Source organism: Gopherus flavomarginatus, chromosome 15, assembly GCF_025201925.1.
Source record: "Gopherus flavomarginatus isolate rGopFla2 chromosome 15, rGopFla2.mat.asm, whole genome shotgun sequence".
NCBI lineage: Eukaryota > Metazoa > Chordata > Testudines > Testudinidae > Gopherus > Gopherus flavomarginatus.
In genome coordinates, this window is record NC_066631.1 from 6,265,675 (window position 1) to 6,381,015 (window position 115,341).

The following is a 115,341-nucleotide window of genomic DNA, read 5'->3' on the forward strand; positions in this document are numbered from 1 at the left end:
CCTTAAGGACTCGGACTTTGTTTTCCCATCACTGACCTAACTGCCTCATAGTGGATGCTGCAAATGAGGGGGCTAGGCAGCATTTTACAAGGGCTACCACATGGCAAGGATCAGACTTTTGTCCAGAGGTCCAGTCTTTTCTTACACATCCCCAATCTTGCAGTTCTGCATCACACACTATCAGGTGGCCATGGCCAAAAGAACGTAACTACCAGTCATTACAAGACGTTTACAGCCTTTATTAAACACCTGCCATGTGACTGTAGGGAACTATTCCAGTCTAGTGTTGCAGAGGGTCAACTGCTGACCAGAACAGCTCTCCAAGCATCCTTAGCTGTTACGGATACGGCTGCCAGGTCTATCTCCACAGTGGTAGTTATGCTCAGGGAAGTATGACACCAACTTTTGGGGTTTCCAATAGAGGTTCAAGACACAATAGGTGACCTCCCCTTTGATGGTCATAAACTCTTCTCAGAGACCACAAATGACTCCCTGCACATACTTAAGGACACCAGAGCTAGCTTACATTCATTAGGTGTTTATATGCCTACAAGCAGGAAGCATTTCAGTAGGTCCCAGACTGCCCAGAGATCATGCCCTGCTCAGTTCTCAGGGCACCAAAGACCCAGGGAACTCCCCAGAAAGAGACAGATTTCAGAGGAAGAGGGCCATCCAGCCAATCTTCACAACCACCCAGGTGTCATCTAAACAGCAGCTTTGGTGGGTTGGATGAAGGTTCAATTCCTTCCATTCCTCTGATTTTATAGCTGCACCCTCATTCCCTCTGGGGACCGCCGTGTCCATTTTCACCAGGCCTGGGAGTGGATCACCATAGACCAATCGATTGTGATGGCCGTAACATCAGGCTATGCCATCCAGTTTTTGCCACTCCCTTTCACACCCATTCCTGGCCCCTCTCATGGTCTTCTACTAAGGCAAGAGCTGGACACTCCTCCAGCTAGGAGCAATAGAGCCAGTCCCTTCCCCTCACAGCGGCAGGGGGTTCTATTCAGAATATTTCCTAGTATTGAAAAAGGATGGAGGTTGGAGGCCACTCTTGGATCTAAGACAGTTGAACAAATTTGTGAAGCCTGAAAAACAGGATGGTGACTCTTAACAATCATAATTCATGCTCTAGAGGAAGGAGATTGTTTTTCTTCCCTTTACCTACAAAAAACCTCTTTCCATATAGCCAAACACCCATCACACAGGAAATATCTACAATTCACTGTAGGCAAAGATCATTTCCAATAAAAAGTGATTTTCTGTTGATCTGTTTTCAGCCCCAAGAGTGTTCTTGAAGGTTCGAGTGGTAGTGGTGGCTTACTTGTACTTCAGCGACTGGCTTCTCAAAGGCTGCTCTTTCCAGGTAGAGTTGTCATCCAGTAAGAAGGCTCTGTTCTAAGAGTTGGGCCTATAGCTGAATGTAAAGAAACCCACATTAGTACCAGTGCAAGGAATACCATTTATAGGGGCATATATGGACTCAGGGACAGCCGGCGCATACCTTCTTTCAAACAGATTTGTGACTGTCAGGACTGGTAGGGATGATTCAGGGAAGCCCTCAGACATCACTAAGGAGCTGTCTTCAACTCCTTGGCAATATGGTAGCATGTACCTTTGGGATCAGTCATGCAAGGTTGGTTGAAAACTGCCTGTTCTCTGACTAGGGACAGCTTGGACAGACAGGTTGTGGTCCCCTTGCACGTGAAGAGCTCCCTGAACTGGTGGTGGGAGCAACACCATGTCTGGCCTGTGTTGTTCATAGATTTAAGATCAGCAGGGATCTTTGTCATCATCTAGTCTGACCTTCTGCCTCATGCAGGCCAGAGCCCTGCCCCTACAATAATTCCTGGAGCAGATCTTTAAAAAAAAAAAAAAAAAATCCAATCTTGATTTTTAAAATGGCCTGTGATGGAGAATCCACCACAACCCTTGGTAAACTGTGTTCCAATTGTTAATTATATTCAACCCTTAACAAGTCACACTTCATTTCCTGCCTGAATTTGTCTACCTTCAACTTCCAGCCATTGGATCATGTTATATCTTCTGCTAGACTGAAGAGCCCATTATTAAATATTTGTTCTCTATGTAGGTACTTCTAGATTATAATAATGTCTTCCCTTATAGAATCATAGAAATGTAGGGGTGGAAGGGACCTCAAGAGGTCATCAGGTCCAGCCCCCAACACTGAGGCAGGACCAAGTAAACATAAGGAGGGTCTAACAGGTGTTTGTCCAATCTGTTTTTAAAAACCTCCAATGATTGGGATTCCACAGCCTCTTTTGGAAGCCTACACTAGAGTTTAACTACCCCTTGGGTTAAAGTTTTCTCTGCTATCTAACCTAAAATCTCCCTTGCTGCAGATTAAGCCCATTACTTCTTGTCCTATCTTCAGTGAACATGGAGAACAATTGATCACAGTCATCTTTATAACAGACCTTAACATACTTGAAGACTTTTATCAGGTCGTCCCCGCACCCAGTCTTTTCTTTTGACTAAACATATCCAGTTGTTACTGGGGCTTTTTTAAACCTTCCCTCATAGGTGAGGTTTCAAAACCTTTTATCATTTTTGTTGCTCTCTGGACGCTCTCCATTTTGCCCACATCTTCCCTAAAGTGTGGTGTCCAGAAATAGACACAGTACTCCAGCTGAGCCCAAGTAGAGTGGGACAATTACTCCCCCATCTTCCATACAATGCTCCTGTTAATACACCCCACAATATTAGCCTGCTGTGCAGCTGCGTCACACTATTGACTTGTATTCAATTCATGATCCACTATAACCCGCAGATTATTTCCAGCAGTACTATACCATGCCAGTTATTCCCACTTTGTAGCTGTGCATTTGATTTTTCCATCTTAAGGCAAGATCTTTGTACTTGTCTTTATTGAATTTCACCTTGCTGATTTCAGACCAATTCTCCAACTGGTCATGGTCATTTTGAATTCTAATTGTGTCCTCCAAGGTGTCTCCAACCCCTCCCAGCTTTGTGTCATCTGCACATTTTATAAACATACTCTCCTCTCCCTTATCCAAATCATTAATGAAAGTAGTGAATAGTACTAGACCCAGGATTGACCCCGGCGGGACCCCACTAGGTACACCCTCCCAGTTTAACAATGAACCATTGATAGAGGACCCAGGTCCTCAGACTCACTGCCATGGGGCTTCTTTGTAGGGTAGACACTCTTTATGCTACTACTCACATGCAGCTCAGAAACAGAAACACACGACTGCTCCACCTAGAACAAGGAGTCACCTTTATTAACCCTCGAGTGGGAAAAAAACCACTTCGACCCACCTTCCTCCCCTGAGTGACTGATGTCCACAAGGTTTGCAGAAGGAAACAGACCAATCCAGGATTTCACTGTTTAAACCCTGGATCACCCAGTAACCTGGGCACAAACAAATGTGGTTTAATGCAGCCCAATGCAAAGTCATACATCTAGGAACCAAGAATGTAGGTGACAATGACAGGATACAGAGCTGTCTCCTGGAAAGCAGGGACATTGAGAAGGAGTTAAATGTTCTGGTGGAAACCAACTAAGCGTGCTCCCAGTGCACTGCAGTGTATAGGAGACCTCCTGTGATCCTTGGATGTTAAGCAGAGGAACATCAAGCAGGAGTAAGGAGATGGGATTACTTCTGTATATGGCATGAGTGAGACAGTTCTAGGAGAATACATCCAGTTCTGATGCCCACATTTCAAAAAAGGAGGTTGAAAAATTGGAAAGTGTTCAGATAAGAGCCACACAAATGACTTGCAGTCTGGAAAACCTACCTTCCCCCAGGAAACTAAAGTTCAAACTATTTAGTTTGTTCAAGAGAAGGGTGAGATAAGACTTGATGACGGGCTTAAGTACCTCTGTGAGAAGATCTCTGATAACAGAGATATTTAAGTTAGCAAACCAAGGCAGGCCAAGGTTCAAGGGCTGGAATTTAAAGATAAAACATTCAAACGGGAAATAGGTACTGGTAGATTTGGAAGGATTTGAGATCGGTAAATGTCAATTTTACTGTACACACAAATGAGTGAAAAGATATTTCCATCAATAATAAGAATTTACAGATAGGCAAAGTGAGGTGGGGAAGGGTAATGCTGCTTGAGAACTCATCAGAGTCAAAACCCAGTAATTTAGACTTCTGGGTCAGGCTTGTTGCAAATGGGCTAGTGAATGAATATTGAAAACAGTTATGATTTGACTTAAGGGTATTTACTTTGTATACTGTGACATGATGCTGACAATGGGTGTTTCAATGGTTTACAAAGCTTTACTTTTCTGAAATACAAAAGGGCTTCTGTCATGAAACAATTGTCTGACCCCTTCAATAATTCACCACAACTGTGAACAATTGGACATAAAAATTCTTTAAAATAAATATCAACATTGTCCAATGACATGTTTAAACCATCAAATTCTGCCAAGCCTAGAACTAAGTCACAAATTTTTAACAATAATTAGCCATTGCAGCAACTTACCAAGTGATGTAGTGGATTCTTCATCACCTGGAGTCTTTTTACATCAAGACTGGCTGTCTCTTTCTAAAGGATACTCTGTATCTCAACCACCAGTCATTAGGCTTAATTAATGCTCTAATAATACCATGTAAAAATTGTTAAAAGCCCATTAAGGCTGAACAATGAAGTGCTGAAGAGGCAGGAAATGTCAGTTATGTCCATGCAGCCTTTGTTCCGCCCTCTGGTGCGGATTCGTTGTGATACAGTCCTTAATTCTGTGCTCACAGACATTGTTCCTGCCAAACTCCGGCCTGTTCAGTGCACAGGATGGACTGGAAACAGTGGATGAGGCAGCTGAGTCATGTTTCTTTTATCCTCAGGCAGGAGCTCTGCCTTGAGCACTGCCCACCCGATGTGCTGCGTGATGTATCCCTGGGCGAGATGGAGCTTATCCAATATAGTAAATTCTAGAAGTGCAGGAAGAGGCCTCTTGTTCCTTTGTGACATGAAACAAGGATGAGTTCAGGATCCCCTGTTTTCTTCCCACACTGGCATAGCCCTGTGCCATCCCCACGCATGGCAGTGCAGGCATACTCCAGACTACATTCCTCTGGGGCACCCGTGCGCTTGCCTTAAAGCAAAGACTGGAATATTGTCCGTAATAGATATAACATGGCATGTAGGAAATACAGCACTGCCCCTTGGAGGAGCCCAAGAACTGCCAGAGACCCATGGTCCATCTTGCCCAGGGCCTCTTTCCAGCCGTGGCAAGAACCCTGCAGTGGATAATGGTGGACTAACCTGCCCCAGGGAAGTTTCTCACTGCACCCATCAGTGACACTCCTAGGGGTACCCAGGGTTGTGAGGCCCCTGCCCTTCCTGTGAGGACGTCTTGTCTGGCCCTGCTGTGGATTAGCTCCCTGAAACCACCAGCCTCTAGTAGCACAAGAACTGGGTCCCAGGCCTCGCTCTCTCTGTACAGCGAGTGCTAGAAAGGCCCCAAGTCCTCCAAATGTTCCCTTTAGTATCCAGCCCCTGCTCCCCTGAACACTGAATTACCAGGACCGCTGTTCCCAACACATCAGCTTCTTAACTGGGCCTCAGAACCCAGCTCTGCTAAACACACAAGAGTGAAAACAAGAATATTAGCAAAGAACAGTCTAGAGTGAGTCAGAACATTGGAAACAGATGGTTACATATAAAACACAGTAACACTCTTTCTGGAGCCTAAACTTAACTACCAGGTTTTTGACCCTCCTGTCTAATGAAGCTTTTCTCACCCAAAGTTCTCTCCAGTGGTTTCAGCCAGGCCTGGCCAACAGCCCTCTTTCATGCTGTCCATTTACCTCCTAGGTGAAGGATGCCAGGGTGTGAGATTCTGCAGAGACCACAACCCAGATGAGCAGGGTGCGGGATGGCCAGTGCCTCCATGCTGTTACCCAGCAGTGTTAGCACATAGACCCTATGGACGTACCTACCACAGAAAGTACCACCTCAGATGGCCAAACTGACAGCTTCTCTCATGGCTCCTTGTTGGTCCAGGCTCCCTATTTCAGCCCAGAAGGGGTTCCCGGAGGCGTCTGTGCAATAAGATAGACTCCTCCACCAGCTATAGCTACAGATCTGCCTGCCAGTTTGCCCTTGGACAACTGACCTCAGCTCTGAGCCTTGGCTCTGACCCTTGGTTCCTGACTCAGGCTCTGCCCTTTGTCGCTGTTCTTGGCCGTCACTGGTCCAGTCACTATGCCTGACCACCCACGCCCCAGTTCTGAAAGTTTGTACCCCTAACTCCCTCTGTGGAAATGGCCTCAGTGAGGAACTGGAAGCAGCAGGCTTACCGCCCCCCAGCACACCCCAAGGGACACCAGGACCGCAGGAGCAGGCTGACCATCTCCAGGCAGAAAATCATGCATGGTGAGCTCAGGTGATGCAGTTTCTGGCTGAGAATCAGCCCCTTCGGGAACAAGTGGCCCACTTGCTCAAAGAAACCTCACCCAGGCATGGGTTGTGGCCCTGCTTCCCAAACAAGGTCCCAGGTACCCCCGGCTTGAGCATTTTGATAGAAGCAGCCAAAAATTCCGAGGGTTCCTCAGTCAATGCCACCTATTTCTCCTGCTTCACCCCAGACCTATTCCATAGAGCAGACAAAAGCGGAAGTGTTGGACTGGCCTTCCCTTCTTGGAACAAAATACCCCAGTGGTGTAGGGTTGGAACACTTCCCTGCAAGCCTTCTCAACTCTGCAGTGCTATTCAGCTGAAGCCACCCTGCGGAGGATCTGACCGGGCCGGGCTACCTCGTACACCTCACCTCTCCAATGGCTCACTGCTGACACAGAATGGAATGGGACAGCTCGGCTTTATCCGTTTCGAGGCAGGCTCCAGGAAGAGACCAAGGATGAGCAGGTCTGAGCAGAAACACCTACAAGTCTGGATGCCTTCATCAGCTTGTATTGACAGCCAGTTGTGTGAGTGAAGGAAAGAGAAAAAAGGGTATCGCAGCTGCCCTGTCAATACCCCAGCCTCATCATCCGCAGACCAGACCCCTGAGCCCAGGCAGGTCAATCTGGCTCAGTGGCATCTGACCACCAAGGAGGAGGCGCAATGATGGTGTAATAACCTATGTTTTTGTGGCAGTGAGCCCAGCCCCAACTGGCTGCCTGCCCTTTGCAAACACTAGCCTGGAGAGACGTGACTGGAACGTGCCCTGGGCCACATAGGTCCTCAGCATACTTTCAAATACAGATACAGTTACGCATTCAGGGTGAGTCCCGACAGATAGGTCCACACTGGGCCCTTGTTGATTCTGATGCTGATGATAACTTTATAGACACCAGTACAGCTCAAGCTGTGGAAATCCCCGAATGGCTGAAATCTACCCTGGACCTCCTAGAGATGATAGTCTGGTCACTCCTGTCCCCAGGTCTTATGGAGGAAGAGACTGCATCCCTGGAAGTCACCATCCAAGGACACCGAGCGACACTAGGATTCAGTGCAATCCATTACCTGCATTTCCCACTGATACTCAGTGTCTTGTTTCTGGCTCTCTAAAACCCCCAGGTCGTCTGGTGGTAACAAAACATCAGCTTCCCCTACAAATTTTGCCAGCAAGTCTGTCTGCTCACAGCCGGCTGTGGGTCTTTGGACCTGGATAGACCATTCTAGCATGAGGCAGTGCTCATCTCAAGGAAATCTCAGGCACTGGTGAGGGGTCAGGTGGGTCCATGCTCAGGATTGACCCTTGATCTACCTGTCAATAGCAAAACTAGGGATGTTTTTGTGAAAAATAATGCAGCTACCCTACTCTCGCACCGGGACTACAACTGCCCCATAAATTTGCGGTCTGAGGCCCAGGCCTTTTAGGGTCAAATCTACACAATGTCTAAACCAGAGCCAGCCACCCTACATATGTAACCCTTATCTCTGATCCCTGAACTGCTAGACCATGTAAGGTCTTCTTGGCTATCTATGAAAATGGACCTTTGGGGGGATGGTTGTAGCTTGGTGCACATCTGAGCAGGGGATGAATGGAAGACCACCTTCCAAATCCATTACGATCACTTCGAGAACTTAGTGATGGCATCTGATCTTACGAACACCCTGGCAACCTTCTAGCACTTTAACGACGTGTTCTGGGACCTCTTGGACCAATATGTAGCCACCTATCGCGACAATACACTGTCAAACTGCCTGCAGTGACTCAAGAGTGTGAGTAGCAACCTCAGGGCAGACTGTTCGGAACCAGGGCACAAACATCAAATTGGTTGTGAATTCTGTACATGGATTTCACCCACCAGTTATCAGGTGTAAACTCCTCAGGCCCTATAACAGCTAAACATGGAGTCACAGACAGTCCTCCTTGGGTACTCCAGTCTATCTGGCTACCCAGGTGAGCTTACCTTTGTGATAGATGGTCCCTTACACCAAGAATCAGAGAAATATTCAGGTTATTCCCAGTCCTAAAGGATCAGTCGCTTAACACAGGTCAATCACTCCTTAGATCTGACACCAAAGACAATGCTCGTTGCTAATCCTATAATCCATGTGATTATTAGGGAAAGGAAATGAGAGTTATGTACAAGATTAAAGCAGGCAAACATACACACACCTGAGTTACAGTCTTAAGTTTCAAAAGGTAAGAGAAGTTTCTATAATAAGCAAGCTCTATATGTCTGTTTGCCAGAAGCTGGGAATGGGACATGGGATGGATCACTTGATTGCCTGCCCTGTTCATTCCCTCTGGGGCACCTGGCATTGGCCACTGTCGGCAGACAGGATACTGGGCTAAATGGATCTTTGACCTGACCCAGTCTGACCATTCTTAGGTTGGCTCACTGAAAACCTGTTTTTCACTTCAGCTGAAACAGGCCTTATGACCATAATTTTCAGTGTCTATAGATCACTCCTCACAAATCAGGCTTGCATGCCTTTCACTGTGATAGTGTGACCCACACCCCAGCGCTTACGTGAGACCTCCCATCACCTGCCAGCCCCAGGATACTCCTGCAACCCCTCAGAGCCCCTCGGTGCCCCTTGTCAGGTGGCACTAAGAGGTGTCTGGGCCCACCTCCAGCTAATCTCTGGCTCGTGCCCTGAAGCAGGAGGGCTTAAAGCCCTGATCCACTTGTACGTCGGGTCTAGTACGTGAATGTGGATTATCTACAGCCACCCCTGAGCCTTTGCGTGACTCTTCCAGACAAGAGGCTTGTGTGCAGGCTGACACAGGACCATCAGCTTTGCCTCATCTTGCAGCTCAGCAGCATGGCCACAAGGGGGAGGCAGTGCTACGTGCCTGGTACAGACCTGGAGCATCCTTCATGCCTGCTAGCAGCGAGCTGGGGCTATGCTGTGGGGAGCTGCACCAGCCCCAGAGCTGCCTGCTGGGCCCAGGCCTTCTGTACTGGGAACCTGCCCTCAGCCTTGCCTTCCTCCATCAACACAGGCCTGCTGGCAGCACTGGCACATCACCCCTGCCCATCCTCTGCCAGTTCTCCCGCCCAAGCTCCTGGACTCTGGCCTGGTCGGGGGGTGGTTAAGTGTCTGTGTTTCTGTCCTGGGATTGGAGACCTGCAGCAGGGTTTGGCATGTCGCCTGAGGAGAACAGAGTGGGTATGAAGGTGGGTCTCAGCTGGGTGAACCCATCCAGACTCACTCAGGCATGAATCCAAGTCATCACCCCAGGGACCATAAATCCCCCTCCTCCTCCTCAACACAGCATCCCCATGGCTTCTCCAAACCCTCAGCAATTAGCCAGCGTCAACTGCCAGGGACTAGCTAGTGGTCTAGCCAGTGGGCCGTACTGAGGACTAGCCAGGGGGCAGTGCTCTCTCTGGCTAAGGTCCGTTCATACAGCTGTGGGAACCTCTGCTCTGCAGGAATTAGATAATGTACCGACTCCACGCAGCCCTAATGTGCCTGGGGGGAGAGATGCACCAGGTCAAGCCTGCCCCGAGCCCTCAGTAACCAACGTAGATATTAACCTGCCTCTTCGTGTAAATATCTACTGAGCAATGAACACAAGGTTGCTGTATTAATGGCCCTGTGCTGGGGTGATTGGTGACTAGGGTGTGGTGAGGAACCAAGCAAATCACAGCTTCTTTTCAAACTCTTCAAGACAGAAATACTCTCAGGAGGTGCTGGTGCTGCCTCTTGGTGCTGTGTGCGGTAAGCATGCCCTGTGGGTGCAGTGAAAGCCAGTGGCAGGTTATAACTGGATGTAAATCTTGCCAGGGTCCCGTTCTCCTGATGGGGAAGTGGAGGCCTGGTGCTAAATTGGAAAAGACTGAAAACTAGGGAGATCCAGTTTTTTGGGGATGGGTCCTGCTTTGAGCAGGGGGTTGGACTAGATACCTCGTAAGGTCCCTGCCAACCCTGATATTCTATGATTCTATGAAAATGAAGGGGTCGGGGGAGAATAGGGTGACCAGATGTCCTGATTTTATAGGGACAGTTCCGATATTTGGGGCTTTTTCTTATATAGGCTTCTATTACCCCCCACCCACACACCCCCGTCCTGATTTTTCACACTTGCTGTTTGGTCATCCTGGGGGAGAATCACAAAGAGAAAAGAAGAGCAAACCCAGTGGCTGCTTGCCACAGAGCCCAGGTCCAGAGGACAGCGAGACAGGTCATTTCTAGGTTAAAGTTCCTGGAGTTGAGACTCCCTGGATCCCATATTCATAGGGGGCTAAGGACCCAGTAAATGCTGGGTCACACATACAGCCAGCCACGGCCCAAGGGAGTTTGCCTTCCAGTGCAGAAAATAAAATGATGCAAAAAATAAAACTTCCCAGCCAGAGAAGAAACGGCTGAGCAGCTGCCTTTTGCTGACAGCAAGACACTGCCTGAGAATCACAGCACTGATGATCCCAGCCACTGGCACTGGAAGGGATGGGGATGCAGGCTGGTGAATGAGAGGCACGTGATTCTGCTGCCCTAAGAGTCAGTGAAAAGCCCCATTGATTTTCATGGCAGCCGGAGCTTCCAGCCCTGCATGCCGGGTGTCATAGAAGGAAGGCAGGGAATGCAAGAAGTCCCCTGAAAAGGACTCCAGAAGTAAGCCCTTTGCATGACAAGAATGCAATGGAGAGAAAGCAGCCAGGAGGACTTCAAAAGGGGCTGCTCAAAGAACAGGCAATAAGGAAAACTCTGTACTGGAAACAGGACAGCAGAAAGGCAACCAGATACAGGGCCACACTGTCAGAGACATAAGTTCATTCCCTCTTGCTGAGCAGAAGCAAGGGTCAGGGCAGGGCAGCTTCCCATTGGAGCAGAAATCAGGGACTCAGCATCTGGGTATATTCTTAGGACAACTTGTTTATTTAATGCTATAGACACCAGTCCTGGAACAGAGATGGTCACAAATGACTCACATCTACTCCCTTCTTTCATGAATCTCAGCCCAACATCAGTGCCTGGTTCACAGGGAGCTAATCTACCTCCAGAATGACTCTAGCTGGAAGGATTAAGGCAGAGAGCACACTCCCTTGCTGCCTGCCACAGCTCTCCAGACACACAACTAACATTAACCCATCATTTCTTCAACAATTGACCAGCACTCTCACACTGGGGAAAAGAATGCACAATATTATGTGTAACAGCACCCCCTGGTGACTACTGCATTACAGCCCCCAAAGGAACAGGGAATAAGAAGGGATTGCATGGTCTTCAGGGAGGACGCAACATGGGTGTTATAAAAGCAGCTACAAAACTAAACTGCTTTCTAAAATCTAGCTTTGGAATACAGAAAAGGTTGGACCATCAAGAAGCCAGTCAAGAATTGGCCAGCAGAGTGGCATGATCAGGCCTAAATGTACTTACCCACAGTCCATTGCTCATGTAAAATCCTGGAGCATTTGGGTTGTAGCACATGCCTGGAATGAAGCAAACACAGCACTGACTTCTGCTCAGGGATAGCATTGACCCTGAGAGCTCTGTCTGGACACCTTAATGCCTGCTGTGATATAAGGTATAAAAATTAAGGGGGAAATCTCTGCAAATATGTTGAAGCTAATGGAGTAAGCAGCAGTGGGTTTGTGACTGGTACAGAGAAAGTAGATTAGGTGTTTCTATTCATTCTGTCATCTACCTAAGAACAAGGGGGCACTACATTAAATTGAAAGTCAGCACATTTTAAATGGTCCTGTTTGTGCAGTGCACAATTAGCCTGTGGAACTCATTGCCACAAGATATCATTGAGTGCAAAAGTTCAGCAGGATTCAAAAAAGTTCTGGGCATTGCTACTGATAAACATTTTCTATAAACAAGAGTTTGAGAAGGGATAGATGCCATCACTGCAGGCTCTTGCACCTTTCTCTGAAGCAGATGGTGCTGAACAGGAGACTGGCTAGATGGACGTTGGGTCTGATCCAATCTGGGAATCATTTCTCTTGAATGCTGTGGGGCCTTGTTTAGTGGTCACACATGACAGTCATGTCTTAGAGAGTGATTCTGCTCAGAATGACGGAATCCTGCCTGAGGTTTATCAGGGGGTTTGTTGAAATTGGCAACAAGGGCTTGGGATGTCTTGGTCCCAAAGATGAACAGCACACAAACAAAGCTATTCAGAGATTCAAAGACCAGAAGAGACCATTGTGATCATCTAGTCTGACCTGCATAACAGGCCAGAGAACCACCCGGAAATAACTCCTCCTCGAACTACAATGTACCCATTAGAAAACCATCCAATCTTGATTTTAAAATGGCCAGTCACCCACCACAACCCTGGGTAAATTGTTCCAATGGTTAATCACCCTCGCTGTTAAAAATGTGTGCCATATTTTCAACCTGAATTTGTCTACCTTCAACTTCCAGCCATTGGATCTTGTTCTACCTTTGTCTGATTGAAGAGCCCATTATCAAATATTTGTTCCCTATATAGGTACTTACAGAGTGTGACCAAACATGCACATCAGTGTAGTCCCATTTCAAACAATCCTACATTAATCTACACTGGGGAACTTTTCATGCACACCAGCAGAGTTCGTACAGACCAGTAAGTGTGCAACACACTAGTGCAAATTAAAATTTACACACCTCTGATATGGACTAAAGCCATGGTTCTCAACCACTCAGGGGTCTGGGGCAGCCACGAGCAGGTTTCAGGAGGCCTGCCAAGCAAGGCCAGCATTAGACTTGCTGGGGGCTCAGGGCCATAGGCACCGACTTCCTCTCTACCTGAGGGGTGCTCGACACCCCCGCCACCCCAGCATCACCCCCACTCCGCCCCAGCCCCACCCCTTCCCCTAGGCCCCAGCCCACCTCTTCCCACCCCCGCTCCACCTCTGCCTCACCTCTTCCCTGCCTCTTTCCGTACCCTCCCCCAGCACACCCTGTCCTCGCTCCTCCCCCTATCTCCCAGCACCTCCTGCATGCCATGGAACAGCTGATTGCAGCAGACAGGAGGTGCTGGGAGGGAGGGGGAATAGTTGATCAGTGGGGCTGCTGGCAGGGGAGAGGCGCTGGGGGGAAGCGAGGAGCTGGCTGCCAGGTGAGGGCTAAGAACCAGCTAATTTTTTTCGGTGCCTATCCCCAGGGCAGAAACCTGAAGCCCCACTGCATGGGGCTGAAGCCTGGGGCCCTGAGCCCTGTGGGCCATGGAGTTTTTATAGCATGTTAGGGCGACTCAGAAAAAAAAAAGTTGAGAACCCCATGACTTAAGCACTGTCTAGGTATGCCCAAGTCATGCCTTAAGTTTCTCTTTATTAAGCTAAATCGTTTGAGCCCTTTGAATCTATCAATATAAAGCAGGTTTTCTAACCCTTTGATCATTCTCATGGCTCTTCTCTGAACCCTCTCCAATTTATCAACCTCCATCTTCAATTGTGGGCACCAGAACTGGACACAGTTTTCTAGTAGCAGTCACACCAGTGCCAAATACAGAGGTAAAATAACCTCTCTGCTTCTACTTGAAATTCCCGTTTATCCAACTGAGGATCATATTACCATGTTTGGGCACAGCATTGCAGTGGGACCAAATGTTCAGCTAATTATCCACCATAACCCTCAAGTCTTTTCAAACTCACTGCTTCCCAGGATGGAGTCCCCCATTCAGTAAGTATGGCCTACATTCTTTGTTCTGTCATCTGCAAACATGATCAATTATGATTTTATGTTTTCTTCCTGGTGGTTGATAAAAATGTCAAGCAGTGTGGGGCCAAGAACTGAACCCTGCAGGACCTCACTAGAAATACACCCACTTGATGATAATTCTCCAATTGCAATTACACCCTGAGGCCTGTCCATTCGTTTTTAATACGTGTGTCCATGCTATTTTTGTGTTATTCTAGTTTTTTAATCAAAATGTTGTACAATACCTAGTCAAATGCCTTACAGAAATCTAAGTATATTACAAACATTATTACTTTTATCAACCAAATTTATCATTTGCTCCATTGTTTTGCCCAGGATAGGTATCAGGCTGACAGGCCTAGAGTTACCCAGGTCAACCCATTTGCGCTTTTGAAATATTGGCACAACATTACTTTTCTTCCAGTCTTCTGGAACATCCCCAGTGCTCCAGGAGTTATTGAAAATCAACATTAACAGTCCAGTGAACATCTCAGCCAGCTCTTTTAAAACTCTTAGATGCAAGTTATTTTGACCTGCTGATTTAAGAGCATCTAACTTTAGTAGTTTTTCTTTAACATCTTCCTGAGTTAAAATCAGCCAATTGAGTACATTAGTCAAGAAATAGCAGATACCCATATGAAACAAATCAGCAATTCAAAGTTTCTGAGTGTTACTGTGGATGAAACAAAAGGCAGTGGGGAGAAAAGAAATGCATAATCATTTTGATTTAGATACTTGCACCACAATATACTCAGAGAGAACTTGTTCCAGTTAACAGAAAGCAATGATATGCCTTGCAGAGACACAGCAGAGAAGATATTGCCTGAGCTGCACACTTTAGGAGCTGATGATCTCAATGGATTTTTGGATTTGGGCTTTGATGGAGCTAAAGCAAAGAGCAGATGATTTTCCTGGAGCTCAGGCACTCAGTTTTCTGTAAGGCCCCAGTTTTGGTGTATGCCCAAGTCAGTGGCTAAAATTAGTTACTAGTAAATCTAGTGAGGCTCCTGCAATTCACAACTGTTGGAGCACAATTGCAAAAAGAACAATGTTCAGCCAAAACATGATCTGTCTAGAACATCATGTCAAAGGCCCACACATTCACGGGCAGCTGGGTTTATCAGCATGCCAGCACCGTTATCCTCATAGTTGGGATACTGCGGAGGAGGCCAAAGGTCAAAACACTCCAGGAGATGCAAATATTCTCCTTCATGTTTTACAACATAGAATTTACCATCTCGCTCAGCATTCTGGAGGCACCTTTGCATGAGGTAGTGTCAGCACTGCAGTACAGTGCACCAAGGCGAATATCCATGCCAGCCATGGCCAACGATCAGACCGAAAAGGTGAAGTGATGCCTCCAAGACTGGCAGCCAAAGGGTGATGCATTCAACAAACTCTGCAAAAGCCAAACAAGTAGGAAGGGATGCTGGCCTGGAGCTTTCCATGTCCATGTGTCAAGTGACACCACCACCAGCAGGGTTTGCACCTCTGAAGTCTGGGCTGCCACATTACAAACGATCCCTGTTTCTTCCATTTGTGCTCTACCCACACAGCTAAATAACACATTTGGAGCTTGTAGTAAAACTCTGTTTTTCTGCCTATTTATTTCAACAAATACAACTACATTGTACTACTTGGAAAATGACTTAGCTGCTATATACTGTATTTACCTGATGACAAACATCGGGAGTAAAATCTGGCCCCACTGAAGTCAATATGAGTTCAGTTCATCCAGGATTTCCACCTAAGTCTTCACTGACTACCAAGCTCAACACGACCCAATATTCTTTTCAAGCACCCACATGTCATTAAGAATACTGACTACTCTGCCTGTGACTGCAGCTACCGGGGGATGTTCTTTTTCCTCCCTTGCTTGCCCAAAAAACTACTGCTGCATCAAAGTGACTAAGGTCTGGTTAGCCATGTCAGACCTAGGGGAAAAGGTGTGTTTTAACATATGTTAGCTAACACGTGTTAAAATTCTAATTCAGACAAGGCAAACTATTCTGTTAGCACTTCAGCTGTCAAGGGAACCCCCCTTTAAACCTAAAATTTGAACAGGTGCTTGAAAACTCACCTTTTTTCCCCCTAGGGAAGACAACATTAATTGCTCTGAAGGCCAGAAGGAATCATTATGATTGTCTCATCTGACTTGTATAGCTATAGCACAGGCCAGAAAATTCACCCAGTAATGTTTGCATCAAGCCAATCACCTCTGTCAGAACTATGACAGATCTTTTAGAAAGACTTCCAGTCTTGAGTTAAAGAGTTCAGGTAATGGAACAACTTCCTTCCGGATTGCCAATTGTTAATGACCCTCACTCTGAAAAACATGCCTCTTATTTCTAATCTCAATTTCTCTAGCTTCAGCTTCCAACCATGGGATCTCACTGTGCCTTTTTCTGCTCGATTAAATAGCAGTCTGGTATCAGAACTGTATTCCCCACGTTGGTATGGGTAGACCGTGCCCAAGTCACCTTCTCTTGGCTAAACTAAGCAGATCCAGCAGGAGCAGAGAGGTTACTTTCCCTCTGTATTTGGCACTGGTGTGACTACTGCTGGAATCCTGTGCCCAGTTCTGGTGCCCACATTTTAAGAAGGCTATTAATACATCGGAGGGGTTCAGAGAAGAGCCACAAGAATGATTAAATGATTAGAAAACATGACGTATAGTGAGAGGCTCAGAAAGCTCCATCTATTTATCTTAACGAAGAGAACATTCGGTGATGACTGGATCACAGTCTGTAAGTAGGACTTCATGTGTCATTATATAAGACCTGCATCTGTAATTTTGACTCCATGCATCTGAAGAAGTGGGTTTTTTTACCCACGAAAGCTTATACCCAAATAAATCTGTTAGTCTTTAGGGTGCTGCCAGACTCTGTTAAGTGATGACGGGATCACAGTCTGTAAGTACGGAGCTGGGGAACAAATGTTTAATGGTGGGCTCTTCAATGGACCTGGGAAAGTTATAACCTGACCCAATCATTGGAAGTTGAAGCTAGACAGGCCGGAAACAAGGCATGCATTTTGAAAGATGAGAATAATTAACCATTGGAACAATGTATCAGGGTTTGGTGACTTCTCCCTTGCTGACTATTTTAAATCAAGACAGGCTGTTTTTTCTAAAAGCTCTGCTCTGGGAATTATTGTGAGGAAGTTCTGTGGCCTGCGTTTTAGAGGAGGTCAGACTAGATGATCATCAGAATGGTCCCTTCCCTGAACTTCTTTCATCTCTCACTATCAGGCAGGTTTGCCAGCCTGGGAGGCTCTTTTCGAACTCTTTTAGTTGGGAATTTGTCCTGCTTTGAGCAGGGGGTTGGACTAGATACCTCCCGAGGTCCCCTCCAACCCTGATATTCTGTGATTCCATGATCCCTTTCCAATTTTTCAACATCCTTTTCTGAAGTGTGGACCCTGCTTAGACATCCAAGGAGTGTGTTTGCCCTTTGTCACGTTCAGAGTCTGCTCTCCAGGATACAGTCCCCCTGTGTGTGGCTTGGCTTCGATGTCTGGAAAGCGCTGGCTGGCTCTCGTGCCATTCACCGTCTCTCATAGAGATGCAGTTAATGAGGACAGCTCATTTGCATGTCACCTTGCCCCCCTCCCTCGATCTGCGGCTGGCAGTGACCTCCCAAGTCTGTTCTCCAGCCTAATTGCCTGGACAAAGCGCTTCATCCCCCCCTCTGAACTGAACCTCTCCATGGGCTCTCCGTTACTATAGGGTCCCGGCTGCCCCTGCTTTCCCACCCCTGCGGGATGGGCTACCGCTAACCTGACAGACCATCTCCGCTCCCCTCCTTGTCTCTTTCCAACGCCGCTGCTGCGAGAGCCTTCCCCTCCGCAGCCACGGACCGGCAGCCTCCCCGTCTCGCTCCCCAACAAGCTTCGGACACGGGCTGCGGGGAGGCTGGGGACGGCGCCGGGCAAACCCCGCAGACCAGCGAGCTCGGACCGTGCCCTCCTGACCCGCTAGGAATCGCGGCACCAAGGGACGGCCCCGCTCCTCCCAAACGACCCTACAATAACAAACGCCCGCGGGACCTGGGATGGGGGCGGCCGCGCCCCTCGCTCTGCCCCCGAGCCCTAGGGGGAGAAGGGCTCGGACGGGGACGGGGCCGTGGCGGGACGAGGAGCCGCAGCCCTGCCGGGCACAGGGCGGGGAGGCCCCGGGGCGGGCAGGAGGCGGCGGCTCCGCGTCCCCCAGAGCCTGGCCCGGGATCAGGGGAACCAATGTGGAATTTCCTGGCTGGCCGGGCGCCCTCCTGCTGCTGCCGAGAGGGGCGCGGAGGAGGCGGCGGCGGGGCAGCTCCGCGCTCGCACTGCAGCTTCCGGCCGGGACCCCGCAGGCAGCCGCCGCTGGGGAGCCAGGGTGGCCGCGCTCGGGCCGGAGAGCGGAGCGCGCTGCCCCGCACGGGACCCGAGCGGAGGAGACGCCGATGGAGGCGCCCAGGGGCCCGGCCGCCCGGCTCCGGGGGCTGCCTCGGCCCGGGCGGGCTGGAGCGCTGCTGCTGCTGCTGAGCTGGGGAGCTGCCCAGGAGCTGCGTCCCGGCGGGAGGAACGTGTGCGGAGCCACCGGGTAGGAGCAGCCGCTGTCCCGCCGCGGGAACCCGGAGAGAGCCGCCTCTGCCTGCTGGAGCGGGGCCCTGCCCTGCCTCCCCCCCGAGGGGGGCAGCTGGGGGCGAGGGTCCCGCTAGCCCTGAGATCCCCCTCCCCCGAGGGGGGCAGCTGGGAGCGAGGGTCCCGCTAGCCCTGAGATCCCCCTCCCCCGAGAGGGGCTGCTGGGAGCGAGGGTCCCGCTAGCCCTGAGATCCCCCTCCCCCGAGAGGGGCTGCTGGGGGCGAGGGTCCCGCTAGCCCTGAGATCCCCCTCCCCCGGGAGGGGCTGCTGGGGGCCAGGGTCCCGCTGGTCCTGAGATTCCCCTCCCCCGAGAGGGGCTGCTGGGGGCGAGGGTCCCGCTAGCCCTGAGATTCCCCCCCCTCCCCCGAGAGGGGCTGCTGGGGGCGAGGGTCCCGCTGACCCTGAGATTCTCCCCCACCCCAGAGGCGCTGCTGGGGGCGAGGGTCCCGCTGGTCCTGAGATTCCCCGCCCCCCCAGAGGCGCTGCTGGGGGCGAGGGTCCCGCTGGCCCTGGCCTGGCCCCCCGCGGATTGGGGCTGCTGGGGAGTCCGGGAGGAGGTGGGGTGCCCGTTCCAGGGGGTGGGTTACTGGCCGCTGGGGATCAGTGGCCCCTCCGGAGGAGGCTTTGGGTGGCTGGGTCCCGCCTGTGGCTGCGGAGACTGGGCAGGCTCTAGCTAACGATCCCCGGCCGGCCGGCCTGGCTCCGACCCGCAGGCACCTGGCTTGGCAGGCTCGGGGTGCTCCTACATCTGTGCACAGCTGCCCTCGGCACCACCTGGGTCCGCGGGGGGGGTCACCTGAGTCGCCCCCGCTGCCACACTCGGGCTGGCCGAGCCTGTAACTTTAGTCGCACGTTTCTCGGCATCCCTGCGTGGAGTTTGCCAGCTCAGAGCTCCGCATGCCTTTGGCTCCCCCCCCCCCTTCCAGCGAGCGCCGCTTTCGGGAGGATTAACCCCATCCTGGGCTACGGTTCTCGGGATGCTGCAGCGCCCGCTTCCCCCGGCCAAGCCCGAACCCCGCCAGCAACCGTGTGCGGCTCGGCCCAGCCCGCGGAGCGCCCGGGGCTGGCAGTTCTGGGGAGAGTCCATACAACCCCGCGGTTCCGAGGGAGAAACGCAGCCCAGGCGTAACCTAAAACCCAGTGGAAAGGAGGCTCCATCTGCTTTAGATTTATACTCTTGCAAACAAACCCTCCTAGACAAGAGACTTTCCAATTCTGTGGAATTTCTGCACCCCCCCCCCCCTTCCAATGGAAGCATCTGGTTTGTTGGGTTTTTTTGCAGGACAAAGTCCCTTTTGTGTGGTACTGCAGGGCGGTGGGGTCTGACACCACGGGTCTGGGGTGGGGGGCTAGTCAGGGGCTGGGGTGTCTCATGAGGCGCTAGGGCCCATGTCTGGGGGAAGGAGAGCAATTGTGTGGGGGTAAAAAAGGGCACCAGAGCTGGTGAGGAGCCCGCCCTGCCCTCTGCTGACCGTGAGCACACAGTACGTGGCGATTGGCGACTCCTGGCGCGGAGAAGACAGTCTCCTCTCTGGGGTCACTGGCCCACTCTTGGGCAGGGGCTGGAGGAGGGGCGTTCGGGGTTAGATCGCCCATGGGCTGGAGCAGTAGAGAATTCAGGAGACTTTAATTTTGGTTTGAAATGGCCTGACTCTCCTAGTCACTAGATGAGCTGTGGTGGAGCCCACGGAGGGCTGGTATGCCGAGGGTTGGCGCTGTTTCCCCTTCTTGTCTTGCCAGAGTGTCTGACTCCTCTTGCAAGGCCCAGGAACTCAAGGGAGTTGCTAGAGTCCCTGCCTCGCTCTCCAAACAGCTGCTTAGAGGCCACCACTTCCTCCCATTTGATTGTATCCCTGACGCTGCAGATTGTTTTCACAAGCCCAACTGCTCCACAGCGCTGGGTTTGAAGCAGGAGCTCATTTTCAGCGTGCGGCTGGAGTGGGAGGAGGGAAGGGGGTCAGAAGAGCTGCCAACAAAACTGACATTCAAGCAGCAGGTTGGTTTGTGGCGCAGGAGCCGAGACCTGCTCTTTGCGGGAAGGAAAAGCCCCTCTCTTTTCTAGCCCCTAGCCTGTGCTGGGAGTGGGCTGCTGCCTGGGGACAGAGCATAGATTCACCTTTTGTGTCACGGCCTGTGAGGTCAAGTGAGTCCACAAGCTACTCCAGGAACAACATGCACCTTTCATGGGCTCTCGAGGGGCTTGGATAATGGGCTCATTGAGCAAATCTTCCCAGCTCTAGTGCCCTCGCCTCAAATTACAGGCTGTGTTTTCTAGTGAGACAGTTTATGAACCAGAACAGGCTTCAGACCCCAGCCACGTGCTCTCTTCGGAGTTGGCCTTCTTGCTGCAGGGGGACTAGAGGGTTTCACATTTGCTATTTAGGGAGGGGAACCCTCCAATTTTCTGAAAAAAATACCGAGTATCCCCCCCACACCTTCCTTCAGCCGCCTTCATTCCAAAAATGGAACAAAAGCCAGCGGAGAGACCACGTCCAGGCTGGCTCCCCACCACCCCTGGTGTTTTCCAGATGCACTTAAAAGGAGGGACTTGCCTGGATCCTGCTTCCAGGTGCAGCAATAGCCATATTGTTGCAAAGAACCAGTGCTTGGGAAGTGGAAACAAAATCCCTGCTCCAGGGCAGGCCAGAACTGAGGGAGCCCTGCCTGTCACCTCCCCACTCTCTGTAGGGAGGCCACATCTCACCTGGTGCCCTTGCTACCAAAGTAAACTACATTCCACATGATGCCTTGAACTTGACCCTTCCCCACCTTAGTGCCTTATTCTGGTTCTGCCTGGCAGGCAAGGTGGATGGGTAGCTGTCTCATTTCCTGGTCTCTGCAGTGGGGATAACTCGTGGAAGCTCTTCTGAGCAAGACCTGTTTATTGCAGAGCCTGTGAAGTGCCTGGTGCCAGGGGCCACAATCTCAGCTGGAGTTTCCAGAACCTAATAGAAATAATCAATACAGGAGGCAGGTTGGGTGGGAGCATGGGGAAGGGGGCAGCACCCTGAGAAAGGGACACTAGTAAATAGTCATTCTCCCCTACCCACCTCTGTAATGAATCCCAGTATCCGATCTGAAAGATAGGAGAGTTGATGGGGACAGGGTAGAGGGAAAAAGGTGGCTCCTCTTCTTCCAGTCCAACTTTCCAGCCTACCCCCGCCCCCCAATGTTCTGTCTTGATCGCCCACTAACCCTCTGCCCTGCATACCCAGTACCAGTGCCCTGCTCCCATACCCAGCCATCCCCCCACTCTGCTGCTGTCCCCTCACCTAGTCTGCCTGAGAGGGACCTGATCTGTATATTTTTTAAATCTACTCATCCTAATGTCAGTGGCACTTAGGAACCCCAGAGAAGGAGGCATACATTTCATGGGAGCTTCCCACCCCTATGCACTGTGGTGGTTACCAGTGGAGTTCCTCCAGGATTGGTCTGGGTACCCATTTTATTCAGTGTTTTAGTAATGATATTGGCACCAAAAAAAAGGATTGTGACAGTGAAATTTGCTAACGATACAAAGTTAGGCATTGTCAATACAGAGGAGGATGGGCAGGTTCTCCAGGAACATCTGGATGACCTTGAAGTCTGGAGTGACAGAAATGGAATGAAATTCAATAATACAAAGTGCAAGGTCATCCACTTAGGGTCTAATACAAATATCTGCTACCAGCTGGGGGCTCATCATTTGGAAGTGACAGAGGAGGAGAGAGACCTGGGTGTGTGGATCAATTACAGGATGACTCTGAGCTACCAATGTGATGCAGCAATGAAAAAAGCAAATGCGACGTAGGTTGTATCAGACAAGGCATTTCAAGCAGAGATATTGAAGTATTAATGCCATTGTCCGAGGCGCTGCCAAGACCTCACCTGGAACACTTTGTACACTTCCGGTCGTCGGTGTTCCATTCCACATTAGGTGTGTGCACCACGAGCACAGTCCCGGAAATTTTTCCCTTGGTGGTACCCGTCAGGCTGACTCTAGCACCCCCTAGTGCCGCACGCTCATGCGCCGGTATAAGGGGTCTGGCTGACTCCACATCCTCTCAGTTCCTTCTTATAACCCATGACTGTCGCTGGAACTGTTCTTGTTTTGACTGTACTTGGTGGTCTCTGTTTTACTTCATTTTCTCTGTTTTCGTTCTATCCCAGTCGTTTATTTCTCGCTTGGACTATTGTTAGTTTGTTATACATAGTTAGTTGGTGCTTCTTGCTGTTAGCGAAGTTTCATCTGTCCCCAGTACCTCATGAGGCATGCCTCAGCCTTTGGGCTTCAAGCCTTGAGCCTTCTGCGTCAAGGCCAGGCCTGTGGGTGACCCACTCTCCAGTTGCCTATAGTGCTTGGGTGAGACTCATATCGGGGATCACTGTTAGATCTGCTGTTCGTTCAAGCAGTGTATAAAGAAGTGTGTAATGGAGGCCAGGTTGAAGTTCCTCCTGATGGAGGTGATGCTCTGACCCTCTTTGGAGCCGAGTCGGTTGGACTCAACACTGAGTCCCTCCGCGTCAGTGTGGAGTGCTCTTCCCACTGTGAGAGACTCTCAGCACTGTTCCCCTTCACTGGTGCCGGAAAAAAACAGAAGAAGCAGCTGGCCAAGAGGTGGTGTTCCCAAACTCGAAGGAAGGCCAGGCACAGGGAGTGCAGTGGAGTCTGGCCACTCCTCCGCGGGCAGTACCATTGATTCCGTTCTGTATGTAGGCTTCGTTGAGCCTGATCCCCATCATCAGCACCGGAGGGACAGTGCAGCACCAGTGTAATCACGGTACTGTGCCCCCTGGAGGCCTTTAGTGCAGCCAGAGAGGTGCTGGTGCTTCCGGTACCGCTGTTGCTAGCAGCACAAGAGCCATTGCTGGCAATGCCGGTGGGCAGAAGGGAAAATGTGTCCCGTGGTCTCAAACCTCGAGCTGGAAGTGGAGGTAGTCAGAGTCCTCCCACAGCTTGGTCAATGTATTGACCATGGAGGCCCCCTCTAAGGTGGCTCTACCTCTCAATGAGGCCATCATGGGAGCTGTTAAAGCTTTGTGGCAAACCCCATCCTCCCTGCCTCCCACTCAAAGAGGGCCAAAAAGAAGTACTTTGTTCCCGCCCAGGGGTATGAGTACTTGTATTCCCCTCCAGACCAGGGCTGTAAAGAGCAACCCCCTTCCCAAGGTGAAGGACTCAAAGAAACTAGGCCTCTTTGGTAGACAGTTTTATTCTACACGGTCCTACCGTGCTGTATCTCCAACCAGCTGGCGTTGCCAGGAAGGTACGATTTCACGGTCTGGGGCTTTGTCAGAATTCAAGGACTCGCTTCCCCAAGAGTCCAGGCAGGACTTCTCCGCTCCAGTGGAGGAGAGGAAGTCTGTAGCCAGGGCTTTCTTGCAAGCCACCCTGGATGCAGCAGACTTGGTGGCTAGACTCAGGGCCTCTGCAGTGGTCATGCGCAGGTGCTCTTGGTTTCAGTGCTCAGGCTTGCTGTTGGAGGTCCAGCCATCCCTTCATGATCTCCTGTTTGAAGGTGTTTCGCTCTTCTCAGAGCAAACAAATGCAAAGCTCAATGGCCTGAAGGACTCCAGAGCCAGCCTCAAGTCCCTGGGTCTCTATGCTCTGGCGCCTTTGAGGAAGCACTTCAAGCCCCAGCACTCCACCCATTTCTTGGCTCTACCACCCCATCAGGACCTGCAAAAGAAACAGAGCAGGGATTTTAGACGCAAGCAACTGGCCCCTTCTGCCTCAGCGTCCCTACCCAGCCCGCCCAGATACTGAGGGGCAGCTAAGCAGAACTTTTGACAGGACGCCCAAGGGCATTATACCAATTGCTGTGTCACCGGATTCTGTCTCTCTGCTGTTTTCGGACCGCCTGTCCCACTTCAGCTCGGCATGGTCTCATATCACCACAGACCACTGGGTGCTGAGCACTGTGGAAAGGGGTTATACACTCCAGTGTATTTCCACTGCTCCCCTCCATCCTCTCTCCCCATCCTTCTTCAGGGACTCATCTCATGAACAACTGCTAGCCCAGGAAGTGCCAGCCCTCCTCTGAGTGGAAGCCATGGAGAAGGTTCCCCAGGACTTAAGAGGGAAGGGGTTTTACTACTGCTATTTCCTAATTCCAAAGGCCAAGGGTGCTCTCCAACCCATTTTAGACCTACAATGCCTCAACAGCTACCTCAAAAAGCTGAAATTCCACGTAGTCTCCCTGGCCTCCATCTTTCCCTCCCTGCATCCAGGGGACTGCTATGCTGCCCTCGATTAGAGAGATGCTTATTTCCACATCTCACTTTTCTAAGCCCGCAGAGGGTTTCTCAGGTTTGCTGTAGACCATACTCGCTACCAATTTGTGGTTCTCCCGTTCAGCCTGTTGGCAGCCCCATGGGTTTTTACAAAATGTATGGAGGTAGTGGTGGCCTTCCTGAGAAGATGAGAGGTCCAAGTCTACCCTGACCTTGATGACTGGCTGGTCAAAGGCCGGTCAGAGGCCCAGGCGGAGGCTAATATCTACCTCATACAGCCAACCTTTCAAGCACTGGGCCTGCTTATAAACGAACAGAACTCTGCCTTGGCCCCTGTGCAGAGGATAGAGTTTATTGGAGTGGTGCTTGATTCCTCCCAGGCCAGGGCCTTCCTCCCAAAAACCCGCTTCCAGACAATGGCATCATCGACAGAGCAGGTCAAGGCCCACCCGGTCACAATGGCCTGGTTTTGCCTCAGATTGTTAAGTCACTTGGCCGCGTGCACATATTAGTGCAGTACGTCTCAGACCCCTTCAAGTTTGCTTGGCCTCAGCATACTCACCAAGCCACCACCACTTGGACTCGGTGCTCACTGCACCTGCTACGGTCCTTGCCTCCCTTGACTGGTGGAGGGATCCTCTGTACCTCTTAGGCATCCCCTTCTCCAGGCCTCAGCCCTCATTATCCTGAGTCTTGGATGTGTCAGAACTAGGAAGGGGGGCTCATCTGGGGCCTGTCAGGTGTTCTTACCCCACATGGCGAACAAGAACGTGCTAATGCTCACAGACAACATGGCAGCCATGTTCGGCCTCAACAGGCAAGGAGGCGCTCGCTCTTCCTCCCTGTCAGGAAGCTATCAACTTGTGGAGGTTTTGCATAAAGCACTTTATCCACCTCAAAGCTTTTCACCATCCGGGAGCCCAGAACGAGCTGGCAGATCACCTCAGCGGGTCTTTCTTCAGTCACCACGAGTGGTCTCTGAACCCCAATGTATTAACGGTCATTTTCCAGTGATTAGGGACTCCCCGCACAGACTTGTTTGTGACCAAACAGAACAGGAAATGTCACCAATTTTGCTCCTGCAAGGCCACAGCCCGGGTGTGCTCACAGATGTTTTCCTGGTCCCTGGGACACAGCACCTTTTCTACGCCTTCCCTCTCGTTCCTCTCGTGTACAAGGCCCTGCTGAAGATCAAGCGGGACAGAGCACAGGTCATTCTCATAGCCCCAGCCTGGCTGCACCAGCACTGGTTCGCCACACTTCTAGGTCTTTCACTAGCGACTCCGATGCTGCTCCTTCTCCTCCTGGACCTGATCTCCCAGGACCATGGTCAGATACTCCACTCAAACTTCAGTGCCCTCCACCTGACAGCTTGGGAGCTCCAGGATTAAATCTCAAGGAGCTGGCTTGTTCCAAGCAAGTCCGCCAGGTGCTGCTACCTAGCAGGAACCCTTCTGTCAGAGCTACATACTCATAGACTTTAAGGTCAGAAGGGACCATTATGATCATCTAATCTGACCTCCTGCACAATGCAGGCCACAGAATCTCACCCACCAACTCCTGTAACAAACCCCTAACCTATGTCCGAGTTAGTGAAGTCCTCAAATGGTGGTTTAAAGACCTCAAGGTGCAGAGAATCCTCCAGCAAGTGACCAATGTCCCATGCTGCAGAGGAAGGCGAAAAACCTCCAGGGCCTCTGCCAATCTGCCCCGGAGGAAAATTCCTTCCTGACCCCAAATATGGCGATCAGTTAAACCCTGAGCATGTGGGCAAGACTCACCAGCCAGCACCCAGGAAAGAATTCTCTGTAGTAACTCAGATCCTACCCCATCTAACATCCCATCATAGACCACTGGGCATACTTACCTGCTAATAATCAAACTGAAGCATTTTTCCATTTGGTCTTCCCAGCAAGGTCTCTCACCCGCCCGGCTGTCACTGCAGACCGTTCTGGAGTATTTGTTCCATCTGAAATAGCCAGGGCTGGCAATCTCATCAGTTAAAATACCCTTGGCCATGCTCCATGGATGGCTGATCATTTTTTTCGCATTAGATGTCCATTCGTTTTATCAAGGGCCTAAAAAGACTATACCCTCAGATTCAGGAGCCCATTCCCCCATGGACCTAAACCTGGTCTTGTCAAAACTCACAGGCCCCAATTTGAGCCACTGGCAACATGCCTCTTGTCTTACCTTTCTTGGAAGGTGTCCTTTCTGGTGGCTATTGCTTCAGCCAGGCAAGTCTCAGCGATCTGGGCCCTTACATCAGAACCCCTGTACACAGTCTTCTTTAAGGGCAAGGTACAGCTCCGCCCTCACCCCACATTCCTCCCAGGGTGGTTTCACAGTTTCACAATAATCAGGCTGTTTTCCAGCCAGTTTTGTTCCCAAAATTGCACACGAGGAGGGAGGAGCAATGTCTCCACACACCAGATGTTAGATGCGCCCTGGCTTTCTATATTCAGAGGACAAGACCGTTCCGCAAATCCATGCAGCTCTTTGTGGTGGTAGCAGACAGGATGAGAAGCCTATTTCAGCTCAAGAGGATTCATCCTGGATCACATCGTGCATCTGCATATGCTACAAGCAGGCATGTGTCCAGCCACTGACTATACTGACGTCCCATTCTATGAGAGCACAAGCTTCCTCAGCAGTGTTCCTGGTCCAGATCTCAATCCAGGACATCTGCAGAGGAGCAGCTTGGTCGTCGGTACGTACATTTTCTTCCCACTACGCCACCACCCAGCAAGCTAGAGATGACACCGAGTTTGGTCGAGGCGTGTTGCAATCAGCACGTCCATGAACTCCAATTCCAGCTCCTATGACGCTGCTTGGGAGTCACCTAATGTGGAATGGACATGAGCAAGCACTTCAAGAAGAAAAAATGGTTACTAACCTTTCCGTAACTGTTGTTCTTCAAGATGTGCTGTGCATGTCCATTCCAAGAGCCACTGTCCTTCCCCTCTGTCGGAGTTGGCTGGCAAGAGGGGAACTGAGAGGATGTGGGTTCGGCCAGACCCCTTATACTGGCCCATGAGTACGCAGTACCAGAAGGCGCTAGACCTGACCCGATGGGTACCACCGAGGGAAAAATTTCCGGCGTCCATGCTTGCGGCGCATGCACACCTAACATGGAATGGACATGTGCAACACATCTCGGAGAACAGCAGTTATACAAAAGTTAGCAGACGTCTTTTCTAACTGAAACAGATGCAGAGAAGAGCTATAGGTCTGGACGGGGGAATGGAGGAGCTGTTTTTTGAGAGGAGATGGGAAGAGCCTGACTAGTTTAATTCACCAAAAGAAGGCTCAGAGGGGGGCTGATTACTCTCTTTATAAATATGTCAGGGGGATAAACACCAGAAAGAGAGAAGAGCTATTGAAGCTAGAGGACAGTGTTGGCACAAGAACAAATGGGGATAAACCGGCCAGGGACAAATTCAGGCTGGAAATTAGAAGAAGGTTTCTCCCCATCAGAGGGGTGGGGTTCTGGAACAGCTCCAACAGAAGTTGTAGGGCAAACAACTTACTTGGTTTTAAGAGGGAGCTGGACATATTTATGAGTGAGATTGTATGATGAGTTGCTTATGATGGTGGGGGTCAGGACTCAGCAGCCCTGGGGCTCGCTTCCAGTATATGTCTTACGTTTCTAAAGCTCATGCTTCAGGGTTTCAGCCAGCGACCAGCAGAGGTCAGGAAGGGATTCTGCCCCCCCCCCCCATGTATTCTGTGTGGTTTTTTAAATCTATTTCCTCTGAAGCATCAGGGATGTCCATGGCTGGAGAAGGGACATAGGATGAGAAGGGCCAGGGCTCTGAGGTGGTACTAAACATTCTCTTTCAGGTGCTTGGCTGGCTGGTCCTTGCTCGGGATCTAAGTGATCTGCATCTATGGGTTGGGCAGGAATTTCTCCCCAGATCTGATTAGCCTTGGGGTGAAGGGTGTCACTTGCTAGGATTGTCTCAATCATTTCCCTGCCATTGTAGGGACCTCAGCACTGGTGCACCTCAGTCCCCCCGTTCAGTGCCTGTGGCACACTCCAGTCTGCTTTCCTGTGGGCTGAGATACTTTGATCTCATTTCAGTTGTTGGGTTAGTGTGCGGGTGCTGGGTGGGGCTGGTGGCCCATGCTATACAGGAGGTCAGACTGGAAGATGTGGCGGGCCCTTCTGGCCTTTAACTTTGTGGCTCTGAGGCTATGCACATGACATGATAAAGCAGGGCCTCACCTGGTCAGAAGATGCCATGCTGTCGTGCTGTACAGTGCGTAGGCCTGGCCTACACTACACAGTTAGGTCGACGTAAGCTGCCTCGCGTCGACCGACTTATGTCAGTGTGTGCTACAGCCTTGTCCCGCCGATATCAGTGCTCTGCTACACCATCATCAGAACTCCGCCTCTGCAAGGGACACAGAGCTTAGGTTGGTCTAGTCCTTACATGGGCTGTTGGCTGTCTTTCAGCTCCATGCTGGCTGCTACCCAAGGACTCCCTGTTCTGGGAGCTGAGAAGCCCAGGTACCCCCTCTTCCCCGGCTGGGCAGTCAAGAAGCTGGGAGCCCAGAAGGGCAGCTGGGCTCCCGGTGGGGAGCTGAGAGCCCCTCTGCCCTCCCCCCGCTCCTCTTCAGTCAGTGGAAGCTCTCCCGGTGAGGACGTGCCCTGCTGACAGAAGGAGGGTAGTGTGGACATGCCCTAACATAGGTCAACTTAGGGCTGTAGTGTAGACCTGCCCCAGGCCTCTACATTCCCGTCACTTGTTACTCTTTGGTGTTTAGCAGAGGTCCTGTCCACGTCTGCTTGTTAGAGTCCCATAGCGTCTCTATCAGCTGTACCGCGGGAGCGGCTGCATGAGCATGTGCTCTGTGAACCCAGAGTTCCTTCCCTATGTCCGGAAGTTGCTTATTGAGATCTTGGATATTATGATGCCTTGTTGTTTTCTTTTTCTGAAAAGGAGAATAATGTTGTTTGTAACCCCCCTCTGCCTTTTCCTCAGAGACGGGGTATTAACCCTGGCCTGTCCAAATTCCACCGGGACTGGAGTAGTCACATTCTGCATCCCTAAATTCTCTCTGCAGTTTTAACTAGGCAGTTCTCCCCAAACTTCTGAATTCCCTGCCTCCTCTCTTGTGTTGCATTGCAGTGCACTATGTGCAAGGCCACGTTCCCCCCCAGAGGCGGCTGCGTTTCAGTGGTGGGTGAGCGATCCCTGGCTAAAGTATATAGTTTGTATATTGCTTTACGTTAATGAGGTAGCAGGCACCACATAACTATAAAATGTTCCTTCATCTGCTCCTCAGGATTAGAGCTTCTCCAATCACTGGGGTTTTCTGGAGTATTGTCTTTGAAGTGGGTGATTCTACTGTGGTAGGAGCAAGCTCTAGTTTTGTACTAGCCTTAGAGTCCAATTTTCATTATAACAAAACTAGATGAATTTTGGGGAAATGCAGCAAATAATTGGGAGCGGGGAGGGTGGTGGAAATTAATCCCAAACCTCAAATCCTCCATGGGAGGGAGACAGCTGGAGTGACTGTGTGCAGCAAGTTAAACACCATCGAGGGGGTATTGTTTTCCAAATAGAAGGGGGAATAATGAGAAGAAATGGGATGGAAGAGTAAATTTAGTCTGACTCTCAGGATAATCCACTTCTCAGACTGGGGCAGTGCCTGCCTGGGGTCGTGATGGGGATCCGGTCATTTGGAATATTGAAAAGTGGACTGATCACAATGCTAATATGTCCAACAGGGAGCACTCTTGCACTAGCCAAGTGGGGTGACCTATATGATTGAGCCCCTACACAACCTGGTTTGGCAATCCAAGTTATAGAAAACTTTTCACCTTCTCTTCTGCACACACTCCCATGAGACTCCTGCATTCTCCTCACTGCCAGGAGTAACCTCCTGGTTATGGCTACATCTGCTTCCCTATAGTAGTGGAGGGTCAAATTTGTCCACATCAGTTAGCCTTACTTCAGGACCAGGAAAACGGGCTCAAATGATAACTTAAAGTAGAATTACAAAACATCTGCATGACCATGATACAACAAGGATTAATCTGAACAGTTTCTGCAAAGGAAAATCCTGCCTCACTAATCTATTAGGGTAATAGATTTGCAAAAATGATGGCGTTACTTAGGGCCTTGAGTGACCCAGGAACTTAGGTGCAGCATGACAGTGCCTAACTTTTAGGTACCTAGAAAATCACATCACAGGAGCACACTATGATTCACAAAGCCTGATCTCCTGTACAATGAATGGGGGGAGAGAGGTGCCTTAGGCCTATACTGCACTAGAAGCACTACAGCTATGTAGCACGTGTCCAGAAATGGATGATAAACATGATCAGAGGCTGGGAGAGACTTCTGTATGAAAGGAGAGTGAAAAACAACTACCCTGCTGCAAGCAGAGACTGTTTGATCCTGAAAAGGAGGAAGAGCCAGAAACCCCATGAAGTCCACTCGATTCTTCACTGTTGCTATTTATTTTTAGATTCTACAGTGATGGGTGGCAGGGTAGAACCCTAAGGGAGTGACAGAAGTGATTGTGACTGCTTAGTTAGAAAGGAGATGAATAAGAGGGCTCATATTAGAGGTAAATGAGATAATGAAAGACCTTGAAATAGCAAATCCAGACAAAGGCATGTCTAGTGAAATTGAAAGGCAACAAATTTAACACTGATAACTAAACACTCTCTTACACAGTGCATTATTGGCCATTGGAACTCACCACTACATGATACTGCTAAGGCTGAGAGCTGAGCAGGAATCAAAAGCAGATTAACATTAATATTGGTAGTGCAACATCCATCAAGTTCCCCTATGGCCAGTATTGTCCACTAGGGGTTTATTGCCCTTTCCTCTAAAGCAGCTGGTACTGGCATCTGTCAGAGACAGGCCACTGGGCTAGACGGGACACTGTCTGCCCCTGTCTGGCAATGTCTGTGTTCCTGTGTGTCTACTTCTGCCACTGTCCTGCCCATCCCACAATTAACTCCTCCAGCAGCAATGGAGGCTTGAGAACGTGCCTCGGATTCTGCTGCACATGGTGCTTCGACAATTGGAGCAGGAGTGAAGCTGACACAGGTCACATCAGATTCCTGCTGCTGCTGTGGAGATGCTGGCACCAGGGAGTCGAATCTGATAAGTAAAGTCCATGCAACTTTAATGATGAGCTATAGAGAACTGATGTTAGGCTGGAGCTGGCTTATTCTTCACTACCTGTGAGTGTAAACTGCTACAGATCCAGCCCAGAAGGGGCCTTTGAGCTGAATTAAAACAAGCTGTCCAGGGTCTGACGTTTTGGTGTGAGCTGGAGAAATTCCTCTGCTGGCCATAAGGGATGCAGCGTTTCCTGGAGCTCGCTCCAGGCCCTGCACTGGTGTGCTGTGTGTGTGAGGACGACAGAGGGTCTGGTGGTTTAGTTGCTGCATTTGAAAGAGACAGTCTTAGAACTGATTTGATATTTTCATCTCAAAATGTTTTAACTGAAAAAAAAAACCTGGAAACAGATTTTGTTTGTTTGTTTTGGTAAAAATGTTCCATTTCTGGTAACGTTTGGGGGTTTTGGAAGCTGAAAATATTTTGTTTTGTGTTTCTGTTGAAAAAAATGAAAAATTATTCATGGAGAACTTAGAAAAAAAAGCATTTAAAAGTATTTCCTGTGAGAAAAATTTTCAGACCAGCTCTAGAGAGGCTCCTGGTGCCATTAGAGACTGTGCTTCTTCCCACCTCCAAACTAGGGGGAAGAGGGGAGACACTTCTCAGCTGGCTGTAAATCATCACAGCAACATACTTCTGTTCTGCATTTGGGAGCTTCTCTCTGACACTTAAGGTCTGACCTTCCCCTCAGCTGCATGCAGCTGTGCATGAAAAAAGTGCTGCATCCAACATGGAGGAACTCTATATTAGACCTTGTCTTGATGGATAAAGAGGAACTGATCACAACTAAAAATTAATGGTAGCTTAGCTATAAGTGATAATGACTTGAGCACATTTTTAATGTGCAAACAGAATAAAGTCTAGATCAATGATGTATATACTTGGGCTTTAAAAGAGCCAATTTCACAAAGCTGAAAACAATTATAAGCCAGATCAGATGAGAGGAAGAATTTAATCAAAAAAACATGAATGATGTTTGGGAATTGTTTAAGATCACTTTACTAGATGCCCAAGAGCCACACTCGAGGAAGAAGGCCATATTAGTTAAAAAATGGCCTGATTAGGAGGGGAGGTGCTAGGCAAGTGTGTGTGTGTGTGTGTGTGTGTGTGTGTGTGTGTGTGTGTGTGTGTGTGTGTGTGTGTGTGTGTGTGTGTGTGTGTGTAAACAAATGGAAGAATGGAAAAGTTGAGAATAGTGAATAAACATCAGAAGTTTTTTGTGACTTTAGATCAGAAACTTGAATTGTAGAAAATTGATAAGGGAGGCAAATGGACACACAGAGAAATTACGGCCAACAGAGTTAAGGACAATAAGAAGGAATTTTTAAAGTATATTAGGAATAAAAAGAATCCTGAAATGATATTGGTCCATTACTAGATGGAAATGGCAGAATCATCAATTAAAAGCAGAAGTGTCCATTAAATATTTCTGTTCTGTATTTGGGGAAAAAACAGATGATGTAATCCTACCATAAGATAACACTCTGTTCCACAAATGTCTCAGGAGTATGTTAAACAGCAGCTACTAAAATTAAACTTTTCAGATCAGTAGGTCCAGTTAACTTGCATCCAAGAGTTTTAAAACAGCTGGCTGAGGAGCTCACTCAACCGTTAACGTTGATTTTCACTAAGTCTGGAAGCACCAGAGAAGTTCCAGAAGACTGGAAGAAAGCTCAGTTGTGCCATTGTTTAAAATGGTCATAGGATGACCCAAGTATTATAGGCCTGTTGGTCTGATGTTGATAAGATAATGGAGGGGCTGTTGCAGGACTCAATTAATAAAGATTTCAAGGAGGGTAATATAATTATTGCCAATCAACATGAGTTTATGGAAAATATATCTTGTCACTATCTTGGTATCTCTTTTTAACGAGATTACAAGTTTGGTTGATAAAGGTAATAGTGTTGACTTAATATACTTAGACTTCTGTAAGACATTTGACTTGGTACCACATGACATTTTGATTAAAAAAACTAGAAAGATATAAAATGAGCATAGCACACATTAAATTGATTAAAATCAGGCTAATTGACAGGTCTCAAAATGTAATTGTAAATGGGGAATCATCATCGGATAGGTCTGTTTCTAGTGGGGTCCCGCAGCAATCGGTTCTTGGCCCTATGCTATTTAACTTTTTTTATGAGTGTCCTGGAAGAAGACAACATAATTACTGATGAAGTTTGCAAATGACACAACATTTGGGGTAAAAAATGAAGAGGACAGGTCACTGATACAGAGTGGTCTGGGTCACTTCCTAAGCTAGGTGCAAGGAAACAATATGCCTACATGTAACTGTATACATCTAGGAACTAAGACTGTAGGCTGTACTTACAGGATTGGGGACTCTATCCTGCGAAGCAGTGACTCTGAAAAAGATTTGGGGCTCGTGGCAGATAATCAGCTGAACATGAGCTCCCAGTGTGATGCTGTGACCAAAAGGGCTAATGTAATACCGGGATGCACAAGCAAGGAAATCTCCAATATGAGTGAAGAGGTTATTTTGCCACTGTGTTTGGCACTGATGCAACCACTGCTGGAATCCTGTGTTCAGTTCTGGTGTCCACAGTTTAAGAAGGAGGCTGAAAAAATTGCAGAGAGTTTAGAGGAGAGTCATGGGAATGATTAAAGGATTAGAAAACCTGCCTTATGGTGACAGACTCAAGGAGCTCAATCTGTTTAGCTTAACAAAGAGAAGGTTAAGGGGTGATTTGATCACCATCTATAAGTACCTACATGGGGAACGGATATTTAATAATGGGTTCTTCTACCTAGCAGAGCAAGGTATAACACGAGCCAATATCAGGAAGCTAAAACGAAACAAATTCAGCCTGGAAAGAAAGTTTACATTTTTAACAGAGAGAGTAATCAGCCACTGGAAAAATTCACCAAGGGTCGTGGTAGAGTCTCCGTCACTGACAATCTCCAACTGTCTCTCTTTCACACACAAACACGCACAGGGAATGAGAGCTATGACAATGCTGTCAAATATGTGTGACAGGAGATGTCTCGCACATGGTCCGCAGAACAGAACTTTGCCTGAGAGAGCAACCGATGAGCAACTGCCCTGTGAGTCTCAGAAGGGGAACCTCCGGCTGCTCCAGTCTAGCGCTTAGAAGAGCAGCTGAGCTGCTTTGAAATGGCCTGACTCCAGGAAGCTGAGCTAGGACCATTGCAGAAGCTGCTTGTTCAGCTTCTAGATGCCAAGTTTGGAGAGGGAGGAAACGGCCGACTGGAATGGGGAAGTTCTGGGAGACAAGGGCCAGGCAGAATGGCTGGCTGGCTCAGCTGCTCCCTTCTAGCTGCTCGCAGTTCCCACTTGTACATAGGCTTGAAGCAGTGAGAGTTCAACGTTCCTGGGGCAGTTTCTGTAACAGCAAGTGGGAACTGCAAGTGACGTTTGGGCCACAGCAGGAGCTGAGTTTAGTCCAGTCTCATCTCGGTAACGAAGGCCTGGCTCGCTGTCTGATGGTCTAACAGAAAATGACTGACCCCTCTCGCTAGGTATAGACTCAGAGGGCATGTCTACATTGCAGTAAAACACCCACGGCTGGCACAGGTCAGCTGACTTGGGCTTGCAGGGCTTGGCCTGTGGGGCTATCAAATTGCAGTGAACACAGTTGGTTCAGGCTGGATCCCAGACTCTGAGACCCTGCAAGGTGGGGAGGGTCTCAGAGCCTGGGCTCCAGCCCGAGCCCCAACCTCAATACTGCAAAGTTATAGTTCCGCAGCCCAAGCGCCGTGAGCCCAAGTCAGCTGCAGGTGTGTTACTATAGTGTAGACATACCCAGAGTGCTCTCGCCACTGCAGCTGGTCTCTGCCATGACTCTAGCTTCAGACCTGTGTAACAGACCCTCTCCCCTCCCTGCTGGCTGACTGGAGCTGGTCAAGAAGTTGAAGGATTCTATGGATCTGGGTGAGGTGAAGGCGTTTGGGCTCCGTGTGTTCCACCAAGCTCCAATTTTTCATTATTGTGCAACTTTTTGTAGAAAAAATGTATTTCGTTTTCAAAAGGGGGATGCTGAAAATGAGATGTTTTTGTTTAGAAAGCATGTGACCGAGTTAGCCAATCAAAACAGGCCATGCAGAAAAATGGGAAGCCTCCCCCCCTCCTCCCCATTTCATTAGGCCAGGCATCAGGTGGCGTTTCTTCTGAAGAATCAGAGGGGGAGCCGTGTTAGTCTGGATCGGTAAAAGCAGCAAAGAGTCTTGTAGCACCTTGTAGACTAACAGACGTATTGGAGCATGAGCTTTCGTGCATGCATCGGATGAAGTGGGTATTCACCCACGAAAGCTCATGCTCTGTTAGTCTATAAGGTGCCACAGGACTCTTTGTTTCTTCTGAAGTTTCCATTGAACAGTTTTCAAAATGGAGATTTTTTTGAAGAAATGAAACCATCATGGTAACTCCATTTGCAAATGGGAAATGTGGATGACAAACTTTTCCTGTCAAGACGGTGGCCCCTCTGTTGCTGGTATCCTCTCCAGCTGCTCCTGCTTCTTCCCCCAACCTAGCATCACTTCAGGCATGTCTGGATTGGCCCTTTACTCACACGCCAGCAGACCCCGTCTCATGTAGACACATGGTGGTTTGTTCCTCTGCACCAGCTGGGGCAGATGAGACTGAGATATGGCTGTGAGTGGTGGTGGCATACTGAAAGCATCATCCCTTGCTTATCCTCCGACCAGCCTCATACAATACATCTACACTGCAAAGAAAAACTCTGTGGAGCAAGTCACAGAGCCCAGGCCAACTGACTCGAGGGAGGGTGTGGAAGCTCTTTTGCTGGAGATTTCGAAAGGAGACTGGCGCCATCTGTCTTGTATGGTTTAGACCCAACAAATCCTGCATCTTGGTAGGATGTTAGACTAGATGACCTTTGTGGTCCCTTCAGGGCTGCCCGGGGGGGGGGGGCAAGTGGGGCAATTTGCCCTGGGCCCTGCAGGGGCCCCCACGGGAATATAGTATTCTATAATATTGCAACTTTTTTTTTATGGAAGGGGCCCCCAAAATTGCTTTGCCCCAGGCCCCCTGAATCCTCTGGGCAGCCCTGGGTCCCTGTGGTTCTATGATGCGGGTTCGCTGGGATTGTGCTGTGGGGCTAAAATTAGCAGTGCAGCCATTCCCGCTTGGGCTGGAGCCTGGGGTCTGAAACCTGGGGAGAGTCTCGGAGCCTGGGCCCCAGCTCAAGCAGGAATGTGTCCACACTGATCTTTTTAGCCCCATAAGGTGAGCTCACGTCAGTTGACTCAGGCTCTGAGACTCCCTGCAGCTGCATTCTTTTGTTTGGTTTGCATTGTAGCCGTCAGCACCCTGCATTGGACAACCCTCGAGGAGAAGGAGATTTGCCCCAAAGTATTCTCCAAGGGGTGGGGGGAGCAGAGCAGACCATGAGTGAGTGCCCCAGCCCCTGTGTCGGCCAGGACTTGCAGCCGCTGGCTGCAGATATTTGCCTTCCTCTCCAACAGGCCTGCCTGCTGGGTATAGTGGAGGCCTGGGCCTTCCTGACTCACTTCAAGCCCTTGGGGTGGGGTGGCTATCTCAGAGCTGTGGCCCATCATGCAGAAGAGCGAACTCTCTCCAGAGGAAGTGGAAGCCTTTGGCAGAGGGACCGAGGCACATGAGAATTGTAACCGGACCTTTGTGTTTTCCTTTGTGCAGCTTCTCTGGGTCTGTGTGCTGCCCAGGATGGCGACAACAAGGAGACGAGTGTTTGATAGGTAAGCAGCAGCATCCCTTCTTTAGACACTGCTTCTTCCTCCTTCCTCAGAGCCACCTGTCCTCCCATCCCTGAAGGGTGTTCTCAGCCCCCTTGTATCTGAGCGTGGCTCCCTCAGAGCCTGCCTTGCTCAGAGCTCTGTGTCCAGGGGTTTCCTCTGGGAGGGTCCCACCTTTCCTTCCTTGATCAGAACTAGCCCTAGGGGCAAGAAAGGGACCAGCAGCGAAACAGTGGATGTCTGCAGGACACCAAGAGCACCCAGGGCAGTGGGCATATCCCAAAACTCCTGTTCACTTGGTAAAGTGGCATTGCAGCCGATGGATTGGAGCTGGGCTCCCCTCAGACAGCTAGTCACAGCTGACGTCCCTTCCCAGCATGGTGCCAGCTGACTCCGGGAGACAGCAAAGTGCAGATGTCAGTTCCACAAGCAGTGTCTGGCTTCTTCTGTGAGAGGTGGGTCCGAGCACTAGTCCCTGCCCGTCCACCCAGATTTGGGGTCTCCTCGCTCTTACTGCTGACAGCTGTTCAGCCGAGCCAAGAGAGCCATGTGCGCTCAGGGGAAGAAGCCCACAGCAGTTTGTCCTGCATGAATCATTTTGAAGTGTTCCTCATTTTGGGCCCTTGTCACACACCAGGTTCCTCATTTGGGCCTTGGCAGGAGAATGAAACTCAGCTTCTGGGCTGGCCATTTATGCTCTGTGCAGCCCTTGGGAACAGCCCTTTCTGCCCCTCAGATTCCTCCCACAGCTCTGTATCGGCCTGTGTTTGGATAGTCATGGGAGTAGATTGATGGGTTTCAGAGTGTACTGCCCAGCCCCCGTGGAGAGATGATGTAGCTCCCTGAGAGGCCTCATTTCTGAGGGAGGGAAGAGGAAGAGAAGTGAAGGAGGGGGTACCGAGATACGGGGCTGGAAAGAAAAGAGAGGCCCCATGTGTGGAACATGAAGTGCTTCAGTGAACGTTGCTACAGCTCCAGTGCCTGACGTTCGGCCTGAGCATGTCTGCAGTGAGTGGAAGAAGCAAGTAATGGGAATTTGGGGCTCTGTTGTGGACACTCACTGAAGTCCCCTGTGGAAAGCAAGGCCGTAACCTAAGGCACGTCCTAGATATGGCAGGATAATAGTGGGTATTCCACGACGCGCTCTTCGTTTCTGCCAGGAGAGCTCTAGCCAGGGCTGCTCCAGGGTCGGGTCATCGGAAGGTACTGTTACAATCAATCGGCTATTGTCTGTGGTTCAAAGCTTCCCTGGGGGCTGATGCTCGGCTTTCAGCGTCTCAGTCTAGAGGGCTTTGTCGAGTTCAGTTCTGCAAGAGTGAGTGTGTGGGGATTGAGAGTTCTTGGAATCTGCATTCCCAGAGCGCGGCTGTGAAACTTTGGGAGGCTATTTTTGGATTCCTGTAAAACTTCCCGCAGTTCCAGCTGGCCCCAGTATCCCTGACTTCCTGTTGTGTGGTATTGCTCTGCGCTGCTCAGCTGCTGCGTTGTTAGTGCTGGAGGAAAGGCTTCCTGCCTATGTGTGTTCTGTGCACAGCCTCGCTCGAATGCAACATCCAGGCTGAGCATGTATCACATGACTCCAGGGAATTCAGAGGTTACGGTTCCTGCAGGAAAATTAAGAGAGCCCCTTTGCATCTCCTGCATATACGGAGGTAACAATATAACAAACCAATATCTCGAGGTTTGCATTTAATGCTAATTGTGATACTTTGTTTCGTGACTTTTACTGACACTCTCAAAATGCTTCATGAGGTGGGGGACTCATTAACTTCTTAGTGTCTCCATCTGGAAGCCTCTTTCAAGGTCTCACAGCAGTCGGAGTCAATCAGGAAGGCAATCCAGCCCTAGGCCTGTTCTCACCACTAGTCTGGTTTATCTAATCTAGCTTTCTCTTTGAGGGCTTTCAATGTCATCACCACAGCATCTGGGAGTTTCCCAGGTAAGATGGACTGTATAGAGTCCTCTGCTCTTCTCCCTTCCCTGGGTGAGGAGGCTCTGCTGGTGACTGACAACACTTCACCTACAGCTCTCGTGGGCTGCGGCTGGGGCTTGTGCGCTGTGTTGTGCATAGCTGTTGGTCATGGGTGCAGATGTGGTTGCTGAGGTAGCTGGAACCTGGCTTTACAGGCTGTGGACTGGGAACCAGTGGAAGGAACTGAGCCCAAGGGAGAAGTGCTCACAGCAGCCTGGCCCACTGACGGGCTGCTACCCTGTGTTCAGGCTGCAGCGCTTGCATTTCGCCCATACTCAGCCCAATGCACAGTGTGCGACAGTAATGCAGCCTGGAGGTGACCACTGCAGGGATCGATGCAGCCCGGTTCCCATGCAGGAGGAAGGGCGGAGGTGCCTAGCGAAGACTCACCCAGACTAGAGAGCACCATGGAGTCATGCTGCCCCTTTCTGAGTGTGGGTCAGCTGCTCCGGGGCCAGTGAGGTTCTACCCCTGTGGGTGGAACACTGCAGGGATGCTGGTCAGGGCAGGCAGAGCTCCAGCCAGGCCACCTTGGGAGAACAGGAGCCAGGCACAGCATCGAGCACTGGACAGGATACCTGTGCTTTCCCCAGCCGGAGCTCTCCTCAGCCTCGGGCTAGCCCCGGGCAGCGCCATTGCCTCCTTGTTGGGCGCCCCTCCACGCACTGCTGCTGGCTGCCAGGACGGAGGAGGAGCAGAAGGGTCAGAGCCCGCGCTGGCAGGGAGTTGTCTCCAGTAGAGGACATGGAGAGCCTTTTGCTAACCCTTGCTGGCTTTGCTGGACCCAGGTGGCTGAGGAGAGGTATCTGACCCACACTCTGCCTCCTGTGTCATGCCCCAGCCAAATCTGTGTGGTGTGCTGTTGCCGGGGCAACCAAAGCTCCATGAGATGTGATACCTCCTGGAGGTCAGCACCTGTGACAAAGGAGACAGGCACCCTTCCCCTCCTCGCCCTGCGATGCTCCGGGGGGTGCCAACCTGGCCGAGTCAGCTGGCACTGTGCTGCCAGGCACTGTCTTAGCTGTGTCTGCCAGAGGCTGCCTGGCATTCCCAGGGCCTGGAGGCTGGCATCCCCTCACCTCCTGAAGATGGCCGGCTGATGCCTCTTTTGATGACTGTGTTCATTTAGGTTTGTAACAGGATTGGCCCTTTCTACCTGTAGCTGCCATGTTCCATCCAGAGTTTTGCAGGTGACTTCCATCCTTCCCTCTTGCAGCACCCTTGGCCTGTCGCTCGCCCAGACGCAGGGCAGGGCCTCCCTGTCAGCTAGGCCTCTCCCCCTCCACTTCCCAGGCAGAGCTCCTGCTAGATCCCAGAGTGTCATGGCACCTGCTTTTGCCAGCTAAGCCCTCGCTGCAGGGTTTAGTGTGGCACCCAGAGTCCTGTGAGACTGCCGTTGCCCGACTCCAGGGCAAGAAGAGGCTAAGGGGGAGCAGCCCCCTTCTCTTAGACCAGCACCACACCGAGGGTGACCAGACAGCAAGTATGAACAATCGGGACAGCGTGTGGGGGGGGGTCATAAATGCCTATATAAGAAAAAGCCCCAAATATCGGGACTGTCCCTATAAAATTGGGACATCTGGTCACCCTGACCACCCCAGACTGGATTCTTGCCTTCTCCCACCCTGGTGTCCTTGATCTTCCACCCAAAGCACCTTATCAGGTGGCCAGAAGGCAGCAGTCCGCAGAGCACTGAGGCACCAGTTGCTGTTCTGCCACTGCCTCCTGGCTCCATCCAGGATCCCATCTCCACCTGGGGACTTGCCCTGGTGCCACTGGCTTCCTAAGGGGAGCTGGGGAGGAGAGTGGTGGTGCTGCCTAGTGCCGACTCTCCCAAACTGCCGGAGGACTTCCTCCCTTCCCTTCTCTAGCGGAGAGTGCCAAGCCCCGGCTTTGCCTTTCCCTGCCCCGTCACTGTATCACGTCTCTCCCTGTCTCTTGGCAGCCGTGTGCGAGGGGAATTTCACCTGCAAGGAGAACGAGCTGTGCGTGAGACCCAGCGAGTGCCGCTGCCGCCATGGATACTTTGGGGCCAACTGTGACACCAGTGAGTATCGGGCGTCTGTTGGAGCTGGCCTCAGCAGCTCTTACCTCGGTCCTGGCACCATCCCGTAGCTGAGTGACACAGCCCTGCCGAGCTCGGGTTGGTGCATACGCAGTAAAGTCAGTGAGTGCCAAAGCTCTGCTTCTGCAGTATTGATGATAAAAGCAGCCAGGGAGCGCAGGGTTAACTCATCCCGCTGCACACGCCCTCTAAGAGTTTGATGTGGTATTGGCCCCTTGGCATGTTGTGCTCTTTCCTTTAGAAATTGCACTTGGGATAGATGCCCGCTGCCCCCTTTGCTTGGGACCTGCCCAGGCTTGGGCATTACAGGCTGCTGTTAGGGAGTCTCTGCTGCAAATTGTTCTCTTTGCTCCTTGCCTGGAAGCTGACATGTTCTAGCTGGATTGCATCTTCTAAAGAGAAGCATGGAGCAGGGTCCTACGAGGGCCACGCTGGTGTGTGGGTGACAACATGCTGCTCCAGCTGCTTGCTTATACATGTTTCACTGAGTTACAAGCACAAGGCTGGAGCCCTCCAGGGAGTCAGTTTGGGTCCAAGTGCCCAGGAGTGATCACCCCTACAAACCCATCCCAGGAGTTGTGGGCGTAAGGGGTGGCAGGGCTAGAAGTAGCAGTTGGACAAAACTTTCCCCTTTCAAAATCCTTGTTCCCGCTCCGGTGGGGCCGCTTCCCAGGGTGCAGGCTCACCGCAGTGTTTTGCAAAGCTTCAGAGCTGTATTTTTCCCCAAACCAATCTGACACTTCACACAGCAGGCTCGCCTCCCCCAGCCACCCAGCGAGGCACTGGGTACAGAATGCAAATCACCCAAACTCTTTGAAACTGACAGCGCTCTCTAAGCGAGCGACAGAGCAGCAGCAACGTATTCCTCGCAGGCAGAAGTGGTGCAGGCTTTCCCCCAAATTCCCTGCCCCCCGTCTCCTTCAGGCTGGCACCAGGAATGGAAAGTTTCAAGCCACAAGGGGGATTTCTGGGAAAGCAAACTGAGACGTTCCGCTGGCTGCTGAATAACGACAAGCTTCTCTCTTTCTTTGTCCATACCCCGGAGAGAGCAAGAGAATGAGGCGTTAGCTGACACCATTGGCCCCCACAGCCTCTTGAGATCCTCATTTCATTTACCTGCTGCCAGGGCTTAGCAAAGTGCAGAGTCTCACAGCCTGCAGCAAGATGCCCGGCAATTCTAGGGGAATGGTTGGGGCCGAAATCTTTTTGTTCATTTAGTGTGGCCAGGAGAGTGACTAATGGTCCCGTCTTACTCCGCAGATCAGCTTCTGCTGGATTTGCAGTCAGTCTGCTCATGCCACTGACGTAAACAGGCTTTGATTCCTCCTTACTCCAGTTATCCCTGTGGAGCCAGCCCAGCCCAGCCCAGCCCAGGCCAGAGAAGAGGCAGCTGGAGTCTGTTCTGGATTAGGCATCATCAGTAGCATTGTTAACCGTGTTCGGACTGCATAGGCTAAAGTCTGCTCCCATTAAGGGTCCCGCAGTTAAACATCTGGGGCTGGCCCGGGTCAGTTGACTTGGGCTTGTGAGGGTCAGGCTGTGGGGCCGTAAAATTGCTGTGTAGACATTCAGGCTTGGGCTGGAACCTCGCAAGGTGTGTTGGGGAAGTCTCAGTCCCAGAGCCTTGCATTATAAAGAGCCTGGAGGGGCCAGTCACTGAAGGGTTCATTTATTGCTTCCTGGGGGAGAGGTGGAGTTATGTGTGAATCAAAACCCTGAACCAGCGGAAAAGTCCACATGTCTCATAACCAGCCTCTGCTCACTCGCTCCTGGTGACAGCTCCAGTGCTTGGCAGTTCAGAGCCCCAATACCGCTGGGCTTGGCAGTTCAGAGCCCCGGCACCGCTGGGCTTGGCAGTTCAGAGCCCCAGTGTCCCTGGGCATGGCAGTTCAGAGCCCCGGTGTCCCTGGGCATGGCAGTTCAGAGCCCCGGCACCACTGGGCTTGGCAGTTCAGAGCCCCGGTGTCCCTGGGCATGGCAGTTCAGAGCCCCGGCACCGCTGGGCTTGGCAATTCAGAGCCCCGGTGTCGCTGGGCATGGCAGTTCAGAGCCCCGGCACCGCTGGGCTTGGCAGTTCAGAGCCCCGGTGTCCCTGGGCATGGCAGTTCAGAGCCCCGGCACCGCTGGGCTTGGCAATTCAGAGCCCCGGTGTCCCTGGGCATGGCAGTTCAGAGCCCCGGTGTCCCTGGGCTTGGCAGTTCAGAACCCCGGCACCGCTGGGCTTGGCAGTTCAGAGCTCCGGCACCGCTGGGGTTGCCACATCAGTTATGAAAGTAAAAAAATTGCTTGAGTCCCAGCACCTCTTTAATTACAAATTAAGCAGTGGCCAGCCCCTGTAGCTAAGGAATGGCAAACACACCAGACCTCTCTCCCTGAGCCTACCCAGATTCTGCTGCCTCCTTGTCTAGGCAGGAGGCCTCCTCCCCACCTCTGAGCAGCTGGGTATCAGACTCCGGGTCAGTCACAAGGGAAGGTGTGTTTGATTGATTGACCAGAAGTTGCTTTTGTTACAAAGCTACGTGTGCAGGGTGAAGCAGGTAAGGATAAGGACGGAAGTCATGCAACAGAACAGACACGTTCACCTAAATAGGAACAAACTTCTACCAAGGAGAAGAGGCACTTTGCAGTGGGAAAGCCATGAGAGGAGGGGAGGGAGAAGCCAGGCTTTGCCTGTCCTGAGCTCAGCCAGGCGGCTCTTGGAATTGTTGCCTCTGGAAGCTGCATCAGTGCTGGCTCCCAGCCCCTTTCCCTGGGGCCTGGCCAGGCCTGCGTGTTACAGGGTGCTTTAGGGGGTTCTGCTGGAAATTGCTCGGCTGTCTCTTCGGTTGGAAGCTGACATTGTTTCCAAACTGAGACGGCTAGAGATGCTGGCACGGCTACTGCGTTCTTGTCTCCCTGGCCGCCTCGTCTCGGAATCTCATGGTCGGTGGCAGCAAGAGCAGCAGCACAGGCAGCGGGCACTATAGACTCCCACGGGGCCTGCTGGGTTGCTTCCCCTGCCAGGGCAGAGCAATGTGCAGATACAGAGCCCATGCACGATGTGCTGGAGAAGCGAGCGTGCAAATGATGCTCGGCTGCTGTTGCTGACTGTCGTGCAAGGGCCCTGCACTGCTCTTGGGGCTGAACCAGGGCTATTCAGACCTACAGTCAGCAGATGAGTATGCTGGGTGAGGCGCCTTGAAACTTGGGTTTGGAGGTGCAGTCCTCTAAGGAGCTACAGCTGGTATGTAAGCTGACAGGATGATGGCAGGAGGGGCCTGGTGACCGACCCAGGGACCCCTGCACCCTCCTCTTGGGCTCGGTGGCTGCTCAGTAAGTCCTGGTGTGTTGCTTGTTTTGCAGAATGTCCCCGCCAGTTCTGGGGTCCAGACTGCAAGGAAATGTGCAGCTGCCACCCCAATGGCCAGTGCGAGGACGTCACGGGCCAGTGCACGTGCAACCCCAATCGCTGGGGGCCCAAGTGTGAGAACGCCTGTCTCTGCAAGCACGGCAAATGTGACCAGAAGACGGGCAAGTGCACCTGTGAGCCCAACTGGTGGGGTCCCCAGTGCTCCAGCTCTTGCTACTGCAGCCTCAACTCCCAGTGCGACCAGCAGACAGGGACGTGCCTCTGCCAGCCCGGCTGGTGGGGTCGGGGCTGCAACAACCAGTGCGTCTGCAACAACTCGCCGTGTGAGCAGTTCACCGGGCGCTGCCAGTGCCGGGAGCGAATGTTTGGCCCACGCTGCGACCGCTACTGTCAGTGCTACAAGGGGAAGTGTAACCAGGTGGATGGTACCTGCACCTGTGAGCCGGGATATCGGGGCAAGTACTGCCGGGAGCCCTGCCCAGCGGGCTTCTACGGACAAGGCTGCAGGAGGCGGTAAGTGTGCAGGGCTTTGGGCAGGTTCAGGCCCCCATGCTGCACCGGGCCCTGCCCGCCCGGTGTTCTTGCAAGTTGAGGACGGTCCCTGTTTCACCTGCCTTGCGCAGTCACGGCTTGGTCCTGCCCATGATGGGGTGGGAGGGAGGGATGAGCCCCAGGCACACGAGACTAGTGCGGGGGATGTTCAAATGATTGCTCACGTTCTGGGTTGTGCTCCCTGTTGGCATCTGTAGGTGTGGGCAGTGCAAAGGGCTGCAGCCCTGCACTATTGCAGACGGCCGCTGCCTGGCGTGTGAAGCTGGCTGGAATGGCACCAAGTGCGATCAGGCCTGCTCCTCAGGCTTCTACGGAGACGGCTGTGAGAAAATCTGCCCCCTGTGCAAAGATGGCCACACCTGCAACCACATCAATGGCAAATGCTCGCACTGCAATCCCGGCTGGATTGGAGACAGGTGAGTGGAGGCTGCTTTGTGCGCAATCAGGCTGCACGCTCCTGTTTTTCTTCAACTGGCCAAAGCGACTAAGGCTACACAGGACGGCTGTGGCACTACCTGCTTTAGATATGTGGTCCCCTGACTCCTAATCTTTGCCTTAGCCACTAGACAATGCTGCCTTCCTCTGAACGCCATTTAAAGCCTTCTTCCGGGATTGGCTCTCCCCTCCTCCTGGGGCATCAACATGCTGGTGCTTTGTGTAGCGCTCGGTCAACATGCCCCAGTCCTGCCATGGAGCCGCCCTGCTGGAAGCTCTGGTCAGTCACAGACTGACATTGTCCTGGCCAGTCAGAGCATTCTGGCCCCAGCCTGCTTCCTCTAAGGTCAGGAACTGCAAAATGTTTCCCTCAGTACCTGAAAGCCCCCACCTTGCACCTTTGTTGCTGTGTGTAAGCCTGTGGGATGCAGCACCCCAGGGAGAAGCGTGTCGCCCTGGGGGAGCACAGGATGCATCATCTGAGCCCAGTACAATGGAAACACATCAGAAAAACCAAACCTGTTGCCCACTGGGTGTTCCTCATTCTCTGAGGCCTGGCCTAATCCAGCTTGCAGGGAAACAGGGCCCTAGCACCTCTGACGGACCAAGAGAGAGAATGGCAGCACCCTCCTCGATGCCCAGAAGCTGCTGGCAGAGGACAGAGCTGTGGCCTCTTGCCATGCATTGCAGAGGCTATGGTGAGCTCTTCCCAGCTCTGACGGCTCTGGCTGCTTCAGGGCACTGCTCACCCCAGGGACCCCAGCTCCGTCAAGTCATTCCCTGTCCCAGTGCACTGAAATGTGCCCAGTGCTTGCTGCTACGCTGGAGCAGGTGGTCTGTGTGGGCAGCTCCGTGGGGATGCTCATACAGACCCTTTCTTTCCACTCCATGTAGTCAGTTCTGGAATTCACTGGGGGTTTGTAAGCCCAGCAAATAGGAGGATCGTTAGCAGGAAGACGAGTCGTGTTTTGCTGGGCTGTCGTCTAACCGGATGGGTCACTGTCTCGTCAGGTTGGCAGGATATCCTGTCCCACCTCTAATCCTGGCAGAAAGTGCCATCCAAGCAGCTCCTGCTCTGCATTCTCTGCGGAGGAATTTATGGCTGTGCCTGGGCTCCAGCCAGCAGCCAGTCTCAGAGCGGAGCATGGGCAGTGACCCGTGGGGAAGTCCTGGGGCATAATGTGGGTAGTGGCTGGGGGGACGTCCCTGGGGGCCAGTCTCAGAGCACAGCATGGGCAGGGAATGGTGGGGAAAGGTATCTCAGGCAGAGCATGGTTAGTGAGGTGAAGAGAAGGAGAGTGTCCCAGGATGGTGTTGAAGGCTCTGCCAACTCCTGTCTGTGCTGTGTGGTCTCGAGAGGTGCCTCTCTGCTGCAATCACAGCTTCACCTACCAGACAGGCTGTAATCCCGTAGTAAGAGTGCCAGGCCAGCACTAAAGCTGCCTCCCCCAATGGCCACGGGTTCCACCAGCGATCATGGCACCTGCATTCACAATGTGGAGCTCTCAGAGCGTTTGCGGTGGCCTTGTGCTTTGAATCCCGGCTAGCGTGTTGCGCGGGCAGCACTGTGAGCTGGGGTTGACATACGCTGCTGCTTTCCCAGGAGGCCTAGACAGAGCCCAGCATGTGGAGAGAGGCAGCAGAACATTTCCTTGTGCTGCCCACATACCTCACAAACATTGTGAGCAATACGTGACCCTGAGCCCGGCACTCCCTGCATGGAGCCAAGGGTCAACTGGCTGAGGTGGAAAATGGCCTAGCCGCCCCCCACAGCTAAGCTCAGTCCTTCTACTGGCTAAAGGCTCCTGGTGACTCCGTCCGCACAGCCCCTGTACTCGGGACAGGGAGGGACCACGCAAGGGCAGTGGCTTTGCAGCACTCCAATGTGTTTGTCTGGAGAGTCCAGCAACTGCACCAGGCTGCCTGACCCTGCCAGCATGGCTATGCCAGCTCCCAGGGCGTGCTCTCCTCCGGTGCCCGCCCTGTGACCTGCTCCTCTTGGCCCTTTCCTAGGTGTGAAACCAAGTGTCGCAACGGGACATACGGCGAGAATTGTGCCTTTGTGTGCAGCGACTGCTTCAACGGGGAATGCCACTTTGAGACGGGCCGGTGCCTCTGCCGGGCAGGCTCTCACGGCACATAGTAAGTAACTCTCGTGTTTCGCGCTCTGTGCGGCTGGGCGTGCTGGGTGCTCCAGCCATTGCAGACAGGTCCGGATAAACACACCTGGATTTGGGCACATGAGTGGGGCTGTCTCTGACATCCCCAGGAGAGGAGGCTGCGTGGGAGAGCCCAGAGGAGTATGACACTGACCGGTGCTTAATTTGTAGTGAAAGATGTGCCAGGGCTCAAGCAATTTACTTTCATGACTGACATGGCAAACCCAGAGGTGCTGGGTCTATGAGGTGTCGGGGCTCAGCCTTAGGAAGCACTGACAGTGTCCCCTAAATAATCTCTTTGGAGACTGCAGAAGGAGGATGGTGCCTTTTGATTGGAAGCACAACTCCCTCCAGGGGGAGCTAATTGACTGCTGTTCGTTTTTGTACTAGCTGGGGTGGCAGGTGAAAGGGACTCTGTATGTCTCAGATCAAATGAACCCGCAATGTATCAGTGCAAAGGTATTCTTATTTCTTCATTCCCGGCTTCCATCTGCTTGAACCCCATCAATGAAATTATCCTGAGCCTGTTTCCTATTTTCAGGTGCAGACCAAGCACTATATTTTTTCATTTTCACAAACCACTCCTTCCAGGCTGCCCAGTGTTCATCTAGACATCAAACAGAATTTGCTGAAGAATATACCTGGATTTAGTGTGATATTTTCTGTTTGTTGTTATGCTGGTTTTCACTGGGAGATCCCAAAGTAGAGGGATAAACTGAACGCAATTCTTAATACAAGAGAGTAATTGCAAGTAAAGCAATAGCTTACGTTCCAAACCCTTGTCATCTGCCACCTTTCCAGAGACAACTCAGAATTGTTGCACATTCGTTATCATCCTTCATAAACCTTGTAAATGTATGACTCGGAAAAAGCCCCGAGTACACCAGTGCCGCTTTTAGACTTCAAGGTCAGAAGGGACCATTATGATCATCTAGTCTGACCTCCTGCACAGTGCAAGCCACAGAATCTAACCCACCCGCTCCTGTAAGAGTGTTCCACCCAGTCCAGGGAAGGTGGGGCTTTTTGTGTTTTTCACCAATCAAAAACCAGCCAAACACAAACCCAACAACACAAACCCACTGAGAAATTCAGCGGCAAAGCAAATAAACAAGCAGAACTCTCAGAAGGGTTTTGAAACAGAACAGAAAACACATCCTGTGTTGTTCATGTCACACGCGCATTCATCCCTCAAACATAAACAGGCACACCTCGTTCAACGCGAAAAACCTGCCATGCTGTGAGGAAAACACAAAAAGCCCAGAATCCGCTGGTGTGCTTGGTTTGTAATTAGATCGAGCCAGATTTCTGCTGACACGACAGTGGTGTCATGAGTCTGCCAGGTCCCACCCAAAGCACCTTGAATCGCTTAGGGAAGCCTCTCTGTAGAGCCCCTTGTTGTGGAAAATGTCCACTGTGGTTTTTCTCAAAGTCCTTCTGGTGGTAACTGGCTGAGAATATAGAGCAATGCTCTTCCTGAGAGTTCAACCAAGAGTCACTGGAAAATTTTCTTGTCCAGTTAAGCAGTCAGGAGACTGATGGTGATTGCAGAAGCAGGTGTGAACTTCCACAATGTGCTTTAGGAGAGTGCTGGTTGTTGTTTCGGTTCACGGAGTGGTTCCAGCTAAGGATGATCCTGCGCCTTCTCTCCTCCCTTTCGTTATATTTCCATGGTCACCCTTGTGGTGTACATAACAACCTTGGGAATAATTCATGGTCACCAAGCTTTGCTAATAGTGATTCACTGCATGTTTTAACGGTAGGTAGTTAGTGCTCTAGTCAAGCATCCTAGGGGAGGTTTCATTCACAGGGTGAAATTAGTACCTCTTGTGGTTTACCAAGCCTGAAGATTACTGGAAATTCAGGTTTCTCTTTCAATTAATTGGTAAGATCTCTGTCTTGGAGAGGCTTATCTTGAACCCTAAGAGCATTCCCTCTTCCTGTATGAGAGCAGATAGTGTTTGGAAGGAGGAGTATGAATTGCTGCACGTAATAGGAAGGGAGAAAAGCCGCCATATTCCTCGTTCTGATGGGAAGACAGGTTTAGTTGTTATGCGAATGACACAAAAAATAGAGGAGTGGTAAATATTGAAGAGAACTGGTCAGTGATGATTGGGATCACTTGGTAAAGTGGGCACAAGCAAACAATATGCGTTTTAGTGCAACTAAATATAAATATATACATCTAGGAACAAAATATAGGATAAAAGGTTTAGAAAACCTGACCTATGAGGAAAGGTTACAGCAACTAGGCATGTTTAGTCTGGAGAAAAGAAGACTGAGGGCAAACCTGATAACAGTCTTCAGAGCTGTTACTTACAGGATGGGGGACTCTATCCCTGGAAACAGTGACTCTGAAAGATTTGAGGATCATAGTTAAGGCTACAGTTTAGTCACGAGTATTTTTAGTAAAAGTCATGGACAGGTCACGGGCAGTAAACAACAATTCAGCCTGTGACCTGCCCATGACCTGTACTATATACCCCTAACTAAAACAGGAGCTGGGGTATCTGAGCTGTCTTCATGTCATTAGTTATTAGCTTTCCTTCCCTGCTAAGTAGAGGATCTACACTTTCCTTTTTCTTGCTCTTGCTCCTAATGTATTTAAAGAAGCTCTTCTTCTTACCTTTTATGTCTTTTGCAGGTGTAACTTATTTTGTCTCTTTGTCTTTCTGATTTTGTCCCTACATGCTTGTGCTGTTCTCTTCCTCCTTTGCAATTCATCCATGTTTCCAGTTTTTGTAGGATTCTTTTTTGACTTTCAGGTCGTTAACGAACTCCTGATGGAGCCACATTAGCCTTTTACTGTTCTTCTTATCTTTCCTTTGTATTGGGATAATTTGCAGATGTGCCTTTAGTATTGTCTCCTTGAGAAACTGCCGGCTCTCCTGAACTTCTTTATCCCATAGATTCTCTTCCCATTGGACCTTCCTTACCAGTTCTCTTACCTTAATTGGCTTTTTTGAAGTCCATTGTTCTTATTCTGCTGCTCTCACTCCTTCCTTTCCTTAGAATCACCTTCACGTTTGCAACCAATTCCTCCCTGTTGGTCAGAGTCAGGTGTAAAATGGCTGTCCCCCTTGTTACGTCCTCCACTTTCTGGGACAAAAAATTGTCCCCCATGCATTCCAAGCACTTACTACTTGGAGTAGTTGTGCTTTGCCATGTTACTTTTCCAATGGATGTCTCGGTAGTTAAAGTCCGCCATTACTACTAGGTTCTTGTGTTTTGGATATTGTTATTTGTTCTAGAAATGCCTCATCCACCTCCTCTTCCAGATTTGGGGGTCTAGAGTATACCCCTCCCATGACATCACCCCAATTTTCACCTGCTTTTAGCTTTACCCAGAGACTTTCAACTGGTCTTCCTCCCTCCTCCTTCTGGACCTGAGAACACACGTATATATTCTCCTTTTTTCCTTGCCTGTCCTTCTTGAAGAAGTTATACCCCCCTATACCAATATCCTAATCATGAGACTTATCCCACTAAGTCTTTGTGACACCAGTTATGTCATAATTAGCTTAAGTACCCATACGTCTAGTTCTTCCTGTTTTCCCCCACACTACTTGCATTTTTGTATAACAGAAATTTATGATGTTGAGCAGATTCCCTCCCTGATTTCCCTCTTGATGTTCCTATGAGCCTCTTGTAAATTTCCATGTCCCCTCCCCACTGCCCCAACATTTAGCTCTCTCTTAGATTTTGTTTTTATGCTTACCTGTGACCTTTTGTCACCTGCCCCCTTTGAAAGTAATTTACAACCCACCTCAGCAGGTTGGCAAGTCTGTGTGTGAAGATGTTCTTCCCCTCTTTGGTCTGGGAAAGGATCAAACAATTAGAAAACCTGCCTTCTAGTGATAGACTCAAGGAGCTCAATCTGTTTAGCTTAACAAAGAGAAGGTTAAGGGGTGACTTGACCACAGTCTAGAAGTACCTACATGGGGAACAAATATTTAATAATGGGCTCTTCAGTCCAGCAGCTAAAGGTCGAACACAATCCAATGGCTGGACATTGAAGCTAGATCAATTCAGACTGGAAATAAGGCACATATTTTAATAGAGTAATTACCCATTGGAACAATTTACTAAGGTTGTGGTGGACTCTCCATTACTGACCATTTTAAAATCAAGACTGGATGTTTTTCTAAGAGATCTGCTCTAGACATTATTGTGAGGACGTTCTGTGGCCTGTATGATACAGAAGATCAGACTAGATGATCACAATGGGTGCCTTGAATCTATATCAGCTGAGCCAGTGCTGATTTTGCTTTAGATTGGAGCAAGTCCAACCCAGGTGGAACCTAAAATTCAAAAAGTTGGAGGTAATTTTTTTTTCAATTTTTTTGAAAGGTGGGGTTGTTTTTACTTATTTGAAATTTGATACCAGAAAAAGTAATCAGAAAATTATTTATTGGGGGGGGGTTGTTTACCCCCCCAGCCTTCCCTGCCACCATTGTGCACATACAGTCTCTCCCTTTCTTCCCCTCCACTTTTCCTTTTTTTCCCTTCCTTTTTTCTATTTTCCCACTGGAAAAGGGAGAAACAACAAACTGAGAAACCAAAAAAAGTCCTAGGAAGGTTTTTTCCTTCTCTGCCAAAACTGGCCCAGGAAGTGCTTTCCATTCAATCTAGCTGCGTGAATGACTTGCGTGTCTTGTGCTCCCCTCTTCGAGTGAGTTCTGTCATGCAGTGCAACTCTATTGTGCAGGCTGCTGTCTGCCCAGTGAGCAAAAAATGGGGGCCAGGTTAGATTTTCACTCTTTTCCTAGAGGTTTTGTTTTTCACAGCAAATGATCATTCTCATGTGTAAGCCCAGGGCCTTACGTACTGCATAGATGAGCGTTGTGACCATTTGTCTTGCTTACCCAGCTCACTGCATCTCCAGCAGCACCTGTAGTGAAATCACTTGTTTGTTTCAACTCTTCATTTTCCAGACTCCCCTTCAGTGATTGATGGAACCGCTAACTTGAGGGAAATATGCTGTCTGACTAATCACTGTCTGCCTCACCGCTCTGCTTTGCTTCCTCAAAACCACACCGCAATGATTAACTCTGGACAGCCAGGTCGCCGATGCTAAGTGCTTCTTGTTGGCCCTTATTAAACAGAGTTGTGTTGATGTCTCCCTCAAAGGGTCTTATCAGTCAGACTGGGAGATTTACTACTAAACTGAGAAATAGCAGCCAGGATAGAAATAATCTCTCCTTGTCATTATGGCAGCTGCCAGAGATCAGGAGCAAAAGCTGCAGTACTGTCTCCAACCCTAGTAGAGGCATGTGGGCCATCGTCTCCTCCCTGAAGTGGGGGAGAGGGGCTGGTGGGAAGTTGCTGATGGCCTGGCACAGATCAGTGGGCACACATGCATGCACACCTATGCTGCAGCTTCGCAATTCTGATTCTCTTGATGTTTGAGGCATGTGGTCCAGTTTTGAGGCTGGGGCTAAGACACTCATGGCTTCCCAGATGTCCTGCTGCAGCCTGCATTCCCATGTGTCCCATGGAAATCATGCTAGCCGTGGGGTAGAGCTGGGCTTATGCTTCCAAGGAGGGCTTTGATGGCTTCCTTAGGGATCTGGAAAGCAACTCTGTGATTGACTGGCTGAGTCCAGCAGGGGGCACTGGAACATCCCTTTTACAAATTGCACCATGTGGTTCCAACCCTGGCTGCGGAAGGTCAAGGCCAGAGTCATGTCTGCTGCATAGCACCTGGCAGGGAGGGCTTTCAGGGTGCCCAGATGTTCGCTGACCCAGCAGAGCTGTCCAGCTTGCTTTTTCAAGTGGAGGAAAGGGGAAAGCAATGGTGTTTAAGTGCCAATGCCCCCTGCAGTGTCACCCACCCCAAGGGTTCAGGCCCCAAAATCATGAGATTGGCTTAAAAATCAGGCGCTTTTAAAACATGTTTTTGGTTTGTTTATTTGCCTTTTGGTCTTAAGCCTGGAAGATTCACATTTTCTAGCTTTCTTCCTGATCCCCAAAAACTAGAAATGTGCTTTCTGTAAGTGGAAACTGAGAGTCTCTCATAATCACCTGACTCCAGAAGCTGGGGCTTTAAGCAAAACACCAGCTATGGTGCCGATCCTGTTAACATAAGAGTTGGTGACGCTGCCAGAGCCTTGTAGGGAAGATCATTGGGCTCAGTCAGACGTGCTTCTCCTGGTGTAGTCGCATTGTGGGGGCCCCATTTCCCTAGAACCTCTCCAGCATACTCAGACAGGCGCAGGCTGCTTAGGGAGGCATGGGACACAGCATGCACAAGCCACGGGGTGCCAATGGAAGGTTTATGTGCACACGCTGCAGAGACCTGGTTTGTGTCCTAAAGCCACAAAGAACAAAAGTGTTTCCTAGCTGTACAGGTCCAGGCTACACTCACATTAGTGTAATGGGGTGAAAGCAGCATAGCCAGACTTTCCCCTTCACTTCTTGTGCACAGAGACAACCAGGTCCTTTTTCACCTTTCACTATGCTGATGGCTGGAAAGCAGGGTGGTATCGTGCTGGGTGGAGTCCTGCGCTGACCCTTCCACACCGTCTGCTCTCTTTATGAGGCAAGAGCTAGTTTTCTTGGTGCTGTTCTGCAGACTCATCTGGGATCTGACCCTCGTGGGCTGGGTTTTCTTTGATGTTCCCCCCTGGAGTGTAGGCCCTTCTAATTATAAGAGCATCTTAGACCTTGTTTCCAGTCAGGCGGAGCTGATGTCCTGTGTGCTTCTGTCACATGGAGGACTCTGGTAGCTGAACGAACACCCTGACTCCAGAAGAGCCATCCCATCCAGAAGGCTTTGTCAGCAGTTTAAACCCCTGCCAATGGGTTAAATATAACTTTGGTCAGAAGTTACTCATTGCCCCTGGCTTACAGACTAACTTCAGAAACGGACTTGGCTTCACTTTGCTCAGGATAGAAAACTTTGTGGTAACTTTCCCGAACAGCATGTGGGAATTTCTCTGCAGGGCACCCGCTGACGTCAGTGAGGAGTTAACCTGCATTTATTGCTGACAGTAACGTTAAAGAAATACCAGTAATTACAAGAAGGGAAGCGAGCTGAAGAACAGCTGGAGACTGTTCCACCATCACCATCCCCCTGGAACTGAAAAGCAGAGACTTAGGTAAAGGGTGATACCAAGATTACTGCAGGGGTCCTTCAGTCTCGCCTGTTGAAACAGTTCTTGGAGAAGGGGGATTAGACCCGGGTTCTCCCACCTCTCAGGTAGTGCTATAACCAACAGGCTACAGAGTCATTCACTCTCTGGCCTGGTGAATGTTTAAGTATTTATCCAGAGTGAAACCATTTCAACAGGAGAGATGGGGGCAGCCCCACATCAGCCTATCCCGTGGCCCAGTGGTAAGAGCTGAGAGACCTTTCTCCCCTCAGAAAGAGGGAGGAGTCCCAGGTAAGCGCTGTAACCATTGGGCACCACTCCTCCTCTGGCCCTTCCGTGTGAAGTAACTTGTTCTCCCCAGAAATGCCTTCGGCGCCTGCCTCCAGGAGAGGGGGCCTGGCTGTGATTGCTACCAGCGGGAGGCACCTCTCCGCAGCCCAGACTTAGGAGCCAGTCTCTGGAGGACAGGGCTTAGCACACACCCCGCCCATTGGCTGCCTCGCCTGCTGGCTTTTGTGACTCGCAGTCTGAGGTGCCTACTTCTCCCCATTCATTGTATAGGAGCCTAGGGACTGAATTCAGGCTTTGTGACTCTCAGTGGTGTCCCTGTGATTTTCTAGGTGCATAAAAATTAGGTGTTGTGATGCTTGAGCCCATCCTTTCTCTTCCTGTAACCCCTTGCCTGGGGCACAAGGCACCTTCCAACAAATGGAGCAGGGGTCCTACACACAGCAGCCTCCTTCACTGCACAGCCCTGAACAATGCAGAATTCATATGCACAAGCAACCTTAGTTCTGGCATTTCTTGACTTTGCAATCTTACTAGTGTTCTGTTAACAGTTCTGTGGCATTTCCTAGTTTGTTAAAAAAAAAAAAACAACCTGAACAGATTCCATCATGTCATCTTCTCTTCACACCCACATGGGTCATCAGCAGTGTAGAAACCTTTAAATCCACCCCACAGACCTCTGCCACGTAAGCTAATGGAGTAACTGATAGCAGTAGTAGGTTATCATCCTCTGTGTGGACCAGCACTAGGGGGAGATGAGACACTTTGCTAATGAGCTTCAAAGATGTTTGTTGACATTGGAGGAATGGTGCGATTTTGAACCTTGGATTCCTTTGGAGGCTCTGGAGAGGAGTTTAGACTAGTGAGCACCCCAGTTCCATTCTCCTCACCAAGGTAGTCCCACTTTCCAATCCGCAGACATTGCAGCCCATCAGTCCTCTTGCCCAGCTATTCCTAGTCCTCCCCCAACACTGACAGCTCCTTGCCCCCATGTCCTTGCCCAGCCAGTCCTAATTCCCACCTTTCCCCTCTCTATCTAATCTGTTTCTCTTCTTTCCCTCCTCCAGTAACCTGCACACTCCACTTGCCCATCCTTTCTGTCTCCCTCCCTGGGCTCCTTGTTCAAATCTACTTCCCTTGCCCCCGCACCCAGGTCTGGTGCTTGCCACCCCCCTGCAGATTTTAAATCCCTGCTCCAAACCATGGGGTGTGAGAACTTCTCAAAGAATTTTTTCTCACTATGATTTCACATGAGCGAAATAAGGGATTTTTCACTAGCCTCCTTCTTGGAAATGGCTGAACCACTCAGGCTGAAATTTTCCAAAACAATTCAGCCTGAGGCAGGCACCCAGCATCAAAAATGTCATCCCAAACAGTTAACGTTTGGCACCATTATATGCAACTGAAAATAGGGTCTTATAACAGAAATGTCAGGCAAGTTTAATCATAGGTAATGCTACCCGCCTCATCGATAAGAACAGAGAGCAGCACTACTTCTAATGGCTGACATCCAATCCCTGACCCAGCTGCTCTGCGTGGGTGTGACGCCTGCACTGACTCTGTGCTAATCGCTGTGTTTTGCCTGGCACATGGTGCCACATGGGCACAGAGCTGGCCGAGGGAAGCTTGGTAAGTTTAAAAGGCATGAAATGTGCTAAGGCCAGGCTAGCCCAGCTGAATCCCTTTGAGGCCTGACAGCGCAGCAGCTGCTGGCAGCAGGCTGGAACGTGCCAGCTACGCTCTGCCTGGTGGAGACAATGGGCGCTTGAGAGTCTGTGTGTTTTATCATTGCTGAAGGGGCTACGGTCAAGCCAAGGGACGTGGCACTGACAGAGGTTCTGGGTTTTATGGCGGGGAAAGCAAGAGGAGGCAGAGCCAAATGGTGAATCCCTCAAGCGGATCCTGTGCATCCCATGAATGAGGGTTATCACCGCTTCATATCAGACCTCCCAGGTCATGAGCGTCTGGGAGCTCATCCAGGCACAGAGAAGCGGGAACCCTTAGACCAGGGGTGAGCACACTTTTTGGCCTGAGAGCCACATCTGGGGATGGGAATTGTATGGCGGGCCATGAATGCTCACAAAATTGGGAGTTGGGGTGCAGGCTCTGGGGTGGGGCCAGAAATGAGGAGTTCAGCGTGCGGGATGGGGCGCTGGGCTGGGGCAGGGGTGTGGGTGGGAGGGGTGAGGGCTCCAGCTGGCGGTGCGGGCTCTGGGGTGCAGGAGGGGGGGACCGAGGAGTTTGAAGGGCAGGAGGGGGATCAGGGTTGGGGGAGGAGGTTGGGGTGCAGGAAGGGGTCAGGGGTGCAGGCTCCAGGCGGTGCTTACCTCAAGCAGCTCCCAGAAGCAGTGGCATGTCCCCTCTCCAGCTCCTCTCCAGGCACCTCTGCGCACACTGCCCCATCCACAGGCACCACCCCTGCAGCTCCCATTGGTCGCGGTTGCCGGCCAGTGGGAGCTGCAGAGGTGGCGCTTGGGGCAGGAGCAGCGTGTGGAGCCCCCTGGCTGTCCCTATGCGTGGAGAGGGGATGTGCCACTGCTTCTGGGAGACATGGCACTCATGGAGTGGGGCAAGCCCCGGATTCCACTCCCCAGCAGGAGCTCAAGGGCCAGATTAAAATGTCTGAAGGGCCAAATGTGGCCTCCGGGCCATAGTTTGCCCACCCCTACCTTAGACACTGGCAAACTTCACAGAGGAAGGCAGCCTGCACAGAGCACGTTGGCAATGGACAGACCCAGTTCAGAGCATATGTCTGGAGGGGACAGTGGACCCGGCATAGAGTGCACTGGGGGCAGCTCAGAGCTCATGCCTCATTGATTGGCTTGCTGTTTGCTACCCACCGCACCTGTTGCTCTCTAGACACCGGAATAAATTCTCTCACACACAGATCTGCACAGCAGACAGGGGATCCCCATCCCCTCTGCATGTCACCTCCTCTGCTAAAGTGCTGGCCCCTCACCCCACCCCTGAAGAGAAGCTGCTAACATGGCAGGAAGAGCCGTAGATTCAGGTTCTGCCAGGTTAGGGCCCAAACTATGAAGGATTTATGGCTCCAAGCTAACGTCTTCACTTTCACCAGAAGCAGAGGCAGCCTGTGCAGCAGAGAGGTAACACGTCAGGTTGCCACCTGTAAGATACAAACCCCAGGACATCCGGGATGAGCCTGAACTCATAGAACTGGACAGCCGGCAGCATGTCCTGAGCACCCTGACTGATTTCTCAAGACAGCTACGTCAAAAAATGGATGATCCAGGGAAAACCTGGACAGGCAGCAGCCCTAGTGCAGCTCTGCTAATGAGCAGGTGATTGCATCCCACGCCTGGCCACAGCTCATCTAGATTCAGGCTGATTCAGGCTGCAGGAGACAAAGGAGCCTGGAAAGGCCAACTTCTCTTTGCACTCGGGGCCACCCCAGCTGTCTAGCCACTCAGGCACTGTCAGAGGGCCAGCTGCAAATGTGAGGTGGCAAATCCCCACAACATGGTGGCAGCTGCCATCTCTGCTCTTTCCTTGGCTTACTTCCTCAGCTGTGTCTGCACAGAGCTACAGGCACCTGCTCGCATTTAAGCCCCAGTCTGGACTTGCAGCAGGGGAAGCTGGGAACCTGCCCCATCCAAGGTGAGAGGTATAGAGCTCTCCAACTCCTGGCACTTCAAACCCCCCACCCTGAGGCTACAGGTGTGCTGCAGAGAGGAGCAGGTGACAGGGCAGAGCCCTCAGGTGAGATGAGCCACCACCTAACAGAGCCCTTTGGGCTGGTCCTCCTGTGAGAATGGAACAGAGCCACTTAAGCACAATTCTGACCATAGAAGCTGAGCTCCACAGGCATGGCCCCAGCAGCCAGGGCACCGTGGTGATGGGCACCATCTGAGGATCTCTATAGGACAGGACCTCACAGTCAGCGCTGTCTGTGGATGCTGTCAGATCCACAGTTACTCATCTTGGTCCACCACCAGGAGGAAGCCATCTGCCGATAAGACCAGCAATCCCTGCTTACCCAGTCCTAAAAGCTGGAGGGATGGGCTCCAGGGAATCTGAGGGCCCCATGTATTGCTGTCAACACCTAAAGGCAACCTGTAATTTCTGGGGAATTACAGACCAATCATCTTAACTTCTGTAACCTGGAAAGATAAGGGAGCAAATAATTAAGCAATCAATTTGCAAATATCTAGAAGAAAAATAAGGTGAGAAGTAACAGTCAGCATGGATTTGTCAAGAACAAATCTTTAACAGGGTCACAAGCCTTGTGGATTGCGGGGGAAGCGGTAGACATATATCTTGACTTTAGTAAAGCTTTTGATACTGTCTCGCATGACCTTCTCATAAACAACCTAGGGCAGTTGTTTCCAACCCTTTTATGCCCAAGATCACTTTTTGAATCTAAGGGTAACCCAGGATCTGTCCCACTCCTACCCTAAGGCCCTGCCCCTTCCGCAAAGCCCCGCCCCACTCACTCCATCCCCCCCTTTCTCCATCGCTCACTCTCCCCTAACCTCACTCGCTTTCATGGGCTGGGGCAAGGGGTTGAGGTTTGGGAGCGGGTGCGGGCTCTGGGCTGGGGCTGAGAGGTTTGCAGGGTAGGAGGGGGCTCTAGGCTGAGCCTAGGGCAGGGGTTAGGGGTGCAAGAGGAGTATGGGGTGCAAGCTTTAGGAGGGAGTTGGGGTGCAGGAGGGGGCTCTGGGCTGGGCAGAGTGTTGGAGTGCAGGAGGGGGTACAGGATGCTGGCTCTGGGAGCGAGGTCAGGGCTGGGGTGCAGCAGGGGACTCAAGGATGGGGGTTGGAGTGCGGCCTCCCACCGAGCAGCACGCAGTTCTGGCAGCTCCCGGTCAGTGGTGCGCACAGCTGCCTACTCTGGCCCCACACCACTCCTGAAAGGGGCCAAAGCACCCCTGTGGCCCCTGGGGACGGCGTGGAGGGCACATGGCTCCGTCCCCTCTCTGCAAGCACCACCCCTGCAGCTCTCCCAGCCAATGGGATTTTGCAGAGGCAGTGCTTGCAGCCAGGAGCAGCACACGGAGGGAGACCCCTGTCCCCTTGCCCCGGGGGCCACAGGGATGCATTGGCCCCTTCCAGGAGCAGCGTGGGGCTGGGGTAAGCAGGGAATCTGCCTTAGTGTCAGTCACACTGCGCCACTGGAGATCACGATGGACTGGGAGATGCTCTAGTATCGACCAGTCGATTGCAGTCAATCGATTGGTGACCACTGAACTAGGGAAATGCAACCTAGATGGAGCTACTATAAGGTGGGTGCAAAACTAGTTGGAAAACCATTTCCAGAGAGTAGTTATCAGTGGTTCACAGTCATGCTGGAAGGGCATAACGAGTGGGGCCCCGCAGGGACAAGTTCTGGGTCCGGTTCTGTTCAGTGTCTTCATCAATGATTTAGATAATGGCACAGAGAGTGCACGTATAAAGTTTATAGACAATACCAAGCTGGGAGAGGTTGCAAGTGCTTTGGAGGATAGGATTAAAATTCAAAATGATCTGGACAAACTGGAGAAATGATCTGAAGTAAATAGGATGAAATTCAATAAGGCCAAATGCAAAGTACTTCATTTAGGAGGGAACAATCAGTTACACACATACAAAATGGGAAATGACTGCCGAGGAAGGAGTACTGCAGAAAGGGATCTGGGGATCATAGCGGACCACAAGCTAAATATGAGTCAACAGTATAACCCTGCTGCAAAAAATGTGAACATAATTCTGTGATGTAATACCAGGAGTGTTGTCAGCAAGACATGAGAAGTAATTCTTCCACTCTACTCTGCTGATTAGGCCTCAACTGGAGTATTGTGTCCAGTTCTGGGTGCCACATTTCAGGAAAGATGTGGACAAATTGGAGAAAGTCCAGAGAAGAGCAACAAAAATGATGAAAGATCTAGAAAACATGACCTAGAAGAGGAGATTGAAAATTGGGCTTGTTTAATCTGGAGAAGAGAAGACTGAGAGGGGACATGATAACAGTTTTCAAGTACATAAAAGGTTGTTACAAGGAGAAGGGAGAAGAATTGTTGTTCTTAACCTCTGAGGCTAGGACAAGAAGCAATGGGCTTAAATTGCAGTAAGGGCGGTTTAGGTTGGACATTAGGAAAAACTTCCTAACTGTCAAGGTGGTTAAGCACTGAAATAAATTGCCTAGGGAGGTTGTGGAATCTCCATCATTGGAGATTTTTAAGAGCAGGTTGGACAAACACCTGTCAGGATGGTCTAGATCAGGGCTGTCCCTACTCATACACAAACTACGCAGCTGTGTAGGGCACCAGGAAATTTGGGGCACCAAATCCCCCCAGATTTCATGGTGCCCTACGCAACTGCGTGCTGCAGCCAGCTCCAGCAGCCAGCCCGATCCCTCGGATGGCTGAGTCAGCCCCTCGTGGGCTGCGCACAGCAGGGCTCAGGAAATCTGCCTCGGCCCGTGCCCCAACCCTTCCCCTCAGCCCCCACCTCTGCTCCGTTCCCACCCCCACTTCTTTCTGCCCCTGCTCCACCCCATTCTGCCCCTTCCCCCACAAACCCTGTCCCCTGAGCTACATGTCCCGGGGCACTGCAGCAGGGGTTGGGCCCTCCCTGCAGTCACCGGGAGACAGGAATTGGAGCGACCCAGCCCCAACCTGCTCCGCTCTGCCACGCCGGCTCCCAGCCACGCCACCGGTGAGTGTTGGGGGGCAGTTCTCCTCCTTCCCACAAGCCCAGGAGCAGAGTGGAGTGGGCTGGGGCCAGGTTGCTCCACCTCCTGCTGCCTTGTGAGTGCAGGAGCGGGCCCAACCCCTGCTGCCTTCCTGCACTGGCTGCTCCTGCCTCCCAAAGCCCTTGGGTGCATCCTCCCCACCCCTCAGAGGCCTGGAACACCTCCTGCAGAGGCCTGGGAGGCCCCCCCTCTGAGGCTAAGGGCCAGCCCCCCTTCCCCCCCGCAGGGGGGCTGTATAAGGCACCACAATCTCTAGGGACAACCCTGGTCTAGGTAATACTTAATCTTGCCATGAGTGCAGGGGACTGGACCAGATGAGCTCTCGAGGTCCCTTTCAGTTCTATGATTCTGTGATCTATGATCTTCCTCACAAAGGATTTGAAGAGCATGTAGTAGTTGGGGAGGGGGTCCAGTTAGCAGAATGGCTAATTGGAGCTGGCACCTTGGCCTCACTATGGCCCCAACTGAGCAATCACCAAACCATGTACAAAGGCAGGAGTACACTGAGAATGGGTTGACTAGTCCCATTGACTTCGATGGGATTCCTTACATGCTGAATTGCATGGCTGGAGGCAGACCTAAGGAGAGGCATTGGCAATCCCAACAGATGACAAAGCCAACACTGGGTCTCCCCACTGGATTTTATTAGCCAAAGAGCCATGGGTCCAGCCCACATGTTGTGGCCCCAGCTCCCTGAATGCCCCCAGAGCTTTAGTGAGCACTCCAGGAACTCAGACCTATGTGAACGGGACGTTCACAAGGAAGGATCAGGTGAGGCATTTCCAGCAGAGCTAGGGAAATATTAATACCGTCATGCAAAGCACTGGTAAGACCTTATCTGAAATACTCTGTACATCTCTGTGTTTGAGAACGATGAATTCCAACTGAAACCGGAGCAGAGAAGATCTAGTAGGATGATGAAGGGAGTGGAGGGCCCGTGTTATGAGAGGAGACTGGAGAAGCTTTGCTTTTATTTAGCCTAGCAAAATGAAGGCTGAGAAGGGACCTGGCTGCTCCCTATAAATACGTCGGGGAGTAAACACCAGGAGGAGGGAAGAGCTATTGAAGCTAAAGGTCAGTATTGGCACAAGAACAAACGGCAACAAACCAGCCAGGGACAAATTGAGGCTGGAAATTAGAAGAAGGTTTCTGACCATCAGAGGAGTGAGGATCTGGAACAGCCCCAATGAGAGTTATGGGGGCAAACAACATACTTGGTTTAAGTGATAACTGGACACATGTATGAGTGGAATGGTATGATGGGGTTGCCTGGGATGGTGGTGTCAGGGCTCAGCACGCCTTGTTATGTCCCTAAAGCCCATGCTTCAAGGTTTCAGCCACAACCAGCAGGGCTCAGGAAGGGATTCTGCCTCTCTCCTGTGCCCCCCTGTGTTCTGGGATTGTTGTCTTTTATTTCCTTCCTCTGAAGCAGTTGGTCTCTCCCTATTTACCACTGTGAGCTGCATATGCAGCTCTCTCTCTGTGCTATGTGGGCTGCATCCACACAATATATCTTCTACCTGTGTAGCTACAAACAAAAGCATGTTTCGTGTTTGTTATATGACAGCACTACAGTTCAACCCACCTGGTACCTTTCGTTTCAACGCTGGGCTGAGCATCTGGAAAGCGCAGCTGTGGAGCCTGGGAGCCCAGCTGGGGACTGCCCCTCCATTCAGGGACTGCCCTCTTCATCCAACCCCACAGGGATTATCCCCCTAGCATCCAGGAACCCCCAATGCTGGGCTGGCACATATGCCTGCTCTGCAGAGACATGGGGCCTTGTCAAGGGCAGAATGCCCCCCACCAGGACTGCCCTGTCTGGCAGTCAGCCCCCACCCAGGGACTGCCCCCCATGACCCAGCCCCCCACCTAGAGTCTGTCTCCCATGCCTCAGCTGCACCCCCCTCCTCAGCCCCCTGCACATTCCTCCCTGTGTCCTGCGCAGCCCTAGCCCTCTGCAGTCTTTCCCCTCTCCACAGCCCCCTATGCCTCCCTGCCTGTGCCCCCCTTGGCCCTAGTCCCATGCACCCCCTTCTACACACTCACTGGTCTTCTACCTCAGCTGCACATCGCTCAGCTGTGCAGCCTACCCTGCCGCTGTGGTGCTAGTGCCCGAGAGCTGCGATGCCCCAGGATGGGGGCTGGTGACTAGCAGAGTGAGGCAGGGATCAGTGTGAACTCCATTATCACAGTACATTCAGTCAAGATCAGCAGTGGCAGTAACTAGCACTTTTATGCATTTGCAGGGGATGAATAAACGGGGAGCCATTCAGACCCCAGTGAGGAGAGATGAGGAACCCAGCGGGACTGTTGAGAATGGAGAGGAATAACAAAGTGGGATTGGTTCTGGAGAAATGTGCCCAACTTCCCGTGAAACACGCGGGTGGGAGCAGAGAGCAGTAAGCAGGGAGTTGCAGACAGGGCTCTGTGATTTGGGGCTGCACAGTGGATGGTGTGTGTATGGGGGGGCGGTGTTGGCTGTGTGAGACTCCGGGGTGACTGCACCTGGCACTTTGTCTTCAGTGCTGGCACTTGGTTACAAGAACAATCCTAAAGGCTGGAGGAAGCTCAGAAGAAAGCAAGGAAGGACCAGAAAGCTGGCGATTTGTGAGAGGAGGTTAAATAGCTAGCTATGAATGAGTAGTTCCTACAGGGGCAGGATACCACTCAGCAGGTACCACAGGTGAGGGCACAGCAGGGGCATACAGGCTGCTCTGAGAGGGTCACCCTATGATAGAAATGAGATGAAAGTGAGAAAGGGGAAGTTTAGGCCAAATCCCAGAGCAAACTTTGTGTCATCAGCAGGGATCCTAGAAATCCGTTTGCCACAGAAAAATGTGGAATTTGCATTTTTACAGAGAACCTTTAGTTTCTACCTTTTGTGAAAAAATAAACACATATATTAACCATTAACTAAATTTTAATGAAAGCACCAGTGTCATTTATTCAATGTGCGTAACCTCCCCCTCTTGTGGTTGATTTTTGAATGCCCGTTAAATTTACATCACTAAACAGACTCCAATAAACTCTTTCCGGCGTATAGAGGTTACTCAATGGCATATAGGGGGGTTCGTGTGTTAATGCATCTCAAATTTCACTTCAGCCTCCAGGACTAACTCAGAAAGTGAGTATTGTTAATATAAAAGCAATTTTCACTTTATTTTTTGTGCATTTAAAAAACAAATCTGAAAATATAGAATACAGACATAGAAGTATTTGGAATCTGGAAGAAAGACAAATTGCAATTCTATTTTATTAGAATGATTGGTGTCACTGGTAGGCTTCGAACTTGCTTAAAAATTGTAAATATATCAGTAAAACATTGTGTTCAGCTGATACTGTATATATTGTGGCTAGGAAATCTAAAGTTCGGCCTTTCATTTTAATCACAAAAAAACACAGATTTTTATGTTTTTTTATTGGAGAATTTTGGGGGTTTTATCACGGAAAACTAGGATCCCTGGTCATCATGACCTGGCCCCTTGAGGGACGTGATGGCCTCCCAGTGCGAACAGGCTGGACCAAGCATTGGGAAACACCCTGAGGGACCATGCAGGCCCTACGGAGTGATGCTTTTTCTCTTATTTCTGGCTCGTTGCCCACTCTGCCCTTCCAGCACCAGCGACTGGTCCAGGAGAGCCCCATCATCTCCTGCTAGAGGGAGGTACATGGTTGCTAAGGCTGGTGTAGCAATGGAATCTACCTGCCAATGCCCCAGCTGCAGCCCTCAAGTGTCTGCTCCTTCCCAGGGCAGATGGTATCCTGGTCCCTGGGACAGTGTGGGGAGCCATGGTCCCTTGGGTTCTTTGGGTGCTGATGGCATCATGGACTGCTGCACGAAGCGTGGGCCCAGAGCACAGCTTCTGGTGGATAAATACCAGATGTTAAGACCTGTTGGGTTGTGCACTGTGGGCTTGGCCCGCACCTGCGATTGCGACAGGAGCTGGGATCTCAGTCCAGGCCTGTATCCCCATTCCTCATTTACCCTGGGCCACTCCTTCACTGGCCCCCAGGATGGGTGCCACAGAAGTTAGCAGGGCTTTCCCATCTATAACCTCCATGGCTGTGGCCCTCTGCTTCCCTGACCCAGGCTGATGCAGATGGTTGTGTGTCTGGCCGGTGGTGACCATACAGTTCCTCCCTCTGTCCCTTCCAGCCAGCAGCTCAAGCCTGGAATGGCGAGTAGGGGAAGCCCTGAGCAGCTCCACTTCTTTGTTACACACATAGCTCTTGTTGCTTGAGCCTCCAGGTTATGGGAGTTTCCTCCCAGCACAGCTCCACCCCCAGTCAGAGATCTAGGGCAGGTGTTGTGGCTCCAGGGGGTCTGATCCACAGAGAGCGCTGTGGGGGGCTCAGAACTGCTGATGTGGGACTCTCTCTTTCCTCTCCAGCTGTAACCTGACATGCCCAGCTGGTCAGTACGGAGTCAACTGCGCCAAGTCCTGCAGCTGCCATGATGACACATGTGACCCTCTGACTGGAGCCTGCCACATGGGTGAGTGGAGCGGTTGTGTCTGGGTGTGGGGTCAGATGGGGAGGAGGACAGGGCCCGTTTCTGCTATATTATCTAGAAAACAGAAGCTGTGGGTGTGGGGCTTTCAGCTATCCTGGTGCTTCTCTCCCCAGGCACTCCAGCCCCCCTTACCCACTGCACCCAACTCTGTTGCTAAGAGGACATAATTGAGATGTTCCCCATCTCTTCCCTCACCCACAGTCCAGGAAAGCCCCCCGTTCCCTCCCCCCCCCCCACTGGTTGGCTTGGATCTGGTAGGTTCTCACTGCACCAGATGAGCACTGCATGTGCATCTTAGAGCCACCGCCTGAGCTCCGGCACACTTCTTATACGGGGCACACACCAGGCCCCTCAGTCTCTCTCCTGTGCAGACCTCAGGGTTCATTGTCCAGGTTCCATAACCAGAGGATGGCCACTGTGTCCAGGGAGGCCAGGCATTGTAGGCCACTCTCCAGATGTCAGGTTGGGCACTCTTCCACCATATGATTTATTGGCTGCAAAGCTGCCTCACCATCACCATGTGGGAGGAAACCAGGACAAGCTGGTGCATGGGTGCCGCAGCTCTGGTGGAGCCAGAGACTCGCCTGTTGAGCCTGATCCAGGATCTGCAATCAGGCGGACAAGGAAGCAGGTGCAGCGATAGATTCTTGAATGCATTTAGTGTTGTAGATTCGCTTTCCTGCTGATGCTTCGAGTCTGTTAGGACCAGCAACAGTGAAGATGTTATCAGCCTAGGCTGCCAGGGTGCGTGCAGTGACCACAGCAACAGGAAATTTTCATGTAGGGAACAGTCTAACTGCATTGTGTATAAACAGTATGGACTCAGCCTGGCTTTGCAGCAGCTTCTCCCCAGTTGTTCCACCATTGCCTATAAATCTCAAGCCACAGTACCCTGCTCTTCTGGTCCTGGGCGCATCCTCAGACCTGCAGGGAGCTCTGCTGATGCCCCTCAATCCTGACCTACAGCCCTCCTGCTCGGCCAGTTCTATTCCCTCCCATGCACCCAACTCTGTCAATACCTCTCACTCCTGACCTGCAAAGCACCTGCTACCCTAGCCCTGGATCTGCTGTGATTGAAATGACCGGTCATGCCAGACTCCGTGGGTATTGTAGCATGAACTCAGACCTATGGGGGTTCATCCTCGCTAAGCAGCGAAGTGGTGTTCAATGACACGTGTTTAACAGCGGAGCCACGGTACATGCTGCCGAGTGGTCAGTGTACGTGTGGACCTGATGTGGTGAGCCCTGCTTTGATCCACAACTAGTTGGCATGATGCTGACCATGCCATGGCTGTGTTCTGCTGTCTGGTGTCACCTGACCTCAACCTGCCTGTTACAAATCAGCTTTAAACACTATTTAATTGTCCAGTGAGGGGGTGACCAGAAGTGAAAGCCACGTGCATGGGCTCACCCTGGCAATTCATATGCCCCTATCCTGCACCATGGAGCCTGTCCTGTCCCACCCTGCCCGCCCTTCCCAACGTTAGCACATTGCCATGACCCTGCCCTTTCCCAGCATCCTCCCTTGTGCTGTGCACTGCTCTGCTCCTCCACACCTGCTTCTGCTCTGCACGAGTGTGCACACTGGAAGATTATACAGGGAGCACTGGATGGCCTGGAGGCCTGGAGTAGTAGAAATGGGATGAAATTCAATAGTATAAAGTGCAAGTTCGTGCACATACGGACTAGTGACAAGAATTTTTGCTGTCAGCTGAGGTCTTATCAATTGGAATGGACAGAGAACGAGAAAGAGCTGGGTGCATTCATTCATCACAGGCTGGCTCTAAGCCACTAGTGCGATGTGGCTGTGAAATAGGCAGATGGATTCTAGGCTGTATCAGGCAAGGAATTGCCCCTAGAGTCAGCGAAGTATGAATGCCATTGCACAGGGCACTGATGAGAGCTCATCTGGAATACGGGGTACAGTTCTGGTCAGCCACCTTCAAGAGAGATGAATTCACACTGAAGCAGAGGCAGAGAAGGGCTGCGTGGCGGAGCAGGGGAAGGGAGCCCCTAGCACATGAGAAGAGTCTACAAGAGTTCGGTTGTGTAGCCTAGCGAAACACCGGCTGAGAGGGGGTCTGGGTGCTCTCTAGAAATACATCGGGGGGTAAACGCCAGTGGGAGGGACGAGCTATTGAAGCTAAAGGACAGCGTTGGCCCAAGAACCAATGGGGATAAACTGGCCACAGGTAAATTGAGGCTGGAAACTAGACGGTTTCTAACCATGAGAGGGGCGAGGTTCTGGGACCAGGCGTGGGGCAAACTGACTTGGTTTTTAGATGGAGCTTGATAAATTTATGAATGGGCATCTATGATGGGCTGACTGCGAGATCCGCTCGGTCACCTGGCTGAGGTTTAACCAGGGGCCTCTTTATTTGTGCCTTGTGCAGCACTGAATCCATTAGGAGTGTGATCGGCAGGAGCATCCCCTGGCCCTCTGCACAGAGAGCTTCGGGCTGGGCTGTGGGTCAGCTCCCTTGTGCTGGATGCAGGCACCTTTAGAGGAGTCAAGCTCACTGGGGTGCTGCTTTCTCTGCTCTGCATGCCAGGGGCTGCCAGCTGTGCCAAGCTCTGTGCTGTTCCCTTTGATTCTCTCCGGGAAGTGGGACGAGGCATGCGGCCTGCCTGAGCCCCCACATCTGGCTGTGAAACCCATGCACCGATGTGAGGAATGGGGGATGCCCGGAGCCAGTAGGCCGTGGTTCCTGTTTCTTGGCAGCTTGGGCAGGGCACGAGTTGGGGAGTGCAGCTGGCTGCCCGAGAGACCTAATGGCTCAGGGCTGAGCTCCAGTTCCTCGGGCTGGGTGTCCTGCTCGCTCCTTTTCCAGAGTCGCCATGTTCAGTCTAGCGACTCCATTGGCCTCGGTGTTGCCGGGCCCCGTGCTGCTCTGCCAGCAAATGCCCTACTCACCCCCTCATTCCCATCGGCGGGTTGTTCACATCTCTGAGTTAGCAGCTCTGTTTGCTGTCTCCCCGGGGGACCCCAATCAGTCCAGTGGTTGGCACATACCATTCCATCTGGAATTTGCACAGAGCAGTTCCTTGCACAGGGAGGGGCGGGAGGGGAAGCTGAAGACTCCTCATTGTTGGTCACCTGGGCCCTCTGGCTTCAACTCCCTGCTCTGATCTGCTTTTCTGTTGCCCTCAAGCCCCATGTGAGGGTCCCTTTGGAGCCTGAAAGAAGCCACAGTTGGACTGAGCCCTGCTGGGCAAGACGGCTCCAGATCTTACTTTTGCTCAGGCACGGGTGACTCATGATGGACCCCTAGAGAATGATGATAGAGGCCATGCTCCAAGGGGTAGTGACTGAGAAGCCTGGCTGAGCCGCCTTGCAAGCAACACTGGGGAACCCGAGACAAGAGATCAAGACAGCCATGGGTTGAGCAGCACCAGAACCAGTCTGAACACCAGCAGAGAGATGCGTAGGAGCAGGAGCAGTGCACCATTATGCGCAGAGTGTCAGGGATCTGCTAGCCCAGGGGGGCTCAGCCACATTCTGCCTCCCCTGCACCAGTGGTTGGGAGATTCCTCTCTTTCTGCAGAGCCCCAGCCCCAGCATAAGGGCCACGACTGAAGAATTGCTGCTCTCTGGCTCTTCCCTGCAGCTGGAAAGGCCCCTTGGGAGCCAGAGTGGAACTGGCTCCTGGCTGGCTCCATCTTCATCCTCCTTCCTCCCCAGCAGGATTCCCCAGGAATCGGTCCCACTACATCACAGCCAAGCCCGGTAGCAGCCACTAGATTGGAGACGATTCTGTGGCATGAGGAAGTGAAATGCATGGAACGCTCCAGCTGAAATCCTGCAGGGCCAGGAAATTCCAGGCTGTACAGTGCAGACGGCAGCGCCAGCCTCTTTGCGCAATGGGAGCAACGCTCATTCCTGCGTCTCTGGTTACACAGATGGTTTAAAATTATTCTTCTTCCTGTGGGACCCATGAAATGTGCCAGATGCTTTCTCTCCCGTGCCATCCCGTCTCCTTTCTCCCTTTTATCTCAAAGCTCATTGAACCTGCTGTCTGCAACTGCTGGAGTTCCTCTCCTCCAATGCCATCTTCAATCCAGCATCCTCCCTCTGTGCACCACTAAAACAGCTCTCACCAGAATGTCCTCTCCCTGGCCAAACCCAAAGCCAGTGCTCCATCCCCCTCAACCTGCCAGCCACCTTCCATGCCATCAACCATGCTGCTCTTCTTGGAATGGTGCGCCCCTCGGGTTCTGAGCCACTTGCCTCTCCCAGGTCCCCTCCTCCCTTTCTCATCACTCTGTCCATGTTTTAGATGGAGGATCCTCTTCTTACCTGCCCAGAGGGTCCCCCAGAGCTGTTTGTTATCGCCTCCCCTTCTCCCTTTAACCTGGTCTGCATAATCTCATTCAAAAACATGTGTTGACTACTCTCCGTCTGCTGACAATCCCCAGATCTTAGGGGCAGCCCTATGAACTCTGAGGGAAGATTGGGTAGGAGCAGGGAGGTGACATATAGGTTAGATGAGACCGTGACTGAACACTGAATCCAGTTCTGGTGTCAGAATTCAAAAACATGTTGACTAAATGCAGAGGATTCAGAGATGAGCCACAAGAATGATTCAAGATCTGGAAAACCTGCCTTATAGTGAGAGATGCAAGGAGATCACTGTATATACCTTAATAAAGAGCAGATTTTGAGGTGACTTATCACAGCCCACAAGTGCCTACAGGGGATGAAGATTTCTGATAGTAGATGGATCTAAATCCACAGCTCCAGAGAACTTTCATCTAAGAGTTTTTAAAGAGCTGGCTGGAGTCCATAAGTTCTGACCTGTCACCTTGGGTCCTCTTAATGACCCCCAGAACTACATGCCCAACACTGATGGAGAACTCCAGTTCTGGGATCTGATTGGTGGAACTCCAACAGTCGCCATTAGTCCCCTGGTCTATTTAAACCAAGCAGAGGAATAGGAAGTTGTCTGTGCAATGAGGTTTCTCCTATTTAGGATGCCCCCCCACCCCCCCCGAATGACCTGCTCCTACTGCCTGACTATGGTCTCTTGGTAACATGACCCTGCCTGTCTCATGATGCCTGATTCTCTATCTACCCTCTGGCCTGTCTTGGACTCTGATCTCCTGGTGTGCGTTTAGCCTGGCCTCGACTCATGCTGCATCCATTAGCTCAGACCACCCACATGCTGGTTGTGCCACAAGCTAACCTGAGATTTTCTTTGGAGAAGATTACAGGTTTGGTTGATACAGTGTTCATGTAATATCTTTAGGCTTCTGTAAGGTGTTTGACCCAGTGCTACATGACATTTTAATTAAAAAACTAGAGCAATATAAAATGAACCTGGCACACGTTCCATGGATTAAAAACTGGCTACCTGGTAGGTCTCAAAATGTTACTGTAAACAGGGAATTGTTGTTGAATGGATGTGTTTCCAGTGGAGTGCCACAAGGATCAGTTCTTGCCCCTATGGTATTTAGCATCTTTATCAGTGCTCTGGAAGAAAACTTAAAATCGTCCCTGATAAATTTTGCAGATGATACAAACTGGGGGAAAGGTAAATAACAAAAAGGACCGGCCACTGATTCAGAGCACTATGGATCAATTGGTAAACTGGGCACAAGCAAACAATATGCATTTTAATATGGATAAATGTAAATATGTACATGTAGGAACAAAGAATGTAGGCCACACATATGTGATGAGGGATTCCAGCCTGGGAAGCAGTGACTCTGAAAAACATTTGGGAATTGGGTGGTTAATCAGCTGAATATGAGCTCCCAATGGATGTGGTGGTCAAAAGATCTAGCGCGATCCTGGGATGTATAAACAGGGGGATCTCCATTAGGAGTAGAGAAGTTATTTTACCTCTGTTTGGTACTGGTGGGACCGCTGCTGGACTACCACGGCCAGGCTGGGTGCCCACAATCCAAAAAGGATGTTGATAATTGGAGAGGATTCTGAGAAGAGGCCCAAGAATGATTTAAGTGTTAGAAAACCTGCCTTAAAGTGATTGAGCTTTGTTTAGCTTAACAGAGAGAAGGCTCAGGGGTGACTTGATCACAGTCTTTAGTTATCTACGTGGGGAACAAATATTTAATAACGGGCTCTTCAATCTAGCAGAGAAAGGTCTAACGCAATCTAGTGAGTGCAAGTTGAAGCAAGACAAGTTCAGACTGGAAATAGGGTGTTAATTTTTAACGGTGACAGTAATTAACCATCGGAACCATTTACCAAGTATTGTGGTGAATTCTCCACCACTGGCCATTTTTCAATCAAGATTAGATGTTTTATTCTAAAAGCTCTGTTCTACGAATTATTGTGGGGCAGGTGTCTGGCTCGTCTGATACAGGCGGTCAGACGAGATGATCGTAAGGGATCCTTCTGGCCTTGGAATCCATGAATAATCTGTGTGACAGAGGCAGAACCAGATGTAAGTGGAGGGAGCTGCAGCTAGAAAATTTCAGGCTGGAAACAAGGGACACATCTTTAACAGTGAGGATAATTAACCACTGAACATCTCACCTAGGGGTGCGGTGGATTCTCCGTCACTTGGATTCTTTAACACTGGGATTCTCAGAGGGACATCAAGGCCTGAATTACAATGGGCATTGGGCATCTAGCTCTCTGAGGATCCTTTGAAAATCCCAGCCTAAATCAAGATTGGGTGCCTCTTTCTAAGAGATCAGCTCTGGCAGTTCTCCGGGTGTGGGAATTCTCTGGTCTGTGTTATAGGGGACGTCAGACTAGATGATCACAATGGTGCCCCTGGGTTTAAAATGTCTTGTACGCGTTCACCAATTTGCCCCACTCATTTCCACTCAAAATGATGCTGGCTCGTTGCTTTGGCCGTGTCACTCCTCTTTTTGCATCCCTCCCTTGGTTCCCACTTCTCCACCGTATCAAACACCAACCGCTGGGCTTCACTTTCAGGGCCTTTCATGGCCGTCCCCACCTACCTATCATCTCTCAGATGCTATTGATGCCGACTCTGCTCCACCAGTGACGTCAGCCCTGGGGCTCACCGTGGGGCAGAGGTGCAGCCCCAGGGTTCACCGTGGGGCAGAGGGGCAGCTCAGGAACTGTCACCCCCAAAGGGGAGATTTGAGGAGAGATTTTATCATGGTCTCTGCTTGGTGGGAGTGCTGGTGATTGGACTCAGTAAGGGCGTCTGAGCTGCCTTGGCATTTGGCGGGGAGGGGCAGGAAACAGGGGAGGTGCCTTCTCTCCCTCTTTCCCCACTCCGACTGGCCAGCTCATAGGATCTGGGACATGACTGGGGTGGGCTACTGGCTCTCCACCCATCCCCAGGGCAGTGCATTAATGGAGTGCCTTGTGTGTCTTTTCAGAGGCTAATCAGCGGATGGGGGTGATCGCAGCGGGGGCCCTGCTAGCTTTGCTGCTCATCCTTCTCCTCTCGCTGCTCTGCTGCTGCTGTGTCTGTCGCAAGAAGGAGGAAGCTCAGGGGTAAGTGTCTGTGCCTTTGCCTCAACAGTGAGAGCCCAGCGTGCGGCCTTCCTGGAGCCGCTGCCGTCCATCCCGGAGCTGCCGGGCTCCCAGCCACCGAGCCTGTCCAATGAAGCAACATGTTCTCTTCAGCTGGAATCTGCCATGGCATTTTTCAGGTTTGGGATGGAAACATTTGAGAAAAAAATTTAAAAATTTCCTTTGAGTTTTGGAAACCATCCATAGCCTGAAAACTCCCGCAGGAGAGGCTATCCTAGAGTCTCCCCCAGGAGAGGCTATCCTAGATTAATCCCCCCTGAGAGAGAGATCCTAGAATGTCCTCTCCCCCACCCCTGCAAAGGTCACACACTCCTTACAAACTGAACAGCAGCCAGGATGGCTTAAGGTATGTCTGCACTGGAGCTGGAGGAGCCAGTCCCCGCACAGTAGCCATGGCAGAGCTAGCAGCGGGAGGGGCACGCTGTCCTGAGTACATACCCAGGATCTTAGACAGGATCGCACCTGGCCAGCTAGCCCCCCCTCCTCTCCCCGCCGCTCATCCAGGTGTGGCTACCCTCTGCTTTTAGTGCTGGCTTGGTCGGGAAAGAGGTGGCCAAATTGGAGAGACTCCAGAGGAGAGTGACAGAAACATCCCAATGTTTACAAAACCTGACGCAGGTGGAAAGGTTAAAAAACGGGGCGTGTTTAGTAGTGAGAGAAGAAGACTGAGGTGGGGAGGCTGACAACAGTCTTCAAATATGTTAAGAGCTGCTATAGAGAGGATGATGACGGTTTGTTGTCTATGTCCCCTGATGGCAGGATGAGAAGTAATGGGCTTCATCTGCAGCAAGGGAGATTTAGGTTAGATATTAGGAAATCTTGTCTAACCAAAGAGATCGTTAAGCCCCTGGACCAGGTTTCCAAGGAAGGTTGTGGAATCCCTGTCCCTGAAGGTTTTTAAGACCAGGTTGGACAAACACTTGTCAGGGCTGTTCTAGGTTTACTTGGTCCTGCCTCAGCGCTGGACGACATGACCCCTCGAGGTTCCTGCCAGGCCTGTGTTCGGGATTCTATGTCTGTTGCAATGTAGGCGCTCCCTTAGCCTGCCCCTTGGGTGCAGCTGCTGAGCAAAGGGCAGAGAGGTGCAATGCAGAAGCTGAGCTCTCAGGGATCTGTTAATACAATGCATGGGCTGAGTTCACTGAAGCCAGGGAGGGCAAGTGTAGAGTTTCCAGCAGTAACAATGGGACCTTGTTGCCTCTGTGTCCCTGCGGAGCAGCTGCTGTGCCAGCTGAACCCATGGCCTCATTAGCAAGCGTCCCGATCCCTCTCCTTGTGCAGCATGTCTGGGCCCCAAAGTGCCAGGCTCTGACAGGCCTGTTTAAATCCCCACCCTGAACGTCACCTCCCTGCAGGGTCAGCATTTATCTTGCTGCCTGAAAAGGAAAAGTGGCAAAGAGCCAGTCCTGATGGAGTGCGGTCCAGGAGCCTGCCTGGCCACCATGTCCTCAGTGCTGTACTGAGGTACCTGTGCCCCTGAGTGGGGAGTAGGTTCTGAGCCCCCTGCTCTACTGTCCTGGCCCCTGGCATCTCCATGGGAAAACTGCACTCAGCATGGCTATATCAATGCTTGTGTGCGCATGACCTCAGCCTCTGCTCCTCCCACCATCCCCTAGATGGGTCATAGACCCTTCCAGCATGGGCCCAGCCATGCACTGGGTAGTGCCAATCAGCCTCTTGCCATTGACCCCCTCATGCCTGCAGGAGCTCAATGGAGATTCCAGCCACTGAGGTCAGGCTCTGCTAGAGGTCAGGCTGCAGCCAGAGCTCCGTGAGCCTGCGTTACCGTCTGTCCCTAGTCACAGCTCTTGGCTCAGTCTCTCATTTTATTTACACGGTAGGTCATCGAGTGATTCTTACTGCCACTCAGGATACACGTGTAGCACCTGCCCTGGGTGTGTGCCATGCAGTGTACACCAGACAGGCCAGGGTGTGGCAGAAATAGCATGTGTCCAACTGTTGCGGAGCATGTTCCGAGCTGGACGGTCTTGTGGTCAAAGCGCAGCTCTGGGGATCAGAGGTTGCAGGGGCTAAGCCTGAGCCCAACACTGATTCTGTGACCTTAGAGAGGTCTTGTCCAGTGGTAGAGTGGTGTAAAAATAAAAATTGAGTACATGAACCTAAACTAAACTCCACTTTCCAAGAAAGAGAAGCAGAGAAACTGTTTACCCTGATCTATGCTACTGGTCTCATCACTGTTCTGTGTCTCAGCATCACCATCTGCAGACTAGGGGGAAGTCCCTGCAGAGACATGATAAGGCACCATGCAATAGTGGTTGTAAAGTGCTTTGAGATCCTCCCTATACAAGTGCTCTCAGCCTCTGGCTCATGCCCCTAGGCCAAGGGGGCATTTGGGGGCAGGAAGGGGAAAATGCAGCATTGCCAGCAGAGGGAAGATGCCTTTAACCAGACCAAGGTGTTCCCCGACCTGGTTGGAAATGGCGCCTTGCCCATCATCCAAGGAACCAAGGAAGTGAGTGTGCTCTTTCCCTAGCTATCCCAGAAAGCAGTCACTGGTGGAGGGCACAGAACCAGATCAATGAGAAATCTAAGTGATGGGCACTACGCTGCGTGATTGCCAAATGCTCGGAGATCCATCAAGTGGCCTGTTCACACAGGGAGATGAGAGCTGGCATAGGAGCTGTTTAATCCAGCGGACAAGGCAGAATGGGATCTGACGGCTGGGAGCAAATGCTAGGCAAATTCAGAATAGAAACACGGCACAGATTTTCAACAGTGAAGGGAAGTAGCCATTGGAACAATTTATTCAAGGACATGGGGGATGGTCTATAACTGGGAGCCCTTCAGTCAGAACTGGTGGTCTCTTTCTAAAAGATCTGCTGTGGTTCAACTAGCGGTTATTGGGCTAGAATCCCTGGGTGGTTCTCTGCCCTGTAAACCCAGGTCAGACTAGATCAAAATGGGCACTTCTGGCCTTGGAATCTGCGAATCCATGACAAAAATCCAACTGGAATGGGAGCACTTTTGCTCAGCCAGGACTCTAGCCCGCTCACCCCTCCTCCTCCTTCCATTCTGCTCAGACCCGTCTCTAGCCACCCCTACCCCTCCCCTCCCCTCTACTGCTCAACCAGGGCCCCCAGTCGGTGCACTCCCACCCATTTCCACAGTAAAGCTGGTTAAAATCAATATAAAATGTTTCCACAGCAGGGGAGTGCGTTTTCCCTCATTCTCTGCAATGACTGAACTACTTTTGCAGACACTTTCCAAACATTTTCGACCTCAGACACAGACTGAGCCTGGAAAATTTCAACCAAAAAGGCGAAGATTTCAGAAAACTCTAGGTAATTGCAAACAGGTTTTTTGTAATGGCCACTCTTAGCAGCCTTGACTCCCCTGGCTTGGGCCCAACCCCAGGGCTTTGCCATCTGCCACTGCAGCTGTCCTGTAGTGCAGGGTGCTGGTGGGGGGATGGTGCAGACACCTCTGGGCAGAAAGTCCATCTAATACTACACTGCAAAGAGGCCCTGGGAGTCAGGGATAGCACTGCCAAGCAGAAGCTCAGGGAAATGTAGGTAGGAAGAACATAATTACCTTCATAGAATTTGGACAAGACATCAGGGTCAAACTCGTGCTGTTTCAAGTGCCATGAAATCTTTGATACCCACAAGGGATCAGGTCTGGAACCTCCCCAACAGGCATAGCAGCAGAGTGACACTGACCTGGAGAAAAGTGTACGACCTGCTGAGTAACTCATGCCATTACGCCCTCAGCTTTCCCTAAGGGCTTCCCGACCAAGTACTGGCCTCCTGACTTGATAGCTGCCCGAGTACACACATATGTGGGCAGATGGACTCACCCTTGGGCAGCACGTGTAGGTTTCTGGCAGCTTCCTGCTGAGTGACCAGATCTGCCACTGCAGGGACCAAGGAAACTATGAGTAACACTGGGTGGAAACATGGGTGGAAGCCAAAGTTGGCATAGAACCGGGCTGTGTTGGGTAGAGGTGTGGCCCAAATTGTTATAGGCAAATTCTACAAAAGGCAGCAGGGAGACCCAGTCATCCTGTTGACAATTTAAGAAGCAACAGTGGTGCTCATGGCAGCGTTAGGCACCTGCAATCCAGGCAATCGCAGAAGGCCCCAGGGAAGCTAGAGAGCCCCCTGAAAGCCTGATCCAGTCCATAAGGGTCTTCTGTTGGCCTGCTTGACAGCTGCTCTGTCATGCTCCCCAATGGGGGCTCTGATAGAAGGACAGCCCTGCTACCTGGCTCCAGCTCCACTCCTGGTGGCTCCAGCACCTGTTCTCCCTTTCTCATTCCCAACTGCAGCAGTTCCCACGCTGACCCACCTCTGCGTGCCCCACCCAGGGGACTGCCTCGCAGCCAGGGAACACAAGGGCCAGAGCTAAGAGGAGCCCAGGGCCAGCTGGAGCCAGGTAGCAGGGCCACCTTTACAGCAGAGCCTCCAGCTGGAACAAGAAGGAACAGCTGATTCCTGGTGGGCCAAACAAAAGGCCTTTGGCGGTGGCTATTGTACCTGTGCTCCCTTACCAGATGGCCCCTTTTCCTCCCCTGCAGAGCATTCTCTGAGCCAGAGGTGCCAATGCTGGGCTCAGGCAGGAGTGGGGGGTTCTCAGAGGTGGGTCAGGGCAGGATACTTTCAGTCCAGAACTGGGCAGGGGAGGGCAGGGGCTGGAGGTGCTAGGAGTTCGAGGTGGACTCGAGGGGAGGGGTCAGGGCTGAGTAGCAGAGCTGCCTGGACATTGGAGCCCCCAGCTGGAGGCACAGGGAAAGGATGGGCTCTAGGGGGAGTCACTCGCTACTTCTCTGGGCTTCTCCCAGCTCCACCACTACCTCCATCTTCCTCCCAGTCCCAAGTAGGGGCCCCAGAATTGAACTGTTCAGGAGGCATCTATGAGACAAACACTACAATTGGGAGGTACTGCTCCGGGATCTGATTTACCCATTCTGTCTGTCCATAGTGTGTGGATGGTACGCTGGTGAGATAAGAAGTGCTATGCTTAGGAGCTTCAAAAACTCATGCCAGAAGTGCGCAATAAATTGCCTCGATCTGACACAATGGCAGTTGGAAGACATGTTCTAAAAGAGATGGACTGTCTCTGAGGTGGTTGGTACTGTGCAGGAAGGAATAAAATGTGCAATCTTGATCAATCACTGTGCACTACCGAGAACGAGTCAGATCCATAGTGAAGTCCAGAGACACAGTGGACCAGGGCTAGGGCAGGTTGGGCAGTGTCTGGAGAAGGTTGAATGGCTTCACGTGTGTTTCTGATTCAGGAGCAGAGGTCACAAAAGCTAATGTATTTCTTGACAGGGTGCTCACCCAGCCACCAGAAGGTCCATAAAACTAAGCTCAAAGTTTTAGTTTGGCCAAAGTGACCATTGAGAGGTGCATCGTAGCAAAGTTTCAGGACTTTGCATCAAGGTAGACCATCAGGGACATAAATGTTTTCCCCATGGTAGAGTAAATGTGAGCCAGGCTGGGTATTTGCATTGTCCAAAGCCTGGTCGATCTGGGTAGCAAATGGGTCGTGAGGCAGCCAGGACCAAATGATGGACATTAGGCTCTTCGCCACCGTTCCATTGACAAAATGTGACGGTTTAAGGACTCAAAAAAGGTTCTGTGTGAGATTTGACATAGTCATCCTTGAGGGACGAGGCATCCACCTTTCCATTTCTAGCACCCAGGCAGTAAGTCATGACAAACTCAAATTGGGCAAAAAATATTGACCAACAGATATGATGCTGATTTACGTTTTGAGCCATAGAAAAATATTCCAAGTTCTTGTGGCTAGTATTGACCTGCACCAGGATCCTTCCAGGAGGTGGCGCCAATCTTCAATGGTTGCCTTGGTCACCAATAGCTTCTTATCCAAAATGTTGTAGTTCCTTTGTGCCAGGGTTAATTTTTGTGAATAAAAGGCATGTGGGTGGAGCTGATTATGTGACCCATTTGTTGTGACAGTATGGCTCCAATGGTGAAATTTTGATGTACTGGCCTCCAGAGTAAATGGTTGGCTGGGATCTGTATGGACAAGGACGGGCGCCATGGTGAAAGCTCTCTTTAGTTGGTCAAAGCTGAACTGAGCCTCAGAAGACCAGACAGATCGTTCTACCTTCTGGAAGGGCGCCGTCATAGGGGCTACCAGGTGGGGAAAAGTTGACAAAACCGAGGAATCATTATACCTATTGCACGTCCCTCGGAGCTGCCCGCTTGGAGATGGCAGATACCTTACATGGATCCATAGTCAGCCCTTCGGGCAAAATGCTGTATCCTAAGAACCTGATTGTGCTCTGGTCAAATTCAAACTTCTCTAGTTAAGCATAAAGGTGGTTCTGGTGGAGCCCTTCCAAGACCCAGGTCACATATTGGTCATGAAGGACCTGGGTCTCAGAGAAGATAACATCAAGGAAGATCACAACAATCTGGTCCAACATGTCTCTAAGAATATCCTTGATTATAAGTTGGAACATCGCAAGGACAATGCACAATCCAAAAGGCATTACCAAGTACTCAAAATGTGCGAACCGGGTGTGGAAGGCAGTCTTCCACTCATCCTATTCCTGAATACAGACAAGGTTATAAGCTCCATGGAGGTCCAGCTTGGTAAAGATCTTAGCAGAGCAAAGTGTCTCGAGAGCAGTAGAAGGATATCGATTCCAGATGGTGACCTCATTCAAGGCTAGATAGTCCATGCAGTAGAGGCTTTGGAATTGACTAGTGCTTCTTGACTGGCCAGCATGGCAGGGTGCCGTAGACAAAGTGGAATCTGCGGGGATGTTGGCTGTTGGTTGGACGCTGCAAAAGCCCTGGTGGACAGATTTTGGCTCTGCATGGCCAAATGAGGGAGGAAAACTGGCCCAGCTTAGATCCCTCTGTTGGAGCTGGGGCATTTCCTGATCGAGGTGTGGGTCAGGCCTTACATGGACAGAATGAAGCAAAATGCTCAGGTTGTCCACAAAACAGACAGAGGTCTTCTGCCTGGCATTGAGCCTACTCCCCTTTGGAGAGGTGGGTCTGGGCCATATCAATCTGCATGGGTTTGGACTGCAGTGTGGGCACGTGAGATTGGCTGGTCAGGGCCATCAAACCTGGCATGGCTCAGAGTATCATCCACCTTTCTTGGTGGCGTTTGGGCAGGCGGTTGTTAGCTTTAATGACTAGACCAGCCATAGCTCTATCCTGCTGCTATGAAGGAGCAAAGAGGGAAGTAGCAGCTCCTTTCCGACTGAAATAGCTGTGGAAAAAATCTCCCTGCAGTGTGGCTGCATCTCATACTGTCGACTGCTGCAGGAAACCTCCATTTGGCAGTAGTGCCAATTAAATTCCAAACCCGTACATCTGGTTTGGAGAACGTGTGGTCTGCATCTAATTATTGTGCAGATAAAAGAAGCCACTTCACAAACACAGACTCATTGTCAGAAGTATTTCTTGGGAAAAGTCTCGAAATAGTTTCCTTCGTCCGTGATTTGTTGGGCTCTCTGGCTCTTTGTGGCTGTGCTGGCGCATCGCAGGATGGGGTTAGCTCTGGAAAGCACAGCCTGCTGCTTCCCCGGTGCAGAGCTCCAGGAGGAAATGGCAGCACCCCTGCTAGCAGCAGTGGAATGGCAGAATCTCTTTACAGTGAGTGGGACGAGTTTAGGTTGTGGCTAATTCTAAACTTTGGCAGGTTTGCCTCGTGTTCTGTGCAAAATCCTAGATCAGTGGTCCCCAAACTTTTCATCTTGTGCCCCCCTTACCTGTGCCCACCCCCCACCAGCCAGGAGCAGGAGACGCAAACAGGGGTAAGGGGGCTCAGCCTGTGGGAAGGAGCAGCTGATGCCAGTAGCTAGGGTCCCAGGCACAGGGATGGCAGATGCAGCCAAGAGCAGAGCCCTGGGCAGAGGGCCAAGAGCATGGGGTTGGCAGCCAGGGCCCTGGGCATAGATCCCCGGGTGCAGGGCCGGCAGCCAATCCCCGGGACCAGAGCCAGGACAGGGCCCAACCACACCCCCACAAACACCTCCACAAACATTCCTCCACACCCCCAAGAGGAGCGCACTCCACAGATTGGGGACCTCTGTCCTAGATGAATATGGAGTGTCACTGTTTAGCACCCTCTAGTGACAGCATGACAACATATCACAAGGCAATCAGCTGTGGGCTCCTGTAGTTAATGAAAGTGTGGGAGGGCTAGAGTAAACTCTGGTGAACACATAGACTGTCTTCTGTGCTTCCCTTTCTAGGTGTCGCCTTGGCTTTTCAGCCTGCTCACATCACAGAGTTACTATGGTTATTTATTTATACTCCCATAGCACCTAGAAGTCCCAGTCATGGAGCTGGGCTCCATTGTGCGAGGTACAGTACAAACAAAGAACTAACCGTACTACCTACAGCCATGCTAGAAAACACTAGTCAAGGACTGTTTTGTTTAAACCAAATTAGGGGAGCCCCACACTACAAGGCTGCATCAGGCAGAAAAAACAGCTACTAACCTTCCCATAACTGTTGTTCTTCAAGATGTGTGGCACATTCCACTGTAGGTCTGTGCACGCCTTGAGCACAGCTGCCAGAAATTTTTCCCTCACTGGTACCCATTGGGTCATCTCTGGCACCTTCTGGGGCTGCGCACTCGTAGCACCAGTCTAGAGGGCCCAAACGACCCCGCACCCTCTTAGTCCCCTTTTTCTGTCCAACTCCAAAAGAGGGGTAGGAGAGTGGGTCATGGAACAGATATGTGCAACAGATCTTGAATAACCACAGTTGCAGACAGGTTAGTAACTATTTTTTCTTCTTCAAGTGATTGCACATGTCCATTCCGCTGGAGGTGACTCCCAAGCAGTAGCATAGGAGGTGGGATCAAAGTTCATGGACATGCTGACTGTAAAACAGCTTGACTGAACTGACATCATCCCTAGCCTGTTGAGTAATGGCGTAATGAATAGAAAACATGCACCAATGACCAAGTTGCGGCTCTGCAAATGTCCTGAATAAGGGCCTGGGTCAGGAATGCTGATGATGATGTTTGCACTCTTGTGGAGTGGACAGTCAGGATAGTTGGTGGCAGACCATCTGCCTGCTCATAACATGTGAATGCACAATGAGATCCAAGATGAAATTCTCTCAGCAGAGATGAGGAGGCTTTTCATCCTGTCAACTACCGCTACAAAGAGTTGGATGGATCTATGGAACAGCTTGGTCCTCTCTGTGTAGAACACTGGGGCACATCTAATGCCCAGAGTGTGAAGATGTTGCTCCGCCCTGTTCATGCGTGGCTTTGGGTAGAAAACTGGCAGGAAGATTGTCTGATTACTATGAAATTGAGAAAACAGCTTCAGAAGGAAGGCAGGTTGAAGACACAGCTGCACCTTATCCTTAAAGAATACCATGCACGGGGGTTCCAGCATGAGGGTGTGGATCTCCAAGACCCTAATGGACACCAAGAAAGCCGTCTTCCGTGAAAGGTATGACAATGGCCACATTGCCAGCAGCTCAAATGGGGGACTCATATGTTTTGATAAGACCATGGAGGGACAGGTTCTCATATTTGGGGGTATAGTTTTTCCAGGCCCTTGAGGAAATGGATGGACATTTCATGTGAAAAAATGGACTGATTATTCACCGAGGGATGGAATGCTGAAATTGCTGCAACAATGACCTTAATTGATGAAATTACTAAACCCTGCTGTTTCAGGTGTAACAAATACTCAGGAACGCCCTGCAGAGATGACTGTGTGGGCGAGATTCCACATTGGGAAGCCCATTTCATTTGGAGAGATATGTAGCCCTGGTGGAGGGATTCCTGCTACCTAATAGGACTTGGCAAACCTGCTCCGAGCAGGCCAGCTCTGCATTATTTAGCAATTGGAGCTTCCAGGCCATTGGGTGGAGGCTGCTGAGATTTGGCTGGAGCAGTCAACCGTGGTCCTGAAAGATCAGGTCTGGAAGTAGAGGTAGTGCAATCAGTCACTATGGAAAGGCCCAGGAGTGTGGCAAGCCAGTGCTGACAGGTCCAAGCTGGGGCTATGAGAATGACCCTCATCTGATCCTGTTTGATTTTCAGTAGGACCTTGTGCACAAGAGGGATGGGCGAAAGCATAGAATAGGTTCACTGTCCATGGGTGTAAGAAGGCATTCGTGAGTGAACCCGGGCTGTGGCCTCATAGAGAGCAAATCTGGTGACACTTTCTGTTGTGTCTGGTTGCGAACACGTCTATCCGGGGAGTCCTCTGCTTCTTGAAAAAATCCCTCATGATTTCCAGGTGAAGGGACCACTTGAAATACCTGCTGAGGCAATCTACCAGCTCATTTTGTGCTCCTGGAACATGAGAAGCCTTGAGGTGGATTGAGTAATGGTCTCAAGTTGCAGTGGAGGAGGTTTAGGTTGGATATTAGGAAAAACTTTTTCACTAGGAGGGTGGTGAAGCACTGGAATGGGTTACCTAGAGAGGTGGTGGAATCTTCATCCTTAGAGGTTTTAAAGGTCACATATTGAAGTCATATCTGCCCAGCAGCAGTCCCACAGTACAGTAAACTTCTCTGCAGAAAAGGTCTAGTTTCTTGGAGTCTTTTGCTTTAGAAATCACCCCTTGCAGGCCCTGCCCTTTTCTTGGCTGTGGACACCACCAGACACCCAAGGAGGGGTGAGTGAATAAGAACTCATAGCCTTGGGCAAGCACAAAGTACTTCCTCTTGGCCCTTTTTGAGATGGGGTAAAGAAGTCAGGGGTTTGCCAGAGGGCTTTCACTAGGTCCATAATGGCCTCAGTCAGAGGTAGGGCTACTTTTCACATGTCTGCTGCAGTCACAATGCCAACTAGGCTGTGGGAGGAGTCCCTCGCTACCTCCACTTATAAGCCTAAGTCTGAGGCCACTCTCTTCAGCAGCTCCAAGTGGGCTTTGTGGTTGTCTTCAGGAGATGACATTCCTGCCCCGACACAGCGTCATCTAAGGAAGAGAAGGTCTGCACTGGCAGAGGGCCATCCTCCTCCCCTTTTGCGCCAACAGGATCCCACAGAGCTGGATCCTGAAGCTCGGCACTAGCCTCGGTACCAGAGTCTGGATCAGGGGTTGCCTGATGAGATGGAGGCACCCTTCTACAGAGGCCATTTAACATCTTGAATATGGCCCTGACATCGGGGAAACCCCCATGAGTTCCAAAATGGCCACTGGCATAGGCCAGTGACTACTAGGCCAAGCGCTCTATAGCACTCCTGCCAGGGTCCACAACGGGGCAGGGACAACTGGAGCAGTAGTGGGGCAACTACTCAGATGAGAGGAGTACGAGTCAACCTCCAAATCGAACAACAGCCTTCCTCTGAAGACCATGGAGGAGCCGTTCCTACTGTGTCGGAGATCGGTGCCGGAGCAGAGAAGCTTGCGTCTGGCCAAAAAGGTTGGTTTCCCTCTAGATGGCACTGCACAGCCTGGAATCAAATGGCAGATGAGGGCTACATGCTCCCTTCTGTCTGCCAGCACCAGTGCAATCAACTCTTGTACTGCCAGTGACAGCAGTACCGAGAGCACTAGCAAACACCTCTGGCATGGATGGCACCACAATGGCACTGGCACCTCACTGTCCCTTTTGGCCAGCTGTTTTCTGTGTTTCTTTCTCGGCACTGGGGATGGCGAACAGTGCTGGGACTCCTGTACAGCAGGAGGAGCGCTCCTCATTCACACTGAGGTATTCGGTACTGAGTCGGACTGGCTTGGCTCGGAGGAAGGTCTCAGCACCGCCTTCATCCATAGGAACTATAGGCTGGCCTCCTGGTCCTCCTTCATATGAGGGTTCCATTCCCAGCAGATCTGGCAGCAATCCCCGCTGTGCGCCTCACCCAAGAACTTTAGGCAACTAGGTGTGGGTCGCTCAAAAGCATAGCTGTGTTGCAGGAGGAACAGGGCTTGAAGCCTGATGACTGAGGCATGCCTCGGCACTGGGAAAGGATGAAACTCTGCTAACTGACAGAAGTATCACTGGGAAAGAAATTAATGCCTAGGATCTCTCCCGCATTCTCATCCATTTGGACTGCTCAAGCACCATACATAGGCTGGAGAGCAGCTGGGTCAAACCAGCTGACAAACCCCCAGTTCCTGAGCTAGCAACCACCTGCATCCAGCCGCAGAAAATAAGGTGGGGAGATATGGTCAGTGTATCCAGGTTTCATGATTTCATCCCAAGTGTTGTGATCATTTGGGCTTTTTTCTAATGCCTCAGCTGTTCGAGTGTTGTGAGTAAGTGGGAATCTTAGCTTCCATTTTAAAAAATATATGTTTCTAGCCCTCTGGTTTGAGGTCTTCCTGGGGAGATGCACCCAATGAGTAGTGATGGGAAACTGCACCTCTACTGCTGGACCCCTCACATATGGAGTCCCACAAGGATCTATTCTTTCTCTCTTCAACATTGGCATGCAACCACTAGCTGAAACTGGTCAGACAACATGGACTCAAGTGCCAGTAACATGCAGATGACAGACAGCTACACTACTATGGCCCAAAGCTTGGCTGAGATCCCCACTTGGAAGAAGAATAGCAGGTTAAAGCTGAACCTGAACGAGACAGAGGTGATGCTGGTGGGCAGAGGAAAGCATTTTGAAGAGCTTGCAGCTACGATGCAGTCTCTATTATTTAAAGATACACAGCCACAATTGGTCAGTTCAGACCATACTCTCTGATGCTGAGCTCTCACATAGCAGCACCCACAAGTAAAGCTATCTATCATCTCCACTTGGCTATGAAAGTCCGTCACATCCTGGCGGACGAAGACCTGGCCTCAGTTATTCATGGCTCAGTTGCCTCTCGGCTGGACTACAGCAATGGGCTATACCTGGGCATGAAGCCTTCAGCACTTGAAAAACTCCAGCTAGTTCAGGACACTGAAACATGTCTCCTTAGCGACACAGGCTAGTGGGAGCTCATCAGACCTGTCCTTCCCTTCCTACACTGAATTTCAGATCAAGTTCAGGATCCCAGTCCTTATTTTCAAAGGGACCAGGGTATCTAAAAGATCATGTGAAGCTCTGGGTCAAAGACCATGGTCAACAACTCTACTCCTCTGATATACTCTCAACAATAAGAGTAAAGCTTGTCTGTGTGGGGGCCAGGACCTTCTCTGGGTTCAAGTCAAGACTCTGCAATGAACACCCCTAGTGTGATGGGGTTGACTAGGCCCTGAGGCCCCCTGCTGGAGGCCTTGTGGCCCTGCCACACCCTGCCCCAGAAAAGGGCAGTAGAGTGGTCCTCCAAGTTGCCTAGAGTGGCTGTGTGGGAAGCAGCCAATCAGAGCCCAGCATGCTACTATAAGAAGAGCTGCAGAGCCGGTGTGAGTTCAATACCTTTCTAGCCCTGGAGGAGAGTGGAGGGTGTGCCTGGCTGGCTGAAGAGCTACAGGACCTCAGACATAGCAGTGCTGGCAGAGGCTGAGGGGAATGTGAAGCAGCTCCAGGCTGGCTGCTGGGACTCCACCAGGACAAGGCCCTCAGGTAAGGATGAAGAATGTGCTGGAGCCACAGGGGGAGTGGCCCAGGGAATTGTAGCAGCAATGTAGTTTATTTAAAGGGACAGGGCAGATGGCTGCTATCTATAGGGTCCCTGGGCTGGGACCCAGTGCGGGCTTGGGTCCCTCTGCCCCTCCCCCAGCCACTGGGGAAGTCGCCTGGATGTTAAGACACCCCAGAAGGGGAACTTAACCATAGGAGTTGGAGAGCAGCAGCCAGAAAGGCCCTAAGAGGGCGAAGACATTGCCTCCAGGGAGGGAGCCCCGGGACACTGCTCTATACCAGAGCAAGGACAGCTTGAGAGAGATGTTACGGAGGACACTGAGAAAGACCCCTGTTGGACTTGTTGCTTTGCTTTTACCTCACAGACTGGTGATGATTCAGCCGGAGGGCTGAGTCACCGAAGACCCATCACAAACACACACACACACACACACAGAGGGTGTACACACTCAGCCAGGGGGCACTCATGAGAGGTGAGTGCACCCCATTACACCCGGGAACACAGGACCATCACAAACCTCACCATCTTCTGCTCCATGTGCAAGGCACATTTCTTTGACCTTGTCTTCTGTGGCATATACACAGAGCAACAGTATACTTACCATAATGACAGTTAATAAAAGGAGACAACCTACCAGAGCAAGACTCTTCACTGGAACTGCATCTCCTTCCGGAGAGAGGATGAAAACAGAAAAATGGGACAGATCTATTAGTCATGTTGCTTAATGTACTACTGGAAGATGCTCGGATGCTATGGTGATGGACATGGTATAAAAATCTATCTAGAACAGAACAGCCCTCATGGCTGCAGAAGTAAGTGTCAAGCTGTCTGGAGTGGCTGGAGAGTGAGTACCAACCTGTTAAGAAGCAGGGCACAGACCCCAAATTGGCAGTGAGTTCTGTACTTATATTTCACCAACCAAATATCAACTGTGAACTCCTTGAGCATTATAACAGCCTTAACATGGAGTCACAGACAGTCCCCTTGGGTGCCCAGGTGAGGCTGCCTGTGTGATAGCTGGTCCCTTCCACCAAAAATCACAGCAATATTCAGGTTACTCCCTGTCCCCAAGGACTGGTCACTTACCCCAGGTGAATTGCACTTTAGATCTCACAACAAAAGACAACTATTGTAGCCAGTCCTATAATAAACTATCTAAAGATTTATCAGCTAAGAAAAAGAAATGAGTCCTTTAGAACGTTAGAGCAGCTAAACATACACCCACACCCACAGGTGAGTTACAGTCTTAGCTTCCAAAAGTTGATAGGCACTGCTGTAATATGCAAGATCCATATGTCTTTTAGGGCTAACCCAGACTAAGCAGCTGGGGATCCCTCACTTATGCTTAGAAATCTTGTTCTCCCAAAGTCCAAGTCACACAGAGACACAGTTTCTTCTTGTCAGGGATTTTTATTCCCTCCCCTCACCCCCCCCCCCCCGCCAGAGTTCAAGCTGACGGGTGAGTGCATGCACTCATTTCCTCTTCATGGGTAATGGAGAGGAGGAATGCAGTTAACAGAGTCTTTGTTCCTTCATGTTTCACAATGGCTCATTTGGTTTCCAGGCCTTCTTGATAGGCAGGATCTAACACCTTGTGTGGGAAGCCAGCATTGTACATTGATTAATGTCTTTCCTGTTTGATGTGGGGGAAAGATAGCTCAGTGGTTTGGGCAATGGTCTGCTAAACTCAGGGTTGTGAGTTCAGTCCTTGAGGGGGCCATTTGGGGGTACAAAAAAAGATAGTTGGGGATTGGCCGTGCTTTGAGCAGTGGGTTGGACTAGATGACCTCCTGAGGTCCCTCTAACCTTGATATTCAATGATGACTTACAGGATTACAATGCAAACATGTAATGTCACATTATAACCCAGGGTATAGATGATGTAAGTGAGATTAATACACATAAAGCCTAAATACCAAGCACATGTGTATAACTCTAATACATAGATTAACAACACTAACACACAGGTGAACCTGAGTGGTTCCAGCTGTGTATTTGTCATTGTTCAGCTGAGGCCTAGGGGACTTGGCATCAGCTAGTGCCTGCTCTGCCAGCATCACAATAAGCTTGAAAACATGATTCCTGAAGACTCAGAAGCAAAGAAACAGAACCAACATTTATTATTTTTAAAAATGTCATTATTTGAGGGGCCCAACTCATGATTTTTGAACACTTGTGGTCAGTGATGCTGATGGCTGCAGCAAGCTGTTTTCCTGAAATTGCCAGGTACCTTATGGTTCCTGACCTGCTTTGAAGATCATGCCGGCTATGCCCAGCACTGATTCATAAACTACAAAGTCAGAGGGACCATTGTGGCCACCTAGTCTGACCTCTCGCATAACACAGGCTGTGGGAGATTTTCACACTTGAGCCATTCTTTTTAGGTGGCAAATCTGAGGAACTGTCCCAGATTGAGGGGTCAATGGAGGAGGTTTTGGAACATATCGATACATGAATAAGTCACCAGGACCAGGTAGTATTCACTCAGGAATTCTGAAGGAACTCAGATATGAAATTGCAGAACTAACAACTGTGGTATATAACCGATTGCTTAAATCAGCCTCTGTACCAGATGACTGGAGGATAGCTAATGTAACACCAGTTTTTTAAAAAGGCTCCAGAGGCAATCCTGGTAGTTACAGACCAGTAAACCTAACTTCAGTACCAGGCAAATTGATTGAAACTACAGTAAAGAACAGAATTATGATATGCAGAGGAAGAGTCAGCATGGCTTTTATTATGCCCAAGCCTTTGTTATCCTGAGTAAAGATTCCACGGACACTCCAGCCAAAACACACTGGTTTAGATAAAACACTGAACAAGTTTATTAACTGGAGAAAGATGGACTATAAGTAATAAAACCATAAACGTCAGAATTGGTTACAAAAGAAATTAAAGATAAACACACACACATCTTCTAAATTTTACCAAGCTAAATAAGATTTGAAACCAAAACATTGTTTCTCACCCAAAAGCTTTCAGCAGTCCATACTAACTAGAAAACTTTCCATCTAGGACCACTACCCCCACTTCAGTGATGGCTTTGTCTTTCAAACGATCTTGCTGCCATAGTAGAGGTGAGAGAGGAGAAGTGACCAGAGCCATTTTCCCCACTCTTCTTATATTCTGTGCTAGAAGAACCCTTGCTAGGTCATGGGTTAGGCTGTTCCATTCTGTACGTGCTCTGCAAACTGTCCTACAGGTGAATTGTAAATACTTGTTTACATCCTTCCTGTCAGAGAATAGCCACTTGTCTAATATAGTGAGATGTTAGTGAAAACCCAATTCACCATATCTGAGGGTCTACCAATCCCAATCCCAAAGAATCAGACATTTACCCCCAGGTCAGTATGTATCTCAGAGCTTACCCAAACATCATGCTGTCAGCCAATCCTTAGTAAACTAACTAAAGATTTATTAATAAAAGAAGGAAGAGTGTATTCAATAGTTAAATAATCATATACATATAGATGATTTTCAGTGTTCATAGATCAGGTTCATAGCAGTGATAGAGCAGTCTGCTGGTTTGCAAAGGTCCCTCTGATAACTTCCGAAAGATTGGAAGGGCCTCAGTCCATAGTTCAAAATACTCTATTTAGTTGTAAATCCACAATCCAGAGAATTGGAGTAGGAATGAGGCAAAATGGAGATGTCTCAGGTGTCTTTTATATCCTCTGCTATGTGCATGGAAATTTACTGTCCCAAACAAAGCCCACAGCCCCTGCATACAGAAAGTTACTTACAAAGATGGGGTCAGAGGTCACATGTCCGCATCACATGCTCTTACACCCCAAGAGTAAACACATTTGAGATACAAATACATAGTCAAAACTCATAACTTCAGGTATAGTGACGATACATGGATTTCATGGAATCATAGAATATCAGGGTTGGAAGGGACCTCAGGAGGTCATCTAGTCCAACCCCCTGCCAGGATAATCATACTTGACAGAGTATAACTTTTCCATTGACACCTTACATTATATACTTTGCATCATAATTTAGTGCAATTGTAGGACAGCGATAGCAACAATGATATATATGGTCATCTTCAATCATACAACATCAGACGCAAGATTCATGGTCAAACTGTGACTTTGCAACACGGCCTCTTCCCTCAGTTTGGAAGCAAGTTCATTATCTGCAGTGTTTTTACTGTTGCATTTGTTAGATTTGCTGTTCACTCAGCTTGGACACCAAAACTAGACTGGTTGGCTTCACTTTGTGGGTCTCCTGCAGGAGTCCCATACTGTTGTGTTTGGATTGCAAATACTGTAGGGGAACCCTTGCCTGCCCACCCACCTGCCCAAAATATCCTTCACCCCCTCCCGCCCAAAAAATCTGTATTTTAGAACATTTTTATTAGTGACACAGATCTGAGATCTTGGAAGTATACTGAGATGTGCACTGTGGGCACCAGGCTTATTCGTACACATGTATCTCTATAAGTGTTCTCTGTGTCTTTGGGAACTAGGAATTGTATTCTGCCTCCATGAGGAAGGGTTACAGAGCTTCATGGAGGAGCTAAAAACAGTGAGGAGATGAGTTATTAGTGCAAATGTCCGGACAGGTGAACAACTCCAGAGAAGTCCCACCCCAGCATCAGGGGGAATTGCATAAACTGGCTCAGATCCAGCAGACAAAGGACAAGCTTTTGGTATAAGGGGTGTGTGTGAACTGACTCAAGTCCCTCATTTGGTTCCTCAAATTGACATGAGATTGCATCCCTGGTGAACAAGTTGAAAGGTCTGGAACCTGCCAGGGTCTCCATGTGGAAGATTGGTGACACCTGGAAAGCTAGCCTTCATGTAGACTGTGTATTGTGCTATGATAGGTTTCCTCTGTAATGTTTTTGTCCTAAATAAAAGGACTGTGCTCTGTGAAAGCTGGTTGCTCATTGCTAATCCTGTTATAGACCCAGGGAGAGAAGACAACAGCAGGCGCTGTTGGATCGTCACCGTGAATTGCATGGAGACTGCAGCTAAAACCCCAATCTGGAAAATGAAGCACATGGGTCCTTACTCATAGGGAGATGACAGGTGGCCTGAGATGTAAACGAAGACCCGTGAGCAGACCATGGATGGGGGCAGAGTGCAGTTAGCCCCTGATCCACCAGCCTGGGTTACTACTAGCAGGGTGACCCCAACACACTCCAAGTCCTGAATTTTCCCCAAAACCTGTGCTCTGCACTGTCCAGCCCTTTCCTGGACAGTTCAGATATTAAAGGTCCATTGCCTTTGTCAGAGGTCAAGATTCAATGGCTTGCTACTCTAACTGGAGTGACAAAACAGTTCAGTTTAAACACAACACGGGATTAGTTTCCATTAAAAATAAAACAAGTTGGTTTTAAGTGGATACTTAATAAGGTATTAAAGTCAGAAATGGTTACAAGAGAAATAAAGATAAAATGCTTCCTAATAGCTAAAACTTAACAAGCTAGACTTGGTTCAAGGTAAAATCCTCACTGCAGGGTCCCAGCAACATGGCTGGCCAAGTTCTCAGGCAGAAGTGGTGCTAGCCCATTGGGGCCCCTAAGCAGGAATATTTCCCCCAATAATAATAAATAAAAAGTGTATAGTGGGCCCCCTTGAGCTCCTTGGGGCCCTAGCAATTGCTTCATCTGCTTATGCCTGGCACCAGCTCTGTTCTCAGGTCAGGATCTCTTCCCAAAGTCAAAATGTTGGTTCCTTTGTCTTCTTAGGTCAAAGAGAGAGAGAGAGAACATGGTGTGTTTTTGCCCCTCACTTTTATAGTCCAGTCACCTCTTGAAATGGATTTTCCTGAGGGTTACTCCTAGATAAAGTTCATTCCACTTGTGAGGATGGAGACATGAAGTCTAGTGGTTCCATGGTGGCTCTGTTCTTGCCCTGATTCATTGCCAAAGAATGGTCACTTGACAGGTGATTGCCAGTCAACTTTGATGGCTAGAGATGTCGACTTGTCCTTCATCTTTGAGAAACTGGTTTACCCCCACTCCAGACTTGTCTGATAAATGCATTATAGTTATAATTTCAGCTTATGTTCATGAGGCTTAATATGCATTTTTTTACACACATTACACAACAAGATTGATGATCAGTGTGTCATTAGTTTTTAAATGATACTTCACAAGACATATTTTGCACAAAGATTATTACAGTAGTGTGTAGGATGTGAATACAGGGATGCTTTCGGTACCAGCGATGACACAGCATGCAGAGGAGGGAGACGGTAAAGGAGATGCACTGGCATACAGGTGTAGTCTCAGCAGCTGCAGGTGGTCCCAGTGAAAGCACTGCCAAGGGGTGGGATTTGGGGTCCCAGCCAAAGCACTGCCAGGTGTTAAGGAGAGGCTGAAAGAGGACTTGAATTAGACATCCACTAAGAGTGTGAATGCCTTCGGGAGTTCCCCTCATGTTCGAAGGGTGGAATGGGAGAGCACACGTGTTTGTGGGAGAAGCAGCTCTCCAGGATGGCGCAGCTGTGGCAGAGTCAGTGCAGTAATAAGAAATTCAATTACCTGCCATTGTACCTTTGAATGGGATTTCTGAGCCCAGCCTGGATTGGAGCATAGAGGCTGGAGGCTTCATGTGAGGTCAGGAACGATGGATAATGAGAGAGGACGTGGTGGCAGAGAGGAGCACGCGGGAAGAGATTTCTTATAACCCCCAGCAGGCTGGTCTCTGAGGATACAGGTGCCAGCACCATTAGCAAGCTTTGTAGAGGCCAGTGAGTTACTGAGCCTCAGGTACCCGTCAGGTCAGAATTGCACTTGAGACTGAATTTACCACCCAAGGGCAGGGCTGAGCTGCTGGGAGCACAGATGCCTACACGCATGTCTCACTGTCCAGCCCCAGACTGCTCAGGGCCAAGATTGTAAACCCATGTCTAGTCTGGCACCTCGCTGGCGATGGCTCCCCCTGGGGTGGTGCTGCACCCGCATTCCCATTCTGTGCGAGTGCTGACCCTGCTCAGCTCAGCTCTCTGGGGACCTGGGGCCTTCTCGGGACAAATGAAGCCACCTTCACCATGCACTTTGCTTTCGGGCTCTCAGCATTGGCTCCATGCCCAGGCTTGGCCCGTCTGAAACATCTCCAGCATGCGGCTGTTGGGATCCCTGTACATGCCCCTGCAGGCCTGGTGTGGCTGCACCTGCTCCTGCTCTGCCCGCTCTCTGACTGATGCACAGTATTTTCTTGCAGTGGGAACCAGGACCCAGCAGCAAGCAAGAAATCGCCAGGGCGCTTGTGTGGCCGGTTCAGTCGAATTAGCATGAAACTCCCCCGAATTCCTCTGCATCGCCAGAAACTGCCTAAAGTTGTCGGTAAGGTGGTAGGGCTCATTAACTGCTCTGGTGTGTGTTTTCCAGCCCCTAACCCAGCTGTGGAAGGAGCAGAAGGCTCTAACCTAGACAACCACTATCCCCCAAGGCTAGCAACAAGCAAATCAACAGCTAAGGGGCCCTCCGCAATCAACAGCCAAGTATCAATCCCAACTCTGTTGCCTGCTGCTCAGAGTACGCCCACCCTGTGCTGCACAGAAAACTTCTCTGTCCTGCTGCAAGGAGCTATTGGCCCCCTGACTCCAGCTGCTATGGGGCCCAAGTGTGGAATGTGTGCCCTTCTAAAACTAGCTTATGCTGTATTTGCTGTTGTGATGTCTGAATGCATGGTATGTATATGTTGAAGGAGGTGTAACGTGTGTTTGTTGTGTTGCGTTGCAATGGATAAACTGATGGGATTGTATGTGGTGCTGGGTGTAAAATATGTGTGTGGTATGCTGCACATTGGGTTGTGCTGTGTGTGGTTGTGTGTGTTCCAGAGTATTACCCTTCTGTACTCTGTGCAAAATCCCTTTGCCTCCATTTCAGTCTGAAGAAGAGAGTGCAGGGCCTTGTGTGGCAATGAGAGCAGTGAGTCTTGCAGTGGGATTGCCGAGCTGTGTGTACCAATGAGAGCAGTGAGTCTTGCAGTGGGATTGCCGGGCTGTGTGTACCAATAAGAGCAGAGAGTTTTGCAGTAGGATTGCCGGGCTGTGTGTAGCAATAAGAGCAGAGAGTTTTGCAGTAGGATTGCCGGGCTGTGTGTAGCAATGAGAATAGTGGACTTTGCAGTGAGGTTGCAGGGCTGAGTGTAGCAGTGAGCTTTGCAGTGGATTGCAGGGCTGTGTGTAGCAATGAGAGTAGTGAACTTTGCAGTGTGATTGCGGGGCCATGTGTAGCAGTGAGCTTTGCAGTGGGGTTGCAGGGTCAAGTGTAGCAGTGAGCTTTGCAGTGCATTGCAGGGCTGTGTGTAGCAATGAGAGTATGATTGCAGGGCCATGTGTAGCAGTGAGCTTTGCAGTGGGTGGCGGGGCTGGGTGTAGCAATGTGAGGAGTTTTCAACAAGTCTTTAATTTCTTCTTGGAGGTTGCTTGCTGATGCTTTAGCTGTTCTCTGTCTTGGCTCATGTTTGTGCTGGTGAGTTAAAACCTTCTCGCTGTCACAGTGTGGTGGTTCATTTATGAATCTCCTGCTGTTTCCATTGTGTGTCATGTGTGATGTGGCGGGAGACACAAAGAAGTGCAAATTGTACGTTGGAATGTGCTGTTCTTTGACAGGAGTGAGGTCTTGTGTAGAATTTAAATTCTCCAAATACAGACTGGGGTGTCAGCGAAGCACCTTGTTCATGTTAAAGATGAAGATCTGGCTCAGCCCTGCCCAGCCACTCAGAGGGTGAAGGTGGGAGAAGCCCAGCTCTGAGTGTCCATGCAGGGCTTACCCCACCAAAATCTGGAGCAGGAGAGATGGCAGAATCTGCACATCCATCATCCAGTGTGCAAGAATCATGACATGGGCTTAAATATCACAGGATTTTTTAAAAATAAATGTTTATTTGCCTTCTGGTGTTTGAGCCTTGAAGGGTCACATTTTTCTCCACAGCCCGGACAACTTTCACATAACACCTTGCTGATGGAACATGCATATAATGAGCGATGCACAAAGTTGATGCACCCAGACCCTATCCTGGCTGCAAAGTTTTTGTGTGGCTTCATGCGACACTTGGTGCAAATTATTCATTGAGCTTTGCACTGTTCTTGTACCCATGTTCTAGTAGCAAGGTGTAATATGAAAGCTGCCATGGCTGCGGAGAACATGTGACCTTAACCTTTGTTAATGCAAGGTGAGATTCTCCTGTAATCACCTGACTCCAGGAGCTAGGGCTTTTAGAAAAACACCGACTAGATTCCCCTACCTGCAAACCCATGCACTCACCTACTGCAGCCTCTCCCAGACATCCCAGCACTGACCCATCTATCTGCCTGAGACCCTCTCCAGAACCCACTCACTTGCTCCAACCATAGCTGCCACAATCTGTGCAACTCAATGCCATGTCCCTGTCACTGCCTGGTAGTTTATGGTCACATGCAAATTATGTGGAAGTCTGCCAAAGAGCTCCCTGAATAATTTGCGCTAAGTGTCCCACGGAGCTGCCCGCAGCTTGGCTGCTAGGATAGCGTCTGGGCAACGACAGGCTGTTCGCACACATCCCACTAGTGTTTGTGCAGGGGGTGGGAACGCCTTTCTGGACCTTTGCACTGCTTCTTGTACCCATGTTCCATCCACGGAACCTCCTTTAAAGTCATCCCATGCTGTACAATGGAGCTAGAGTGAGGTGGTGGGGATAGGCTGGGAGTCTTACCTGCAATGCATTTGGGTTGGTTTGTAATAACTGAGTGATTGCCCCTGTGCTGTGGTTGGGGTGTAACTTCCTCTCCCAGCCCTGCACTGAAGGAAAGCTGAGCTGCTTATTCCCATCCCATCCTCAGCCCAGGGCACTCAGGTGCCAGCTCTCCATAAGAGCTCGCGGCATGTGAGCCTTGCTGCTCCCCTCCACTGCAGGTGGCTGCGCTGAGTGCTGCTCTCCTGAGACGCTGCTTTCTCGTGGCGTAGCTGTAGCTCTAGGACTGTGGCTGGGAGCCAAGGGAACCAAAGCGGGAGAACCATTACCCCGAAACGATAACAAATGCTGTGTTTATGGGAGCGAGTGAAGCAGGCCTTTCTGGAAGAGCGGCAGCTCCGGTGGGGAAGGATGAATGGAGCTGTGTGCACTTCCTGGAGCAGGCTGCAAATCAGACATTTGTGTAAACAGGGAGACAGAGGGAGAACTCCTCTTGGGCCCCGGCTGTATGAAAGGTGGCTCCTTACGGCTGAGCTCCTGAGCGTCACTCGCCCATTCAACGGGTATTGCCCCAGGCTGACTGGCACGGCTCCTCCCGACCTGTCAAGGGCAGAGTCCCCACTGTCTCTCTGGATGGCTAGTGGACTTTAATTAGCGGAGCGGCAATGCACCATTACAGGAAGGCTCCTCTGCCTGGGAGCATGGCTGAGCAAAAGGCCAAGGAGCCATGATCGGCTCTCACACACGGTTCTCCCGCTAAGGCGAGGGGGAGGCAGGCAGCCGCAGAGACTGTTTGTGTTGCCAGGGGCCTGTTAGTTCATTGGAATGAAATGCTTTGGTCACAGGCTGCTCTGTTTGCCTTGGCTCGCAGACCTTGCCATGTGGTCTCATTATTATCCTGGCTTCGGAGTGGGCTGGAGGCCGATCCCTCCGCAGCTCCTCAGCAGGATGAGGGGGCAGTGCCAGGAGTAGAAGTGCAGCCTTTTGGGAGGAAGGGGCAAACACACCCTCCCACTGGGGAGTCTGGCTTCAGCCCCTCAAGGAACTGGGCAGAAGCACAAATCCAGTCCGAGGTTTGGGAGCTCCAGGAGAGGCTGGGCCCTAACCCAGCCCTGTCACCCGACCCCCCCTCCCCCGCTGGGATTTTGGGCACAGTCCAGGCAATGCCAGTTCGTGGGCCTGCAGGGTCCAGTTGTGCCTCTTGCCAGATCCAGCTTGGTGTGGTTCTTCATCCATGTGAGTGGAGAAGGGCAGAGGGTGGGTCAGTGAGGGGAAGGCCAAGGCTCAGAGCCGGGCTGGCTGTAGCCATTTGCACCTATGCGCAGGAGAGCAGGGTGCTCCCATTGTGATGCAGTCGTGTTTTACACCTATTCTGCACTGAAGTGAGTGAGTCCACAGGGGCCAGCAGTCAAAAATAGAGTGATTCTACTTGGGCAGAAGCTAGTGAACAGGAGCAGCGAACAGGAGGCTGCGAGTTAGTTCTCCAGGTGAAGGAGGCACACGGAGTGAGTTCGTTGTCTGTGGGTTTGCTTGCTGTGGGCCTGCTTGATTGAAGTTTATAGTGTGGTCTGTCTGGGGGCCGTGTGCTCAGCCAAGGGTGACCAGACAGCAAGCATGAAAAATCAGGACGGGGGTGGGGGGGTAATAGGAGCCTATATAAGAAAAAGACCCAAAAATCGGAACTGTCCGTATAAAATTGGGACATCTGGTCACCCTAGCTGATCCTAGCAGCCCACTAGGCTCAGCTGAGAGCTTCCTGACCAGGCTCTAACCCGCTTCCTTTGATCCCCTTTAGGATCCCAGACGAAGGGGTGGGGCTAACTCAGGGAGAACAAGGGTTTTTAAAGCCAGCTCCTAAGTGACCAGAGGAGCTAGAAGATAGGAGCAGCAAACAGTGGAATTTTGTAGGGGCATTTAGAGAGGGAACATAAGAGCCAGATATGCCTAACAAACATTCTCTAAACTTATGTCAGTAGCCCTGGTCCCTCAAAGAAACACACACACAGAAACAAAAAAGAAACCCTGCCAGAGTAAAGAGAACGCAGGCAGAAGTCCAGCAGCAGAGTGGGGGCTATGCAGGTTATTGCCCTGAATGCAGCGTGTGGGATTACCTGCCCTGTGGGCTGGTGGCGTATGTGTGTATTCAGTGTAAGCAGCTCCTGGCCCTCAAGAGACACAGTATGGGCTGTGGAGACCAGAGTGGCTAAACTGGAGATGCTAAGGGAGGCAAAGAAGTACATAGAGGAGACTTTCCAGGACACAGCACCCCCCGGTCTGACCGCCTCTGTGCTGTCGAGGAGGATGAAAGTTTCAGAGGAAGAGAACATTAAGCTGGAGCAGAGGGAAGTGATCCCGTAGTCGGGCTCCTCCTTGCAGATGATGTCATGGTCTCCTCTCACACTGAGAACACCTCGCTGAGGGAGGGGACCTGTAGCGATGCGTGACTCACCCCTGCGGCACTTCCTGCTGGTTGTCCAGGGAATTAACTCTTCCAGTCTCTAGAGCGCCCTCTGCTGGCCAGTGTCCCAATGCCGCTGGCTCCCGTGCCCCTCCCAGGACCCAGTGCCCCTTGTGTTTGTGTTCACCGCTGCCCCCTGGCAATATCCCTGCAGTTTCAGGGCCTCCTCAGCCAGGGGAACCCCCATCCCCTATCCCTACCTCACCTCAGTCATAGGCTACTGCCAGTCACCAATTCACCTCCGCGCCCTGGGCAGACTGCAGTGTCAACCACTCATCATAGGCAAGGTTGGGTCTGGATCTGCTGCCTCTCTCTGCAAGCCAGTGCCTCGGACAAGGCCCTGCAGCCTGGGGAGTTGCCAGCCTGGAGCTCTCCAGCCCCTCTGGTCTTTCCCCAGCCCTGCCTCACTCTAGGCACCCTGAGCTTCCCAGCAGCCAGGCCCCTTTCTCTCTCTCTCTATGTGAAGGCAGAGAGAGATTATCTGTGCTTCTGGCTCAAAGCCTGTTTATAGGGGCCGGCTGTGGTCTGTTAGGGGCATGGCTGCAATTGTGCCTACTTCCCCAATCAGCCTGGGAGCTGCTTGCCCCAGCCACAGCCCATGCTCAGGGACATTAGAGAGGCTACAGAACCAGAAAACCCAATAATAATGGGGGATTTCAACTATCCTCTTATTGACTGGGTACATGTCACCTCAGGACAAGATGCAGAGATAAAATTTCTAGACACCATTCATGACTGTTTATTGAAGCAACTAGTCTGACTCCTGGAACCCACAAGGGGAGAGGCAATTCTTGATTTGGTCCAAGAGGTGAATATATATGAACCACTTGGTAATAGCAACCATAATGTAATTACATTTAACATCCTTGTGTGTGCGTGGGGGGGGAATACCAAATAAACCCATGAGAGTAACATTTAACATCAAAAAGGGGAACTACACCAAAATGAGGAGGATAGTTAAACAGAAACTAAAAGGAACAGTCACGCAAATGAAATGCCTGCAAGTTGCATGGGAACTTTTAAAAATACCATAATAGGGGCTCAAACTAAATATATACCGCAAATTAAAAAAAACAGTAAGAGGGCCTAAAAAAATGCCACCATGGTTAACAAAGTAAAATAGGCAGTTAGAGACCAAAAGACATCTTACAAATTAGAAGTCAAATCCCACTGAGGAAAATAGAAAGGAGCATAAACTCTGGCAAGTCAAGTGTAAGTGTATAATTGGACAGGTCAAAAAAGAATGTGAAGAGCAACTAGCAAAAGACACAAAAACTAACAGCATCAAAAGCAGGAAGTTTACCAAACAATCAGTGGGACCCTGGATGATTGAGGTGCTAACGGAGCACTCAAAGAAGACAAGGCTATTGTGGAGAAGCTAAATGAATAATTAATTTGCATCTACTGTCACTGCAGAGGACCTGAGGGAGATTCCAACGCCTGAGCCATTCCTTTAGATGACAAATTTGAGGAAGTGTCCCAGATTGAGGTGCCAATAGAGGAGGTTTTGGAACAAATTGATAAATTAAACAATAATAAGTCACCAGAAGCAGATGGTATCACTCAAGAATTCTAAAGGAACTCAAATATGAAATTGCAGAACCACAAACTGTGGCATGTAACCTATCACTTAAATCAGCCTCCGTACCAGATGGAGAATAGCTAATGTAATGCCGATTTTTAAAATAGGGTCCAGAGGTGATCCTGGCAATTACAAGCCAATGAGTACTAACTAAAGTACCAAACAAATTGATTGAAACTATGGTAAAGAACAGACTTATCAGACACACAGATGAACGCAATATGTTGGCAAAGCATCAGCACAGCTTTTGTAAAGGAAATCATGCCTCGTCAATCTATTTGAATTCTTTGAGGCTGCCAACAAACATGTAGAGAACAGCGACCCAGTAGCTATAGTGTACTTAGACTTTCAGAAGGCCTTTGACAAGGTCCCTCACCAAAGGCTCTTAAGCCAAGTAAGCTGTCATGAGATAAGAGGTGAGGTTCTCTCATAGATCTGTGTATAAACAATAAGGGGGAAAGGATAGGAATAAACAGTCACTTTTCACAGAGGAGAGAGGCAAATAGAGGGATCCCTAAAGGAGATGTATTGGGACCAATGCTGTTCAACATATATGTAAATGACCTGGAAAAGGGACAAAGTTTGCAGATGATGCAAAATTATTCGAGATAATTAAGTCCAAAGCAGACTATGAAGAGTTACAAAGGGATCTCACAAAAATGGGTGATGGGGCAAAAAATGGCAGATGAAATTCAGTGTTGATAAATGCAAAGTAATGCACATTGGAACTTATACACAACTATATGTACAAAGTGATGGGGTCTAAATTAGCTGTTACAACTCAAGAAGTCTTGAAAAGAGAAAGAGATCTTGGAATCATTGTGGATAGTTCTCTGAAAACATCCACTCAATGTGCAGCAAGGATGAAAAAAGCTAACAGAATGTTAGGAACCATTAGGAAAAGGAGAGAGAATACGAGAGAATATATCATAATGCCGCTATATAAATCCATGGTACGCCCACATCTTGAATTCTGCGTGCAGTTCTGGTCACCCCATCTCAAAAAAGACATATTAGAATTGTAAAGTACAGAGAAGGTAAACAAAAATGATCAGAGTTATGGAACAGCTTCCATCTGAGGAGAGATTAAAAAGACTGGGACTGTTCTGTTTAAAAAAGAGACAAATATGGGGGGATATGATAGAGGTCTATAAAACTATGACTGATGTGGAGAAAGGGAATAAGGAAATATTACCTTTCCCGTAACACACGAACCAGGGGTTACCCAATGAAATTAATAGGTGGGAGTTTAAAACAAACATGAGGGAGTTCTTCTTCACAGAACATGCAGTCAGTCTGTGGAATTTGTTGCAAAGGGATGTTGTGAAGGCCAGAAGTATAACTAGGTTTAAAAAAAATTAGATCGGTTCATGGAGAATAGGTCCATTAACCAAGATGGTCAGAGGGGCAATCCCATGCTCTGGGTGTCCCTAAACCGCTGATTGCCAGAAGCTGGGACTTCACTTGATAATTGCCCTGTTCTGGTCATTCCTCCGAAGTGTCTGGCAGTGGCCACTGTTGGAAGATGGGATACTGGGTTCTATGGACCCAGTAGGGCCACGCTTATCTTCATATGCTGGAATAAGCCCCTCAGCTGCTCTCTCTGACATTGTATCTGCCCTCCCTTTTGGGTGTTTCCAGAGGATAGGATAAAACTTAAACCCTCCTGCTTCAGGCCATGAGCCACCAACCACTGATAGGGCTAGGGAGAAATTTCCCCTCTGCACGTGCTATTCCAGAATTGTCTGGGATGGGGTTCTTACCCCTTCCTCTGGACAGCTGGGTATGGCCTCTTTCGAAGATAGGACACTGGGCGAGGTGGAACCTTGCTGTGACCTGGGCTGTACAGGGCCTGTGTTCCTATGACAGCCCGTGACGGACATTAGCACTTCAGTGCAGGATCACAGATGAAAAAGCTGCGCAAGACCATCCAGTCTGCCTGCTGGGGGTCAGAACAGGTGTTATTTAGCAAAGACCTCTACATGTTCTGTATAGAAATTAGAGATGGAAAAGAATTCCTAAGCCTAGGTCAGAAGGGTCTCTACTGGCCTTCTCTAGAGTCTTGTCCAGGATAATCTGAAGGTCCCAGGCGAATGCATCAGTTCAGGTGGAGTTCCCGTTTCAGGCGCAGGGCAGTGCTGGGAGTGCACAGGGGCACCTTGCAGGGGCCTTAGAATTAAAACAAACACAAATACTATTCAAACCCCAGGAAATGCAGTGACAGGTGCACGTCTGAACACGAGGCACCCAGCCTAATTCTGCCCTCTGCCCCAGGAGGATTGTCTGGTGACTTGTGCTACAAGTGCAGTCATAACTCCGCCTTGCCTGGGCTTCTAGTATGTGTGTTTTTCCTGTTCTTGGAAGGTAACATGTGCTCACCCTACTGGTCTGTGCCAGCAACCGCAGCCAAGTTGGTATGTGAGAATTTCCTCAGGGTTGGTTTGTTTTCTAATGTTCCTCAGTTCCGCTGAAATTAGTCCTTCTCGGCTTCTCCTGCAGCCCTAGGAACTCAGTGGCCCACGGAGGTCCAAAGGTAGGCAATGCTTGTGGGTCTGCTGGCCAAGCACAATCCCTTGTGGCATGCAGTCCTTGTGCTGCAGCTCTTCTGTCTGCAAAATAGGAGTCTCAGTCCTGCAAATCTCTGTAGGGCCTGACAGTCAGGGCTCCTGTCTTACGAAGCTAAGGAGGACATGTAAGAAGCAATTTCCTGCCCATTGACCTTTAAATGTTCCACGCAAGTTCCCTGCTCTCTGCGAGGTCTGTGTGTGTGTCTAGGGGAACGCCTGGGTTACAGAAGGGAGGAGGATCTGAGGTATGTGGGGGAGTACAGGAAGGAGGAGGAGTTTAGGGGGTGTGCAGGGGGATGTACAGGAGGGAGAGGGAACTGGGGCATACACTGCAGTTGCTCTATATTGCTTTAGGTCAGGGGTAGGCAACCTAAGGCACGCCTGCCAAAGGTGGCACGCGAGCTGATTTTCAGTGGCACTCACACTGCCCAGTCTGGGGGGTTCTGCATTTTAATTTAATTTTAAATGAAACCTCTTAAACATTTTAAAAGCCTTATTTACTTTACATACAACAATAGTTTAGTTATATATTATAGACTTATAGAAAGAGGTCTTCAAAAACATTAAAATGTATGACTGGCAAGCGAAACCTTAAATTAGAGTGAATAAATGAAGACTCGGCGCACCACTTCTGAAAGGCTGCCGACCCCTGCCTTAGGTGATACAAAGCAATGTGCACCCACTGAAGTGGCTTATGCTATGGCTGCATTGTGCTGCTCCAGAGTGTATCAGTGAGTCTGGCCCTGGAAGTTACAATAAATACGACCTGAGGTTGACACTTCATATAATCACGTCATTAAAAATAAACCCTGGGGACATTCTCTGGGAATTTCTTGTTTCATGGATGGAATTTTACAATAAAAGAACCCAAGGAAATTCCCAGAAAAAAAATATGTTAAGAGGAGTTACGGCTGAGTCCATGTCGGTAAGACAGGGTAATATACAGTGCAGGGATATTGTGATAATCCTCAAAACAAACCGTATAAACCCAGGAAAATAAAATCTCCATGTTTTAAGATAAGCAAGGCACACCGAGGGCCAGTCGCTGGTCAGAAAGGGTAAGTATTTGCTGCAGAAAATTTTGAATAGAAAGTGAGAGACGGAGCAGAACCATTTACAGAGTGAAATGCACTTTGGCTTTGTCTAGACTGGGTTTGTCCAGACATGTGCTAATGTGCTTCTAAACACCACTCAGCATTTAGTGTAGACGAAGAGAGAGTGATGTATAAAAATGTGTTACGTGGTTGTGATCAATCCGGGGGGGTCTGTCTCCTCAATTACAAACAACCCTAACTGCAACCTCAGCAAATACTCAGTGCTGAGAGATGTGAAGAGTCCGAGTTCCAAAGGGCTCCATGTTTGTGGGGGGAGCATGACATCATCACTAGGAACCGTGCCATGCTGCGGAGGGGACTAATGTGTGGTGGGTTTCCTTAGCTGGTGAAGTTCTGTGGGAAGAGGTGGTGTGTCACAGCTGGTGGAAATGTACCATGAGCCCATTAGGGTCTGTCCAACAGCTTACCGTTACCTTGCTTCTACAGGTGTCACTGGGGGATGTTGCACTTACTGAACCTTCATCCTGGCTGTACAAAGTGTTTGTTGATGTGACTTCCTAGGGTTTCAATATGGCGAATGTAGGAGGGTTTGGGGGGAGGCGTGGAAGGGGGACAAGGAAACCTGCTTCATTCCCTATGGTGTAGAGATATGGCGATAGGAGGAATGTCGGAGGTGCAGGGGAAGGTGACACAGTGTGGTGGGAGCCTGGCAAGTTGGTCTCTACCCTCTTTAACTCCCAGAGAATGGTGCCTGAACCTGCCAAGTGCCACAGCTGCTCCACAAGGTAGCCACAGGTCCTCAGAGCACAGGAGCCTCGCCTAAAGCTTCACAGCCCCCGTACAGGGGCCTGTAGCTCCAATATCTAGGGAACCCCAGCTGCAACTCCTCATCTCAAATGCAGTTTGTGGTACAAAATGTCTCCTCGCAGCTCGACAGGACACCACCGTGTAGCTGAAGCAAGCTGTGAGCGCGCCCCTTTGGCTTAGGGAAAGCTGGCCTGAGCTGGAGAGCGCGAGTTCAAATCCCTCCTCTTTCTCGCTGCTGGAATCTCTGGAGGAACATGCTAAATGTTCCGGCCATGAGCCCAGCTGCATAAGAGCCTGACCCTCTGGCACCACAGCGGCCTTTCCCCACTGTGCTGTCCCTTCCAAACAAGCACCACCAGGGCCAGTCTCAGAAACCTCAGAGCTGCTGATTTGAGAAAACTCACCTAGCTCAGTCTAGTCCGTGCTGCCAGCAGCTGGTGCCAGAAGAAAGATTCCTGGGGCCTTCTTGTGCAGCTGCTCTGCCGGGGGTCTTTTGTTACATACAAATAGCCCCAGCCCCAAGACACACTACTCAGCGCGTGTTTATTTCACAAATAGGCATCACGCCTCAGGCTAGTTGGGGCCTGTCTTGACTTGGGCTCCTCTCTCCCCTGCAGCTGCTCACAAACACTCCCTCTCACCAGCTGGGCTTCATTTCCCTGTTTGAAATCTCTGGACGTTTAAACGACGACGAAGGGAGAATTTCATTCTGTCACTTCTAGGGACTGAGCAGGGGAAAGGAATGATCTGAGAACAGCTGAGAGCTAAGAAAACTCAGCTCTGCAAGCCAGCTGCTGCTCAGCACCGGCCCTCTGCAGTCCATCCCAGCCTTCCTCTCCATGGCCCTGGCACTGCTTGGAGGAGACTGGCTACTGTATGGGCAGCATCCTCCAGCTTTGAGGATGGTTCGGTTGTGAGTAAGTTTCTGTTCACCCAGCCGCTGGGAAAGCTGTTTTGCATCCCTGCTAAGCTGATCCAACGGGGCACTCTGGGACTTTGCCACAGACGCAGCTTCATCCCCCAGGAGGCAGGGCCATGCTACTGCTGACTTTTCCGTATGCAGCGAGGAATGTGAAGAGTGGATGGAAGCTCAAAGGGAGCCTCCTGCATGCAAGAGCAGGAAGCTGAAGTCAGAGCCACATGGAACCATGCACCAAAAGAGCAAGGATCTGCCTTTGCCTTCGCTTCCAGTCCTGATGCTGAGCTGGCCTGGCCTCCATGCAGCTTCCTCACAGGCTATGTAGGAGTTCGGTTGGGATGGCCCCTCCTGGCCCACATGACTCCATGAGCAGCAAGGGAAATCCCAGCAAACCTTTCCTCTCACTGCCCTGCCCACGCCGCACAAAACCTACCCTGTCTAGGAAATCAGCAGCAATACTTGGCATTAAAATGCAGGAAGTATTCAACATCCTATGCGCTTTCCGCCCCACTGCACGTCTCTCTGTACACACTGACATCCTCTCCCCAGACCTGCACTGCCCTCCCACCTCCAGACTCAACCCCAGGGCCTGCCTTCTCCTGCGGAAATGTGCCAAACGCAGCTTTGTGTCCTTGCTCCTCTGGCACATCCCACCTGAAGATCTGAAAGTGCTCTGTAAACACTCATGCAGTCTCTCAACCCTCCCTCCCACTGCAAAGTAAGAAATATACAGCGATCATGTCACCTGCCACTAAAATGCCACCTCAGGAGCAGGACTTGGCAGCTATGTTACACTACACAGCTGTTTAGGAGAGGACATGAAGGTGAATATCACAGTGCAATTGCTACTACAGGGAAAATTTACAGAGGCCGAGTGGAATTGCCTGAGTAGGAGTTTGGCCAGGACGTTGGGCATAGCACCCTGGCTCTTACAGGAGTCTGAATGGGGGTCACAGCCTTTCTTCTCTATATTTTGCAAACATATGCCTGCAATTTTTGTGCCCAAAAACTAAGAGTGCAAAAAAGGGAGGCCAGGGTGAAAGCCTAACCCCATCAAAGTCAGTGGGAGTTTTGCCAATGCTTTAATGGGACCAGGAGTTCTGAAATCCGCCCAAAGTGTCGTGGGATCTTTAAAGAGAACACCTTCTAGCAGGTTAGCACTCTCTAGCCTTCCAGTGGGCCCATGCTTAGGCAAGGGCACCCCCTACTTATCCCCAGGACCCAGCTGTTCCTGTTCATATACGTACCCAGGCTCTCGAGAGCTGATGGTGCAAGGTGCTCTGGCTGAGTACATGACAGGGAATAACCTGACATTTCAGGCTGAGCCTGGAAGCTTTGCGGGGCGGTATTGTCCCCCCCCCCCCCCCCGTGTTTGCCACATGGATGATATTCAAGTGAAACCTCTAGCACCTCCTGGGAACTGCGGCAGCAGTGGCGGCTCAAGGCACCAGCACGCCAAGCGCGTGCTTGGGGCAGCAAGCCACTGGGGGCACTCTGCCGGTCGCTCTGAGGGCGGCAGGCAGGTTGTCTTCGGCGGCGTGCCTGCGGAGGGTCCGCTGGTCCCGCGGCTTTGGCGGACTCTCCACAGGCAAGCCGCCGAAGGCAGCCTGCCTGCCGTGCTTGGGGCGGCAAAATGTCTAGAGCCACCACTGTGCAGCAGGAAAGACCATATATAACAGCTGGCCCCTTGCCTCGGGTGAGTGGGGAAACCTCAGTGCTGCTGTGCTCTTTGAGTCTAAGCGAGAATTCGGTGTGTGTTTAGTGGCTGAACCTCCAGCAGCGTGGAAAGAGCCCATAGGAAGTGGCCAGCTTTCTCCCAGCCAATGTCAGCCTATGATTTATCTGAAAGTCACCCACAGCCCGATCTGTGAGCCAAACAGCTACAGGAAATGCTGTTCCTTGGGGGTTTGTTCTGCACAGGACCCTCCTGTTCTGGAGCTGGCACTGCATAGCCTGCTGGCTCACTCCCAAGGCAGGACCCAGTGTGTCTCTGCAGAGCACTTTCAGTCAAGGAGCCAGCTACTTATAGGTTGCACTCTGGTGAGCTGCTTTCTACAGCCCTTCTCTCTTCATTGAGCCTTGCTCTCATGCACTGTTCAGCTGCTGAAGAGGAAGGGGCAAGAACACCTGCAGCTGGCAATTACGGGATACACTGTGCACGTGGGGAGTTCCTTCTGACCCTCACCAGTTAGGGCTAGGTTATTTTTATCATATCTCATCTTATTTGTCTCCTTTCAAACAATCCCCATCATTTTAATCTCTCCTTATCTGGAACTTTTCCCACACCTCTAATCATTCTTGTGTCTGAACCTCCTCTATTTCCACAATATCCTTTTAGAGTCGTGTGGACTGGAACTGGGCAGTGTTCCATAGGAGATCGTACCACTGAATATCTACACTGGCATGCCGAGATTTTCAGTTTTATTCTCCATGCCAGTCCTTATGCACCAAAACATTTTGTTTGTTTTCTTGGTCGCTCTTGCAAATGGAGCAGAGCTCTCTACAACAATGCTCAGGTCGTCTTTATTTGGCGCTGGTGTGGCCAGTTTTGGTGCCCACAATTCAAGAAGGCGGTTGATAAATTAGAGAGGCTCAGAGAAGAGCCATGAGAACGAGCTCTTTGAGGCTTCACTACACGACATGTTTTCTAATCAATCTGTTTTGCTTAACAAAGAGAAGGTTAAGGGCCGACTTGATTACAGTCTATAAGTAGCTACATGGGGAACAAATATTTAATAATGGGCTCTCCAGTCTAGCAGAGAAAGGTCTAATGTTATCCAATTACTGGAAGTTGAAGCTGAATAAATTCAGACTGGAAATAAGGTGTAAAATGTTAACTGTGAGGGCAGTTAACCATTGGATCAATTTACTAAGGGCGGTGGTGGATTCTCCATCACAGTCACTGTTCAAATCAAGATTGGATGTTTTTCTAAATGTTTTGCTCTAGGAATTACTTTGGGGCAGTTCTCTGGCCTGTGTCATACAGTAGGACAAACTAGATGACCACAATGGTCCCTTCTGGCCTTGGAATCTGTGAATCAAGGACCCAGTGAGGAGTATGAGGGGTTTGAATTATTTCTCCGGATGTAAATTACCTTGCATTTCAATACATATTTGGTAAAAATATTCAAATGAATAAAATATTGTTCTGGTTTGAATTCTATAAAAAGGAAACAACTTCAACATTTTGAAAATTTTCACACAGTTTCTCTGCTTTTTGATTAGCTCTAGCCATTGTCCATACTGCAGTAAATCATTAACACTGGGCCTGTGTCTGCCTCCAACCCAGTGGTGTCCTGTGTAGCTCAGTACCAAAAGTACATTCTGCAGATAGTTACAGCTTGTTCTTTCTTCACTATTCCAAGCGGCGGGGGCGGGGGGATGCATTTTCATAGTATAACATACAGGGCTTCACTATATATAATGCAGAGAGCATTCGATATATAAATTCATTAACATCATTAATATCCACAATTGTTCTCTCATGACTAACCTAAATAATGTGTAATCTGCAAATTTTGCCACCAGCCTTCTTCCCCTCCCCATTTCCAGACCATTAATAAATCTCTTAAACAACACAGGGCCTAGTATGGAGCCTTGCAACACCTCCAATTAACCACTTAGGTTGAAAATTGACTGTTTATTCCTACTCTTTGCTCTCTGTCTTTAGACTAGTTTCTATCCATGACAAATTTCACCTTGCAACTCATGACAACTTAGTTGTCTTAAAATTTTCACGAGAGACTTTCTCAAAGGCTTTTTGAAAGCACAAATAATTATGTTAGCAGGTTCTCCCTTTACGAGCTATTTTTAGTGACACATTCAAAACATTGTAATAGACTAGAGAGGTATGAGTTTCCATTTTAGAAGCCACCCTGGTTAGTTCAGATCATACCATGATCATCGAGATGTTTTACTACTTTATTTTTAATTATTATTTCAACCACTTTCCCTGGTATGTAGCCCTTGTTGGAAGTGCTCGGATGGCTCTGGATGGACACTCTCTGGAAATTGAACTGGCTTTCTGAGAGTGGGAGTCTCTCTCTGCCCCAAGGTTGTACAAGGAAGATTGCACATGGAGGTGATGTGAGAGTGCTGCTCTAAACTCTCCACTCTCTCCCGTTGCAGTGGCTCACCATGACCTGGAGAACACCATGAACTGCAGTTTCATTGAGCCACCATCAGTAGTGGAGCAACCGTCTCCCTCCTGGTCCTCCCGGGGCTCCTTCTCCTCCTTTGACACCACCGACGAGGGACCAGTGTACTGTGTACCCCATGAGGGTGAGTGGATGTTGGGCAGGGTGGGCAGAGCCAGGAGCCTGGTAGTGTGGCTGGATAGGATGATCCCCACTGCCACTGCTAATCAATTTGGGCTCTCCAGCTCTGGGTTGTTCCCCTGGCAGAGCATCCCCTGTGATGCAGGGGGGTAACATGCCTTCACAAGTGGGGAGTGATACAGAATGTCTGTCAGTGCACACTGGGATTGGCACCAGCCCACCCATCCGCCGAAAGACAGCCCTGCCCAACAGATGGGAGCTCAGCAGAGATGCTGCCCCGCCTTCCCCCCATTGCACTCTTTCCTCCTCTGTCTAGTTGACGTCTCAGAGGCACACTGCCAAGGCTCATCCTGGAGGTTCCTCTGCTCTTGGAGCTGTCCAAAGTGTGTACAATGCTTTGTGTGATTCTCCCAAGCCAATGGGACGATTCTTTCTCCTTCAAAAATAAAGGAACCAAACCAACACCCTGACAACGCCAAAGCAGCTCTAAAATAAAAGCCATGGTTATTTTAGAAACCAAGAGAACACATATCTCTGCTCAGAATGGACACTGTTCCTGCAGATCCTCATTCTGGGACACTGGGCCCAGGACTCCTGGATGCCGCACCAACCTTTTAGGAGGGCCAAGCATTTCACCTCATGGCAATCCATGTCTCAGCAGGCTCTTGTCCCAGAAGCATGATTTTCTTGGACCTTAGTTGTAGGTTGTCAGCCTCCAGCATGTGGCCTTGTTATTGTACTGAGGGGTTTTGAGCTGTGTTCTGGCTGCTCCATTGCCCTAGGTTGTCTGATCAACCCCTTCAAGAGAACTAACCCCAACATACAAATGAGACTGCTCTGCTCTGAGGGGGTGGCTGGTGGGGACGGTATGGCAGGCCCATGTGAGGGGTGGGTATAAGGCCTATGGAACAATGGATGTGTGTGGGTATATAACAGGACTATGGGAAGGGGTATAAGGTCCATAGGGCAGTGAATAGCAGGGACAGAAGGCCCATGGGGGTAGTATAAAGCATTGCCTGATTATAGCTTGTGTTCCAACCCTTTCCTCCTGTCGCTTCGCTGTGGAGCTCTCATGCCCCATCCTGGCTCCTGTGCACCATGGCACAGTATAATGTATCTGTGCTTTCTCTTTTGCAGAGGGTGTGGGTGAAAGCAAAGAGCGAGGCCCTGCCTGCAGCCTGGTGGAGAAGCTGGCACCCCCAATCAGCGCGGAGGAGGCTGGAGAGTATACCTTCTTGAAAGAGACAGGCTCTGTCAAGGCCTTCCAAGCAGACAGCAGCGAAACACCCCTGCTCAAATCCTCTGACAGCGAAAGGTCATCCTGTGGCTCCGGCTCCACCAGCGGAGCCCTCTATGCCAAAATCGCCCGCCTCTCCAAGCAGTCCAAGGACGAAGATGAAAATACAATGGACACCAAAAGCCCTGGAGTGAATGGTAAATCCCCCTCCCCGGAGAGAACCAAGCCCCCTCCCCCCGATCCCTCCACAAAGCCTAAAGTGTCCTGGATTCATGGGAAATACAACTCCAACCAGTCCAACTCACTACCCGCTCCCAGCAGGTCGCCCGAGAGAGCGGCCATGCAGCCTGATTGCTCTGAGCACACTCAGGCCAAGAGAAAGAGAAGCCCGAGTGAGACCTCGGCTGGTCTCCATGGAAAAGCCGATGACAAGGGCAGCGCGAGGAGCAAAGAGAAAGCGCAGAAACATCTGAAAGAGCTGAGCTTCCCAGAGGGCAAAGCTTCTTTCTCTGGGGAGCCCCAGTCACCATCCAAGCCCAAGCAGAAGACCAAGGCCAGTTCGGAGCAGATGGAGAACATCAATGGGGCCGTCCAAAATGCTCTGAAAAAAATGGGAACCTACCACCCAGACAGGAAAGGAGGGGAAGGCAAGGAAGCCCCCCGGAGCCCCAGTCACAGCAAGCTACGCTCCGAGGCTGTCCACCCCCATTTGTCTTCGGAGGCAGCCACTTTACTGGCCGCTCAACTGAAGGAAAAGACTCAAAGCCTCAACAAAGGCGATGGCAGCACCCGGCAAAATGGGGTGAGCCCTTTGCAGCCCCAGAGGGAGAAGCCCACCCCTCCACAGAAAGCCAAGCGCTCTGTGGCCACCAGCAGCAGCCAGAAATCCAGCAAGCCTGCGCTGCCAACCTCCCCCAACCTGCAGAAACTGATCAGCCCTGTATCGGAGACTGCGGTCAATGAAGCCAAAAGGGCAGAGAAGCAAAATTCCAGCAGCAGCAGCCAGGAGCACGCGCCCCTGAGTGACCAGACCAGCAAAAAAACACCCATTAAAAAGCCCCCTAGGAAGAAGAGCAGAGAAGCCACCTTGGAGCAGCCCAAAGCAGCCATAATGCCCCCTCAGACAGTTCAGTAGAGGAGTCCCGTGGGCCCCAGGTGCTGACCTCTTACTGCACCAGACAAGTGTTGGCAGGCAGAGGAAGCCTCTCTGCTCTCAGCAAGTCTGCAGGAAGGGTCAGTGGAAATGGAGGTCTGAACTGGGAAGTGGGCTCTGGAGAAGCCTCCGAGCCATCTCTGTCTCACACTGGGGCCTCGGACTCTTTGCCCATCACAGACGCCCACCTCCAAGCTGCGCTGCGCCCTCTGCCATGTATCTTCTCCTCCCGGGGGCTGGAGCAGCTTGCATCCCATGTTTCTTTTGCAGGGAGAAGGACTGCATGGAGCTCCCCAGATGTGGAAGGGTTGGCCGGGTTGCATTGGCCTGCCCTGAGTTCTGAGGGGGTAGCTGCATGAGACTCTGAGCAGGGCCCCTTGTCCTTTTTCTAGCAGTATTATTGGTTGCATAAGCAGCGCTTGTTTACTAGAAATCCCCATGTTGTATTCTGCAGTAACGGATTAGCTTGCTTCCTGTATCCTAATCCGGTCTGTCGCATTCACATTGGCGAATGGCAGCCAGAGGCCAAGGCTCTTGCTCCGTGTATTAGAGGGGCAGACAAGGCCAGTGCCAGTCTTCCCTTGTTGCTAGCCATGTGCCCAAGGCCAAGGGCCCCTGTGTGGTCCATCCTGAAAGTGGCTGTGGCAGAGAGGAGCCGGCTGCGGAGCCTGCGTGATCCAGAGCAGTGGAGCACGGGGACCAGCGGTGCTTACTCTCCTGGGTTTAGTTTGTGTTTCTTCCTTGCCATGTAGCTTTTTATCTTCTGAAGATGTAAACTCCCCCCGGGCATCACCTTCCTCTGCAGGCACGCTGCTTCGGTCAGCGTGGGGTCGAGCTGGTTTCGACTGATGCCCCCTCCGGTGTCTGAGGATGTTGCTGCTGGTGGTGGCTGTGAAGAAAGTACTATTTATGGCCTGACGCCATTCAGAGAGGCTGTCCCAGTTAAGGGGGTCCATTCCACTGGAGTTGTGTGGCGTGATTGGTACTACAGAATTTGGCACATCTGCAGCAAGCTTTCCTAATAAAAGTGTATTTCTTCTCTATCCTTGGTGCTCTCTCCTCCCGTGCCCTCTGCCGATCACTGCCTGCTGCGTGGCTGCATTAAGGCTCCCACCGGGCTCCTTTCGGTTTATTTTAATGCTTAGTGGTGTGAGACCCTGCCCCTTGACCTAGCCCTGCTCCCTCTGGAGGGGATGTGGAGTTCCTTGCAGATTACAGGGAGGAGCCACACACCTTCAGAAGAGACCTTCAAATCCAAACATCTCAATGACACAGACCAAGTCCCTGCCTGGCACCCCTGTGCAGGGCAGACTGTATGAAATGGCTGCCCTCTCCCACCCCCAAGGTGGCTGCTTTTCAGCAAGGCACAGCTATGGGAATGGCATTATAAGCTGTTAGCATTATCATTCATTTGCTCTGTCACCTCAGCCTCAGGGCCTCTGAGCTGGTCAGATTGAACCTGAAGCTGCTTCTCTGCCCACTCAGCCCACGGTCTAGCCACTGATAAGTCCTTTATGTATAAAACAAGCACCATATTGAAATGAGGAAGCAAATAAAAGGGAAATGGAGCTGGTGCTGTATGGCCAGCCTAAAGCTTCCAAAGTCATGAGCTGGACCCCAAAAATTCATGCAAGCCAGAATTTCCAAATGAGCTAAGCAGGTAGGTGCCCAAATCTCTCTAGTGGTTACAGACAGTATAGCCATTTCTGACAAAGCCCCTCTTTGGGGCCCCAGCAAGGATGGAATCCTAGACCTCTGGATGTAAAGTCATAAAACTACCCTCTCCCCTGAAAACTAACTATACGGAACCCTAACTTACAACTAGAAACTCTCTACCTGCAAGAAAAACCAGGAGGCTGAGCAGTC

The 115,341-nt window shown here is 50.5% G+C and overlaps 1 protein-coding gene across 3 annotated transcripts; it reads left to right on the top strand.

Annotated features, from left to right (window-relative positions):
- The first annotated feature begins 18,473 nt into the window (after nucleotides 1-18,473).
- On the top strand, nucleotides 18,474-114,516 carry SCARF2 (scavenger receptor class F member 2). Of its 3 annotated transcripts, XM_050923708.1 has the most exons (11): nucleotides 18,474-18,613; nucleotides 37,676-37,734; nucleotides 41,649-41,750; nucleotides 45,111-45,630; nucleotides 45,867-46,085; nucleotides 48,118-48,246; nucleotides 66,725-66,828; nucleotides 74,170-74,287; nucleotides 94,964-95,085; nucleotides 110,937-111,089; nucleotides 112,223-114,516. In XM_050923708.1, the coding sequence occupies exons 1-11, from the start codon at nucleotides 18,474-18,476 to the stop codon at nucleotides 113,455-113,457; spliced, it is 2,901 nt and encodes a 966-aa protein (XP_050779665.1). In that variant the 3' UTR covers nucleotides 113,458-114,516. The 3 variants fall into 3 exon arrangements, with proteins under 3 accessions (XP_050779665.1, XP_050779667.1, XP_050779666.1); XM_050923709.1 differs by lacking the exons at nucleotides 18,474-18,613; nucleotides 37,676-37,734 and adding an exon at nucleotides 38,660-38,739; XM_050923710.1 differs by lacking the exons at nucleotides 18,474-18,613; nucleotides 37,676-37,734; nucleotides 110,937-111,089 and adding an exon at nucleotides 38,659-38,739.
- The last annotated feature ends 825 nt before the right edge of the window (nucleotides 114,517-115,341 follow it).

What these genes read in the sequence shown, in the direction of transcription:
- SCARF2 (XM_050923708.1), top strand. Translation starts at nt 18,474, where the DNA reads ATGGAGGCGCCCAGGGGCCCGGCCGCCCGGCTCCGGGGGCTGCCTCGG. An exon ending in AACGTGTGCGGAGCCACCGG is followed by an intron (nt 18,614 to 37,675) that starts GTAGGAGCAGCC and finishes TCCTTTGTGCAG; the next exon opens with CTTCTCTGGGTCTGTGTGCT. An exon ending in GTACTGTGTACCCCATGAGG is followed by an intron (nt 111,090 to 112,222) that starts GTGAGTGGATGT and finishes TCTCTTTTGCAG; the next exon opens with AGGGTGTGGGTGAAAGCAAA.